Here is a 115835-nt window from a genome sequence, read left to right as displayed (position 1 = left end):
TCAGGCAGCACTTTGTTGAGAGCAGATGAGGGAGGGGCAGGATCTGAAGCTCAAGAGGTCAGCAGGATCCAAGATCAGGAGGGCCACATAGGCAGATGGGGAATTTTGGACATTGTTCTGGGGAACCAGCCATGAAAGGGTTTTAAGCAAAGCCAAGTGACATAGAGGTGAGTTTTAAAAGGACCTTGGAGACCTCAGGGTCTCCCTCTTCTTAGCCTTTCAAGGTGACCCCAGAAACCATCTTCACTGGTTTCCCTGGAAACAAGGTCTGGGAGAGGGAAAGTTCCAAGTTTGTCCCCAAGGAACCAGCACAGATCAAGGCAACACACACTGACTCTCCCATCCCAGGGTTGTGTGAGTGAACAAGGGTCTCCTCTGGCCCCAGCATCAAGGGCAGATAGATGCTGCTTCCCACAGAGTAGGACTTCCCACCGAGTAGGACTTCCCACCCTCAGCGGGGCGGGGGGGGGGGGGGGCGGGTGAAGGGAAGCCAGGGGACGTTTACGAAAGAGGCATCCTAGGTTCAAAGCCCAGCTCACCACACCCCAACCACATGACTGTGAGCAAGACCTGGGGTGGAGCTCCTCTTTCTAGATTTACCAGTGTCCTGGGGTGTCTGGGGGCTAAAAGTGTGGGAAAACACCCAGCCTACACTCTATAACCTTTTTTATATAGACTAGATATTACCACAGTCTATCATATATGCTATTATTGTATTGTTTAGGCTTCGCTGATGGCTCAGACAGTAAAGAATCTGCCTGCAATGCAGGAGACCCGGGTTTGATCCCTGCATCAGGAAGATACCCTGGAGAAAGGAATGGCAACCCACTCCAGTATTCTTGCCTGGAGAATTCTGTGTCCAGAGGAGCCTGGTGGGCTATAGTCCATGGGGCTGCAAAAGAGTCGGACATGACCAAGCGACTAACACACTCACACTCACACACACACTCACACACACACTCACACACTCACACACATACACACACTCACACACATTCACACACACACACATTCACACACACACACTCACACGCACACTCACACCCTGTGAGGTAGGTTCTGTTGCTGTTTAGTCGCTAAGTTGTGTAGCCCATGGACTGTAGCCCTGCCAGGTTCCTCTGTCCATGGGATTTCTAGGCAAGAATCCTGGAGTGGGTTGACATTTCCTCCTCCAGGGGTCTTCCCGACCCAGGGATCGAACCACATCTCCTGCTTGGCAGGCAGGTTCTTTACCATCTGAGCCTCCAGGGAAGCAGGTTCTGTTAGTTTTCCCATTTTATAAAGGAGGAAACTAAGGTGCAGAGAGATGAAGGGACTTGACCCGGGGTCATCCAGCAAACGAGAGGCAGAGTGGGACTCATGCCAGACCTGCAGGGACCCCCACCATCGGCCTGCAAACCAGTCCACAGTCTGTACAAATGTGGGCCAGGTCTGAATCTCAGAGGCAGGGGCATGGGCAGGGCCTGAGAAACTCCTGCTCCCCTGGACACGCCCAGCCTGAGGTGGGGTCTCCTCCCTCTCTGCTCCTTCCTGCACCTTCCTGCTTCCAGGAGGCCCCTGGGACCTGACAGAGGGTCTCAGTATGGTGAAGCCACTGACCTTTCCCACGAACAATAGCTGGATGGGAAGTGGCTGTTTCCCAGCTCACCTGGCCGGGAAGGGCCACATGCACAGGAAAAGCTCTCTGGCCACCATGAGGCATATCGGCTTCCCAGCATTGAACCCTCCTTGGCAACCCAAGCTTCCCTCTGGCACACTCCCTTTTCAGGATCTAGCTCAGAACCAGTTCGGACATCCAAATGCCAGGGTAGCATCCTGGCTGATCAGAGATTGGGACCACCGCCTGGAAGTGTGAATAGCAACTTCGATAAGAGCTTCCCCTTTTTCTGAACATGGAAGCTCTCTGAGACCTTGTTTCATCTCGAAAACACTCCCAGGAAGATGGTGCCACCTTTACCTTTGGGCACTTGCTGGCAGCCACCAGGCTTGTCCGTGGTAGGGCCCAGGCCCAAGCCTGGGTCCATAGGATCCTGAGGCTATTCAGCGAACTTCTCCATCTATGACGATTTCTCTTCCGCAGACAGCATCCAGCTATGAGCTTCTATTTTCCATTCTCTAAGCGGAGTGCACTGAACCCAGGCCCTGGTCCCAAAATAACTCAAACCAGCCCCACAAGCTGGAACTGAGGCCCTGGCGACTCCAGAGCCCAGTCCAGCCTACCCTTGAAAAAGTTCCCATTCAGCAAAAAAAAAAAAAAAAAAAAAAAAAAACCAGGCATCATACATCACGCGTCACGCACCACACAATTAGTCAGAAAATGGGAAAGTTCGGGAGGGTTCATAATTATTCAACAAACCTATTTAGCATGATTCCCCCCCCCCCCGCCCCCACCTCTTCAGTTTTCTTTCCCTGCAGCAATCAGCTATGCAGGCTCATTACCACGGAGAATCTATCTGGCAAAGCAGCTTCATAAACGGAACCAAACAAGCATGCATGATGGGAAAACTTTGGACCAGCCAGTCATTAGCCAAAGCTTTTCAAGTCACATCCCTGTGGCTCCCCCCATCCCCACTCCTCCGCTGCTGGGGAAGACTGCTGTTCAGCGGTGTCTCCATGGGGCAGGGATGGCGGCTAGTAGCATCACCCCCAACGCAAGGGGAAGTTCACCCAGACTTGGTCCCACAGTGCCTGGGGTCACAGACTTGTCTCCCGGAAGGGAACCTCTCTGGGTATCAGTCAGCAGCAGCTGCAGGGGCAAGGGTGATCAGGTAGGTCCCTGTTTGCTCAACTCTATCCCACCCCTCTTTGCTTCTCATCACAGAGGAGTAGGCTGGTGTGACCCAGAGCACCACACAGATCTGAGGTCTGTGACCAGGTCATCCCCTTCCCTGTACCTCAGTTTCCTCATTGGGCACCTGTGAGGAAGGATTAAGTGTAACAGGTCACACTTCCCCTAGGAGGTAAGTGGAGGGGGGTTATAAGGACACAGAGGCATCCTCTACAGGACTTTCTGGAAATGTGAACTCCTGTGTAGGAAATGCAACCCTCCCCCAGCAACTCACAGAAAGAGGGAAGCAGTCTCCAGCCTTGAGGCATCACGGTGTGCTGGGCTCCATCTGAGTCTTTGTCATAAGGCTATTTCTCCTATAACAATTGCCACAGCAACCCTGCAACAGGGGTCCTAGGCATGTGTCCATTTTGCAGAAGGGAATGTAGAGAAATGCACATCACTCTGGGAAAGAGCATGGGGAGAGTTCCTCTGAAACCAGAGCCCATGCAGTTGGCCCAAAGCATCCTGGCAGGAGTCATACAGAATTTCCCCAGGGAAGGCTCAGACTCCCCCCCTCCAACCGCCCCCCCCCCCCACCCTTACACTCAGGCAGTGAAGTGCGCTCGGGGCTATTGGGCTTTGAATGCCTTTCCACTCCGATAAGGAGATAGAGCCCAGGGAGAGTAATGTACTTATTTGAGTCAGATCCTTGGAAACGTTGACAAATTATCCCTGTTTGGCCTGTGACAGTATGAATGGATCTTCCTCTGAACGTTGTTTTGCGTGTAACGAGCAGGACAGCGTGGCCTAGGGGTGACATGTGGACAGTGGCCTCAGGCTCGGCCACTTATAGAGGCTTTCCCACTCACAGCCTCAGTCTCCCCGTCTGTTCAATGGGGAGAATGATATTTCCGAGGGTTGTCTGGGAGGGGGCACCCGGCACAGAGCACTTAGCACATAGTTAACACTCAATAAACAGCAGTGCTACTGCCGCAGGAGCGAGGCCCCTGCAGGGCGGGTCCAGCTCCCACAGGGCTGCCCGAAAAGGATTGATGAGGTGCCTGTGTCGCACATTTGCTCCCTCCCCGACCCCAGCTGTGAGGTCCCAAGGCTCCCAGCTTGCATCCAGAGTCCTCACGATGCCAACGCTCTGCCAGCTCCCAGGAGGGGCAACACCGCCTCTACCCCACCCACCCCGGGTTCTCCCGGCCAGGCCCCAGCTGTGCGAGGCCCACCCTCCCAGGAGCTACCGCCTCGCCAGTGGAGGCCCAGCAGCCTCCGACATTGGCCACCGGGCCACCTGGTGAGCTCCGGGTGGGCTCCAGGCGCCAGCTCCCCCCCAACCCCCCACTTCTGGCTCGGGTGAGCTCATCTGGGTTTGGTAACGTCCGAAGCAGCCAGGAATGTTTGCTCAAATGTTCCAGGCCCAGCGAGCAGAAGAGCGCAACGCCGCCCTCCACCCCCCTCGAACATGCAGAAAGCAGTGTGCTATAACTCAGACGGGCGGGCTTCACCAGGCCCCAGGAGATGGATGCGGCGTTTGGGAATCTATATCACCCAAAAGGAAAATGCCTCTTAAATCACAGGGAGCCGGCAGAGGACAGGGGCTCTGGGGAGAAGGAGGGGGGAGGGGTGGAGGGGGAGGGGGAGGGTGGGGCCAAGACCCAGGGGTGCTCCAGAGGCGGGGCTGAGAGGGAGGGGCCGCACACTGGGCCCTGGACCCAGTCCTGTCATTGGTCGTAGCTTCTCCTCCCTCAGGAGTCTCCAGGGGAAGCAGGGAGGCCTGGAGGTGCTTGCCCGCTGTGGACACTCATCGGCAAATGTGTGGACATGCACACATGCACACACATGCACACACGCACATACACGCACACACATGCACACACACACGCACACACATGCGCACACGCGCACACACATGCACACACACATGCACACATGCACACACATGCACACACATGCGCGCACACATGCACACACATCCTGTCTCTCCCCAGGTCCTGTTGAAGTCTCTCCTGGCTCCATCCATTTCCTGGTCCTGCCCCGCCCCTCCCCAGCCCTGACAACAGCCAGGATCCAAATCTGATCAAATTCAGTCACACTCAGCCCTCCTCCTGCCCTGATACCTATATCCTTAAAACGTGCCAGTGGATCCCACCGTTTGGAAATACAGGTCATATTTCTCACGATGCCTTCTGTGCCCGGGCCCTGGAGACCTCTCTGTGCCCGCCCCAGTCTCCCCGGTGGAGCCCACACAGGCCCCAAGCCTGTCCTTCTTGCTTTCCCCCTTCCGGGACTTGGTGGAGGCTCTGTCCAAGGCTGGAGGGCTCCTTCCTGCTTGTGCCCCCTTCGCCCAGTTGAGAAAGCACAGCCATCCCTCTGCTCAGCTGCCACATTCTTAGAGAAGTCTTCCCCAGCCCCTCCCAGAATGCTCTCCCAGCCCGAGGATCAGATAGTGTGACATCCAGTAAGTAACCTCTTTGATGAATTTCTGTCCACCCCACTTGAAAGTGAGACTCCTGCAGGCAGGGCCTCTGCCTGCTTCTGGGTCCTTGCTGTTTGCAGGTACCATGTAGGAACTCGGGCTTCCCAGGTGGAGCTAGTGCTGAAAAACCTGCCTGCCAATGCAGGAAATGCAAGAGACACGGGTTTGAGCCCTGGGTTGGAAAGATACCCAGGAGTAGGAAATGACAACTCGCTCCAGTATTCTTGGCTGGAAAATTTCAAGGACAGAGGAACCTGGCAGGCTCCAGTTCATGGAATCGCAGAGTCAGACATGACTGAGCGACTGAACACACGAAGGACCTCGATGGACATTTGCTGAATGAATGAATGAAGACACTGTGCTAATGAAGAGAAAGTGGCAAGGTTAGGGGTCCACAGCAGCATTTCTGAGACTTATTAGAATCAAACCCAACAGTTGCTGGCCAATAAGGACCCCTGATGTCTCGTTTTCCCTATTCAGTCCCGCCCACTCTGCGGCCTTTCTGTCTGGTCTCGCTGTTACTTGCCCGTCTGGGCCCAATAAACTCCTATTCACTCTGCAAAACCCCACTTAGTGTTTTTCAAACTGCAGACTGTGACCAATCCATAGATTATAAGTCATTTAGGAAGTGCAGTATATACACGCAATGGAATATTAGCCATAAAAAAAGAAGTGAAATTCTGGTACCCAGCATCCTGGGATGGACTGGGTTTATTCACCATGAATATACCTTGAAAACGTTATGCTAAGTGAAATAAACCAGAAGCAAAAGGACAAATAGTGTGATTCCACTTACATGAGGTAATTAGAAGAGGGAAACTGGTAAACAGAAAGTAGAACAGAGATTACTAGGGGTGGGAGAGTGGGGGCAATGGAGAGTGAGTATGTAATGGGGTCAGAGTTTCTATTTGGGATGATGAAAAATTCTAGAAATGGACAGTTGGTGAGAGTTTCACAACATTGTAAATATACTTAATGCCATTGAACTGTACACTTAAAAATGATTAAAATGGTAAATTTCTTGTTATATATGTTTTACCATAATAAAAAAAAAGACAAAAAACCTCTTAAGCTAACCAAGTAAGTACACAAGTAAGAATAATCTGGTGGAACTTTTTTTGTGTGTGTGTGTGTTAGTGTGTTTGTGTAAAATATATTTCCGACATTGGGTCAAGGTCAACTGATTCTGGAAAACACTGCGCTCTGGGGTCACAGATCATCAGAAGCCTGCCCTGACCTTGCAGAGTGACATCCCCCCACTCTGTTCTCTGGCCCCTGTGTGCCAGCTCTCAGCACTCGGCAAGCTTCCCCTTGTGGCCTAACCTCACATTCATCCGTTGATCACCAGCACTGGACCCCAAGCTCATCAGGGCCAAGGGCTGTCTCACTCCCCTCTGTGCCCTCGAGACATCGAGTTCAGTGCCTGGTGCATAGTAGGTAGGTACTCAGCATTTTTTAGAAGTGAGCAAGGTGTAGATAAGTCCAGCAGTCCCAGCTTTGGATTCACCCTGATGTCAATTCCTACTAATAGCTCTACCACTGATATGCTATGTAAGCTCAGGCAAGTTACTCCCTCTCTCTGGCCCTCTATTTCCAATTAATAATAATAATAATATTACCTATTGCCAGGCTCAATGTTTTATAAATGTTGACTCACTCATTCAACAAATGCTTGAGCACCTACTATGGGCAGCTTTGCTGATTAAAAAGTCAGCAGACACGCAGGTCCTAGATCTTTATGGATCTTTATCTCGATTTCTTCCTCATCCCACAGAGACTTCATGAGTCCTACTTTGCACCAGATCAGCCCTGCACTGGCTGGGCAGATAAACACAAGAATGGTCACTAATGCCTGTATGGGGGAAGCTCTGGTCCTGCGGGAGCATGTAAGAGACGCTGGAGGGGAAAATAAGTCAGGGCAGGCCCCCTGGAGGAGATGACACTCAAGTAGAGTGCTGTAGGTGAAGCAGGGAAGGGCATCAGAGGCCTGAAGACTCTGGAGGGGAACTAGATGAACCCATAGCAAAAGACTCTGACTTAACCTGGGCACAGAGTAAGCAGGTAAGAGTTAACTGGGTTAGAGAGAGACAGAGAGAGAGAGAAAGGGAAAGTGCTCCAGGCAGAGAAAAGGCCATGTGCAAAGGTCCTATGGCAGGAAGCAGCAGGCAAAGTTCAAGAAATGAGGACGATCGGAGGGGCCAGAGATGATGGCAGAATCCAAGCCTGCAGGACTTGTTGACCAAATGCAGCCATTGAAGTTTAAGGGACACTGATATTCATTTACTCATTCAACAAGTCAGTCTGCAGTTAGCATCTACTGTGGGTCCTTCTTTGCATAGGTCAGTTCTAGGATCTGGAGACACAACCCTGAATAAAACTGAGAAGGTTCCAGCACTCACAGAGCTCTTGAGATCAGATTTGTGACATCACATAAGCCTTCTTTGTCTTCCCCTTCCATCCCTCCCCTTTCGCTCCTTTCTCCCTCCCCTTCTTTCCTGCCTCCCCTTTTCTTAACTGAAGCCATCCTTTCCTGTCAACCTCAATGTTCTTACTTATATCACATCACCATCTGGAGAAAGAGCACCTTTTAGCAGCTAAAACAAGATGGGTAGTGACCCCGCGTGTTAGTGTCCTAGGCCTACCATAAGCAGAGCACCATAAACTAGGTAGCTTCAATCAGCAGAAAGTTATCGTCTGGCTGATCTAGAGGAAAGAAGTCTGAAATAAGGGGCTGGCAGGGCTGTGCTCTCTCCAAAGGCTCTAGGGGGGAATCTTCCTTGCATCTTCTAGGTTCTGGTGGCTCCGGGAAATCCTTGGCACTCCTGGGCTTGTAGACACATCACTTCAGTCTCTGCCTCCATCTTCATGGGAGCGTCTCCCTGTGTATCTCTGTATTCCAGTGTCCCTCTCCTTATAAGGATACCAGTCATATTGGCCGTAGGGGCCATTCTAATCTAGTATGACTGCATTTTAACTTGATGACATCTGCCAAGACCCTATTTCCAAATAAGGTCACATGCACAGGCTCTGGGTGGACATGAATTTGGGGTACACTATTCAAATCAGTACACTCTGCTGACACCAGCTTTTTTTCCAAGATACACTGGATAAAACCCATGGATAAAAATTTTATGCAATTTTGTCCAGATTCAGCATATGTTATTCAATTAGGTGTTAAAATATCTTTTGTCAAGTAATATCACAAAGCATTTCATTCCAGTTACAGTCAATCTGCATTTCATCTCACAGAACATTTAATAGGTTTGATTCCAATTAACAAAAAAAAATCTCTAATAGCTAACTGCAGACTGGTTAAGTATGAATATCCTTTACACTTACTGTTCACTTAAGGTAGAAAAAAGGTTTGATCTTGATTCATCTCATTATGGGATACACTTCCCCAAATATATAGTTAATAATTATTTCATAATATAGCTATTTTATACTTAAAACTTATATATTATAGGAAATGTTGTATAATATTTACTATAATACATATGATACTTTTCTGTTATTTTGATCAATTGTATGCCAATAATTGGGCTTCCCAGGTGGCTCAGTGGCTAAGAATCCACCTGCAATGCAAGAGATTCCTGGGTCAGGAAGACCCCCTGGAGAAGGTAATGGCAACCCACTCCAGTATTCTTGCCTGGAGAATCCCATGGACAGAGGAATATGGAGGGCTACAGTCTATGGGGTCAGAAAGAGTTGGATATGATTTAGTGACCGAAGAGCAACAATGACTATGCTGATAATTACTGAAATAACTGCACAATGATAACTCAAGACAGAAAAAAATACTGTAACCCTTAGAGCTTTATAGTCACAGAAAATATGACAAATAGTAAAAGTTTTTTAAAAAAATCTGTGTGCAGTACTTTGGCCTTGAGAGGATGAGGGCTGGGTTTGAGTGGTGACAGTACTATTTCTGTAGCACACGCCACGGGCTAAAAGAACGAGATCCGCCCACCTTTCTGGATCTTTCTCATGTTCTGGTCAGGACATGACCCAGTAAGGAAGATGCAGGATACCTGGGGAATCATCAGCATCTCAGAAACCACTCCCTACCTGGGCTGAGACCGGATCTCTTAAGCCCTGATGGTGAAATTCTTTAGTCCCAGAAAATCAGAACCCCCATCCCACAACCCCCAGGAGAAATGTCAGCAGAACTCCTCCAACCCAAGACAACCACCCAAGAAGCCCTTGCGATCCTGCAGACTCTAACTGGGACCCGGAGGCGACCAGAAGCGCGGAGGTTAGTTCTGCGCTAAGGTGGAGAAGCCAGAGTGAGGGCAGTCAGAAGGGGCTGCTCTCCCCTGCACACGTCGCGGCAGACGTGTGCTCCCCGTACCCTGAATGCCCAGAGAAATGTGGACTCCCCAGGCGCAGATGTTGGGGTGTCTCCTGGCAGCTCGAGACGTGTGTGAAGGCAGTTGATGAGCATGATTCACCTGCCCCGTGGAAATATTGATATGTTTCCGTAACAACAGGCCTTTCAACTTGGGTCAACAGGCTCTCCCCGCAAGGGTCCTCATTGCTAAGACAGTTTCCTAAAAGAACCCCTGAGTCACTCATCTGACCTTGGACCTTTGAGGGAACCTCCATAGCGGGCTTGACACAAGCCCAGGGCGGGGACAGGGAGGGACACAGTGCAAATCCCTTTCCAAGGCCAGTGCAGGAGGCATGTGGAAAACAGGGCTGGGCCGCCAGAAAACCACAGGGCAGCCGCTGTACACCCAGCAAGGCCAGTATCTCCCCAGGGCCTCTCCTTTCTGATCTGTTAAATGGAACTGCAGAAATCCTGTCCTTCCAGAGTCACTGTGAGGGTCACTTTTTTTTTAAAATGGGGGTGAAATTCCTGTAACATGAAATTAACAATTTTAAAGAAAACAACTCAGTAGCGATTAGCATGTTCACAATGGTACAGCCACCACTTCTGTCTAGTTCCAAATGTTTCCATCACCTTGAAAGGAAATCCTGTATCATATTAGCCCTCATTCCCCCTCCCCCCAGCCTCTGGCAACCACTAGTCTATATTCTGTCTTTCTGAATTTGCTTACTGTGGACATTTCTTATAAACGGAATCATTCAATGCCTGACCTTTGTGCCAGGCTTTTTCCACTTCATATGATGTTGTTGAGGTTCATCCATGTTGTCGTCTAGGTCAGGACTTGTTTCCTATTCGTGGCTGAATAATATTCCCCTGCCCAGACAGACCACTTTTGTATATCCATTACTCCACTGATGGACACCTGAGTTGTTTCTACCTTTTGGTTATTGTGAAGGGTGCTGCTATGAACATACATGTACATAACCTACTATGTGCCAGGCATGGTGATAGGATCTAGAAAAACAACAGGGAATAAGCTGGAAACACGTCTGCCCCTTTGAGCTCTTTGCAACACAGCATGGGGTGAGGTATGTGAATGACCAAGTGGATTACCTATAGGAGAGTTCCTTTTTCGGTTCTCCAGGTCCTGACCCGTAGTAGGAGCTCAATAAATATTAGCTGAATGAATAAATGAATGAATGGATGGATGGTTGGACCTTTGTCTTTGTGTTGTTCATTACTGGATCCCTAGTGTCTGGAACTGAGGCTACATGTAAGGTATTCAACATTCAATTGCAAATGACTGGACCTGAAACCTGGGGCCTGGTTCCACAGAGGCACTCAGGGCTTTGTGTCCAGAACCAAATAGAAACTCCAGCTGTGCCATTCACACATTGGGTGACCTTGACCAAGACTTCCGCCAGCCCCTCGTCTGGAAAGCAGAGATGAAGCTGGTGTCCCCTTCCCCGGCTGCTGCTGGATCGCCAAGGCCGGAACACACCAAAGAGGGCTGTCAGCCCCTGCAGGGTTAAGGCCATGCCGTGTCACGTGGCTGGTTGCCCTTCCTACCCGACAAAAGGCCAATTTAATCCAGCCGCCGCCGTCACCGCTGCTGAGGCCGGGGACGCAATGCAGCAGGTTTGCGGCCAGTGTCTGCCGATCAGGTTTCGAGTAATATCCCCGCCAGGCTGCCCAGCCCAGCAGACAAAGGCCTCTTTGTTGCAAATATATTTTTTAAATCCCTCAAGATATTAGCAGTGCTGGGGAACTCACACTGCAAAACAGTTCAAAAACTGTTTAAGGAACATGCTTCAAATTTGGGGGGTGATTGTTTAAATGGAAGTTGCCCTGGTGCTTTCTTATCAGGAACAAGATTAGCTCAGGGCAGACTTGGCCCTTGGACCTGAGCTGGGACGTCTCAACGGCGAAATAATCCTAACAGGCGTCGTAATGACAAAACCAGTTGTGATTTACAGAGTCCTGGACAGGTGCCAGCCCACCTATGTATGTTAATTCCGATCCTAAGCACTTGGATTTGGACTAGTGCTACCATTTTATGGATGGGAAAACTGAGGTTTAGGGAAGTCTTGGTCCAGTAGGACAGTTGACGGCCACATGACCCCATGCACACCTACCTGGTCCAAGTTCACCAATTGGAGCGCCTTCCTCAAACCTCTCCTGCAAACCTCCTCTCAAGTAATTCCAGCGGTTCCAGACTACACCTACCCCTGTGTCATTAATAAAGGATGATGACAGTTCTTCAGGGCTGTGTAGTGGCCTAAAGCATGCAGACACTTCCGTACCCCTCAGCCTCAAGAGAGCAGATGGGCAAAGTACTTGACCTTGGATCAGAAACACCAGTTCTACAGAGATTTTCACAAGCTGTGTGGCTGAAAGCAAGTTAAAAGTGAATTCAGCGTGGGGAAGAGTTAGATGGGGAGTCTGGGCTCAATCTGTATGCTCTGTTATATTTAAAATGGATAACCGACAAGGTCCCAATAATAAACAGCACAGGAAACTGCTCAATGTTATGTGGCAGCCTGGATGGAAGGGGAGCCTAGGGGAGACTGGATACATGTATATGCATGGCTGAGTCCCTTAGCTGTCCACTGGAACCATCACAACATTGTTAACCAGCTATACCCCAATATAAAACAAAAAGTTTTAAAGATGAAATCAGTTCCTCCACAGCTGAACTTAGAAACACCTTGCAAGCGTGCATGCATGCTCAATCGCTTCAGTTGTGCCCGACTCTTTGTGACCCTATGGACTGTTGCCCGCCAGCCTCCTCTGTCCATGGGATTCTCCAGGCAGGAATTCTGGAGTGGGTTGCTATTCCCTCCTCCAGGGGATTTCCCGACCCAGGGTTCAAACCTGAGTCTCGTGCATTGCTGGCAGATTCTTTACCACTGAGCCACCAGGGAAACCCTAGAAACAGCTTATGACCCAGCAATTCCACGCTTAGGTAGACACCCAAGAGAACTGAAAACAAGCGTTCCAAGAAAACTTGGACATAAATGCTCATATCTAGGTTATTCATAGTAGCCAAAAGGTAGAAACAACCCAATGCCCATCAACAGAAGAATGGATAAGCGAAAAGTGGTTCATTCATATAAAGGAATATTATATAAACTAGAAAATAAAAAATGAGCAAAATACTAATAGAAGTTACGATATGGATGAACATTGAAAACATTATGCTAAGCAAAAAAGCCAGACACAAAAGATTGTATGATTCTATCGATATGAAATGTTCAGAACAGGCAAACCCATAGGAACAGAAATCAGACTAATGATGGGCTGGTACTCGGAGGAGGTGCAGGGGAAGAAGAGTGACAGCTCATGTGGGTTGGGTTCCCTTTTGGGGTGATGAAGACATTTTGGAAATAAACAGAGGTGGTGTTCGTACACCGCTGCTAATGTACTACTAAATGCCATCGAATCATTCACTTTGAAAGGGTTAAAATGGAGAATTTTATGTCATGTGAATTTCACCACAGTTTTTTGCAATTGCACTTATTTATTTTAATTTTTGGCTGTGCTGGGTCTTCGTTGCTGTGCGGGCTTTTCTGCAGTTGCAGCGAACGGGGGTTACTCTCTAGTCGCGGTGCTCAGGCTTCTCCCTGAGGGGCTCCTGCTCTGCAGCGCGGGCCCCGGGGTGCGGGCCCCAGACGTTGCGGCTCCAGGCTCCAGAGCAGGGGCTCCGCTCCTCCACAGCACGTGGGATCTTCCTGGGTCAGGGATTGACCTCGTGTCTCCTGCATTGGCAGGCAGACTCTTTACCACTGAGCCACCAGAGAAGCCTCGGCTTTACTGCAATTTTTTAAAAGTGTATTTGCTATCTCTGTGCCTGCTTCTCTTACCGTCACACATTATGGTGAGATCTCGAGAAGATGACACATTTAAAGAACCTGACACCAAGCAAGTGGCAGCAGCTTGTTCATTTTACTTTAATTGTCAAAACCACTCTTTGGTTCCCTTCATAGAGCAGGGAGCCGAGACTCAAGGGTGAGGTGGCCCAGCCAGTTGCACAGTTGGGCAGGGGCCGTGGCTGACTTAAACACTGCTCTGCCTGGGCCTCTGCAGTGTCCACTGTGCCCTGCTTACATGTCCAGGAAAGAGGATAGTCTGATTACAAGTTGCCTTCAACTCCCCACTCTGTGCTGGACACGTTGGCAGTGATTAATCTTTTTAGTGCAAAGTCACACCAGGACTCAGACCCTGTGCCCAGTCTGGCTTTCCTCGTCAGATCAGGCCCTTTGCATCGCAAACATCTGAGAGGAGTCTCCACGTGTATGTACTGAGAGCTTTTACTCTGGGCCTGGATCAGTTGGAGTCCCGCAGAAGCTGAGAGTTGGGGCAGGGTGGGGGGAATGTGACGGACGTTTGATAGAAAACCATTCACAGTAGAAAGGGCCAGGGGACAGGCCTGCAGAGGACGTGTGTGCACCAAGCACTTCTCAAACACAGGCACAGGCACATGGGCGTGTGTATATTTGCACATACACGCACATGTGCACACACACACATACACACACAGTCGCCAGGAGGATTCAGGGGACAACACATGGAGGCCCCCTCATTCTCTCAAAACTGGCCAGGGGACTTCCCTGGAGGTCCAGTGGTTAACACTCCACACTTCAACTTCAGGGTGTGTGGGTTCGATCTCTGGTCAGGGAACTAAGATCCCACGTGCTGTGCAGAGATGCCGAAAGGAACAAAAACAAACAAACAAAATTGTCTGGGATCCTCTCTCTCAGGTTATGAAGCTTCATAGCAGCATTATTCCCCTGGAGAAGGAAATGGCAACCCATTCCAGTATTCTTGCCTGGAGAATCCCATGGACAGGGGAGCCTGGCGGGCCACAGTCCAGGGGGTCACGAGTCAGACACGACTTAGTGACTAAACCACCACCACCACCACCAGCATTATTCACAATAGCCAAAAAGTGGAAACAACCCAACGTCCATCAACAGATGAATGGATAAACAAAATGTGATCTAGCCATCCAAGAACATTATTCAGCCATGGAAAGGGATGGAGTACCAACACACGCTACACCAAGGATGAACTGGAAATCATCACGCTTTGGAAAGAAGGCAGTCACAAAGACTGATCCCATTTCGAATGATCCCATGTATATGAAATTTCCAGAAGAGGCAAATCTATAGAAACAGAAAGTGGATTAGTGGTTGCCAGGAGCTGAAAGAAGGGGAATTGGGAGTGACTGTTAGTGGGTATAGAGTTTCCCTTTGATGTAAAAATGTTCTGGAACTAGTTGGAGGTGACGGTGGCACAGACTTATAAATGTACTTGTAAAAGCCAATGAATCATTCACTTTAAAATGGTTTAAATGACTATTTTATGTGGTATTTTAACACACACACACACACACACACACACCCTGTACGACACTGCTCTTTCAGACAAGAGGTGACGTGAGGGAACAGGAAAAGAGCATCAGAAGACATAGGTCCCAACTGAGCTCTGCCCAACCTGCTGGGCACCCTGGGGCAGGTCAGTGCTCCTCTCTGGGAATCTCTGTCCTCTTCTACGCATCAGGCAGATTGCCCTGGGCCCCACAGACCTCACCAGGCTCAAGACAAACAGATGCAGGACCACATTTGGAAAAAAAAAATTCATATTATGACACTGAGAGCAAAGCAAGAATAGAACCCTTGGGCTTCACACAAACATTGCTCAAACTTCCCTTCTTTTTCTGAAGGGCCCTACTTCACTTTCTCCTCACAAAATCCCCGGAAAGAAGGCAGTCCAGGGCTGGGGGGGCGGCATTCTCCCAGCACAGACTACCGGCACATCCGCCCTGGCTGGCTTTCCAGAGCACCCCGGGGTGGGTATACTGAGGGGAGCCTTCAGACGCCTGTCTGTGCGGGGAGGTGCCAAGCCATCTCATTGGTGATCTGTCTGGACCAGTAAGGGCAAGGAGAAGTGGCAGACACACCCGCCTCACGTCCCCTGCTGGCTCTGCATGTTCCTCTGGACTTTGCAGAGGCTGTTCCCCCTGCCTGGAACTCTCTTCCACCGTATTAGTTTCTGTTGCTGCTGTAATGAATTACTACACACTTACTGGCTTCCAGCAATACAGATTTATTATTTCGGCTCTAGAGGTTAGACGTGTTTCCAGTTCTGCAGGTTAGGGTCTCCCTGGGCTAAAATGCAGCTGTTTCATCCTGGAGGCTCTAGGAGAGACTGATTTTTCCTGCTTCTTTGAGCTTCTGAAGACTGTTTCATTCCTTGGCTCATGGCCTTCTTCTTCCATCTTCAAGGCCAGCAGCACTGTATCTCTCTGGGCATTCTTCCACAGTAACATCTCTCTCTGAACCGAGTTGGGAAACGCTCTCTGCTTTGGAGGGCTCATACAGTTACATTGCCCTTACCCCAGATAATCCGGGATAATGCCTCCACCTCCCCCATCTGCAGACCCCAAATCTTAATCCCATCTGCAAAAACCCTTCTGCCATGCAAGGAAACACAGTCACAAGTTATAGGGAATTAGGATCCGGACGTCTTGGAAGGCTGTTACTCTGTCCACCACAACCACCTCCTCTTACTTTAGCTGTGCTCTGCTTAGTCGCTCAAAATGTTTCTGACTCTTTGTGATCCCATGAACTGTAGCCCGCCAGGCTCCTCTGTCCATGGGAATTCTCCAAGTAAAAATACTGGAGTGGGTTGCCATGCCCTCCTCCAGGGGATCTTCCTGACCTATGGATCGAACCCAGGTCTCCCGAAATGCAGGCAGATTCTTTACCATCTGAACCACCAGGGAAGCCCAAGAATACTGGGAGTGGATAACTTATCCCTCCTCCAGGGGATCTTCCCAACCCAGGAATCGAAGCAGGGTCTCCTGCATTGCTGGCGATTCTTTAACAGTTGAGCTCTCAGGGAAGCCCCTTACCTTAACCAACTCCTACTCATTCAGTGGTTCAATGCGTACATCTCGGGTGCCTACAATGTCCCAGGAACCATGCTGGGGACATAGCAGTGATTAAAACAGATGCAACTCCTGCTGTCAAGGATCTCCTAAATAGGCAGGTCTCAAAATAGACAATCACCACCTCCAAGAAGCCTTCCCTGACTGCCCTGACTTCTCCTTTAACAGGCAGATTCTTTACCACTGAGCCACCTGGGAAGCCTCAGCCAGGAGACAAGGCCCCTGGAAATTCCACAAGGTCGGTCTCTGATTTCCCGTAACTTGGAGACTCCTACTAGACTCCTAACTTTGGAAAATATTCTCTTAGCATTTGCAATTCTTGATCTGGGCCCAACACTGAAATTACTGCAGACTTTTTTTTCTTCTTCTTCTTCTCTTCTCCTTTTGACAGCTTGAGCAAAAGTAGCTGTTTTTGAATTTCAGAGGGGAAAAACACACACACTCACGCACACACCCTAAACAGCATCATTTTGCAGGACAAAATGTCCCCTGTGCTCCAGAGCGGGCGGCCCAGGCCCCGCTTTGCTGGCCTCACAAACACTTACTGTCACTGGGGGTTATGTAAGTGCGGTTTGGGCCTGCGAGGTTGGATGTGGCCTTGGGTTTGAAAAGGAGGCAGAGGAGTTTGGGTGAGGAGACGTTTGGCTCAAAATAAGTCCAGGAACAAAATGCAGGAAAAAAACATAATAATAATCCCCAAGACTCTAATGGAGGAATATTTAGATGTATAGTTTAGAGCATCAAGAACTCAGAAAAACCCAGCCAGAATTTGGCCAATGTGGCTTTCTCAGCCCTCTCGTGCACATATGTGAGGCTGAGAGGCCAAGGGAACGGGGGTCAGGGTGGGGTGGTTATAATGTGACCCCTTCAGAGGAATAAAGGGCAATATGCAGACCACATCACTCCTGGAAGGAAAACATTTATTCTTAATATATTCGAAAACTGTTTGTGCTTTTTTTATTCACTACATCTCTTCAGTTGGGGTTTCCAGCTCTTCAGCTAGGGCCCCAGATTCAGCAATTTCTACTGGCCAGCAGGGACCAAGGCAGGCAAGCAAGATCATTGACCCGAGGAGAAGAAAGCAAGAGATGTAGGGCCCCCAACTCATCCTGACTTGCCCCAAACCTTCCCAGTTTTAAAAACTAAAAGCCTTACATTCAAAGAAATCTCTCAGCCCAGGGTGGATGGGGCATTTGGCCACCCTACAAAGGAGAGTAATAATGATGGCCCCTCATAACTGTTAACAGTGGTGGTGGTTTAGTAGCTAAGTCATGTCTGACTCTTATGACCTCATAGACTGTAGCTCACCAGGCTCCTCTGTCCATGGGATTTCCCAGGCAAGAATACTGGAGTGGGGTGTCATTTCCTTCTCCAAATATTACACAGCATCTGCTAAGTGTCCCTGGCCATACGAGGGAATCTATATAAATACTGTCATACTTCATCCTCCCAGCTACATCTGCATGTTGATTATGCCCATTTTACAGACCAGGCAACTAAGAGTCAGAGGGGAAAGTCAAACAGTAGAAGAAGCAGAAGACCATCAAGGACCCCAGCTCGGTAACTGGGGACCTGTGTTTATAACACAATCCCAGTGATTCTATGAGCAAGTAACTTCCGTGTGCAAAACTCAACCAGGCTCCGCTGGGGACGATCTTGGAACTGAGCACAGAAAGGCATTTCAACAGGGACGGACGTCTGAGTGGAGGCAATAGCATAAGGAAGGGAACAGAGTTGTAGAGGCTGGTGGCTGTAGAGCTGAATACGGTTCTCTCCAGGAACAGAGCTGGAGGAGAGGCTGCTATTGACAGAGGAGCAGCTTGAATTCCAGGCTAAGGAATTTTGAATTTAACCCGAGGGCACTGGGGATCCCTTGAGAGGATTTAAATAGTAATGACAAGGTCAAATTTGTACTTTTATAACCCACCCTCCCAAGTGGGTCCCTAGCAAGAGTCCTGTCCAGTGTCGTTGGAATCAGTAGAATGAGACCAAATTTAGTTCAGAAGCAAAGGAAGGCTTTATCTTTCTTTTTTTTTTTTTTTTTTTTGTGACTATGCTGCAGGGAATGTGGAATCTCAGTTCCCCGACCAGGGATAGAACCTGCACCCTCTGCTTTGGAAGCACAGAATCTTAACCACTGCATCACCAGCGATGTCCCACTTCTTTGATCAATGCATGGAGAAATGCAAACGCAAGCTCCACAGGCCAAGGTATCCGGGCAGGCTATGGGCGGGGCTACTTTATAGGGTCAAAGGGGAGAGGGCGGAGCTCCCGGCGCCAGAGCACATGGTCTGCCGCCGCCATCTTGAGTTGAGTGTCGTGTGCAGCCCGTCTGCACACCGCCCTCCGAACTGAGGTATCTGTGCAGCCATTTTGCACCAGGAACTCTGGCTCGAGGTCTGAAAGGTTTGAAACGTCAGCACGTGACTCTCTGAGTGAGTGAAACTAAGCACAGAGGAAACAGGGGGAAAAAAAGGTTAGACTTCATTATATCCAGATTCTACTTTGATTTCCCGAGAACTGTTAGGGGGCTTTGCTGGTGACAGACAAACCCCTCCTCCGCCCCTCGTCTGGCTCCTCGGTCTTTGGGGCGCTGAGGGAGCAGGTCTGTCTTCTGTGCTGCGTCCTGCCGGGAGGCAGGGGCCTCGTGGTGACGGGTGGGGGAGCAGAGCTGCTCCTGGCCGCCTTCAGCTGTGTTTGGCTTTCACCCAGCCCTGAGCGTCGGCATCTCTGAGTGACCCGAGATGGCTCAGTTGTTCCTGAAAGAGAGAAGCCCCAGGTCTGGGGGTGTCGGGTGGCGCATGCATCCGGGAGTCTGTGTAAACATTTAAGATCTTCTGTATCACAAGCTCGCAAGCTCCAGGAGGCCTGTGGGTTCGGCATTTCGGGCAGAAGTCCTTGGGGGAGGCATCGTGCTTCTGTGACTTGGGTCTGGTGGTCCCTGCGTGTCCTGTCAGCCTCTTCCCCTCTCTCCATCTGTCAGCTGTTCCCCGTCAGCGCTTGGTGGGGGCTCACGTCGTAGGTAGGGGCGTCAGGAGTGGATCTCATGTGTGGTTTCTGTAGGATCTTGCTTCCGGGCCCCGTTTCTGTGTGGAGCAGTGTGGTTGGGTGTAGCGTGTGACAGGTTTTTATGGTAACCTTTGGGTTGTCTAAAAGCACAGCCTGAACTTGAATCCACTTTGGGGGTGCAATATCGTTCTGTTGACTTAGAACTTAGCAAAACCTGAACCTACTGTGGAGTCCATACTGCAATTGGCAGACCAAACTGCACACTTCCGCTGTGGGTAGGCAGGGAGGTCCCTTCTTAGAGAAATAAACAACCCCCCAAGTGAGGGGTCCCAGGTTTTTTTGGGGGGGGGTGTTTGTGTTTTTGGGTTGTGTGTGTGTGGTTTTTTGGTTTTTTTTTTTTTTTATTTGCCCCGCTACACAGCTCAGTGAGATTTACTTCCCCAGCCGGGAATCAAATCTGTGCCGCTGCAGTGGAAGCTCTGAGTCTAAACCACTGGGCCATCAGGGAAGTCCAAGGCGCCGGGGTGGGGGGATCCCAGTTTTTGAGCACATACCTCAAGGGTGATCCCCCTTCTCTCATGAACATAAAGGTCAAGGGTTTAGCTAAATCTGGGAGGGCCAGGGTGAGGGCCTGAAGTAATTGCTTCTTCGACTCTTGAAAGGCCCCTTCCCATTCTGAATTTCATTCAAAAGGATCGTCATCCTTTCCTTTCACCGTTTCATATAGAGGCCCAGGTATTAGATCATAGTTAGGGAACCAGATGTGGCAAAATCCAGCCATCCCCAGGAAACACCCCAAAGCTGTCTTCCAATTCTAGAAGGGGCAAGACTGCAAGTAGCTTCTTTCCTTACTGGGGGAAGGCTGCTCTGACCTTCTGTGAGAATGAAACGTACCTAGGTCACCCTAGTTTGTGACATCTGAGCCTCTTCCTTGGACACCTTATATCCTTTATCAGCTTGGTGTCTCAGGGTGGTTACAGCTGGAAATCTGAATGTCATCTAACATGTTGGAGGAGGGTTTCCTCCTCCAGAAGGAGATCTTTTAGGTCTTTAGCTAAAGTTTCCCCAAAGATGATGGGGGGATTTTTGAACCCTCAGGACAGGACAGTCCAGCAGTATTATTGTTTTTGTTGTGTGTTTGGGCCCTGCCACTGGAAAGCAGAAATGTCTTGTGACTTTGGAGCTAACGAAATACAGAAGGAGGCATCTTTTAAATGTAATACAGAATAGCAGGTCCTGGTGGCCAGTAGAGTGGCCAGTGAGGCATACGGATTAGAGACCAGTGGACATGTGCCCTCGGTGGCTTCGCTGGCTGTCCTGTGGTCCTGTGCCATCCGGTATTCCCTCCTGGGTATTATTTATTTCTGTTTTGGTTGTGCCATGTAGCATGCAAGATCTTAGTTCCCCAGCCAGGGATCGAACCCACACCCCCTGCAATAGAAGCTCAGAGTTTTAACCGCTAGGCTGCCAACGGAGTCCCTCCACTAAGTTTCTTTACAAGGAGACTGGGGGTATTTCAGGCTGATTGACCTGGTCTAATAGGGTCTAATGGTGGTTCAGATGGTAAAGAATCTATACCTGCAATGCCGAAGACTGGAATTCAATCCCTGGGTCTGGAAGCTCCCCTGCAGAAGGGAATGGTTACCACTCCAGTGTCCCTTGCCTAGACAGAGGAGCCTGGCGGGCTATAGCCCATGGGGTCACAGAGTCAGATATGACTGAACAACTAACACTTTCACTTTTCCAGTGAGGCTTAACAGGGTCAGTTGGGCCCTGTATGATGGGGCATTGCCCATCAGAGAGGGAGCTGTTTTCTGCTGGGCCACATACATCCAGGTTTTAGATGGATGATCACGGGCCTGGTTGCTGCAGCTTGTCCCACCCTGGGGACTTACTCCAGGGAGATCAACTTGCTCTGTCCAGGGAGGTTTGTTCTCAGCTGTTAACATTGTCATCCGTGCCCTCTGTCTAGGGGCACCAGTCTCCAGTTTGTCTCCCAATAGGTGGACAGTAGCTCCCAATTTATGTAGCGTATCCATTCCTGGCAGAGGTATCAGGTATTCAGGGATGAATAGGGAGGAGTGGTATATATGGTAAATACTCATCCAGCTTGTGTTCTCATGGGTCTGACTGCTCGTTCTCAGGCCTTCCCTGATACACCCGTAATTTTACAACTCTTGTGATCGAGTTTGCCCTATCTGGTGTTCAGAACCAAGAATGGACCTTGTAGGGAGGGAATGAAGTAGCCCAGCCTTGAGCTGAAACTCCCTGTATTACCATGCCCCTTTCCTGAAGTGGAAACAGAGAGGTGAAGTGGGTGGCAGAAGGTCACCCAGCAACCCACGGGCTCTAGACTTCGTTCGGACAACCATTAAGGCCAGCAGGTCGCCTTGTGGCTCCTGTAGGATGGAAGTTGTGCATGCTCCTTGGAAACAGCCTAGAGAAGCTGCCCACGGACTCTCAGAAGTTGAAGCAGCATCTCTAGAGGCTGCCCTCCTGCAAGCCCTGTCTCAATAGCCAGTAATTCTGCAGGCACAGATTAAAAGGAGTCCTCAAGAAATCTCTGGTCCAGAGGTAGGCATTGAGTGGGGCCTAGAAGCCCCCAGGACAAATCACTTCATGTCAGAGGCATGAAGAAAGGGCTGCAGGTCATGGAGCTGGGGTCCATGAAGCATGTGATAGCACAGTGACCTGCCGCCCAGGCACAATTCATTCCCACATGCAGAGCTGTGGTTGCCTGGAGTGGGGTCTTCGCAGCATGAGAAGGGGAGCAAACAGCCTTGAGCAGCCCCACAGAGTGCATGCTGTGAGGTCACTGTCCTTTACCTTTCTGTCTCCTTTCCCTCTGCCTCCAGGAAGGCAGAGACCATGTCACCCGTGTCCTCAGCAACTAACACAGGCCTGACACACCATGACGCCTGACAGATAGTTGTCAGATAGCGAATAACTGCCCCAGTTGTCCTGCACACCTCCAGGCACTGGAGGCTCACTGCCACCAGTGTGGTCTGCCCCTGTGTTGAACAGCCCTGCTGGAAGTGCCATCCTTAATGTACCCCTTCTCCAAAATGGCAAAGTAACAGAGTTAGGCCCAGGGATCTCCCAGTTTGAAATTCATCTTCAGGAGATAATTTAAAAATGGCAAAAACAAATTATCCATATGAAAATGTTGTCTACCATGGTGGAAATGTAGGAGCAGTCTGAACACCTCACAGTTGACAGAAATTGTGTGAGTGTGAGCATGTGTGTGTGTATTTGTGCGTACATTATGTGACTTTGAGCATGTGTGCTTTAGTTACTCCTGAGACACACCCATAATGGCCAATTTAGCAACCATTAGAAATGTAAACCATGGGAATTCCCCTTGCCGTTCAGTGGTTAGGACTCTGTGTTTCCACTGCAGGCGGCATGGATTTGATCCTCGGTTGGGGAACTAAGATCCCACATGGTGTGCAGTGTGGCAAAAAAAAAAAAAAAGTAATCCACAAGAAGCATGTAAAAATGTGGAGAATTGTGATCTAACAGAAGGTTAGGAAAAGCAAAATGCACGCTATGCCTGCAGCCACATAAGCCAAGTGTATGCAGACAAGACGGAGTGGGAACGTGGACTGAAGGGGGTGATCAGAATGGCAGCACCTTGGGTTGTTTATTTAAAGTTTCTTTCCAATTGTACCCCCTCATCCTATAGATGCTATTACTCCCATTTTAGAGATGAGGAAACTGAGGCTCATGGAGGTGACACTGTTTGCAGGTGGTGGCTGCTGAGAGGAGCCAGGCAGCTGACTTGAGTCCCTCTATAATCCTGTCTGCCTCCCCACCCAGGCCTTCAGCTCTTGGGAGCTGAAGACAAAACCCTTGCCTCCAAGGCCTTCTCTCCTCCTCCTCGACCATCCCTGCGCCTCTGGCTGTCTCCACTAAGACTCGGTCTCAAGTTCCCCACTGCAGACCAAAAGGGAGCCAGAGCCAAAGAAGTCCCCACAACAGATTAGAATTGCCTGAAAAATACCCTCATGGCTACAGCCTGACTTTTGCATGAATCTCGGCACAAAGGCCCCTGTGCCCACTGGGGCGGCGCTGCCAGTCGGGCAAACAGAGCAATGTGTCAGAGCCCCCGGTGTGGCCATCTGCTCTTTAGGGCGCAATTAAATGTAACCCAGCAACTACGACTTCGCAGTAGGTGACGGCCTCATACACGCGGCACATCCCCAAGTTTTCCAGTTCCAGGCTCCACAGACTCCTAGGACCTCACACACTGTAGGGTCAAAAGCCCCTTCTTCGGAGGCAAGTGGAAGAAGTGACTTGTGACCGCTGAACTGGCCGTGCTGGGCCCGGCTCTCATGTCAGCTTCTTTACTCTCCCTGAGACCGCATTAAGGTGCATGTCTTCTCCCTGTTTCACAGACAAGGGGCACGAAGGCAGCCAGTCTGGCCTGGAACATGCCCCTGTCCTCCAGCCCAGGCAAACAAGCACAGATCTCTCTCCTCCCCTACCCCAACCCCACATACTTTGCTTCTGAGTCACTCGTTCAGGGGTTTTCTTTAGACACAAGCTCCTCTGCAGATATTTATGAAGTGTTGACCCTATGCCAGAATCTGTGCCTGGAGGAACAGAAGGTGCCATGGGCAGGAAAAAAAAAAGGCACAGCTCCTGCCCTCATGGAGCTTATGGACAAAATAAGGAGGAGGCATTCAATAGTGCAGGAAGCTATAGAGTCCGAACAGAAAAAGGAGGGGTATATGATGCCCTGAGAACGTGGGAGTCACAGAGGGCTTCCCCGGGGAAGCGCCACACGGGTTGGGGGCTGGAGGCTGCGGTCGGTAACAAAGAAAGGGAAGAACAGTGTCCCAGAACAGTGCAGCAGACACAGCATACGAAGAGGGCCTGTGGAGGGACCCAAAAAGGTCAGTGTGACGGGAGCACAGACAGTGTCCAGGGAATAATCACGTCTTTCCTTCCACAGAAAGGGCGTGGAATCAGTATTTGTTTCAGCACGTTGTTGAGAGGATTAAACTGCAAAGTTCCTAGAAATGGTGCCTTTTGTGGAGTGGTGGTGTTCAGTCCCTAAGTTGTGTCCACCTCTATGTGACCCCATGAACTGCAGTATGGTAGGCTTCCCTGTCCTTCACCATCTCCTGGAATTTGCTCAAACTCATCTGCATTGAGTTGGTGAAGCCATCCAACCATCTCATCCTCTGTTGCCCCCTTCTCCTGCTGCCCTCAATGCTTCCCAGCATCGGGTTTTTTTTTTTTTTTTTTTTCCCTAATGAGCTGGCTCTTGTATGAGGTGGCCAAAGTATTGGAGCTTCAGTTTCAGCATCAGTCCTTCCAATGAATATTCAGAAATTATTTCCTTTAGGATTGACTGGTTTGATCTCCTTGCTGTCCAAGGGACTCTCTATAGAGTTTTCTCCAGCAGCACAATTCGTGGCATGGAGTAAGCATTCCCTGAACAGTAGTGATTCTTGTGTTTTTCTCTTCTTATCACAGTATGTCATCAAACCTAAGACACCACATCCCAATTTTAGAGATATTAAAATGCAAGAGGGAAAAAAATTACTTTTTTAGAATTGATGGAATACAGTATAATTCCTGTTGCCCAGACTGAGGCTATGAGGCTTGGGGTGGGGATATGATTTGCCTGTTTTTCTCCCCATGTTCCCTGCTCCTTGCCCTGGGACAGGGTCCTCACCGGGTCATTCTGGTGTCAGGTTCAGGCAGATTTTTGCTGTTAATGACATGTTGCAAGAGGAGACTCAACCCTTTTTTGAGCCATGGATTAACTTATTTTACTGCCATGTCAAAGAGAAGCAGAAGTCGGGAGCAATTATGCTGATGGGGGCCCCACCCACCCACCCCCAACACCCTCCTCCCTGCCTCTGCCAAGATGACTCAGCCCCAACTATCCCCCTAATTGTCTCAACCTGTATGGACTCCCCACTGAGGCCCCCCTTCCCCCAAACTTGCATTACTGGATCCCCAAGGGCTGCAGGCAGGTGAGAGATCCTCTCTCTCTGAAATGGACTGTGGGCTTACAGGGCCTTCCACCATTCCTCATAAACCCAATTCCCCTTCCGTCTCCTTTCCTCCCGCCCTCCTCAGCCTGCATGCCCCGTGGTTGGTGGCGTTCATAGACGTTCCTGCTCAGCACTCTTTCTTTGGGCATCCCTGTTTCTCCACCCCGGCCTTGCTTGTCAGTCTGCCTGGGAAAGGAGAGATACTGAATTTTAATTCCTTCTGAGAAGAGAAACTATCTTGCATTGACATCTAAAAATCCCACTCAAAAAAATAAATAAATAAAATCCCACTCAGAAGAGTTCATGGCACAAAGAAGTTCTTCAAGGCGAGTCAGTTGATATATGATATTCATTTTTCTCTTTTTGACTTACTTCTTTCTGTATAACAGGCTCTGGGTTTATCCACCTCATTAGAACTGACTCAATTGCATTCCTCTTATGGTTGAGTAATATTCCATTGTATATATGTACCACAACTTCTTTATATATATGGAATCAGAAGAATGGTACCACTGAGCCTATTTGCAGGGCAGGAGTGGAGACACAGACACAGACCAGACTTGTGGACACAGTTGGGGAAGGAGAGGGTGAAACAAATTGGGAGAGGAGCATTGAGACATACACTTCGCCTTGTGTACAATGGGTAGCCAATGGGAAATTGCTCTGTGACTCAGGGAGCTTAAACCCGGTGCTCTGTGACAGCCTGGGGGGCGAGGGGATGGGGTGGGAGGTGGGAGAGAGGTTCAAGAAGGAGGGGACACATGTATGCCTACGGCTGATTCATGTTGATGTATGGCAGAAGCCAACCCAATATTGTAAAGTAACTATCCTCCAATAATGATAATTAAGAAAAAAAAAGACAAGTGGGTTGAATAAAAGAGAAGAAAAAGGAAAAAAAGAAAAAAGAAACAAAGAGAACTTTGGTCTTGGAAGAGACAAGAAGGCCTCCAAGGAAGGGATGATATGGCTGAATCAGACTCCTGTAGTGGAACGAGCGGAGCGGAGAACAGTACAGAAACAACAGCAAGAATGAGCAGATGTGCCGATGTTCCCTACAGGTCTACATATGAAGGGATCTGTAGATCCTCACAGGGAGAGGAGAAGGCACTCAACATGGATTTTCACACTCAGGATTCGATAAAGGAGAAAGTGCCCCTAGCTATGTCAGTTTCATGAAGGCTGGAGTCCCATGAATTGAACAGGCATTAAAAGAAGACCCACTGAGCAGGCAGACCGAGGCTCTGGGACCCAGGCCCAGGCTGGGAGATGCTGGGAGCCTGACTAACTTGCCTTTAATCAGCGGATGACAGGGATGAACTGATTCCTTCAAGGACACTCATCTGTGAGCAGCTCAGTGTCAGCATCTGTCCAGACAGACCCTCCCCTGCCAATCTGTTCCACTCCTTGCTACCACAGACATGGGCATTATGTATTTAAGGTCATTTCAGCCTTCCAGGACACCTGCCATCCCTTTAAAAACATTGCCTTGGGTAGGTGATTTTAATTTATTATTTTTTAAAATTTTGTGGCCATGATACCACTTGGCAGGTGGGATTCTAGTTCCCCAACCAGGGATCGCACCCATGCCCTCCTGCTTTGGAAGCACCGAGTCCTAACCACTGGACCACCAGGGAAGTCCCCCAGGGTTACTGGTTTTTTAAATGAATGTAAGTGATGTCATCCTCTGTGGCTCATTTGCAATTTTCTTTTCTTCATTGGTGTAAATTTTCAAAGGTTCATCCTTGCTCACTCCTTTTAGCTACTGTATACTACTCTATTTTATGAACATCCCTTATTTTATCCATTCCATTTCCCCACAATGTAAGTTATCTCTAACCCTACCCTACCACACACTTCATTTCCTTTTATGAAAATGAGGTGCCACGAATGACTTCCAAGTTTACATAAGCTGGCTGCCTACATAGTACAGACCTCACCCCCAGGAAGCACGAGGTCCAATTGGAAAATTCATGATTTGTACAGAGACAAGGGATTTCACTGCTCGGCTGGACTGGGTGCCAAATACGTGTCTTAATTTTCATCTCTGCTGTTGGCCCCCTCACCCTGAGGATGCTTTGCAGAGTGATCTGATAGAGGGGTGGAGGTGGAGGGGGGGCCAGTGGGGTGCAACTCCACGGATTCCATCAGGAGGCCCTGCCTCGTCCATCAACAGCAGTCCATCCTGGCCCAGACCGGTAGGACGAACCTCACGTCACGCAGCGGGAATCCTCTCTCTGTTATTTATGTTGGCTGCAAAATCCAGGAAATCGCCACTGGATATATAGCCCAACGTCTCAGGATTAAATCTTGTTAGCATGAAGCTCATTCCTTGGTATTCCCCTGTGACCCAGACCGGGGGCCCGCCCGATGCTGCATCCAGGTTTGTTGTTACAGGGAAAAGAAAGAAACCAGAGCCCATGTCGGGGAGGCTCCGAATCAGATCTATGGCGTGGTGGAAACACTGCCATATGCTTAATTGTACTCCAATTACAAAGAATGCTCTAGAATCGCCGCTCTGGGGTGGAGTGACGCTAATGGCCATCATTGCATTTGGACAGCCCTGTTCAGTTATACTGTGATCTTTGCATCTACCATGTGGTTCACCAGCCTCTTGTAGCGCGGGAGAAACGCTGGGTGAGTCACTTGCACGTGCTTACTGAGCACCTAGTACAGCCCACACAGGTTCCGGGCAGGAGGGCCTCGGGAAACGAGCTCTCATGGATCTTCTCGTCCAGTGGGAAGAGACGAGCGGTGGGCACACACGCGACACACGGTGCAGGTGGTGGTGGGGGCTCCGATGGGCGCCGAGCTGCGGTGGGGGCTGCTCGGGGCGGGGCTGTTTCAGGTAAAGTGGCTTGAGAAGGCCTCCTAGAGTGGGGAGGGGGCATGTGAGGGCATCTGAGGGAGGCAGGAGAGGGAGCCGGGAGGGGCTCTGGGGGCCGTGTCCCAGGCAGCAGGAGCGGAGGCCCCGGAGGGCAGCAGCCGACATGTTGGAGAGCCGGCCTGCGGGAGGCTGGCTTGGCTGGAGTGTGGAGTCCAGGAGAGGCGAGCGGGAAGGGGTTGGCACAGGTGGGCCCAGCAAGTCACTCTCAGTCACTCGGGAGGACTTGGAGCAGAGAAGGGCTGATACGGTGTGTCGCTTAAGAGAGCCACTCTGGCTTCTCTGTGGGAGGAGAAAGGGGCCAGTTAGGAAGGTCTTGAGCAACAGTCCAGGGAGAGGACGGTGGCTGGGCTGGGTTTGGTTTGTTGAGGCAGGTGTGGTGAGAAGGGCCAAATTTTAGACCTGAGTTCAAGGCGGAGCCCATTGGAACCTGTGTAGGGCTGTGGGGTGGGAGAGGTGCACGTGACTCAGTCGGTGGGGGTGTAGGGGGTGTTGGGAGGGTTGGGGGCGGGATGGGAAGGCACATCACCTGCTCGGCTGTGTCCTCAGCTCCCTCCACCACAGCCTCTCACTGGGCTTTGCTTTATCCACTTGGACAACCATGCTGACTGCCACTGAATCCAGCGGGCCTGACGCCTGTTCAGATGATCCCTGGACTCCCCTTTTGCTTTTGAGGACTCTGCTTCTGGCATGCACTTCTTCTTACCAGTGGGATTATCATGAACAGGGTTTGGGACCAGGACCTTGGGTCAACCTCAGTGTTTTCACAGATGCATAAAACCCATACAAATAATCCTTTGTGTTTGCACCTACTTCAAAGCCATACCTGGAGAAGAGGAGAGTCATCACCTGGCTGAGCTATGCCCAGGGTGAGTCGTGAAGGATCCTGATGCTGGGATCCTGCCAGGGCCAGATGCTGGCTCCCACTCCTTCCCCTCAGCTCAGCCCACTTCCTGGGCTCCCTAGTCCCCATCATCCGGCCTGGAGACCTCACACGCAAGTTAGGGAAGAGTCCGTCTTCATGCACAGCTGTGATTATTTGAGGAGCTGCAGATTTTAAACATTTGAAAGCACTAAGGGATGCTAGGCTTCGATAATCAGGTACAAGGCATCTGGCCTCTTGTTCTTTCTGCCTGCAGAAGCTCCCGTGATGATTAAGGAAGAAAGCAATTCTGTCTTAGGATGTTCATGGTTCCAGTCCATTCCATTTTAGAATTTCTTAGATCTAATTCCTTATTTGTTCCATCTTGGAACATTCAAGGTTTTCACTCCCTTAACAAAATATCCTAGATCCAATTCCTGCCCTTCTAGAATTTCCTTGATCTAATTTCTAATCGAATCCACCCCAGAACTTTGGAAGAGTATGTGGGAAACAGGTCTGGGTCACTTTCCCTACCATGGATATTTGCTTGCATCCAGTTATTTCTTCACTGGGTCTGAGTGTCAACTGTGGGCCAGACAGAGGTCTGGGAACTGAAGGCAAAAGCAAACTGGGATGAGCCCTTCCCTTGAGGAACTCACACTGAGTGAAGCAGACAGTCTACACAAGGAAGTGATAAGGGCATCGTGTGCTACACTCAGGCAAAGTGAGGGAACGTGGGCCCTGAGTGTACTTGTGGTTCCCCAGTTCAAGTGCTCCATCACCACAAGGGAAATCATCAAAATTAGATCCCTTGGCCTGAGTCCTCAGCGGTAGTTCTTCTGGGGTCTGAGGTGGGGCCCAAGTAGGGTGACGTGGAAAGTCTAGGACATGGGACTTTCTGTGCTAAAACTAGGATCATTCTGAGCAGACTGGGATAGTCTGTCTCCCTCAGTCCAGAAGTCTGCATTTTTGACATGATCCTCCAGTGGTTCAAATTCAGGTGGCTCCCAGGGACCTGGGCAGGTGCAGAGAGGAGGCCCTGAGCCCCAGTCTTCCCCAGGATATTTGAAGGTTTCCAGTTTTCCCTGGGATGGGGTGGGGAACATGGCCAGGCTGTAAAGTCCAGAGCGAGTTTGCAAGGGCAAAGTTCGCTGGTTGTTGTTGTTTAGTTGCTAAGTCATGTCCAACTCTTTGCAACCCCATGGACTATAACCCACCAGGCTCCTCTGTCCATGGGATTTCCCAGGCAAGAACACTTGTGTGGCTAGCCTTTTCCTTCTCCAGGGGATCTTCCCGACCTAGGCATGGAACCCACATCCCCTGCCTTGGAAGGTGGGTTCTTTTACCATTGAGCCACCTGGGTTGGCTGGTGGGGATGTGTAATCCTGGCAGACAGGGCAGTCAAGACTCCTGGGACTAGAAGCACAGTTGAGGGTTAAGACCCCCAGTCTGCTGACCTAGATTTGAGCATCCCATCCCCCAGTGTGGCAAGCTACGGTGGGGGAGAAATAACAATGAAAGTGGATCGATTACCCTACCTGGGTGGAGATATCTGAGCTTGTTGATGCCACCGGGCCAGTTTTCCCAGCAGCCCCCCAGCCAGGCACAGCTGAGCTTCAGCTTCTGTGAGCTGCAGGATATTTGGAATCAAGGCTCAACCTTGAAGAAGTATTAATGAAAATGTCACAGGCACTAAAGTCAAAGCAGATGCGAAGCCGGCTCCATGGGCAGACATAGCTGATAAGAAACAGCCCAGGAGAGAACTAAACCTCTTGAGATTAGGTCAAGGGCAGACCAGGAAGAAAAAAAAATGACATCGGGGATCCCCCATGGCAACTCAGAGGAACGCTGTTGCTCCTGTGGACAAGTTGACATTTTTGTGCCGCTGCGTTTTATACCGACATCCCGACAGGGCAGCGTTCGGAGGCCTCCACATCAGCAAATAAATATTACGTCTCCATCTTCAGCTAAGCAGAGCTGTGGTGCATTCCTATTACTTCATGTGGATTAACCATCTGGAAGTTGAATCAAGCCACAGAGTAAAGAATGGGATCCAATTTTGCATTCACCAAAATAAGCCGTACTAGTCTCAATTTATGGCAGATGGTTATGCAGTCTCAGTGGGCCAAAAAAAAAATCTCTCTGCAAAAGAATAAAGTTTATGCCAATTACTGTAATAGGAACCAGCACAACAACTGTGTGGGTTGACTAAGATCGCAGATATTGTTGTACAGCTCATAAACCGTGGGGGGCCCCGGGGAACGATGGGGACCCAGTTAATTCATTAAGATAACGCGAGAGAAATGAGGAGCAGAGTTAGTCATAAAACAGAAATATTTCCTTGTGAAGTAGGGGAGGGGAGCAAGGTGGGGTAACTCTTAAACTGGGACGTGGCCTCGGCCAGGCTGCTGGCAGGGCAAAGGGAAAGGGTTAACAGGTAGTGGTCGAGAGAGAGCCTGTCTGCAGCCGTGTGGGAAAGGCGTGAGAGGGCAGGGGTTAAACCCGGGGCTTCTCGACTCCATGCATTCCAAACAGATCTGTGGCACGTGGATGACTCCGTGGCAGACAGTGGGAAGGCCCTGAGCTCTCGGTGGCCAACGCCGCCAGAGCTCCTTGTCCCTGCGTTTACAGAGCTCCCAGCTTGGCGGAGACGGCAGCACACTGTTAGGGATGTTGGCCTTGTCGGGAGGTCAGGGGAGGCATCTGGGAGGTCGGGCCCCCGTCCCCCGCCGGGCTGAGGTTGGAGGATCAACAGGGAAGGGAGGGGCTCCAGACCTGGCGGGCACCCCAGGGCTTAGGTCTCAGAATCTGGAAAAAGGTGCATGTGACTGGAGCTTGGAGGTGAGGGTGAAGATGTAGAGCGTGCTGGTCCAGTACAGAATGAGGAGGTCGGCTTCTGTCCTGGAAGCAAAGACGGAAGGAATGACCTGACCCACCTGCTTGGGGAGAGGCCCTGGCCGCAGGAAGCTCTGCCTCTTGTCAGCCGAGGTCACCTTGTTGATTTGTGGAAAGTGTGAGGACTTCCTCTTCCCTCCCAGGTGGTGGTAGGGTGGACCCGTGAGCTAGAGCAGAGGGTGGGGAAGGGATTCGCTCCCTCTGAGATGGGTCATCCCGCCTGAGGAAAGCAGTCCTAGGTCCCTGGGCTGGAGCGAGAGAGGCAGTCAGTCTAGGGGCACACGAGGCTGCAAGGCAAGGTGGTCTGTTTCCTATACAATCTGGGTTCAGCTTTTGTATTTGCTTTTAAATGAAAGCTTTTAGCTTCAAAAATGTTGATATTTGGGGCTGGGAATAAGGTAACCAACTGTCGTAGTTTGCTCGGGACTGTCTTGGTTTTAGAACCCAAAGTCCAGCCTCCCAGGAAACCCCTCTACCCGGACAAACCAGGATGGCTGATCCCCCTAGCTGATGAGTCAACCAACCCTAGGGCGAATCCAGTGCTGTAGAGGTCTCCACGCATTGCTTACACATTCATGTCTCCCGGCCACGTCCCATGTTGGTATGATCACCCCAGCCTTCACTGGCAAGACTGAGGTTCGGGGGGCCGAGACGTACTTGTTGGCCTGTTGCTCAGTAAGTGGATGTGTCAGGCTTGGAATGCAGGCGGCGAACGCCAAAGCCCCCACGTCTAGAGAGATAGCAGCAGTGACCATTAGTAAATCTGATGGCACTGGTCATGGTTGACAACCTCCACATTCTCTGGTGGACGGACTGACAAGGACAGGAACAGAGCTCTTTGCAAGCACCAGTAACCCCAGTGTTCCTCGCCCGGCCAGATGACTCGTCCACACTCTCGGGCCTGAGCAAACGCAGGGCCTGCATCTCAGCCTGGTGGCCCAGAGCCAAGGCTGGGCCAGGCTGTCCCCAGTCTCTGACGGAGCCCCCCCGCCCCGCCCCGCCCTGAACCCCAGGATCCAGGGCGGCGAGGAGGAGGGAGAGGGCCAAGGAGGGGGGCTGAATTCCAGGGTGAGTCTGAGAAGCCCCTGCCTGAGGCCTGGAGCTTGCATGTGTGGGGAGCTCGCCAGCCGGAATGCAGGCGCTGACCTCAGTCGCACAAGTGGAAAATCTGAGCCTGTTGGGTTGGAAGGGGCCGGGAGGAATCCTGAAATCCCCCCACCAATGGCTTTCTGGCACACGCCTAGGGAAAGGGGTGATCTCATGGGCCACCAGATGCCGAAGCGAAAATTCCTACCCACAGTGAGAGAAGGCACGGCTGGGCGTGCACATGGGGAAGTACCCACAAGGTCCCGAGTCTCACAGAGATAGTTTAAGTAAGAGTCGTCTTCTGTAAAGCGAGATACTGAGGACAGTTCTCGGAGGAAAAGAAACTACCCCAAATTCCCCCACGCTGACAAAACCACCCTGGTGGCCTCCCCCTCCAGGGGGCCACAGGCCTTAAGATTACCCGCAGCTGAAGACTGCACTTCTCCTGACTTCTCACCTTGACGGGCAGACGTTGTGTTTCTACCTATGTCAGAATCATCACTAAACCTTTCCCGCAAGGAGTTTGAGGGGAATTCCACGCAGGAGGCGTGGGCACAGGCCCTCAAATGTCACAGCACCGTCACAAAGCTCAAGTAGGCGGGGTGGCAAGGGGGACCGGGTGGGTGTGGGTGGAGTGATGCTAGAAGGCCTGTCTAGAGAGGTGGCCTCAGTTTGGACATAAAATGCCACATGGGAGTTTCCTGACACCTAGACTGAGCGGGAAACCGAGCTCTGTTTAGGAAGAGCTGCTTTCTTGGCTCTGAGCGCTGGAAAGAATTGGTCATGGAAGTTTGCTCCTGAGTGGTGTTTGAGAACATAAGAGTGTCCTCAGAATTATCATTGTGGCTGCCCCTTATGTCAGCCCTTAGTATATGCCACAGGCGTGGGACCTTGCAGCTCTCAAACAGGGAGACACACGGGTGACTCGGGAGTGGCCCCTGGGTGAGATCCCTGGCTCCACCGCTTTCCGTAATAATACCTAGCAGCATTACACTTACTGGGCCTCAATGTCCTCATCTGTGAAAGGGGGTGATAACAGCACCTACTTCATAGGGTGGTTGCTGTTAAGTCGCTAAGTTGTGGCCGACTCTTTTGAGACCCCATGCACTGTAGCCTTCCAGGCTTCTCTGTCCATACGATTTCCCAGGTAAGCATACTGGAGTGGGTTGCCATTTCCCTCTCCAGGGGATCTTCCCAACCTAGGGATCGAACCCACGTCTCCTGCATTGCAGGCGGATTCTTTACCACTGAGTCAGTGGTAGTGAAGATTAGAGGAGGCCATTTACATGCTGTGCTTAGAACAATGCCTGACAGACACTATTAAATGTTGACTGTTTTAGTGGGGGGTCTGGGGGGTGGGGCAAGAATCTAGAGATTGGCAAACTGTGGCCCTAGGACAAGATCCCAGCCCACCACCTGTTTGTGCAAATAAAGTTTTATTGGAACCCAGCCACACCCATTCATCTGCACAACATCGGAGGCTGCTTTTGAGCTACAAAGACAGAATGAGTAGCTGTGGCAGAGACTGCATGGCTCACAAAGCCCCGGATATTTATGAAACACCAGGTGACCCTTTGTAGAAGGATCTGCCGTCCTCTGGTCTGCATGAATGGACGACTGTTCCCGCCCGACCCTAAGCCTCTCTCCACCCTTCCTTGAGAGGAGCCACACCCTACAGAGCGCCTCTCGGGGAGGGTCTTTCTGGAGCGATAGCTAGAGCAGCATGGATGGGACGCACCGACAGCCCTTCTCAGCAGGCTGAGTGGTCTCAGGGCTTCCGGGGCCACGGGAAAAGGGAGGTGGCTCTGAGAGAGCACACCAGCCATCAGTATCGGGGCTGCAGGGAGCCGGTCTGCAACGGGATGCCCAGAGGCGAGGCTTTTGTTTAGCACATACATAAACACTGTAAGCCACGCCTCCGTTCCACTTCATGAAGCCCCCTCAGTCTCCAGTGCAAGGCAATTCTGCTATCAACTGATGAGCAGGTGGTGTCAGAATATATAAGTGATCCACGAGGCGTAGACTTGGCACGGCGCTTTACCGCTTCTCAGAAACCCAAAGAGTAAACAGATTCGACCAAAGGTGGAGTGCCACTGACTCGGGGAAACTCCAGGCTGCTTTTCCAGGCCTAGCCTCACCGTGCCCGGTCAGGAGCCATGGGGGCCAAGCTCAGGTTAGCAATGGCATCTATGGAAGGAGCCACATTTTAATTATGGAAAATGTATAGGGCATCTGTGAGCTTTCCCACGAGAATAGCATTTTGGTTTAACAGTTACAGATGGTATTTCCTGGACAACAGACAGACAACAATGTAAAATAATGCCAGTCGGGAAGAGTTTAGCTACCTGGGATTATCTTGTATTTTATGTCAACAGATTTTGTTAGCACAGCTCTTCCCTTCAACTTCTGTTCGGTGCGTGTCCGACTCTGGGTTGGCAATCAGATGGCAAACAGCAGCGACTGTCTTCCTAAGGCTGGGGCCTTTCTAGAGACAGTACCCAGTCCCTTCACACATCCAGTGGCCATAAGGTGGACGAGCATCGCTGGCTCCACTTTACAAACAGGAGATTGAGGCCCTCACTGCTCACAGGCCTTGGTTACTGGGGTCCCTGGGGCCCCTGGGAGCCATGCAGGTGTTCAGGCAAGGGTGCGGCACCATCAGGAGACATTCTAGAAAGTCACCTCTGGCAGAGCCTCATTAAGGCTTTACAAGATGTAGTCCAGCACTTGGCACCTATGGCCTCAACAGCCAAATCTGGCCCACTGCCTGTTTCTGTAAATAAAGTTTTATCGGAACAGACATGCTTACTTTACCTATTGTCTGTGGCCCTTTTTGCCTTGCAAGGGGAGAGTTGAATAGCTGTGAGAGATTGATCATGTGGTCTGTAAAGCCAAAAACATTTACTGTGTTTCCAGACCCCCTGCCCCAGATGAGAGGCTGGCTCACGGGAGCACAGCTTGCACCAGGATACCTCAAGAGGAGCAGGATTTCACAAGCACTTGGGGACACTTTTAAGACTCAGTGATCAACTAAGATTTCTGGCTTGGGCAGCACAGCCAGTCATGCAGTTAAGTGATGGGAGGAGGAAAAGACTTCGAGTTTGGTGTTAGATTCCTGAAGAGTCCACCAAAACTCCTGTTGGCATCTGGAATGCGAGAAAGAAACACGGACCTGGAGCTCCCTCGTCTGTCCTCTCCTCGTACTTTGTACGCTGAGCTACCAGAAGCGCTACCTCCTGCTGCGGCTGGCAGTCAGGATCTGATTCTCAGAGCAGAAATTTGATCTTATGGATTTTTTTGGGTTATGCTCCCCTCCCCTCTAGCCCCAGGATTCAGAAGCGGCCCTGCACAGCACAGGCAGGAGTCTGTTGTGGGCAGGAGTAGCTTCAGTCAGACGTTCCACCAGGAGAGGCAGTTCTGGGGTACCACTGTGACTCCTGCCCGGGAGGAGTTCCCGAGCTCACGTGGGAAGCGAAACACACGGACACATGAAAGATGACAAGCAATGAGCATTATTAACCGAGGCAGCAGAGCCTGTAGGAGCCGAGTGAGGGGAATGAACCACTGGCAGTCATGCTAGGCAAACAAAGGCTATGTGGACAGTGGGCACTGGGCTTTGAAGAACCGGCAGGAGTCTGATGACTTAGAGAGAAGGTGGTCTTCTTGACCGTCTTTCAGGAGGAGACTGGAAATTCTCTAAGCTTTTCCCCTGTCGTTTGAAAACAGGGCACACTCAACACAAGCAGTAGAAAAGCAGCTGGTGGGCAACTAATATTTTTAAAGGTTCCCCTGTGATTCTTAGTGGAGCCAAGATTGAGAACTTTTGATTTGCATGTGCTGAACTGCTTTAAACCACTAGCCCAAGTGTAACAGAACACTCCAAAGTTTTCTCCTTTCCCTAGTCCAATCTGGCTTAAGAACTGGTTTTGAAGAGATCGTGGTTGCTTAACATTTCCAATGCCAAGTGGCCCTGGCAGGTTCCTAGGAAGCATGCCTTGTAGATGCTCCAGTGTCAGCAGGACAACCTTTAACCTGCCTTCAAGCACCTTCCCTCCCTCCCTCCAGTCGTGCAAAGGCCCCAACTCTAAAACTGACAATGAGGGCAACTTGAAAAAATCAATTTTGGACCCACTCAACTCTTTATCTCCTTACATCCAGTGGCTCTCAATGGTATTAGGTCTGAGTCTAAGAACAGTCAGAACATTCTCCCTCCACGTGGTCAGGAATAGGGAATTCTATGCCAACCCCTTGTCAACTTGATTGCGGAGGAGAAATGGACAAAACAGCCATTAATAGATTGTCTTTTACTCCCTCAGAGACAAGACCTGAGAGGTAGGTTGGGCTGGCCTGTGAAGCTTTATTGCTTAATGAGTTGAAAAGGAGAGAGGAAAGTGAGTTTTAAAAGCCAGGTGTCAGGTTCACGGGCTTCCCAGGTGGTTCAGTGGTAAAGAAGCTGCCTGTTAATGCATGAGACACAGCAGATGCGCATTTCATCCCTGGGTCAGGAAGATCCCCTGGAGGAGGAAATGGCAACCCACTGCAGCATTTTTTAGCTGTAAAACTCCTTAGACAGAGGGGCCTGGTGGGCTTCATTCCATGGGCCGCAGAGCTGGGCATGACTGAGCACAAGAGCGCAGGTCCACATGTGATCTTAGCTGTGATTCACCAAAAGCCGGGAGGCGGGCTGGCAAACGGGTGCAGCAGGAGAGAAACCACACTGAAGGGGACCACCACGTGCTGGAGGACACGGCGCCTTGGCTAACTGCACACACCACAGCTGGGCCCCACGGCCCCACACACACACAAGGAGTCCGGGATTGGTGAGGGGTCAGGAGGGGGCTCCCAGGACCCCCGCTACCTAGCTGCCTTCAGCCTGGACATTCGCTTTCTCACATGTGTGATGTGGATGACATCTAAGGTGTCTCTCACCAACTCTCTACTGTCAGATGGCAACTTAGCAGACGGAGCTGTCGTCCACCTGTTCACACGCCGGTCTCCCACAGTGCACTCTGCACGGCTGCTCACTGTGGCACCTCCAGGAGACCCACGTGCCCGCCGTGGAAGCGCACGCACTGCTGAACCCACGGATGACAGGCGGTCCATGCGAATGCAAACATCACCTCTGAGGTAAAACACTGAGATCACCTCGGAAAACACACACAAGAACACCTTGGAAATACATTAACTCCATCTAGATAGTTGGCCACCTCTCTGAAGGTTGAACTGCTCTAGAATGTTAACCCAGCACCACGAGAAAAGTTAGGTGTGAAACCAGGCCCCAAACCAAAAAGCCATGGTCTTGAAATGGGCAGAATCTAATGGCAAAATCCTTACTGACTACTTTAAAAAATACTATGGGTTTTCAAAAAAAAAAAACACTATGGGTTTTCCATACTTTTCCCCTTTAAAAATAAATTTTTAGAAAACCTCAGAATAATATATAATCCTTCTTTACTGTTCAGCTTTTAGAGACAAAATTACTTAAGAAATCAAATGTAACAACTTAAGGTGGCATAGACATACCTCAAGAACAGAGGTTTACAATAAAGTCAATAAAAAAATTTTTTTCCCCCAAAGTGATAGTGCTGACCACCACAGAATTCTTTAAAAAATAGCAGAGAGGTGGTTCACAGTGTTCTGAACCAGGCATGGCATCAGGAGAACAACCACTCAAGCACAAGTGGCATTTTGTGATCAAATTTATTTTTTGTTTAAATTTCATTTACTTTGTTTTACTGTAATTTACACAAGAGACTGCCAAGTAAACTAGATATTTTACATTCACCACACATTCCCTCAGATTTCCACAGTTGTTAGAAAAACATTAAAATCCATGCGCCGGGCCATCATTTCCACGTGCGCCCAAGCTCCCAAATGATGCTGCAGACGCCAGTGAGAGTGAAGTTCATTAAAAGAAGGTGAGACTCTTTACTTCACCAGATTAGCAATAATCTTCCTGGCATCAGACACTTTGCAGACAATGATTATGCTCTTGACAAAACCTATCTTACAGCAGTGCCCAGAGTAGACGTCGGTTCTGATCCTGAGTACACAGAGGATGCGTGTGGTGAGGGGTCTGCAGCCGAGGGGAACCAAGTGTTACCACGCGGGAGTAACCCTGGACGGCCGTGTCCAGGCCACTGCGACCACTTCAGTGGGGACACAGGGCTTCCGCAGGAAACCAGGGAGCAGGGAGGGCGGGGCTGTCAGCCAATCAGATTACAAATGGGGCCTGGCATGGGGCAGGAGGGGTGGGAGGTTAAAGAAGATGGCTGGGGCCCCAAGGCTTCAACAACAACATTCTATTTGAGCTCCCAGGACTGACAGGTGAAGAACTAGACTTGGACAGAGAAAGATGATAAAAATCTTACCTAGCTATTGTTCTTGAAAGAAAAGGAAAAAAGAAAGAGGACAAAAGGAGGCCAGCAGCCTCTAGGCTGCGCTTTCCAGATGCGTGTTCAGGGTGTGTTCCGATGACGTCCCAGGAGAGCACACCCCAGCGGGTGCGGGTGCAGCTGCGCTGGCCGCCGGCTGGGCCGCCTAACCGTGTGCAGACAGGCCTCACGCTGCCTCTGAATCTCTTCCCATCTCAGATGCAACGTCTCCCCCGCCCAAGTATATATTTCAACCCGAAAAGAGCAAAACAGCATCACTATCTATGTTCTACCGTGTTAACTTGTGAGGAATCTAGATCATTTGCATAGTTTCCAAGCTGTAATTTCAGAAAACAGTCATTTTAGAAACAAGACGCCATGGAAGCGCTGTACTTCCAGTTTTTCTTAACGGCCTACAATCCTATTCATTTCTTCATCAATTTCTGTCTTTGCCTGACAGAAGCCTGAAAAGTTATACAGTGTTCTTTTTAATAAATCACAGACCGTCATTTCCATTTTTCCTAGACTTGATGTAGAAAAATACTTGAAATTTAAAATACAAAAATTCAATAAAAAATGGAATTCTTTTTAAAAGGATCTTTACCTCAGGGGCAAACAAGTAAAAACTGGCCTGTAGCTCTCTTTACTAATAGATATTGTTCAATTTGGCTGTATGATAATGAAAATGCAGAAAAAATGATTTTAAATACATTCAGAGTTTTGTTCCAGATTCCTTGGAATACCAAAAGATTTTTAATAAATTTTCCTGTGGGATTCTGTTGATTATGGGACTAAAATTAAAGTTTATAAGAGACTGATTTAAAAGAAGAAAAAAGTAATAAAAGGCTATATATATATATGTGTGTATATATATATATATATCTTGGTCCACAACTTGACATTTACGAAACATACCAGCTAGTATTACATTGCAGTCAATTCATCCATTAATGGTATTACTCTGATAATTATTAAAATCTGTTCCAGGTATATATATTGAAAATATTTTCTTTTGCATTCTTGCTGAAGATAGGTACAGTACTTTGGAGAAATTGTACTAATCCCTTCAGTATGTTTGTATGTACATATATACACAAGTGTGTGTACTGGGATCTGTAGCTCTACATGCGTTTTATATACAGCTACAGACTGACACACACAAACATATATACACACGCAGTTGGGACCTGTGCCTGTGGGCACAGAACCACAAGCACACGTCTGGGAAACGTCAACACTGCAAGACACGGTCAGATTCTTCTTCACTCATCACTGGCTGCACTGGTTCCCCTTACTTGACCTTGATTACGTAACTGTAAGAAAAGCAAAAGACAGTGCAATGTGTTAAAATTCAAAGACACACAAAACACGTTAGACCACAGCTTGTGGCAAACATTCTCTAGGGGAAAGATCCCCAGTGTGGCAAAACTTCTGGCAGACAGTGGACACCAACTGCTGCGTTTTTAACATTTAATCTCTTGACTCAGGTCTTACTAAGAGCGTATTTTGTTTCATCAGAGCGAAAATAAATTAGAAGCAGAAATAAATCACAGAAATGCAGGAAAACTTAATGAAAGTAACAATAAATTAAAAAAAATTTTTAAGTGAACACTGAATTGTAAGAAAAGGGCTTTTGGAGGAGCCCTAGTGGAGTTCATCCATTCTTATTGGTACTACTTTACTTCAGGACTGAACACCACTTGCTCAGTAACTGAAGAGCAGGCAGTACATGTCAGGGGGCGGCAAAGGAACAGCAGGTGAGAGAACTGTTGCATCTTGCCGTTTCCGCAATAACCACCACAGTTCAGTATTAACAAGTGGCAGCAGTAGACTGCCTGTTTTTGTTTACCCATCCTGGTCTCAACATGTGGGCTAGATTCTGATGCTCTCTTTTTCTCCCCTATAAGAAAATCTCTTTTCTGGGCATGTACATGTGTGTGAATGAAGTAACACCATACAAATATTTCACATTGGAAGTGAAAAGCAGTGTATTTACACATATTACAGCTAAATGTAAAGATACCCGAAGAGTCAGCATGAGGGAGGACTTCCTGGTGTTAAGAAAAAATCTCAACTCAGGTGAGTTACTGAGATTGGCTCTTATGGCATGGGATGAAGGATCTTTGATTTTAAATGCTTTTACATGTTTCCTTATTAACCACAAAAGGTCCCGGTGAGAAAAAGGTCAATGAACTGGCTATCAATGGGAAATTAGCTGCATGATGAGTGAGTGTACTTGGCAGCTGGATTCTAACGTGCAACACTATGAACTAAATTGGGATTACTAAATTCAACCTGCTCCACAGATGAAATTCTTATACAATAACAACTCGTGTTCACTGTCAATGTCTGAAATATATTAAATTCTCTTAAATTCTAAAAATTAAACCACATTTAACACACTGTCTCAATTCAGCAAGTTAACTACCCATTACCAAAAAGGTATTGGTTTTTAAACATTCTTTTTACCCAGGTCTTCACTTACACAGTTTGATATTGTCTCTGACCCTACAGGGGACTCATTTAGACATCAGCAGCCGACGTGCCTCGGACGGAACCCTTCTTACGCATCTAAACGTAAAATAAAATCATGAGCTGCTGAAATCAGACTCTACATTGGGTTAGTAACCAAAGGGAGACAAAGACCTTGAAGAGACTGTGAAGTGGCCGCTGCCTGTTTATAAGCGTATAACCTCGTTAGAATGAAGTTCTGAGGCCATTCCAGTTACCCTGACCTAAAGAAAATCTTGCAAAAGGCTTTTCTTACACAGCACAAAAAAAATATGTTAATATCTCTTCTGGAAAACAGGAAACAAAAGCCTGCAGACTGATGAAGTGAAATTATCAAAGATCACCAGGGTGAGTGAACTGCTCACCAACACAGTGTGAGAAAATGCCCTGATGGTCTGGTTCACTTTTTCACAGTCCTTGACCAGAGAGGAAGCCATGCGGTGTGGCCACCTCTGGCTTCTGAGACCAGTGTCCCCCAGAGGAGTTCTTCACGGGAAGCTAATTAAAGAGCGGGAGGCGAAAGAAGGACGAGAGCGCACAGGGACAACGCGGGGAGAAGAAACAGGAACACAAGGATGCTCGCAAAGGACAGACATTCGCGTCGGCCTACAGGCAGCTTGATGAGGAAATCAGGAAAAGGGTGGACGGAAAGGAACGCATTTCTGAAGCTCAACCCCTCCCACCACCCTCCCCTGCAGGGCCAGGTAAGAACAAGCGTAAGGCTGCCCTAAGTATTCCTTCAGTTGCTGGGCCTAATCTCAGTGTTTCTGTGGGATTACAGGCATGGGCATTCCTCTCATGCCTGACCTCTCGAGATGCTATGCCTTCTCTCCAGGGCCAAAACCCATTTGAAAGAAATCCAATTCTTAAAATATTTGAGAATTAAGAGAATTACAACACATAAAAAACCTCAAGGAAAGCGGAGATGCCTCCGTGGTGCAGAGGACGTGGAGATGTTAAGCGCTCTGGGTAGGCGCTGCAGGCATGCTGCCGCCCAGACTGAGACGCCCGCAAACCAGCCGTCAGGACTCAGAGCAGCAGCGACGTGACACGGGATAAAGCATCCCCGGTGACCTCGAGCAAAATAGCCTATGTGGGATTTAACACCAAGATGACCAGCACTTGACCCTGAATTCTGACCTGAAGTATTTCTGAGATACTTCAACAAAGAAACTGCCATGGACTCCCAACCCTGAACCAAGGACAGATTTCTACCAACTTTATGAGGGAATTTGTCAGTTTAGGCCACATGGGTACAATCATGATGCTTTCTGATAAGCTGGGTTTCTGTGTAACTAGCTGTCTGTCTTACACCTTCTTTTCAAGTGCAGTTCCCAACTCTCGAGTGACAGGTGTGCATGGAGGCACAGCCGGGCCTGCAGGTCTGCTACAGGTGGGGGACAGTCACCACCTCTGTCAGCGCTGCATTCCGGCGTCTGAGACTGAAACGCTGACCGGGAAGCGAGCACCCCCCCGGGGGAGAGGCGGCCTCAGCCGGCATGTCCGAGGGCTCCACCCGCTACCCTTCTGCCATCACCACTCTTCTCGTGCTACGAGTGCGGCCTCAGAAATCAAAACCAGAAGAAAGCGTCCTTCCTGAGAGTTCAAACCAGTACAAGGAAGTCCATTTTCAGTTTTTTAACTGGTGTTGGCAAATCACTTTTTGGAAATGCCAAGGCTGTACTGTGGATGAGGGTGTAATCCTGGTCTTTTCAGTGTTCAGCTGACACCCGCGGCTCCGAGGGGCTGGAGGCAGAGCTGGCGGCTCTCTGGAGCCTGGTGCATCGGGAAGGAGTGGACCCGGGCGGCGGGGGGGGGGGGGTAGGCCAAGACTGTGTGGTGGTGAGGGGCGCTGCTTAGAGAAGGGCGTCTGACTCGAGAGAAACAGTGCGACAGATATGGAACAGAGGCACTGCAGGGAAGGGAGCAAGCACCCATAACATACTCTTGTCTGTTTAAACATCCTGCCTGGGGCCAGCCTCAAAGCACAGGCAAGAGCCGGTCTTCTGTACTAGCCATTCTATCACCCGGCTCCCAAGACCCAGAACTCAGAGCCACACCGTTAAGTGTCAGGAACTGAGGTTGGAGAGGCCTCTATTGGCTGGCCTGCAAACCAAACCCCGATTTATAATGTCACTACGGGGGAAACATGTTCCAAATTTCAAAAACTGAACTAAAAAACTTTTGGGACAAAATCCATTCATAAGCTGGAGGCTGCTTAAAGTTTACTTTACATATAAGATAAGGTTAAAACACTTTATTGCCTTATAAAGAAAATATGTGCTAGTCCTCTCAGAAGGTTTGTATAAAGCTAATTAGAAGCAGATCTGCTGTAATCACCAAAAGTAAGCAATTTTAAACACAGATTCTTTACAATGCTATGTGCCAGACAAATAGATTTCCTTCTGTGCCAAAGAACCTGATTTGCTGCCAGTCTCCTGTGATTAAATGGAGTTCCTGCCTCACACACAAGCATTCGTCAAATACTCCCCTCCTGCCTGCGGGCCTTCCCAAACTGGGACTGCTGGCAGGACTCTGGATGACTGCATGGAAACCACGAGCCTCCACTGGACATTCCTCGCGTTTGTCTTCCCCGTGGGGCCTTACTTTCAACTGAGAAGCACAGCCCAGAGCAAAAGCAAAACCAGACACACGCAAGAGTAGGTGGGGCAGAACCATCCGCTCTGGGAGAAAGGGGGTGCTCGCAAGCTGCAGGGCTGGCTCACAGGTGCAGAGAGGAGCTGGGGTGGGCTGGACTTTCTGAGACGAGGCCCGCAGACCTCGAGCCCAAGGATCACCTGAATTTCTGCCTCAAGTTTGTGAGAAATAAGGAGTCATTACTGGTATGGGTGGGAGGAGGCACTTCTGGAATTAATGACAATATCACTAGCTTTTTTATCTTGGCTACAGAAGAGGGAACTAGGACTTACTGTGCTAACATTAATAACCTATTGTGATAATATGATGACAGAGGCAACTTGGCCTAAGTTAAGTGAATGCCTCAAAGGACTGTGAACCAGGCACCATCACGGAGAACCAACACGTGAAAGAGAATACAAAACCACTGGACATTTTATGGGTAACAAATTTTAGATAAACAAAGTTGTAGTCTACTTGCATAAAGATGCTCAACAAAAGAGAAATCAGAATAGAAGGATATTAGTGTCTAAGAAACCAGAGTTTAACAAGGATACAGAGATTAAGAAATGGCTTTCAATAACACTTTTCCTAATTGTAAGCCTAAACTTATTAAGCATGGACACAGTTTTAGAAAAGGGAAATTAGAGAATTTCTACAGAATTGGAAGTCTTACTGTTTCTAGTTCTTTCTGAGTTTCATCTTCCATTCTCCTAATGTCTTCCATTGTCAGATCAATCCACTTGTCAATCCAACAAAAAAGCTGGCGATGAAAATTTGTAAATATCCTTTTTTCTTGCTTTTAAAACAAAAGAAAAGTATTGTCAAGATGGCAAAACTCTTAACATTAAAAACATATTAACTTATATGCCCCAGTTAACCCATGAATTTACATATTCTTGGCTTGAAAAGACCACTATTTCAGTTAGTGAGAATCTTAATTCCATCCTATTAACATTTTGTAAAGCAAAATAAAAAGAGAAATCTCCCTGAGAAATGTGAAAGAATTCTCCTTGCAAAGGCAAAATGATTTGTCAGAAACTGAAAAAAATCCGGTGGATGTGTTCAGAGCCAACATGAGCTCCTGCCGGACCCAACTTATTTTTACATTTTTCTACTGTCAATGACCTAAGGTCAATTTGACTTCTGCTACAGAACCATACATTATCATTTCCCCCTGCAATTCAAAGAAATACTGTGAGGCAGAATACAACATGCCCTGAAAGAAGAGTCAGGTTCTTCAGAATAAGGTGTTTTATTAAATTAAGAATTACTGCATACTCTCCATTAATTTTCCTGCCCTAGAGTTACTAATTATATATGTATGTGTGTATATACACATATATATAATTAGTGATTTTAATGTATGTAATTCATGGCTTTAATTGCTGAATTATTTAAGTTTTACTACACTTTCCAAGAAGAGAGGAAAGTTCAGTGAACAGTGAGTACTTTAGTACTTTTGGACAATCTTCAACTTTAAATTTTTTTTCCATGAACAGAAGGGACCTCATCAATTATATGTGTAACTTCTTTATCAGAACTGGATTGTTAACCTATTATTCTGATCCAAGAGGAAGAAAGAGAGCCAGTATTTACAGAGTGCCTACTGTGGCCAACTGCAAGCAGGCTTAGGAAATAAGTTTCCAGCACTTTAAGATCCTTTAAAAAAAAAAAAAAAAAAAAGGGCAGTTACAGTTTAAAAGTAGACGTTATGGTGAAACTCAGATACAACTAGTTGTGGGAAGTTCCAAGGGCTTCTAACAATGACAATGGAGACAATTCACAGACATCTATGAATTATTCGCCCTACAGGAAAATTAAATACCAAAGAAACTTTCATATTCCTTACAAAATTACAATCATGAGTATCTATGCAACTGCAATTCTCCCATCAAAACACTTGTGTCACTATCTCTTGAATGAAGAAGACATAAAAAACAGGTAATGAGAACCGGGGTCCTCACTCAGATCATGTCACCACCGCAGGTTCAGTGTAGCCGTTCCCACTGAGGACCTCCGAGGAGGACGTCCCATCAGAAGGCGCGAGCTCATAGAGCGCACCGACCGGAGAGACCCGCAGGCGGCTATCCGCCCAGCCGGGACAGAGGAGCCTCAACAGCAAGGCCTGCCTCTCCCCTCAGCCAGCGCCGGGACCCAGGTCCCCCTGGGGACACGCAAAGGGCTCCCCACAGAAGAGCCGAGCAAACCATCAGGAAAGCACTCGGCACAAGACGAAAGCTTTGCTCTTCCCCAGAGAAAGCCCCTTAACACCTCCGCTGGCATCTGTTTTTGCTGTTTGTAGGGAGAAAAAGGAGGGCAGAGAGGAATTCTGCTGGGACAAGAATCTCACCCAAACGAGAAGGAAAAGGTGGTGGGAGAGACAGCCCACTGACGGCCACCTCCGACCTAACCTGCACTTGAGTCGCTGTGTTCCGGGACAGGCTTTACCTTCTGGATGAAGTTTTCTACTTTGCTCTGCAGGCCCCACCACTTGAATTTGATGGTCACCAGCTTGTAGGCACACATCTGAGGGCAGTCAGGGCTGTTGGCCAGCTCCTTCTGGATGAGGAAAATCGGAAATGGGACATCGTGATTAAAGCTGACTGCTGTGTGACAACATCACAGACATCTATGAAGAAAATCACATCCTATGTGTTTAATTCGGGTACCTGGGAATCTGAAATCATTTTAGCAAAAGCAGCAGCATTCCCTTGCTGCTGACCCTCCTTCACAGAGCAGGCCACTTCCTGGTTCTACAATTTAACAGGCACAGCGCTCTGCCTCAAATCACACTAGTCGGATTTCACATTAAGTACCAAATTCTGTTCACATCGTGTCAACAACACGCCTTTAACATGTGGAGGTTTTCATAACGCCATTACTGCACTCCCACCGTGGATGTGCTGGGGCCTCATCCATTTTATTGGGCCGCAGTAAAAAAATCCGTGAGGAAGCTTCGTCGTCGTCTTGTCTTCTAGCACTGGCAAGTGAGGGAGCACTGCTATTAATTGAGGTATTTTCCAACCAAGGAGGGGGCATGAAAAGGTATGTAGCAGCAAAAATCATCTATCATTACCAAGTATTTGGAAGCAAATTCCACATAGTAGGACTTTTAATTTCCACAGATAATTATGCCTCATAGTTTAAATGTGGTCAGGAGTTAGGGTAAGAGAGGGACAATAATGGGAGGAAAGAAGGCAAGGGAGCGGGCGGGGGACCGTCTGGATCGGAAAAACACAATGCTTACAATTTACTTTCATAAGAGAACAAAAACGCAATTAGAATTTGGATCCTCAAAACACGTTACCCTAGGTCCAGAGTATGAAAACTTAACTCTGGATTTTTAGCTTCAGAAATAAGAAAAGAAAAAAAATTGGAGTGGAGAGGAGAGAAAGGAGGGAACAAACAAACACGACGAAGTGTTAACAACTGTCAGATCTGGGTGGAGGCATTTCCAGCTCTGTGCTTTTGGTTTCTTGACTGCTTCTGAAATTTTTCATTATAAAAATTGGGGGGGTGGGCGTTGCAGTCCGCAGTACTGCTGATGATCTCTGTGAAACTTAGTGGAGGCGGCCGTCCTGGCACAACACACGAGCGTGCTTACCTGGGGGAGGGTGTGGACCAGGAGCTCGCCGCGCACCTGCGTCCTCACCGCGGACGCACTGTGCATCACGGTTCTCCCAAGGTGGTGAGTGAGGACCGCACCGCCTGCCTGCCTGTCAGGGAGTGTCTGACGGGAGGATTCCTACATGCGGTCTCTCATGAGCCCTTTGTCCCTCTTCAAGCGGAACAGCACGCTGCTCCCAGGGACTGAGGTCACTGTGTGAGGCAGGCTTGGTCTCCTTTCGTAAACATTCTCTTTAGGACAAAACTGCTTCGCCTTGCTCCCCTTTCTTGAGATACGGATTGTCTCCTGACCTTGTGACTAACATTACCCCTTGTTCCCTTGGTAACGGTTGCTGTACGTTTGGTTTTCTGATCTCTATCATTCCCGAAAGAAGTTTCTTGTACCACAGCCTGTACATACTCATAGAAAAATCATTAAAGCACCTTTGCTCCATCAGAGCTTAGGTCCCTGGGTCTTTTTTTGTTTCTCTCTCTTTCTTTTTCTGGCTGATTCTCTGGAGCGTGGAGACCCGTGGTGCTCACTTTCCTGCTCGGGCTCCTAAGATCCTCTCGAGAAGGTCTTTGTGCCTTCACCCCCTTGAAAGGGCGCCTGGTGCCTTCGTGAGCGATGCAAGTCCTGTGTCAAGGGCTTTATTGGTCCTATGGGTAAACCAGGGAATATCAGCCTCTTTCTCTCTTTTACTTTCTTATTGTTGACTCCGTACCACCAGGTTCCGGTCCATTAAAGGACCCCAACACCTGCCAGAGCAGAGAGCCTGGGAGGGGCCCACAGCAGTAAGCAAAGGCGGCCGCGGTCCAGTCCGGAAAGCAGGTCGGGCTCAGAGTCCCAGGTGGCAGAGGGGAGGACTGCCCAGCAAACTCCCGGCTCGATCCTGGTGTACTTCCAAGAGCAGAGCCGTGTCTCAGGACTGTCGTCAGGACTAAATAAGGCAGGGTATGTACGATCCGTGCTTAGCTGGTGGGACTCAGCTGAGCACGTGCTAGTTCTCTCTATTCTTACAAAGAGCTCAAAGAGTAAGTTGAATATGCAAAACAGCTTTTCAAGAAAGTTTCTCAAAAGAGCAGACAGTTATGGGGGCCCTTTTTATAAAAACTGAAGTATGGCGTGAAAAGGTAACGTGCCTTTTACAAGGTGCTCCCTTCCCCCTCACTGTTCCCGGTGTCACCCAGCGCTCGGGATGCCTCAGCCCTGGCTGGTGCCGCTGCCACGTGCTGTCACCTCCCACTCACACGCTCGCCCCACCGGCAGTAACGTCACTGTGTGTGAGCGAGTATTATTTCCAGCCAGCCACAGGTACATACATTTTTTAAATGATGAATTTCTGGGTCTTATTCTAAGGCCTCAAGATTTTTCCTCATTTATGCAATCATAGCAACCAGGCCACATTTCACTCCCCCCACCACACCCTGCAAACCCTCAATAATGTTCCAGTTTCAAGTGAATTCTATGATACATGAAAAAAATTCTACTTTTGTATTATTAATAGGACCCAAAAGTTCTGTAGAGTCCTGCATGATTGATCATCTTTTCTCAGAAAACGTCTTCTGTAATAACATTTCACCTTCTGAATAATGACCAAGTACATGGATTAAATCAATGAGGCAGCAGCACAAGCACTTAAATACAAACGTTACGTACAGCAAACTGTTCTTTCCTAAGTGCGTTCTATGTCAACAGAGGGACTTGACTAGCTTCTAGCTCTATTTTTCCAATTTCCTTCCCATAAAAGAGTACAATGTTAAAATTCAGCATGGATGGGTACATGTGTGTGCACACATGCACAGACCCCCTTAATTTATAAACAAATTTAATTCAGCAAGTATTAATTGGGCATCATTTACAACCCAGTCTGTGCTGGGTGTTATCAGGGCACATGAGTGGCTGGTAGACAGGAAGGTAACTATGCATAAAAACAATGATGAAACCACTACCCTTGGAACCAACAATCTCTACCAGAAGGGACACCTCCTACTGTGGCTGCTGCAGCCTTGGATTCCCATCTCTGACCTGCAGGCCCTGCACATGATTAAGCTGGGCTCTCGGGTCTACAAGTCAGTCCACAGCCTTCCCCAGCGGATAGCGAGCTTCTCAGGGCCCAGCCTCGTTGAAACGTCAGTAACAAGGCTGGTCGTTTACAGATTGTTTTTTCAGTAAGCAATGAGCCAGTGTGGAGGTGCGCTCTAATCCAATGAGGGTCAGTGACAACTCTCACATGAGACGCATCTGGGTGTATGCAGAATAAGGCATTTAACACAGTGAGGAGCACCTGCCAAACAGCAGGGCTAGACTAGGAGTAAAGGGCTTGGGTCGCAAAGTAACCTATGTAATGTAGTCAGGGTTCTTTCCCTCCCCAGGCCAGTAGAAGCAAATGCTGGGCTCCACTTGACCTATTTATCCCCCACTGACGTGCCACTGAAAGCAGGGGTGTGAGCTGGGTGTGACAGGTGGGGTTGGCCCAGGGCTGCAGGGGCTAGGCTCATGTCCCTAACGTCCAATGCCTTGTCTTAAAACTTGCTATAGTTTTGCATTTTATTCTATAATATGCCCAGGCTTAACAAAATATCCCCCTGCCGACCAACTTTGGCTGAAACGTCCTCTCAGTGGAGAACCTCTGATATACCCACTGATTAGCCCTAAGACACCTTCCAGGAATGGAACATTCCAAGGTCCCTATTAATTATGGGCTACTGAGAGCTTCATTCTCAAACTCCAAATCATTGGGCAGCCTATGTAGGTGAGAATCCTGGGTGTTTCTAGAACACCAGCTCTTCAGAATCCATGCCACCCCCCCCCCTCGCCCCATTTTATAAAGACAGCAGGATGAGCACAGTTCTAATTAAGGAGCAAGCTAAATTTAATACATACATGCCTACACTAAGCCGGGCCTCCAAGAACAGGGCACACACACGTGACTCCAACAATCACCCGAGTTTGTGTCTCACATCTTCCTAGTGACTTTGGCAGGCTGCTCAAATCATTTAAAACGACTACTGGTAATTGACAAAATCTATTGGTCTACAGAATTTAGTTTAGAAACTGTAAGTGATGGGACAAAAAGGAACCAGTTCTCTGAGCTATCTTCTGTGGATGTAAAATGTATAGTCAATCTGCTTTTGGTTTTCTATCTAACTTATAATTAATTTAAAAAGTTCAGGGAAGAATATGGAAATCAATTAAAAGATAAATAAGTGAACAAACAGCCTGCTGCCTTTATTTCTTGGCCTAACTCTCCACAATATCAATACACAAGGGGTAGGCACAGAGGTGACATATAGAAACATAATCTTAAAGAGCCTTGGAGAAAGATGAGAACACAGAAGTTATATATTTTCAGTTATTATTAATACTGCATTAATATTATATTACATTAGTAACATCTGTTGTATTTGAGATCTCATCCAATCTAAAAATGACTTATGCAATTCACCTCTTCATCTGTGCTATGGTCTTAAAACTAGTGACAAAAAAAAGAAAATAACTTAAGAAAAGTCTCTATTACTTTAATGGTGACAGAAAATAATGAACTTGACCATAAGTGGTAAAAAAAAAAAAAAAAAAAAATTCTTTTGGCATAATCTTTCTGACACTAAGTAACTTAAAAGTTTTAAAGCTGCTTATATCTTATATATATGCCATGTACACTTCAGCCTGATAATTCTACTTTCAGAAATGTACCCTAACTCATCAGGTAAGAAAATAACAACACTGCAGATCTGTTTACAACAGCACAACCTTGGACTCAGTAAATGCCATTCCCACTGAAAGAGCTGGTGAAACACCTCACAGGTCTTCCAAACAATGGGCTATTACATGAAGGAATAAAAAGCATAATGTGAGTATAAATAGGTATATTTATTATGTGTATAGCATAAACATCTATAACAAAATAAACTATGTCAATCAGGGAATATAACAAGTAGCAATAATTAAATGGTGAGGCTACAACTGACCTTTTTCAAAACCTCTAAATATGTATCATTTTATAATCAGGAAAAAAAACTAATACACTTAAAAAAATAAGACTCTGAAATTAAAGTTTTTGCTGTCAGCTGAGTATTTTAGGACAATAATTTACTTTGCCTTAAATTATTAGTATCTGGAATCTATTTTAAATCTTCATTCATCTTTGATTACAACAATACATGTTTTTCTGCCTCTTTTCTTTTTGATGGTTCATAAATCAAAGCTAAAAGTTGAATTAAGATCTTTAATATAACTTTAGTCCAGTCCATATTTAACTTTTCCTCATCTTAAACTTCTAAAGCAAAAATGAGGTATACAAGTAGAGTGAAATATTACCAACTCTTCAGAGTTACTAGAAGTATTCTTATGAAAAAATATGTAACCTTTAGAAAATGTGAAAAATCTAAATGGGACAAAATATTTGCGACCCCATATTCTGAGCAGTGTTCCAGAACCTAGAGAACCCGAAGGAGTTTCCGCTGGTCTGCCCAGCCTTCAGGAGACTCACGTGATGCTGGCCCAGGGCAGAGTCTGCTCTCTGGCCTTCAACAATACAAATGTTTTCTGATTCTTTCCTCTTCCACCAGTTGAAGAAAAAAAAAATCCCCTAACAAACAAAGCCACAATCTAAAGGTGGATCATTCACAGCTAATTCCAATCCAGCCCAACCCTAACACTTCCTAACTTAATATAGGAATAAATAAAAATTATTTAACTTGTATTTAATGAAAATACAAGTTTTATACAGATTATGGCATGAAAATTGAAAAGAGCAACTGAAAATAAAAGGTAAAGGGTGGTGGGTTAAGAAAATATAAGAATCAGAAGTTCTATAAAAAATAAAGTCATGGGCTAACAGAACCCCAAATCACTCATCTCTACATGATTTAAATTTCAGCTGTAGTACTAGCTAGTTGTGAAATGTTTCCAAAACTGTATTTAAATAGTTTGTGTATCCACTGAATTCCTTACATTTCACGTTTCTAACTATAAACGAAACCCCTAAACTCAAATCATGTTTTTAATTTAACAACACATATTAGGTTACTCTGAGGTATGTGGACAAGGCCTAAGGGAGAGTAATGTATACTGAAGCCACACAACGTAATTAAACAAAACGTAGCGTGTTTAACCGGACTGGTGAGCAATCAGCCCATGCTCTCCACAAGAACTGGTTTCTTGGATCTGTGACAAACACACATAAATGTAAAGGGGGGTGGGGGAAACCCCAAAGGCATTCTGCAAAGTCATTTTCTAAAAACGCGCTCTCACAGTTGCATCCCACATGTCAACTGCACATACACTCTTTCCTATTTAAAGTGAGTCGGGATAAAGACAGCAGATATACGCTACATTTAACCAGTTAATATTTTGCAAGGACACAGCAGTTTCTATGAGGCTCACACCCCCCTTCAAATTTTAGACAATTTGAATGCTCAATTTCAGCTGCCGATTTCATAAGGTTAAGTTTCCAGCCCAGATTTCAGTAAAGAAAAGTTATACGTAAACGCACTGCTGGGGCTGTGGCCAGTGCGCCCACCAGTAAACGTCAACAGAAGACTACACTACGTGTGTCAAGCATGTGTGCCGGAATCTCAGGGAGAGCCCGATTCTACCATTCCCGCCGTTCTCAATCTGCTCCGATTTCGGCAGCCATGTGGACAGGCCAACGCTGGACATCACACTCTCTGTAAGCACACGGTGAGCCTAACGCTGATGTCTCCTTAGGATGGCTAGCCTGAATCCGCTGGATACTTACTAAGCGTCTACGCTGAGCAGACAGACCCCTGTGCTCAGCACTGCGCATGTCAAGTGCGCTGGACGCAGGGCCTGCAGGCTGCGAGTCTGGACGGTGGGGACGACGTGGGCGGGGGAAGGGAGGGAGGGAGATCCTCTGCACCGCGTCCCTGACACGGGACACACCGACGGGCAGGAGCAGGGCGTCGCTGCGACACTCGGGAGGTTTCAGAGTCAGGAGGTTCCTGTATGGTTGTGCAAAGGCTATCAAATGGAAGTAAACGTGGGCTAAAGTTCTAAAGATTAAACTAACCGCAGGTTAAACTTATATATCGTAAGTTTCACAATGATAAAGACAGCAAAGCTTACTGCCTGGGAGAGAACGATTGGTCACACTTTCCATGTCTCCACACTTAATATTTTTGTAGCTCACTCCCATTTTACTCTGACATGTGCTTCATGCTTGCGTCCAATTACTCCAGGAGTGACACCAAGTACAAGTGAAATCACAAGTTCACCCTTCCAGTGAAACCCACGAAGAAAAGTTTCTGTCCCTGACAGTGTCAGGAAGACGCAAGAGGCCCATCTTGTCAACGCACTCCTAGCATCCGAGTGGGACACCCCATCCGTCCACACCCAGTTCTTTGGCTCTGTCCAAGAACAGAGGCATTCAAGGGCCCAAAGTAAGGCTGGAACTAATCATGTACCGCTCCTGGGAACTCAGCTTCTGGAAGAGACAGAACAGCTCTTCTGGTATCCTCCTAAGAGTTGCGTAATTAATACACACTAAGGGTGAAATGCCTATTTTTTTACACTGAATTAAAAACCCAGTTGCCAAACTAAATACTTAAAAAGAAAAAACAAACAAACCAACCATGTTTTAGGGTCTGCAAACATAATCCATAATGTGGTCTAACTAGAAACTAATTATTAAGCCTCTTTATACCACCCCCCATGGGGCTTCCAATGTGAGATGATAGGCGAGGGGGCAGGTTTTTAAATGGCTTCACATCCCTCCCGGGCTCAGAGCCGGGTCCAGGTGAGGACACAGGAGAGCACCCCCCAGTCCTCCTCCTCGGGCAGCTCGGTGCGGGACAGGGCTCATTAGCCTCTCGAGGGCCATCTGGGCTGCTTTCCTGCCAGTCTCCACCTCAAAGACGCTTCCACAGCGGGGTTTTAAATTCTCCCTCATCCACCTATTTTTCATTCTCCCCATCTCCGGTCAACAGAACCTTGTGTTATCTTTACGTTAGGCCATCGGCAACCAAATCTGCCTTCTTTTCACAGATGTGAGGGGAGCAGGAGCAAGGCGTCTTGGCAGCACAGCAGAAACTGCAGCAGCATTCCCACTGCCCACCGACGGCTGTCCTCCCCAGCTTGGAGAACCCAGAACGGCCCCCATGGCAAGTTCCAAATGAACCTAAAGCGTGACCACACACACGGGTGAACAGTACGACAGACTGCTAGGCCAGGTCAAGCCCCGGCTGCTGGAGCTTCTGTGTAGACCAGAAGTACCTGCCGCAGGAGACAAACTGCAGGTGTCTTCATGATCAGAAAGAGTATATTCACATAAAGATATATAAGAAGGGGATACAAAACCCACCACAATTTCTGCATCAACTTTCTTACTCAACTCGATCCCCTAGTATCCCAGTGTTCAGATACCAAGTCTTTCAAGACACGTCAAGCAAAGCCTGTGACAAAGACCTTTACAGGCCTAATTATTAACTATCGTGTGTGTGTGGACACAGCAACTTATGTCTTCATGAGGCATCTGGATTAAATGAAGAAAAAAATGAGACCATACTACAGTCTTCGAAGGTGTTGTTTCAGCTGGTTAACCTAACAACTCCACAGCCCATCAGAGAAGGGAAACTGCAAAGTTACAGGTATCCACATGTAAATGGGTAAGTCACTGGTACTGGTAACCACCACCCGGAAACACACACACACATGTATAACGCTACACAGAAGCAACACACATCCATGAGAAACGCAGTTTTGCCTTGAAGCAAAAATGTTTCTCAGGTTATAAAATACTCTATTATCATGCAGACTCAATCAAGTGTTGAGACCTAAATAACAAAATATAATTCATGTGCTCAGATTTTAAAAATTCTTTTTTAGAGGGAAAATGAATATATATACAACTAAAGTCTGAACCTCTAGGTTTGTAATTTTAAAAAAATTAAAAAGCTATGTATGCATCATCCCATAAACTAAAGAAGTCTATACTCTTAACAAATACAGAATATATGAAAATCTATTATTCCCTGGTCACCCCATGACCCCCTGCTAGCGAAGGCTCTAAAACTGTGCCGCCTCTGCTTTAAGGCTGACCCTGGGTCAAGCACTCATTAAACACTCATACCCATGAGGGGTGAGGACAGGTGAACCAGGACGTGATGGACAATCCCCAACACCGAAAGCATGGGAACCCCAGACACTAGGCAAAGAAAAGGAATAATTATGTCCCAAGCAAGGGAGCATATTCACCGACCTCACTAAGCCCAGGAGATGACAGAGGCTTTTTATTTTCAGAGACAAAAGCATGACAACAATGAAAAAGCTACCATTTATTGTAGACCCCCTCTCTGCAGGGGATATAACGCTCATTAGTCCTCACACAAACCTTCAGAGGCAGTTACCAGTATCATTTCCCACTTAGAGATGTGGAAACATGCTTTGGAGTTAAGTTATTTAAGTCACAGCTTGTAAGACCCATGATGGGTTTAATGGGTCTCCCCTACTGCCACTGTCACCTAAGAGCTTCCCAGGCCACTGGAAACATGACTGGTATTGAGACAGGTATCAAATTCTGGCAAATACCATGAGCAAGAGAGCCGCACCCCTGCCATGATACAGGAGGGCAAACAGGTACGTATTGGGGAGCCAGTGTCTCTGGATGAGGAGTGAAAATCTGCTATGTCTTCATGCCTTACACATCTTTGTGAGGAGTACTGAATCAGACATGACAGAAATGGCAGACGTTTCTCCTGTGACTATTATTCGCGTTTCTCTGGCCAAGTTTCTCATCTATAAAATGAAGGAGTTGTATTTACCCCATAGGAAAACTGTGAAGATTAAATATGACCTTATATAGCGCCTGGCACCAAGAAAAAGGTTCTTTTCCCTCATCCAGTCTGGTGCAGACAAGCAGTAAAAACGGCAATAATTCAGAAGGAAAACACCACTGTGGGTGGGGTGAGTGAGGGGAAGTTTCAGAGAGATCACGGGGATGCACTCTGGAATGTGTTCTGGAAAGGCGCGTCTGTGGAGGGGCATGCAGTGCCTCTGGAGCACAGGGGAACCACCAGGCGAGGCAGCACTCGTCCGGAGCACCGCTCCATGCAGCCCCAGGGGAGTGGGTCCACGATGGGGTTGCTCCCTCCCCTTTGCCCCGAGCACCATGCCCTTCTTCCCTGTTCCCGTATTTCAGAAGGACAGAAACCTTCAGCTGTCCTCCTTCCCTGGGGCTCCCTTTGGTGCCATGCAAGTAGGGCCTGCTGAACAGGGCAGGAGATGTTGATAAGGGCAAGTCAGTCCCTAGGTTCCTGTGATTCCAGCTGTATCACTGGCTAGTCAATCCTTACTTTTCATTATCTATCTCAGCAGTAAGCGATGGGTTACTTAGTTATTCTTGACTACCTGAGTTATTTCTGAGATCATAATAAGTCACTGAAATCCAGTTAAACAGTAACCCAACTTATGGAGTAGCTGCACCTACCATCACCTGGCCCGAGTTTAACAACCAACAGGCAAATGGAGAGAATGGTATCACTATCAGCCACATTCTCCCTGAGAAATCAGCTGTTGTTCAACACCACCCCCCCCGCCACACACACACACACACACACACACACACACACACACACACACACGAATTCACTACACTGCAACGACTAGAGCAGCTTCACTTTCACTGAGCGGCTTCACACTGCAACCCGAAAAAAATGCAAAATTCACATTTCTAAAACCTAAACCTGTTTTAGAATTTTAAGTAACCATTAATGGATAATAAAAAGACAAAGCAATGTTAGTTAAAGAGGTAAAAGTCATAAATAAAAAAGCAGTAAATGTCATATCCCAAGTTCCCAAAGGTTGGAAATCAGGTAGAAATCACAGTGTCAAGCTACGTTTGCTGTCTTTTATAGAACTGGCTAGGAGTTCCTACAGGAAAGATAGGCACCCAAACATAAATAGCCCACCGCATTATATAGCACCACCTTTTCAAGTTTATGCTTGAAAAACTGACAAATGTGAAGAAAATGTGAGACTTAATTCACCTCCAAGTCTCAAGCCCACGGCCCCCTACTATTCCCTGAAAAGAGGAGCTGGTATTATTGGGGCCAGACAGCCTGTGAGGACACCCAGCAGCCTCAAAAGCAGCCCACCTATCCGCTCCAACACAGTTCTCTCTCTCAAGGCCTGTGTTAAATCTCAGAGAAAAGGCTTCTCCTCTGACTCAGGGTGAGTTCAAAAGTTCACAGTGAGAAATCTTGAAAGGGGTGTTGGTTTTTTTTTTTTTTTTAAATCCATTAGAGTAAATTTAGAACACGTATACTGAACTTGTCCCTTAATTTCTAAGTGATATATATCACTATCTGGGTATTAAAAGTCTCTAGTCATGGCCATTAAACTGGTAGAATCTTGAACCAAACTCTACCCAGAGAACAAATGTGAAAATAAGATAATTATGAATCATTTCTTAGAAAAGAAAGTCAGACTCATTCTTCATTTTAATTGATGTGCAAGACAGTCCCAAACAGTCCAACACCCATGGAGAGCCACTCACTGGGTTCTTGTGGGGCTGTTACAGTAACCCCCTATCTACAAGCAACAGCTAGCACCCAGACTTCATTTATGGATGACCTGTGACTGGCTTCAGCATAAACAGATTGGTCACCAAGTAAAGTCCTGTTGGTGGAGAATCTGCTTCGGGCATGTTCAGATTTTTATGCACCTCCTCTCCCGTCCAATCAGCTGAAATAACCTGCCATCAGCACACTAAGCCTTCTCTAAGGGGTTGTCATTTGGTTTAGCGCATGTCTTTAAAATCCACTCTATTTCCATAGCGATTTAAATTACTACCTGGACACTGCTTTCCTTACTTCCACAAATGAAAATAAGGACGTGTTCTTTATTAGACAACAACCACTTGCCACCAAGACTGCTCTCTGGTGCCCTGCTTTTCAAAATATAACTATTAAAAGGCAAGGAACATGAGCCCGGGGAAGGTGAACTTGTTCAGTTTTTACTAAGATTAAATTTAAAACTATCAACCTTCATTTAACACAGACTTCTGTACTGCTTCAAGTCTCAAAAGAGAACATTACAATCCCCAAAGACTAAATCACTTGTCTCTTGTAAGAGTTATCAGAATAGCATTATGCCGAAAGTGACAGCCTGGCTCTGTTCTGTTTGTTAATGCAGCACAGGCTTGCTGGCCAACTGCAACTGGCTGTGAGTCCTTATCGCAAATAAAACTGTTTTTGTGCCATTTCTATTTTTCACTTAAACGTCGCCAGCTCTTCCAGACTCAGGACCTGTCAAATGTCCTGCTGCCAAGACTCTGCCTGTCAGAAAGGTCAGCATCCAGTACCTTCCAGTTGGGTCCCAGAGGGCCTCTCTTGGTCTTGACGGACTGGAATAAGGCTGGATCTTCATCAGCTTTGTAGTCCTGCAAAGCAAAACAGAGTCAGAGGCGGAGAAGAAAACCAGAGAAAATTCTCTAACCTTTGCTGGAACAGCCCTTTGCAGCTACTAAAGACAGGACAGAAACCGACTGGGCTCACTGTGCTTTGCATAAATGCAGGGAAGGGCTTCTATGTGACATTAAGTTGTCTGTTTGGTTCTCTTTGCTCTAAGCTTTTACCTTAAGGCAAAACAACTACATGATAAAAAGTAATACAAGTGTTGATCAACAAGTCCACCACAACTAATTGCAGGATTGCTGTTAATATCTCTAAGAACAAAATTCTTAACACTTCTCAACAGTTTCAGCATTTTGATACACATGTCAACACACTCAAGAAATAAAGCAGACCCACACCAGTTTTGAAATGCCCACGAGACTCTAACGCCCACTGGTGAGCAACCACCACAACTGGGAACACAGATCAGAACCGTGGCTTCCGTGCACCCTGAGCGCTGCCAGGCGGGTCTGAGGCGGAGCCTGTCTGTGGAGAGTCGCCGGGACCACGCTCAGGTCAGTCCCGGATGGCCGAGTGAGGCGAGGGAGGGCTTCACGACTCCGTATGGGACTCAGTCACAGCATGTCAAGGGCACAGCCCTAAAATCTAGGTTTTATGCAAGGTTTCTGTTTGTGTGAATTGTTTCCCTTAATATAGTCTTTCTGGTAGAATGGAAAATACAAGAGAAGTAAATCCTTTTAATCGTATCTGCTTTACAAAAGCTCTTGTGTCATTTCACACGTACATACACATAATCCACATACAGAAATTAAAAACTCTCTTTGAAGAGCTAACGTGCAGGTTTAAAAAATGAAGTCAGCTATAATACTAACAGTGAACAGAGGTCAGATGAAAACATTACAACAGGACAGCCCCCTTCTTCTTGGGCAGGGGTCCTTCGCAGCATTTGTGGAGGACCACATACTTGGAGAAGAATGCCCAGACAAGTCAATATGAAAACATATCATTGTTTTAGAGAGGCACTGAAGGCGCCAAAGCATAATACAAACTTTCAAAATCAAAGAAAACAGGCTGAGAAGCAGGAAATCAAGACTCAACAGTTACTCAGTAAATGCATATGGCATGTCAGTATTTTCTGAAAAGAAAGTTACAAATAAATCATATGAGGAAGGAGAAAAGCAAGGTTCGGGTAGATAACAGAACTTCCTTAAGGGGTGGTAACTGGGCAAATACGTGACCCTGAACGCAAAGCCTGTCTCAACAGTTACAGGGGCAAACCTGACTGGCCGCGCTGCGCCTTGCTGCTGAAACAGGCAGCGCGGCGCAGATGCGGGAGGGGGTCAGCCAGCCTCGTCCAGGGCAACAAGCTGCGAGGAGCCGACTGCACGGAGTCAGACACGGGCAGCCACTCGGCGTGTGGGGGCACATCAGCAGAGAGTTCAATTGCTGTCGGCTAACAGGAATTCTTAAATTCTGGTTTAGAACCACAGCCTAAAATTAACAACTTCACTGCAGACTGAGAGAAAAAAAAAAGAATCAACTGCACAGGTGGTCCCAAGACCCGGGTTCACAGTGAGACACCAGCTCTCCTGCTACCAACCAACCATGCAACGCTTTCTTTTACGTCAGAGGGTTGGAAACCCAGAGACGAATTCAATTTCCTCCAAAACTGAAAGCATTTAACATCCTCTCAGATAATCACTTTTGACATCACCTCCCTCGATTCAAGGTCTATTTACTGAACAGCCATCAGAGAAAAGGGTGCACTGCATAAGCACCAAGCAGGGTGCAAGATGCTAAGAGGTAGTCTGGGCGTCCGAGAGAAGAAGAGTCAGCATCTGGGTCTGGCTCCTAGGAAGTCAGTCTAGCTAGAAGCAAAGCAAGAGAGACAAAGAAAAGGTACCCGGAACCCCAGGGATAACATGTCCACTGCCAAGAGGGAATGGAGAGAAGAAATTACAGTCAGAAGGGAAACCAATAAACACCAGCTGAGGAAAAGTGTTTTTTAAATGAGTTTTAACATCATGTTTAGAAGCAGAAAAATCTTTCTGCTAAAGCGCATTGTGTTAAAATCTTTTATGATAAAATTTCAATTATCTGTATAATGTTCAGAGGCCTGGCCAGTGTTTAACACTTAACAGTTCATCCCACTTGAGGGAAAAACACTTCTTTTTTTTTTGCTTTTTTACTAAGCGAGGTGTGACCTTACTGTGAGCAAGACGCCCAAGTTTTTGCTTTTTCCCAAAACCTAAGATATTATGGAGCCCTGCATGAGCTGAAGAGTAAATAATCACATTTCCTGACTCTGAGAGACTGCCAGTTACAGAATGCTCCATTATTTTACGTACCATTAAAAAGGCAAACACTAGGCCAATAAAACTTGCCACAACTGGAAGACAGATCTGACTTTGACTATATTAAAATATGAGGAGAAAAATGAGAGGGGATCTCAGAACTGACGGAACAGAGACTGCAGAACTCTCTCTGTGGATTCTAAACTTGCCAGCTCCAAGACAGAAAGAAAAACAAGTCCACAAAATACAGTGTACACAAGTGTTAGGACTGACAGTATACAATAGGGCAGCAGACAAACCAAGGCAGAACTCATTTAAGAAAAGTCAGCTTGGTCTGAATTGTAATCAGCATAAATTATTGTCTTGTAGAGGTAAACTAATTAAGGGGGTGGGTGCCCCAGAAGGACTGATGCTGGATTAAGGCGGCAGCACTGAATGTGAAATGTTAAGCGGATGGATTAGATGGGACTTCTGGACAACACTCCTTTCTCCATCCTAACCCGAACCAGCACCACACCAGTGTGATGACTTAAGGGATTTTTCAACACTTATTTGACATAATTAACTGAAAAATATGGGGTAACAGTTATTTCAGAGCTTTCATTATTAGTGCTGTTGACTGAGTAACTTTTCTGAACTATGGCGTCACAACGTGTTAGAGGGGAACTGCACCCTGAAGACCACCCAAGCTGCCTCACTTCCCAGGTGAGGAAACCAATGTCCAGCAAGGAGGTGGTATGCCCACCTACCTGGGGACTTGAGCACCAGCTTCCTCACCCTCCCGCTGCCCTTGGCTCGTTCTAGGCCATCACACAGGAGGGTGGTAGAAGGGCACCCACACAAGCCAAACACATTTCAAAAACATCAGGCAGCAGCAGCACCACAGTTACCAAAGTGGATTCTCCTGAAAGGCATGAATGTGTGCATATAAAACACACACACACCCCCTCCAAAGCTAAGTCTCCCCTCTCTGCTCTTTTCCCTTGAATACAAAGCAGCAACACTGAAGATACACTGGAAATGTTAACAAAACCCAATTATTAACAACAGCACCTTAACCTTGACAGATGAGGAAAATGCATCTTGTCAAAACCTAAGAATTTTCACACTTTTTAATGTTAGTTTGAATACACAGATGTTTAATCAGCTGAATTAAGTAGCAAGATATTAACAGGCAGCAAGCAAGTGTGGTTTTATTAACCTCACTTTTGTATTTATATAACATTTAATTTTTTGAACAGTATCTCTCTGGCTACAATTTTATCATTGGGTATCTAGTTTTGTCTTTCTGTATTTGAAATCAACTGGCTGATTTATATCCGTATCACAATGAACAAATATATTCCTTCATGTATGACAGTTTCAGCATACAGAATGCAACCTCAGCTACCAATTATAGCTGCAAATGAGCAATAGTGTGGAATGAGACAGCCTGCTGGCTTTGTTAGTATTCTGTCTCCTTTGGGATCCCATGGGGAAAGGGGAGGCTCTGATGAAGAGAAGCCCTTGGCTCATGGTTTATTGTGCTTGCCACCAGCTGCAGACTTCTCATCTCATTAGTTCTTTTAGAATACTGTGGGTGAAGACAGCTGTAGCCTACTTGAGTCTTCAGCTCCTGGGTATTCTGAAGGCTGAATTTGCTATGCACTTTCTGTAATCCTTGGGAAAAAAAAAAAAAAAAAGCAGATTCACTGGGCCAAGGAAATGTATTTTTTAAATGAGTTTTAAAATCACGTTTAAAAGTAGAAAAATCTTATTGCTAAGGTGCATTGTGTTTAAAATTTTTTTATGATCAAATTTTAATTGTCTGTATAAAATGCCCAGAAGCCTGGCCAGGAATAAGGGATTAGTAAAACCATCATTATCAAGTTAGGTGTAGTGTCCCCAGACACTGCTCACTCCACCAATGCTAGTGCCTGAACAACAGAAAAACACAATGGTATCAGCATAAGGTAGATGCGGATCAGTGTTAATACAACTCTATTTAATTGAAAACTCTGTTTAAGTAAGAAAGGAGGCAAGTCAAGACACCCTTTGGAGAACAAATAAAATCTAATATGGTAAATAAGTGGATTACTGAGTCTCCATGCTGGAGCCACAGAATACATTCATTAAATTCTTATAAATAACTGTTTTCTGTCACTGGAATACAAAAGTTGTGCTACCTCTTGGGTGTACATCTGTTACTCACTACCGTTCTCGATAGAAACTCTCAACAGAAACCAGATTCATTCTGAAGACAAAGAATATTAGTTTTATGAATCTTTTAACATAGTGGCTGCCCCCCCGCCCCAAATGCAAGTACAAAATCTGTGCTGAGCCAACCCAACCGTCCTTGAGCCCAGATTGAACTCATGATTATGAATGGGGAAGGGAGCAGGAGGTGGGGGCAGGCTGGGAGGAGTTTCTTAACAGCTTGTGGAAAAATCGAGAGCTCCAGACACCAGAAACTGCTTAAAGAACCACGCCTGGGTCACCACAGGTGACGCTACCTGTATAGTGAGGAAAGAAAATGCCGGCCCAGCCTATGTACGTGGGCGAGTCCTCCACACCTACCCTCCCCAGCAAAGAGAAACAGCTCTACAGGGCAAACAAAAACTTGAGAGGGGTATTAGGGTCCTGCAGCCTGCTTGTGAATGCTGTCCTTCAGCGTAAGATGATTAATCAGGTGTCTATTCAAATAGCTCAAAGGTAATCACCAAGTTTAAAATGCAGATACTGCTGCTCAACTCAGCAGAGCTCATTTCCTCTAATCACACCCTAAAAGTAAAGACCAGGATGGGGAGAGAGCTGAATTAAATAGGAAGATAAATAACAAACATCATTTATTAGCACTGTGCTGGATTTTTCAGTACTGTAGCACTTAGAAAAAGGGGGTTCCCAGATACTATCATCACTAACCCCAGTGTGTAACTCACTGGAGCTGAGAAAACTCAAGTGACTCCAAAGGGGAAGCCTATTAAGGAAAAAAAAAATGTTTGCATTAAATTTTGCCAAGCATTAAATTTTGCAACAAGAGGTGCAAAGAGAAATTAACATTTACTAACTTAAGATACTCATTTCAACATATTTTCAAATAAGCAGCTTTCTTTCCTATTTTTAATTACATCTCCCCAGTGACTCCTCACCCTTTCAGGTTCCCACAGAGTACCATTAATATAGTATAAGTAAATCTTATTAATTCAGGTTCTACTACCTTGGAATTTATAATAATTCGGACAGGGGCTGGACTGAAGTTTATCTTTGCATGATCTATGAAAAAAAGATTTGCTACACAAATTAATAGAGTAACAAGATCTCAGGAGGGCTGTTTAAACAGTTCAGAAGTGTTTTAGAGCAATTCAGAAGCATTCATTTGCATATAATTATTATGCTAATTACAAATCATTCTTATCTATTCATTAAAGTAGATTCCCAAAGGACCACTAATTGTCAATAACTTGTTGGCCTAGTTTCTGTTGCTGAATGTACCTCAAAGGAACAGAGTTGCATTAAAAAATATTCTCTAATTCAGCCCTCTCATTAATCCTTACAGGCTTTCCACCAAAGAATCCTTAAAACTGAATTTTTAAACAACTGCCCTGAGAACTGAGAAATGCAGTCAAACCTACACACCCAAGCAGAACACTTGCTTGTAATCTTTTCAACCTCACAGAGACTTCGGGTGGGCGAGCGTGGTGGACAGGGGAGGAGGACGGAGGCTGTCAACAAGGACCCTGTGCTGAACGGTGGCCCAGCCTCAGGCACTGCTGGGCTAGAACATAGGTGGGGCAATCGCCTCCCTCCATTCTTTCTCATCTTGTCCGAATCACAGCCAGAGCCTGCCAACCCTGTCATGGTTATGAAGGCAGACCCCTCAAAGCCTTTGGAAGGTTACAAATTAATACAGAAAGAGAAAAAAACCCAGAATTTCAGTCATGAAAAGAAGTTACAACCAAAAGCCTGACATTCACAACCCAGCAGGGAAACCAAATAGCTGGGCTCCAGAAGAGGGGTTCCCGGGGAGCCAGGGCTGGAAGGTATCCCCCAGGTCTCCCCTACAGGGGTCAGTAGGCTACTGGTTTGGAGGAGCCTATATTTCATGCACAAATATACGATGTACTTGTTACTGTCACAAATTTATTACTATGTATTTACATATTATAGCATTAAGAAACAAATACATTTTAAACTCTTCACACCAATGAAATTAAGTACCAACACACCAATTAGTCTTATTAAAGATGATTGTTGAATATTATATATCTTAAAATTAAACTGCATATGCCTAAAATGTAAATAATAAGTTTAGCAAAGTTTTAATATGTGCTGTGCTTAGTCGCTCGGTCATGTCCGACTCTTTGTGGCCCCATGGACTATAGCCCACCAGGCTCCTCTGTCCGTGGGAATTTCCCAGGCAAGAATACTGGAGTGGGTGGCCATGCCCTCCTCCAGGGGATCTTCCCCACCCAGGGATCGAATCCAGGTCTCCTGCATTGTAGGCAGATTTTTTACCAGCTGAGCCACCAGGGAAGCCCAAGAAAACTGGAGTGGATAGCCTTTCCCTTCTCCAGGGGATCTTCCCAACCCAGGAATCCAATCAGGTCTCCTTGCATTGCAGGCAGATTCTTTACCAGCTGAGTTAGCAAGGAAGCTTCCCTGATGGCTCAGATGGTAAAGAATTCCTGTTTTTAACACAAAATGCATTTCCTTAAATGATAGTAGACCGCAGAACATACTACATTAAACTCCTTAAAGTGGGAATGTCCTCTTGAGAACTTACAGGGTGAGCCCTCTCCAGGACAATGTTCATTTTGCTTCATGACCTGGCTTCAGGCACAGCTGCTCCTAAGTCCCAGGACCCCACTGATGACATTAGCACCAATTTAATAAACACTAAATAGGATATGGCTTCCCTGATTCCTCAGCAGGTGAAGAATCTGCCTACAATACAGGAGACACAGGTTCAGTCCCTGGGTTGGGAAGATCCCTGGAGGAGGAATTGGCAAACCACTCCAGTATTTTTGCCTGGAAATCCCACGAACTGAAGAGCCTGGGGGGCTACCAGAGAGTCGGACACGAATGGCTGACTAAGCTCAGTTGCTTAATTATAAATATATAATTAAATATAACATTTAATTATATTAAACATAATTATTAATTATAAATATAATTAAAATTATACATTTTAACCTTAAAATATATATTTAACAATTATCTTTAATAAAACTAACTTAGTGTGTTGGTAAATAGGATATAATTGCAGAGAAAAATTTAACTTTTTTTTTCCCCTCAAACAATAATAGCAGAATCTGATAAGCAGCATTATTCCTGCTACTGTCTTTGGAAACATTTTCGTTCTGGGCACCCTTGGGACAAGGCACTACCATGGAAACTGCAGTAAGGAAGTGAAGGTCCTGCCCAGCCAAGTTCACGGCGGCTAGGCCGGGCGAGGATGCAGAGATGCCTTGTGGACACCCGGGCTCAGGGAACTTCACTGCAGAAATGCGATGCGGTTTACACTCATCCCCTGATAAGACTCAAGCACTTCACTCCCGGAGCAGCCTAGGGAAGCTCTCCTTGAGGGTTTCCACTGCTGTAAAGGGCCTTCATAAGGAATACACTTTAGAAACTTGATTCGGAGCTGTTTATGCTGATTTCTTTAAAAATATCTGTCATTAGCTGCTCAAAAACAAAAACAAAAACAAAAACCCACAAAAAAAGTTTTCTAACTCTTACCAGACATTTCTCCCCACCCAGGAACACTTCACACCTGACCACCTGCATCACCCTCCCTGATTTTTTTTAACTCTGAAACCGTGCAAGAGATTAGAAGTAAACACTAATAACGGGTTCTAGCGGGAAAAGTATCTTCTGCGACATAAGCTGGTACACGCAGTTTTCAGGGAGAATTTCTACACTCTTGCCAAGATTTAAGCAAGCATGAGATAAGCACTGTGTTCTTCTCCCACTAGAGGGCACTGCCATCCAACTACGCCTTCAAATACAGAGGACATTCTCTAACTCCACCCTTGGATGCAAACCTACGTGTTCCACAGTACTTGACCATGTAAGGCAGCAGAAGAAAGTGGGAAACATTTTCACATTTCTTTTTAATAAGAACCATGCTTACATTTATTTATATCTTCTTTGAGAAAGGGTGGGAAAAGACAAAATGCCTCTGAAAGTCACTACAAAAAGGATCTGACAAGGGTTTGCGTCACAGCACAGCAAAGGGAGATGAGACAAGCTGTTGACAAGTGAAGCTTCGTAAGCAAAAGCAAAACCACTGCTACCTCAAAACCTGTAACTTGAGTTGTTCTGTTTTTTCCTCTTTCTGGAGCTCAAGGAGGCCACTACTACACGTCAGGAGCTGAGTCACAGTTCTCACCTCTTTATTATGCACACACTTTAATAAAGAGCTTTTGGAGCTCCTGCACATAGACCTGGGATAAGCAGCACCCTTTCGAGACAGAAATGAGTATCTGGGTTCACTCTAGTGGCAGAAGGAAGAGGTACTCAACTCGGCTGAGTGTGTACTCATGCCAAGGAGACCCGAAGCACTTGGCAACCGCAGGCTCCTCGCACTTGCTGGAGGCTGGCCACAGACTTCTAATAAACAAAAGCTCTTTTCAGGGCTAAAGAATGGGATAGCCACCGCTCTGGGAGGCAGATCACCCTTCTTAGGAAGTGAGAAGCAGCAGCTGGGACACAAGGAACATCTAAGATGCAGGTGTTTCCAAAAAGCTCTGAGCAAGAACGAACTGGAAAGATGATCAAGCCTGACCATTGAGGATTATCAGCTACCAAGGGTTATTTCTGAGGTCTATCAGGTTGACCTCCAAAGTGTCACTTTTGCAGCTCAAAAGCTGACAAATACTAACAATTTCATATGGTCCGATCAAATATTTAATAACTTTTTCCAGTCGGATTTCGTCACGTTTCTAATTTTAAAGAGAAAAAAAACGTAATCTTGTAAAGATTATTTAGAAAGCATGTTTTCTGATTCTTACATTTCTTTAAAATTATGAAGTTTCTTCTGAAGGCAGTGCAATAAAGCAGATGTTGCCAAGACTATCCACTCCAGTGTGCGACACCTGGCCACCGTCTCAGAGCGCCCGGTCAAAGAAAAGGTGTGCCTGAACCCTTCCTAGAACGCACGCAATAAACTCTGCTTAAGTGCGACCAAAATGTACACGCCCAGATAAATTACACCAAGCTTCATCAGCTTGCCGTGGCTGACATTTAGGAAAAAGTATGTCTGAAAAGAGCAGGAACTTTAAAACAACACATACTCAAGGTTTAAAACAATTATAAAGTGCCAGACTCTTCAATACTCAAATAATGGAATGGTGCTCAAAGTGAAAAACAAATAAATGGGTGGAAAAGGCAAGTCTTACATGCTCGTTTCCAAACGCAACCGAAATGTCAGAAAATCAGATACAGAGGAGCATACTTCTGCTGTCAACTGAAATGGGATGCTGCCCTGCCCACCAAAACACATTCTCCAAGCAAATAGATCACAACCAGAGAATAAATGGTCAGTGCTGGAAAGAACAAGCAAAAAGCACAAACTTAAAAAACCAATTCATTTTCCTGGAGATCGCCATCACCACGGGACTTCCTACTAGTGGCTTAGATGACCCCACCAATCCCATTACTGTCTGTGGATATGCAATTAAATGATGGGGACTCTTCATTTAGTGGCTCAAACGGTAAAGAATCTGCCTGCAATGGAGGAGATCCACGTTCAATTCCTGGGTCGGGAAGAGCCCCGGAGAAGGGAATGCCAACCTACTTCAGCATTCTTGCCTGGAGAACTCCATGGACAGAAGAGCCTGGAGGGCTACAGTTCATGGGGTTGCAATGTCAGACACAACTGAGCGACTAACACTGTCACGTCTTCACTTACTTAGGGAATAAACACCAAATCTGCCATCTCGTCAGCCTGTGAACCCGGACTCTGCCGGCACCCTGGAGTCCAGCGCTGGTCTCTTTGGGGGAGGGCACTAGCCACCACCAGACTACATGATCGGAACAAACAAACTCCAAGTCACTCAGAAACACTTTAACATGTGCACTAAGAATCCTGCACGCTCTTCAGACAGATACGATTCTTACTTTATCTGGAAAAATATTTACCATGCCAACAGAGAGCAAATAGCAAGTTCCAATAAAGGTTTGCTAAGTGAACATGAAAATATATGAGTGGTGTTCTCTATTTTAAGTACCCACATCAAAAGACATCTCAGGGTCTCTAATCCTTTTACTCTACTGTATGCACGCAAATTTCCAAACATGCCACAGTTCAGGGGTTACGGATGGAGGTAACCAAGGCTACCGATGAAAACTGTCATTACGAGGGGGCGGGGGGAGATTGGGGACGCGCGGGAAGATGGATAAAAGGGCAGGCACTTGCTTGTTTTACATCAGTTAAGAATGCTCTTCATCAACACCATGCAAAGGAAGAAACAACATACAGGGAGACGTTCTAGAAAGAGTAAGTCGGCGGCGCTGCTCTTGAGTCCTGGCTGCCCTGCGTCAGTAATGGCAAGTCACAGCACTTCACTCGGCTCAAACTCCTTAACAGTGCAACTCATGACTGGTGTGGATGCTCTCAACCATGGCCTCCAACTGAGATTCCCCCTGCTTCCAAAATCCCAGAAGAGTACCCCTACCCCTGTTCACCGTGAACAGGGCATTAGAGCACTTCTCAAGAGCAATCAGAGATCAGCGAGAGAGCTGGACCGAGTCCAGAGCCCCAGAGGTGCTGACCTGGCCACTATGGCAGTTACACTCATGGCAGGAAAGGATGAGGAGCTGGAAGTGACAAACTGGGCAAAAGGGGGTTAAAAAGGTCGGAAGAAGGAAGAGATATGAATGAAATCTGAGCCTCATCTCAGAAGTACAAGCATACTGGGTCACCCACAGCGAAAGGGCCCCTCCGACCTCTCCGAGGAAGTCTCCACCAAGGACTTGATCGATCAGACCACACCGTGCACATCCTGTCTGTGACCTAGAATCAATACAGCCTGTGAGTTTCAAATCTGTCTCTTCCTTTTAGGAATACCATCTTCAGATAAACAACACCAAGCTTACAAAACTGGGCAACTCTTGGTTTTGAAACGCCTCATTCAGGATAAATCTTTCACCTTTAATAAATATACCCCAAGATGTTGACACGAGGAGGAAAAAATCATTCTTTAAACTTGCTGCATTTTAATTTGGAATGGAGCTATAGTTTTAAACTACATCTACTGACCAACTTAATACTTATATGCCATTAATATCTACTTATTATTGATATCTAAAAAACAGACGTTAAGCTACGTATCACTTTTACAACTGTGAGGCCTTAAAAATTTGAATTGAACATTTTTTCTATGAAATAAGAATTGGAAATGCTAAAAATTAAGTCCCATACATGTCCTTCAGAGGAAGCAAAGACTATAGAGGAAGGCTGATACAATCCTTTCTGGTTACACACAAATACCTAAAAATGTGGTTCCAATTTTTTTCTTTTTTTAAACCGTGCTCATTTTCTTTCAAATTACTTCCAAAAACGAAGGTCTCTCTGATGTTAATCGTGTGTACACTTCAGCTCACACTTTAAAGAGTCTCCCTCTCCTGGGAAGTGACTTTTGTATACAAATCATGGGAAGCTACTTAGACAAAGTGCTGGAGATGATTAAAAGGGGCCAGATTCAAATTTATACCTTAAAAAAAAAAAAAAGCAGAAGCAGATGTCAACTGACTCATTTGTGTATATTTTGGAAATGAGTTGAAGATATGCATGTGCATTTCATCAGAACATTTAAAGAATTCTCAACTTTTTACTGTGGTTATGAATCAAGAACAACTTTAGAAATTAAAAATACTTTGAAGCTTATATTCCACTGGAATATATGCTAGACACCTTGACTCCTCCTTACAATCTGATCTAACTGAAACACTTTTTAATCTGACAGAAAGGTATTTGCTCATGTAGAAAGGACAGCTTTTAGAACTGAAGGTACATCATATATACATCATGGTCTAGGATTAGTAAAGAAGGAGCTGAAGGAGCATCTGCTCACTTAATACTTGAACAATAAAAACTTCATTTCCTCCAAACTGTTGCCCACTCCACCCCACAATTTCAATACCACACAGGGGAAAAAATCTGCACCTTCCCACCAAACCTTTATTGAAAAGCTCTTGACATAGGCAATGAGCACCTTGCTGGGTCCTAGAAACACAGAGATGATCAGTCCAGTCCAGACCCCCAAGGGGAACCCGGTTTACTGAGGAAGGCTTTTTAGGAGTGATGTCCAGGTTGTATCTGAAATGGGGGAGGGGTGGGAGGCTGAGGGGACATAGGATCTGAGTGGGGGCGGCGGTGTGTGCTCACTGGCTGCCGGAATTACAAGCAGAAGGCACCTTCCTTCTTAGAGAACGTAACATCCTAGTATGTCACTCTAATGCCTCTTTTCACTGAAACAAGAAGTCTGTTTTGTTTGGCCAGAAGATGATCGGGTGGGGACACTTACACAGGAATTGCAGACTGCTCAACTTGTTTCATTAGGCAGTGATGTACCTTCTAGAAAATTACAGAAAACACTGGCCAGAGCAGTAGTCCCATGCAGACTTCCCATTAAGTCATCGAGGGAAAAAACCAAGTAACCCATCAATTTAAACGTACGTATGATTCCTGTAGCAAACTACTCGGTGACTGCGTCACACTGGCAGAAGTTCACAGAGTCATTTTGACAATGTCATCCTTCAAGTAGGTAAAGACATCAAAGGCCCCACCTGAGCATCAGTGACACTGCGAATCTAATCACACCCCTTCCGTGCATGGTGAAATATGGTACCTCAGCATGACCCAACCCAGCAAGTCCACAATGAGAACTGTCTGACACCAGCAAACCAGCACTGAGAGTTAGACACTCGAAGTCGTCAACAGTTGCTCTGAACTAAAATGGTGTTCAGGGCTGTTTGGATTAAATCCACCTGCAGTGACGGAAGACGCCCACCAGGTGGAGTAAAAAGATTCACGCTTCACTCCCAACTTTCTGGTTTCTTAACTTCGACCCAATTCATATTTATCCTGATTTGGGAGACTTGGCTGTACCCTCTCAAAATTACTAACCAACTGTTTCCGTTTCTTTTAAAGCAAGCAATATGCAGGACAGAAATTCAACCGTTTAAGGTGTTTTAAGAAAAATTAGCTCATTCAAGAAAAACCAGGGTTCATTAAAAACAAAATGAAAACCAAGGAATTAAGTTGGACTGAGACTAAAGTGAAGTCATTCAGCTGTGTCTGACTCTTGCGATCCCGTGGACTACACAGTCCATGCAATTCTCCAGGCCAGAATACTGGGGTGGGATCAAACCCAGGTCTCCTGCACTGCAGGCGGATCCTTCACCAGCTGAGCCACCAGGGAAACCCTCCAGGAGTTCAGGGACCAGCCTGAGCACGGAGGGATCTCCACACCTGCAGCTCTCCCTGCTGGAAATCCACCTTGGCCCATTCACAGTTACCAAGCTCCCAACTCCAGCATCAGTTTATCCTTAAAGAGCGAGTTTCAGGTACTAACAAGTGATCGCTGGTATGGCAGTCACATCCTAAGATGACCCCTCTCCCCACACTGAGTCATAATCTTGTGTAATCACCTCCCCTGAGAACAGGTGGAGCCCGTGACTTGCTTCCAGCCAAGTCACTAAGGCAAAGGTGAGGGGCTGTCATCCCCTGACGAGGTTACATTACACAACCCCTCCCTCCATTTGTGGTGATCTGTCATGCAGCAGAAGAAAACCCTACATTGAGTGAGAAGAGGTTGTGCCCCTACGCCGTCCACACCTCTGCAGACTCGGCCTCCTGTACCCTGTCCCCCGCATCTAGCTAGAGTCACCATTACCACCACCATCTTATACATGTTTCTCAACTGTCTATACGTAAGCAAGCAAATGCATGCACATAGATATTATCCTGTTCCCTCCTCATTATCTGGAAGGATTCGGTATCAGTACAAACAGGCTCACTCCCTTCTGGAAACTGCACTGAACTCCACCATACGGGTGAACCACATTCACATTAGTTCCCCACCAATGAAGAAACATTTGAGACTTTAGATCATTTCCTTATAAAAATCTTATGTCTATGTATTTGGTACTTCACACTGAAGCGACAGATTTTATTTTCTTGGGGTCCAAATTCATTGCAGGCAATGACTGTAGCCGAGAAATTAAAAGACGCTTGCTCATGGGAAGGAAAGCTATGACAAACCTAGACAGCATATTAAAAAGCAGAGACATCACTGTGCCAACAAAACGTCCATCTAGTCAAAGCTATGGTTTTTCCAGTAGTCATGTGTGGATATGAGAACTGGATCATAAAGAAGGCTGAGCGCCGAAGAATTGATGCTTTCAAACTGTGGTGTTGGAGAAGACTCCTGAGAGTGCCTCGGACTGCAGGGAGATGAAACCGGTCTATTCTAAAGGAGATCAACCCTGAATACTCACTGGAAGGACTGCTGCTGAAGCTAAAGCTCCAATACTGCGACCACCCGATGGCAAGAGCCTACTCAATGGAAAAGACCCTGATGCTGGGAAAGACTGGGAGCAGGAGGAGAAGGGGGTGACAGAGGATGAGATGATTAGACAGCATCACTGACTAAACGGACAGGAATCTGACCAAACGCGAGGACAGAGGAGCCTGGCGTGCTGTGCAAAGACTTGGACATGATTCAGCAGCTGAACAGCACTGCTTCAGACTGAGGAGCACCGACTCCGAGAAGTGGAACTCGCTGGGGCTAAGGCGACCCCCATCTGCAATCCTGCCACCGAGGCCGTGCTCCTGAAAGCCCACAGCTACGTACGGGGAGAGCGCAGTGGCGCGCCGAGCCACCCAGGTGCAAGCAATTAGTTTCTTCATTGCCCTCAGGCTCATTAAGCTCATTTGACAAGTACTGACAAGCAGCCACTCGGTGAAGGGCAGACAGGTTCCTGAACACAGAACAAGACGCAGCAATGAGACAAACAAGAGCTGAAACGCAGAAGAGGGGAAGACTGACGCGAAGAAAGGTGAAACCCCCCGAAGCAGACTGCAGGACACACAGGCTATGGGCTGAGAGGAAGGACCCCAGACCCCACCGCGCGTGAACCACGTCACCGTGCTGGGTCTGTCTCACCCAGAGTGTGAGCTGCTGCAGGGCGCTGGAGCAACCTCGAGGAGCTGCTGGGGGCGTGCCAGCTGCACAGACTGAGCCCCAGACAGGGGCTGACCGCCATGACAACACAGCCCTTTCAGAAATGCAAATGCGTCCTTAGAGCCTCCTTTGACACTGTGGGCTCTAATTTCCAACGAACATAAAAGTGCAGAATCAAATGAACAAATACATTCAACAGAAAACCCAAACTGAACCTGGCAAGAAGGCAGGCTGGCTAGGTGGTGCAGGTGTTTGCAACAGAAGCTAATCCTGATGCAAACACTAACTAGAGGAGGCCCAAGAGACCAGGTGGGGCCTGAAGGGAGAGTAGGGGGCAGCCGTCCGTGCCGGCAGAGGGCACACGAGGGGCTCTCGACCACCCCAGCCTCACCCACCTTGGCCCTCACACACCCCAAACTGTCAAGGGCACCCGCACCTCCCACCACACAGCATTCCTTCCCCTCTTCCCATTTATAGCAGAAAATATGCATGTTGAGACTTTTCTTTCTCTTTTTAAGTGTCCAAAGGTCGGAGAATCCCTTCAGGATATCATTCGCACTTGTAGTTTCCACGACTTGAGAAAACACACAGACGAAACGCTTCTATGACACATGGTTCACGGCAGCACTGCTTACAATGGCCAGAGGGTGAAAAGCACCCAAATGTCCATGAAGAGAAGAATGCATAAACAAAACGTGGTATTCACACACTGGACTAGTCTTCACCCATAAAAAGGAATGACGGATGACGCATCCTACATGGTGGATGCATCTTGGGGACATTACACCACAGCAAAAGAAGCCAGACAAGAGGCCAGACACTGCAATGATCCCACCTGTATGAGAGATCCACAACAGAGAGGGCCACGGGGCAGAAGACACTCAGTGGCACAAAGGCTGCGGGGAGGGAGCCGTGTGGTGAGATGGGAACAGAGTGTCCTTTCGGGGAGGTGAGAATGTTCGAGAGCTAGATGGCAGTGACGGTCGTACAACACTGTGAATGCACTCCACACCACTGCGTGTTTAAAAGTGGCTAGTATGTATTTTATCACAATAAAGAAAAAAAGGTACCGTAAAATCAGTAAACTTTTGAAACAGGCTATTATTTTACTGGGCTTATGGAGAAGGCAAAGGCAACCCACTCCAGTATTTCTGTCTGGAGAACTCCATGGACAGAGGACCCAGGTGGGCTCTACAGTCCAAGGGGTCGCAAAGACTCGGACAGGACTGAGCGAGTAACACTTTTACTTCCTGGTATCTAAGCGGTAAAGAATCCGCCTGCAATGCAGGAGATACGGGTTCAATCCCTGGGTCAGGAAGATTCCTTGGAGAAGGGAATGGCTACCTACTCCAGTATTCTTGCCTGGGAAATCCCATGGACAGAGGAACCTGGAGGGCTCCAGTCCATAGGGTCACAAAGAGTCTGACATGACTGAGCAACTAAAAAACAACAACAATTATCTTACTAATCATTAAAGGGTAACTTGGAAAAGGGGAGCTATGCATGCTGAAAAAGAAAACCACACACACTTATTCACTCCCCAAACCATGCTCAGTACACAGGTTCTCAGAACTCCTGCTAAGAATAATGACCATGACGGCAAACATTTATTCCACTAGGCACAGCTCTAAGTGTTCACGCTTAACCCTGTGAGGTAATTAGCCCCATTTTACACAAGATAAAACAGGCTCAGAGAGGTTAAGTAACTAAGGAACCAGCAGGCAGCAATCGCAGAATCTGAAGCCAATCTAGTTTCTGACTGCATGTTCTCAGCACCGCTGCCCTGGACTCACAATGCAGACCGTCCTCACCTGCCCGACCATCCTCTCTCCCTGTCCATCCACCCACACGTCCTTCCAAGAGCCCGCCCTCTGCTGCGCCTCTGCACCGCGGGGACCTGCACCCGGAGCCACTGGGGCAGCGCAGCCACCACACAGCACCTGCCCTCCCCTCTGGGGGCGAGGCTGGGGTGGAAGGAAGGGGACGCCTGCCTCCAGGGCTACTGCACGGTCGGCTGAACTGTCCTTTCCCCTTGCACGCCCGCCGGCAAACACTGACTGGGGGCCCACTGTGGCCCGAGGACAGGAACAAAAACCATTCCGGTGGCCCCGGAAGAAAGAGGCGCCCCGAGCTCTGCGGCAGAACAACCTGGAATGCAAACCTCTGAGTAACAGGCTGGACCACTTCTGTAGCCAGCACATCTTTGTCAGACACCCACAGTAGGGTCTGAACGCCTTCCCAGGAGCACCCAACCCCATGGGCTGCACGTACTGCTGCTCCGGGCATCTGAGCTCTTCCAACCGAGCCATCAAGTCACCCACACCAAGTCATCCTCCACCCTGTCACCACCATCCCACAAACAAAGCTCGTGGCTAGAAGAGATACCAAAAGCAATAAGGGGCCAGACAGACAACTGAATGTGGTTGCTAAAAGAGAACATACATTCATTTCTAAGGATAAAAAATAGTCCGAGATAACTTCAGAGGTGAAAATATTTCTGAAACTAAAATAACTTAAATGACAGCACAACTAAAACTTCAGAATTTCTATGACAAGGGGCCCTAATCAGTGCTCACAGCTCTGATCAGGGAGGGGGTCCTGAAGAGAACAGGACCTGGCTGAGCAGAGGGTCACTGTGGGTGGTCCCCACCCCGGTGATTTAAGAGAAGAGGTCCAAACTTTGTTTTTGAAAGCTTACCTTTCAATTTCAATGGCAAAACCAGACATTTATTAGGTTTTTTTTTTGGTTCATCTTACAACACTGCTCAAGTTCAGGGAATAAGTACCAAAACTGAAATGGGAAGGGACCCTAACTGAACATGTGCTAACATGATAAACCGAGAGGTGCCGCTCTTACTGTAGAGTTTCAGCACGTAGAGAGGCCACAGCCGTGCCCCACATACTGTGAGAACCCAGTTAACACTGACTGGGGTAAAGAAATAACAAGGGTCTTAATTGCTGGTAGGGGGGTGGGGCTGGTGAGGAATAAAGCATCCTTTGCAGGTGAAAACAATTATTTTTTTAAATTAAGTTAAAAGTCTAGAGCACAAATATCTACATCCAGTAAGACGCAAAAGTGAAAGCTACACAACTGTTAAACTGGGATATTCTACCATCAACTGTTTCCCACAAATGACAACTTTAGCCCTAAGCTACTGAAAGAGGAGAGTGAAAAAAGTTGGCTTAAAATCCAACATTCAGAAAACTAAGATCATGGCATCTGGTCCCATCACTTCATGGCAAATAGATGGGGAAACAATGGAAACAGTGACAGACTTTTATTTTCTTGGGCTCCAAAATCACTGCAGGTGGTGACTGTAGCCATGAAATTAAAAGATGTTTGCTCCTTGGAAGAAAAACTATGACCAATCTAGACAGCATATGAAAAAGCAGAGACATTACTTTGCTGACAAACGTCTGTCTAGTCAAAGCTGTGGTATTTCCAGCAGTCACGTATGGATGTGAGAGTTGGAGAATACAGAAAGCTGAGCGCCGAAGAACTGATGTTTCTGAACTGTGCTGCTGGAGAAGACCAGTCCCTTGGCCTGCTAGGAGGTCAAAGCAGTCAGTCCCAAAGGAAGTCAACCCTGAATACTGAAGGGACTGATACTGAAGCTGAAGCTCCAATACTATGGCCACCTGATATGAAGAACTGATTCCTTCGAAAAGACACTGATGCTGGGAAAGATTAAAGGCAGGAAGAGAAGGGGACAACAGAGGATGAGATGGTTGGATGGCATCACCGACTGGATGGACCTGAGTGTGAGCAAGCTCTAGGAGTTGGTGATGAAGAGGGAAGCCTGGCGTGCTGCAGTCCATGGGGTCACAGAGTCAGACAAGACTGAGAGACTGAACTGATACTGAAAGTTTGTTAAGTTAAAATTCTGCTCTCTTAATCAGACTTTAAATATATAAGGGACCCATGGTATCTAAAGCAACTGAAGAGAACTCTTGTAAAATAATTTTTTTTTTTTCCTCTCAATGAAAGCAAACCCCTATGTCCCCCAGGTATACTGAGACCTCTTAAAGGGATCACCTGTGCGAAGGTGACATCCACACGAGAAACAAACCACCCCCACTGCTGCTCTCTCATCTCGCGTGCTGCTCTGACCTCCTTCTGGACCCAGAGCTGAGCTCCAGACTTATTTCAGAGTAGAAAGGGAGGCCACACAAGAATCAAATAAAAGAACTTTTAGAGGTAAGAGGTAACAGGTGAAAATGTTATCAAGCTGTACGTAGTACTTACTGCTGGTTCGACTTGACTTCGATCTGCAATATCTATGTGGACAATTTCAACCGTTTTCCACGTGTTCGGATCTAGACCGTGTACCTACAAATGACAGAAAGGAAACAAGGCCAGCTTAAGACTCTTCTCGTTAGGTAAAACTAGTATGCTTCCATATATAATCTTTATCTTGAGTCTCTCAGAGTATATCAAGAGCCATAATAAAAACAACCCAAGCTGCTGTTTCATTAAATCAGCTGTCTGAAGGCTGGAGGGAGGGAAGAGAATGCTGCCAAATTCACAGAAATCGGTCATCATTATTTCCTGGTAATTCTTAGAGATGACTAATACAAAAAATAAACCTCACCTATGTTTAACCCAACTGATACATGACAAAGTCCTTATAACCTCTAAGCCCTAGACAAATAGAAAGTGACATAATAATTAGATTTTAAGAAGCTGCACTGTAAGCTCGAAAACCTCTCCTGAACTTGATTCACTCTAAAGGTATTCCGCTTCAGTAGAATGTCAATTCCTCTATACCTCATGTCATTCAATCATTTACTTCTGAAATTCCATCAATGAACCCATAAAGAACTGTTTAAAAATTGCCAGATAGGCCCATTTGAACACTAAAGATGGCAAATTAAATCATATAGACTAAAGCATACCAAAATACCTCATTCAGACTCTAAATTTTAGTTATTGTTGAAAAAAAAAAAATACAAGTAAGTGATCATCTTGAAGAAAAACGCAAGTTAAATACTCTAAGTTATAGCTCAAAAGTTCCTTTGATTGGCACCAGTAACAGAAAAGCAGAGGAAAAACATACTCTACCACCATTACCCATAAACTTACTCTCCCGTAAGAGCGTTATCAAAACGTTTCAACGGTCGTTCTCAAACTGGAATGCCCCCCAGAAAACAGATTGCAGGGCCCCACCCCCAGAGACTCTGATCCAGCGTGTACGGAGTGAGGCCTGAGCATCGGCACTTCCAACAAGTTCCCCGACGCCACTGCTTGCTGGTCCAGGGACCAAGCGCCTGAGAACCCCTGGGCCAGGGCATCAACCTACAGCAGACACAGACGCCCTCCCAAGCTCCCTGCTACACCTCACCAAAAGTTAGAAGCTATACCAAGTCATAACCGACTTTCTGGTAATTCAGTTGAGGGGTAAAAGTGCACCAATTTGTAAGTCAGGAGCGTTTCAACATTTTTGTAAATTATTCAAAATACCTTCTTCCTTCCTGCCTTTTGGGCATTTCTCTGAAATCAACCAATAATTCAGGCCAAATGGAATGGAGGTGAAAATTAAAGCAATCAATTTTGCTATGCACAGGAGCGCTGGCAAATACAGAGATGAAAAAAAAACTTTTTTTTTAATTAACAGCTGAAACTGGCCTAAGGATTATCTGTGAGTTTTGTTTACCTACCCTCTCCCAATCCCAGATAAAGAGAGTTACTGATAAAAACAGCGGCCTCACCAAGTTCACTCGCACACCAAGGCAAGGGGCCTGACAAGGAAGGCCCACTGGTTTCTGGCGGCAAGCCTGCCCCACGGCGGCAGTCTGACACGCACCAGCCTGGCTGGGCGCTCATCTGAGGCCGCTGGCATCATGCTGGCGATGACACAAGACTGTGGTATCCCCATTTCGGAGGCCTTCTACACTGAAAGCCCAGAGTCAAAAACTTACATTTTCTAATGTTCCCAAGTCTGGTTTGTGCCATGTTTCAATTTTAATGAAGAAATCATCTTTCATATATTCATTCTGCGGAAAACAGAACAGCAAAATGACAGTGACCTTTCGCCGGTTCTCGGGCTTGTGTCTGCAGGAGCGTTCCCCAGGCACAAGCGTCCGCGCTCGGACTCTACAAGAAGACTGGTCCTCAGGTGACAGAGAGTCATTAGCTGCCGACTGTTAGACTTGTCAGGCCAAGCCAACATGCATTTAAATAACGTGCACACCCTGCCTGACATGCAGCGCACAGGGCTAACACTGAAGAAGCTGTGAGCTGTGCTGAGCGGATGTGGCATTCAGAGCAAGTTGCAGAAGCAAAATAAAATCAAGGGGGAGAGGTCGAGGTAAGGCTGCAAAGAGCCCCGTAATAGTGGAGTACATGGTGGAGTGTAAGCTGGGGTCTGGAGACAGAGAAGGGCCATGCAGCGGTGGGCAGTTTTAGGGAAATAAAGCAACAGATAGCTAAAGTAATTACTACATAGGGCGAAGTTTAAAGATGAAGACTATGTGATACAGAAACAGTTTTACTCACCGTTACAACTGAGGCATACCGGAACAGGTAGGCAACAAAGGAGGAAAAATTTTCAGAATATTATAATCAGAACCAAAAGAGTCTGCCACAATATTAATGTCACAAAGATTAAACTATCTGCCAACACAGAACATTTGGTTTAGATCTGCAAAACACAATCTCTAAACAAGCGACACTATGGGATATGTTAAGACTGTGGAGTTGCAATCTAATCATTTTAAGTAATTTTAAAACAACGGTAAAAGGAATAATGTCACAAGAGCAAAACACCATTTATAAGGCTGACGGAACAAACAATAGGAAACGGTTCCACCACGTGGCAATGGAAGCAAAATACTGTTGAAACTACATCAAACAATGCTTGCGTGTGAGGGTAACCTTTAAGATTTCTGTATTCCTTTTATCTGCTGCCCGTGGAGCCTGCTTGGTCAACAAGGATCTCAGGGTGCCTGTCATCTGGGAAGGAACTGTGTCCCTCACCAAGGCTTGGGGGAGGGACCCCTGCAGCTGCTTTCCTGCCACACCTTGTGCAGCAACCCCCCGCAGAAGGCCCCAGTGGTGTCACCCTTCCCTAAGGTGTGGACCCCGGGAGTGCAGGGCAGAGGGGGGAGACGGTTTCTGGGAACCAGACTTACTTGTTCTACAGTAGGGGTATGCGTTCCAGGCTTTCTCGTGAAATACCAAGGAGCCCTCGGGAGCGATCATCCTCACGAACGCAGGGACTTTGCTGGGAGGAGAGAAACACTGGATATATTCTCAACAGCATCACTACTTCTTTGTTGGCGTCCATCAGACTGTTTCAGAGTACTCAAGTATAAAATTAATGTAGAGGCAACAAAATGACTGTGCTTTTAAACAGAAGTAATTCTTTCTTACGGCTTTTGACCTACTCCCATAATACGAGACCTAAGAGTTAACTGAAGCTGTTCAACCTGCGTGTGACACGGAAGCTGTCTCTGGCAATCAGACCACACCACACTGTTTCTTAACATAATAGAGAGTCTCTCGAATAAGGTAATGAACTCAGAATAAAAGCCTGTGAACACATTTTACAGAAAAAACTTAAAAATGATAATATGAAGGATCCGCGAACAGAGGAAGATAGGCAAACCTACCTAAGTATAAAATTGTGTCAACCTGGAAAATAAATGTCAACTGCAGCCTCAGATCTGATCAGATCAGACAGGTTAACTATGTAACTAACACATGATGAGCTTGTGCAAATTCATGAGATTATCAGGAAAGATCCCAACAGATAAGTGGGCAAAGCACAACCACAGACAGACCACTAACAGAACACACAACTGGAAAGTTAGCTTTAACAAGCAGGGAACATTAGCTTTAGCAGTCTTCACAGCAATGCCAGCGAAATGACTGTTTTCCTGACTGGCGCCTACGGCACAGACACTCTTACGAGCGCGGGCTTCCCACAGATGGGATTCAAACCCCACGTCGCCCTGCAGCAGCTGTGTGGCCTGGAGCATGTCGCGTCACGGGGCGCTCTGAACTTCCTCCTGTGTTGAATGGGGTCCACATCACGTGCTCTGCGGGAACTGGGAGGGTCCCGCCAGCCAGCGTCTGTACCGTGTTAAGCACAGTGCAGCGAGGGCTGACTGAACGGCAGCTGCGGGTGCTGTTGTTTAGTTGCTCAGTCGTGTCCGACTCTCTGCAACCCTGTGCACTGGAGCCCTCCAGGTTCCTCTGTCCACGGATTTCCCAGGCAAGAATACTGGAGCTGGGTTGCCGTTTCCTCCTCCAGGGGATCCTCCTGACCCAGGGATGGAACCCATGTCTCCTGCACTGGCAGGTGGATTCTTGATACCACTGAGCTAGCTGGGTGCTTTTATATGCCATTCTTCACTTTAATCCCCCGATAACACTATGAATTAACCATTAATTCATTATTTCATATAACCAGCATTTAAGTAGCTAAATAACAATGTCAGAATGATATTCTCCAACTTGAAGCCCTATGTATATTCTTTCCATCAGAGCTGCTTTCTGAAAACTTAAGCACAACTTAATTTCCTAAACTAAGAGAAAGAAGAGCAGCCCCACAGTAAGACTGCGCAGTTGATCAGAAATACTCCTACGCTGAATTTCAGAAGCTAAGCAAGGAAGGTGGAATGAGCCCCACAGCAGCCAGAGTGCCGTGTAACCACAGAGGGCAGTGCGCACAGCCCCTTCCTTGCCTCTGCAGTACGCAAGAATGGTGCAGTTGAGGAATTCCCTGGCTGTCCTGTGGTTAGGACGTGGCACTTTCATTGCCAGGGCCTAGGTCTGATCCCTGGTCAGGGAACTAAGAGCCAACAAGCGACATGGCATGGCCAAATAAAAAGAATGCTATGGTTTGAAACTCCTACTATTGTGTCAAGTTAAATCTTTAAATCATTGGAAAAGCTGAGGTATTACTATCACATTATCACACACACACAGTATGCCCAAGAGTGCATATTCTTAATTATTCTAAAATAATTCTTAAAATATTCTTAATTATTCTATTTCTATAGTGCCCAATATTCTAAAAACCTTAATATTCATCAAGTTTCAAAATTTGCTGACACAAGAAACTTGGCAATCAGCTACTGAAGGTCAGCATAATACCAATCTCTAAAAAAATTTTAGTATTTCTTTATCGTGCTTCCAAATGCCTATTATTTTAATTCTAGGATGCTTTTTCTACCATGTGTATTTCAACTCATTTTATGTTTGACTTAGTTTCATGCAAGGATGGGCACAATAAAGGACAGAAACAGTAAGGATCTAACAGAAGAACTAACAGAAGCAGAAAAGATTAAAAAGAGATAGCAAGAAAACACAGAACTATACCAGAAAGGTCTTAATGACCAGATAACCACACTGGTGTGGTCACTCACCTAGAGCCAGACATCCTAGAGTGTGAAGTCAAGTGGGCCTTAGGAAGCATTACTACAAACAGAACCAGTGGAAATGATGGATTCCAGATGAGCTCTTTCAAATCCTAAAAGATGATGCTGTTAAAGTGCTGCACTCAATATGTCACCAAATTTGGAAAGCTTGGCAATGGCCATAGGACTGCAAAGGAAAAGGTCAGTTTTCATTCCAATCTCAAAGAAGGGCAATGCCAAAGAATGTTCAAACTACTGTAGAAGTGCATTCATTTCAAGTTCTAGCAAGGTAATGCTCAAAATCCTTCAAGGTAGGTTTCAACAGTATGTGAACCAAGAACTTCCAGATGTTCAAGCTGGATTTAGAAAAGGCAGACGAACCAAAGATCAAATTGCCAACATTCGTTGGATCAGAGAGAAAGCAAGGGAATTCCAGAAGAACATCTACTTCTGCTTCACTGACTACATTAAAGCATTTGAATGTGTGGATCACAACAACTGTGGAAAATTCATCAAGTGATGGGAATACCAGATCACCTTACCTGTCCCCTGAGAAACCTGTATACGGGTGAAGAAGCAACAGTCAGAATCAGACATGGAACAAGAGATCTGTTCAAAACTGGGAAAGGAGTATGTCAAGGCTATGTATTGTCACTTTGCAAAGTATATCATGTGAAATGCCAGGCTGGATGAATCCCAAGCTGGAATCAAGATTGCTAGGAGAAATATCAACAACCTCAGATATGCAGATGACACCACTTTAATAGCAGAAAGTGAAGCGGGAACTAAAAGAGCCTCTTGATGAGTGTGAAAGTGAACAGTGAAAAAGCTGGCTTGGAACTCAACATGCAAAAAACTGAGATCATGGCATCTGGTCCCATCACCTCATGGCAAATAGATGGGGAAAAAGTGGAAACAGTGGCAAATTTTATTTTCTCGGGTTCCAAAAATCACCGCGGTCGGTGACTGCAGCCATGAAATTAAAGACGCTTGCTCCTTGGAAGGAAATATATCACAAACCTAGAATGCATATTAAAAAGCAGAGACATCACTTTGCAGACAAAGGTCTGTATAGTCAAAGCTATGGTTTTTTCCAGTAGTCATGTGCAGGTGTGAGAGGTCGACTATAAAGAAAGCTGAGCGCCAAAGAACTGATGCTTTTCAACTGTGGTGTTGGAGAAGATTCTTGAGAGTCCCTTGGACAGCAAGGAGATCCAACCAGTCCATCCTAAAGGAGATCAGTCCTGAATATTCACTGCAAGGACTGTTGCTGAAGCTGAAGCTCCAATACTTTGGCCCCCTGATGTAGAGACCTGACTCACTGGAAGAGACCCTGATGCTGGGAAAGACTGAAGGCAAAAGAAGAGGGTGCCAGAGAATGAGATCATTAGATAGCATCACCGACTCAACAGACATGAACATGATGAGCAAACTCCAGGAGACAGCGAAGCACAGGGGAGCCTGGCGTGCGGCAGCCCACAGGGCAGCAGAGAGTGGGACACAATGCGGCAGCCGAACAACTATAACAAACATAAGCAAACCTCTGAACTAGTTTTGTTTCACATTTACTGGCTTTTCACATTTAATATGAGAACATGAACTGACTACATTTAGAGGAAATGCACACATGGAATAAATACAATAAAATTTCAATTCTATTTCAAAGGAGAAGAATTTTCATCAAGGGCAACTTCAACATATTGCTAACAAGACAAGTCAGAGGTGCCATTTATACACAAGAGAAAGTGTATACCTCATTCTCCTCCTCAGGGTCACTGAGGAAGTCACTTCAGCAACATGCAGGAGACTCTGTTTTGGAAGCTTAGTCTCAGAAAAAGGAGAAATAGTAGCCAAATTAACAAAACAGAGCTAGACCTTCAAAAACAAACTAAAAAGGACATGCATCCTCTTGTTACTCCAAACTAGTCACAAAATGTCCTCTCACAATAAACTAGTATCTGTGACAGTGCTTACCTCAAGGTAAACACAGCTCAATCACAGAGTTTAAATGTTAGCCACAGTATCATGTCCAGTTGCACAAACATTCTTTGCCAGTGCACAGCCTTCCACCACCCCATCTCTGAATACAAAATAAGAATATTTAAGTTCATGTTAAAATTCAACTGAAGTGTTTCATCAATTGTGTTATCAATATCAAATCTAACCTCGACGTACTAATGGCTGTGAATCTGTGTATTGTGCAGTAAGATACCTTGGTTAGAGTGGGAGAAGAAAACAGAGGGCTTACGTGATTTAAAAGAGACATAATAAATGACCGTAGTGTACATGTAGCTTCTCCTGACGCAGGAGCCAACTTTAAAAAAGAAAATCCTGTTCCTAAGATAGATAATACCTTGGCAAATCATTTCAAACTGCACTTTCCCCAATGGAAAGTTTACGTCTTCTTGAGTAAGTAATCTTTCACTTTATAATCAACTGAAATACACCTTACGTACAATGGAGACCTCGTTCCTTGATCCACTCAAGTATTTACTGACTGTCCACTGTGCCAGGGACCATGTAAATAACAGTGTACAAACAGGGACAATTCCTACCTGGAGCTCACCTTCCCAAGAGGGAAGCGGAAAATAGGTCAGCAGACAACAAAAGGCAAAGAGAAGCAGCGTTCCTAAAGTGCCATGAGTTTAAGGAACACGGCAGTAGGCCAGTGAGCACGGGAGGCAAAGGTGCTCAGAAGAGGTGAGGGAGGCTCAGGGAACTGCAGCAGGGACCTGAGGGCCAGCGACACCCAGAGACAGCGATCACAGAGCGGGCAGAGGGACCCGCACGACCAAAGGGCCACTCGGAGGCCTCCAGCGTGGCGAAGGCTGGCCAAGAAAGAACAGGGGGACACAAGCTTAGCATGGTGAGGCGGGCAGAGAGCAGACAGAGCACGCAGGGCCCATCTCAAAGGCCTGTATCAGACGTTCTGGTTTATTTTAGATGCCCCAGAGAGTTTACTGGTGATGATAAAGGGAGGTTTTCTTATGTATTGGTGAAATTCAGTGAATGAGTAAATGTCAAGTGCTAGAAAAGTAAAACTGAGTATAAATTCAATACTATGAATACTATATTGGTTATACCATGAAGAACACTAAAATTTCTCAAAAGGCACATTTTTAGATATACTTCAGGTGCTAATGAATTAAAAGAAACCATGAATAACACAGTCTTTGGAAAATTGATTAATCAAAGTTATTGCCCTCACTCAAACCTGCAGCAGAAACAAAGAAATGCTGCATTCTAAGATAACATCAAAGTAAAACTGAAGCTTCTACAAAGTGACGACCCACTTTATATTCATGTGTCATTATAAACAAAGCAACAGCCTTAAACTGAGAGAATTATGAAAAATACGAATCATCACAGCTCATCCACACCCTTAAAAGGCTCTACAAAACCCCAGCGTGAATCAATATGAAGAGAGAAAGCTCAGTGCAGAGCAGATTCCCTCCTCCTCTGATAAACTGTGGAGAACAGACACTACTGACAAGACACTCTTAAAAACCATTGCTGATCTTCTGCCCTTACGCAAGTATTAGTATGTATTTTCTATCTTAAAATATCTATACAAAAAAACAGAGATCAAACTGCCAAACTTAGGAGAACTGCAAACTAAGAGATAAAAACAATGAACAAAGGATCTGAATGGTCAAGTCACGCAATAAATTCAAAGGGCCAGTTAATACAAAAGAACATTTAACATCACTGATAGAGAAATACAAATTTAAACAAGAGGCTATTTTCTGTGCATCAAATTGGCAAAAATTAAAAAGAAAACTATGGGGAAACGAATGCCCTCAAATTCTTGGAAGGCAATCTGGCAATAATACCAAAACTTTAACAGAGCATGGGCTTCCAGCAATCCTACTGTAACAAACTTCTTCCAGAGACACAGGAACCTAAGGCATAAAGACTTATGCACAGCCACCTTCACAGAAACATTACCTGCAAAAGACAAGAAGGCAAATACCTAAAACACCTAAATCAACTTATTTAGAGAATGGTTAAGCCAACTGTGCTTATGGCCACCCCAAGACGTTTTACTCAGCTTTGAAAATAAAGAAAGGGCATTAAATGATAACAACACGGAAGGATGATAACGAGGTATCACTGGATAAAAGCTAATGCAGGGTGCAGAACCGTGCGTGTGGTATGATCCTGTTTGCTGTGGACAGCAAGAAACGACACAGGTGACATTTTCATGTTTCTTAAAAATTTCTTTGAATATGTGTAGAAAACGATCTGCAGGGACAAATGTTTAAGTTGTTTCTAGTTTCTCTCCAGGGATATGGATTTGTGATAACACAAGGTGGGTACTAAGTTTTTAACTTATCATCTTCTTTTTGAATTTTTTTAATAAGCAGACAGATCACTTCATAATTTAGAAGTAATAAAGGAGAGGAATGCTCTTAAAAATTAAAATGCAACATATTGTCAGAATAAAAAAACACCCAATAGTCAATTAGGTAGTTAGATGCTTAATAAGTGGCTGGATAGTCAAAGTGTGATTATCTAATATGATGACTAAGCACCAAATGCAAACACCCTGCTTACCTCTTTAGGTGATAAATTTTGTGTGTATACTGTCCCTTTTCTCCATCCTTTTCATAAGGTTCATTCTTTAAGACTTCAATTCCTTCTCCACCACCAGTCTCATTCTTACTGGCTTCTGCCACAGAGTAAAGCTGCCCAACCTGATACTGAAATATCAAAGAGTACCCAACTTCAGTAAGTCAGCAGTAACTGCAAAAACTTCCTGTGCTAAAATCTTTCTGCAGATACAGAAAAGCACATCCCAACCACTGAGTACATATGTTCCACATGAAAACGTGACTCAGATGAGAAATTAGTATGTGTGGAGAGATGAACACCAGATGATCATACAGCTTCAAGAAACTGTAATAGTTTACAAGATTTGCATGATTTAGGAAAACTGTTAGTTACAAATATTCTGGTGCTTTAATACATACTATCCACTTGTTTCAATGTCGAGATGCATTTTTTTTGGAATAATAAAGATGCATTCACATTTTCAAAATCATTTTGACATCTGTGACATCTCACTTTATTTCACAAAATCCTGAAGAAGGTACGACAGGAATGTACCTGTTACTTCTTCGCGAAAAAAGAAAGCTGAGCAATCAGAATACCGTTCTCAATAATGAGGAGGGCTATAAAGTGATAATAAAAGCCTGCAAATACCAAGAACCATTACAGTGCAAACTTTAGTAGACCTCTGGGGTCTTATTTTCCATGGTCATGTATGTACATGCCTGATTTGGCTCTGGTCCACCTAAGCACAAACAGTATTGGGTATCTAGGGTCTGAACTGTTAACTGTGAAGTCCTCCAGTAAAAGGAAACTGGTTTTTAAGTATAAATATACAAGTATTAACATGAAAAGGCAAGAAATTGCTGACAGTGCTTTCTCTTTCACTCTAGAGTGAATGAGAATTCTCGCTGGCTTGCACCAACACCTGTGAGTGGACAGCACTATCCCACGCCCATCTGGGACTTCCAACAGTTCCAACGAATGATAAAAAGCAAAGTTCCTGCATTCTAATGCGTTCCAGGGACTCAGTCATGGCACCATTTCCAATCTCTTCCAATTTGGCTAAATTTCTTCCTTCTAATGATAAGAACCTGAAGAAATGTTTTTTTTTTTTTTTCCTCTTTTTTTTTAAAGCATATTTTCAAAGAAAGGCTACCTCTAAAAACTAATAATTCAAAACTAACATTTTATTTTGAGGAACAAAAAATCAGGGTGGTTGTAAGCTCAGCAAATAGTCCTATCTAAAAAAGTCCATGGAAATATGATGCTATATTGACGGTTAATTCAAATACACAAACACACAAATTTGCAAAGGTTTAGGAAGCTGGAACCAAACACATTTCTTAAATACGTCAAAAATCAGTTTTTATAGAGATTTCAGACTACAGAAAGGGCTGTCTTCTTTCTTCTGGTTTTTCTGACAGATCACCAGTTAGTCCAGGAATGCTACAATCCTTAAGTCCTTCAAAATACACTTTTCAACACTGTCATATTTTAAAAATAGGATTAAAATGTCTCTAAGTCTGAGGATAAATTTGATCTTGGTTAGAAACAGAGTAACAAAAATTTACACAGAAACAACAGTGTTCAAAAATATGTTATTAATGGAATGATAACTTGTCACATGCCACTAGGCTTTCAATCTCATTTTTAAGAAGAACTTAAACAAAGACAGGAGGCATGTTAAGTCTGAATATAACAAAAAGCTGAGATTATTCTGGGTGACAATAACAGAAGACTCAAAAGATTTCAACAAGTTGATCCAACTAGTTGAAACCAAAAGAAAAGAAAGTCAAATTCCACATTCAAGTTCAAGTTCAAACAACTGTACGAGTAAAGATTTGGGGTGCCTGGCTTATCTGAGTGCTCTAATACACTTGAAAGCTCAGAGCCTACTGAGGCACTTGCGGCTGTGTTCAAGTCTACACCAGCAGCGCCAGGCGGCTGCTCGTTCTCAGCTCCTGCATTTCTTCCCGCCTGCCTCCTGTCAGCCGTCACATCTCAGGTTATCCTTTGTTTCCTTCCACTCCAATCCAGTGGTTCCAGTTGAGTCTCGCCTCTAGGAAGCCCAGATAACTGAGGAGCACAAGCTGCGAGCAAGTCACAGGAGGACCCCAAGGCCCTCGCGGGTTTTGCTCCGTGGACCTTGATTTCTCAGGAGCCGTCTCTGCTTTTATCTCCACTCCTAGCTGTACTACTGAGAGCTGCGTCCGCAAGACACGCGGCTTTCTGAACAGGTGATGACTTTCTGTACCGTGCGGCCTCTTGCGCTCCTGTGCAGAACACTGTTCCGGCTGAGAGCAACAAGTGCAGCATACGCAGCAGCGAGACGCGCTGGCGAGGAAGTCTGGAGGCCCTGTTACCCCGGCCACATCTCTGTGCTGGGAATGCTTCGCCTTGGGACCGCAGGCAGAGAAGGTGCAACAAAGGGCCAAGGAGAGGGAAGAGAACTGCCAAAAGTTACCCTGCAGGGCCACCGAGGGTGAGAGAGAACAGGCTTCCTTCCTTCCCTTTCTGCTCACGTGGAAGGAACTGTAAACAGCAGGCAGACTTTACAGGAAAGCATATTTTGGTTTAAAGTAATGAGAAATGTTTAAAATATCCAACAGTAAAGTAGGCGGTTACTCCAAGCAGCCAGTGACTTAACCCTAAAATGCCCAGGTTGCGGCTGGAACCTCCATTCTCTGACACACTGCATCGGACAAGCTGGTCAGCGTTCTCAGACTCTTCCAGAACCAGGCAGAGTAACAGGTATTCATTTACAATTAATTGTCTCTAACACATCATAATTCACTGTCACATATGGCAACGTAAATCAAAATATGACCTCAGATTAGCATATCAAAATAAAGTATGTAAGCAAGACTTACCTCTTGAACTGAACATGGCAGAACCACACGGCTGAAAAGACAAAAGGATAACAAATGTTACACACGAAGTGGTTGGCTTTATAACTGATCTCCGCGATTAAAAGACCTTTTGCTTTAAATCCAGTGACAGCATAGTAGGAGACGTCATTTATGGAAGAGGGTCCTTGCAATGACTACAGATCTAAATAAGAGTTTTTAACCTGGGGAAATAAAACTACCCACTGCTGACTCTCAACAATCACTTGGATGTAGCATCCTCATCATACCAGGACCCCAAAAACACCATTGTAGAGATTCTTGTGAGGAGTAAAGGAACAAGAGGAAACTCATCACTGAAAATCGCAGGGGACAGGATGTATCATTTGTAGACTGTCTGGTCAGGCTGCCCTCAAGAAATTTTTAGTACAGTTTCATTCTCCATCTATACACTATGCATTTTGTTTTTATGATACTTTCTCACAGAATTCATGTCTTGAATCTCACAAATGAATGCCTCCAAAAATTGCTCCCTACTACCCAATTATTGCTCAGTCTTATTCAAAAAAAGCATGTAAAACATCCTTTAGACTTAGTAAGAAAAAACTACCATGGAAAATACTTTTAACCTGATAAATACAACCCCTTTCAGTGTAGATTCAACATGAGGTTGCTGTGTTTGACCTTGTCCAAGAGTCTGTTCCTGTACATACAAGAGGACTAGGACAGAGGCATAATGCTCCTAAAGATGAATTCCAAAAAAGAATTCTGTGACAAATTATTTTATATCAGGATATTGCATTTTACCTCCAGATTTTTTAGGCAAGTACCCTCATACTTAGTTCCACAAGAAGCTCTGAAAACCAAGGCCATCCCCAAATATCAAAAGTCTCAAGGTCCAAGAGGGCAACTCCCCACCCCACCCCAACCCGGTCTTTCTTAGACTTTTCCCTCCTACCATCTAACTACCACAACAAATGCCACTTAAAATCTTATTTTAACTCTACTTTAAGGAGAGGAAAAAAATACCACAGGGTTCACCTCAATTTTCATTGGGGGGAAATTCCCAATAGTTTTCTTCACTCCAACTTCTCCTCAGCTGCACTTTTTATCTGTTGCTCTCTCCCCAGCCTTCCTGAAACACTGATGCTTCAGTGCGCCCATCACCTTCATCTCTACCACGTGTCTCTGTTATTCCCCTCTCCTCCTGGACTACTGGGGGTCACTCATCACTCTGTCATTCTTATAATGATCGTTTAAAGACAATGAAGTTTCTCCAAGTCACAATGGTTTCTAATTTCTTCTCATCAAGAATAAACTTGTTATACAAAACCCTTCCAATACCTAATCATTTATTTCAGCTGTCTCCTCGGGGTACACACTAACACGCTCACCGTCTCAGTAACAGAAAATAAAACTGGGGTGGAGAGGTGCAGTGGACGGGGGGAAGACTATGATATAGGCTGGGAGCCTACTTTGGGAGATTCAGACAAATATACAGGTAGGGAGCATATTTTCAGGGCCTGGAATACAATGATACGAAGTCTATTACATTCATTCAACAACAAAGAATCCTGGAAGGTTGTTTCAAAAAGTAAGCAACATAGCTATAGCTAACATGTCCTCTTAGGTGCTTAAAGACAATAAGAAGCAGGAGGATGTGGTAAAAGGCCATCTTTTGTGAGACAGGGCAAGGATTAACAAAGACCCAAAGGAGGATGCTCCATGTACTGAGGAGCCTGGGGGGCTGTCCACGGATCCATCACACACACACACACACACACACACACACACACACACACACACACACACACACACACACACACACACACACACACACACACACACACACACACACGAGAACTCTGAGGAGCCTGGAGGGCTACAGTCCATGACTCACACTCAGACCAAGGGTCCATGACTGACACTGACATACACACACAGGAGAATGCTGGGCTACAGTCCACGGATCCATGACTCACACTCACTCACATCACACACACACACACACACACACACACACACACACACACACACACACACACACACACACACACACACGAACACGAGAACGCTAGGCTGCAGAGGAAGTCAAAGGAAGGAATAGAAAGGAAACAGACTTCCGCGAAGTTTCACAAAACCAAGAATCACTGCTGAATAATTTTACTAGTAGGGAAAACTTACTTCACAAAATGAAAGTGACTGATTGTGACATTCTGAATGAATGACAAGTAACTTCTTCAAGATTTAAGAAAAAGTAAAAGAGATAAGAAACAGGCTTTAATTTTGCATTATTATTATTCTAAAAGCAATATTCAACTTTTACAGCACTTTGAAAATTTTCAAACATCTCTGAAAACTGTTATGAAAATAATTTTCCAAATCACACAACCTACTAGTTCTTTAAAACCAGGATTTTATGCTAATGGAAATTTCACCTACTGCTTAAATAACAACTTGAAGGTAACTCCCCATCCTGAAAAAGTTATTTCTAACCTTTTAATTCATGTCAAAAATAGCTGGCATTTTTAAAGACAACAAACATTTGCCAAAGTATATTACAGTTTACCAACATCCTTATATAGGGATGACCTACCTATTCATTGCTCCTGACCAAGAACAATTTTAGAAAACAGACAGGTGAGTAGGAAGAATCACTTTTTTCATTAGACAACACTGAGTTCTTACAGTGTGCTAGAGGAGATGCTATGCTGGGTACCAGGAATACTGGAATAAGAAACAGCCTCTGACCTCAAAAAGTCTAGGAGAAAAGGGGAATTCCCTGGCAGCCCTGTGGTAAGGACCCTGAGCGTTCACTGCCAAGGGCCCAGGTTCAATCCCTGCTTAGGAAACTAAGATCCCACAAGCCACACGGGGCAGCCAGAAAAAGAAGTCTTTAGGAGGGAAATAAAATCTAGGAGAGACACAGGTGAGGAGTGGACATCAAGAAACGTTAACTGAGAATTCCTTCAGAAAAAAGTATTACACCTTGGGCATATTTCGACATTGGTTATCTCGGTACATCAAAATTTTTATGAAGAAAGTAATGATTCACAAAAAGCATAATGTGCAAATTCCCAATGAGAATTGCTCTCCATGATTTAGCCCGACGCTACTCACATAACTGTCAAAGGGATCTAGTGAATACAATTCACATTACAGAAAAGAGGAAGTAACTCTAATAAAAGAAAAATTACTAGATCTGCAACCCAAAATTAGTTTCGCAACTTACTTGTTGTGTGACTTGGACTAAGTCAATTTTCTCTTATTTCCTCCAGAAGTCTTAACACCTGCCAACTACAGACACTGCAAAAATTTCAGAGTAATAAATGAGCTAACACTTTCATGTTACATTATACAAATGAAATGGAAGAAAATTTTTATAAATTTAAGAAAATTTTAACTGAAAACTTGTCTTTTCTCAGGATCGCTGTCACTGACTAAAGTTAGAATTTTTCATTCATTTCTTTAACAATATTTATTGAACGCTTATTATGTGCCACAGACTTCAAGAATTGGGAATAGGAGAAAGAGCAAAATAGACAAATTCATGAAGTTTATATACAGTGAGAGACTACATCCAGTAACAGAGAAGCAAGTTAGATGGTGATAGCTCTGTGAAGACCAATGAAGCCGGAAAAGCAAAGACCAAACCATGCGGGTTGCAAGTGAATCTTCAGAGATTCCAAGAAGGTGATATTTAACCAAACACCTGAAAAGGCGTGAATCAGTAAAATGAGGGAAGAGCTCTTCACCCAGAGGGAAGAGCAAGCAGAAAGGCCCTGGACTGAGCTTCTTTTCCTAGAGTAGTGAAGGAACAACAAGAAACCTCGTGAGCTTCGAAAGGGCAAGGGAAGGGCTGTAACTGAAATCAGAGAACAAAACAGCGGTTAAAACCTGCCAGAGTATCTATCCTAAAGGCGGTGGCTTTTACTCTCAGTGAGATAAGGGGGTCCGGAAGATTTTTAAGCAGACAAGCGACAGGAATGACTTTTAAAAAGAAATCTGAACACTAAAAATAAGCTGTCTGCAGTTAGCTAAATTAAGTCCAAAATTTCAAGAGTTTACAATGAAAAGAGCGTTTGAAACACCCAAGAATGGGCCACACTAGAAATCCCCAGTTGCCCAAACGGTGGCTGACAACATGAACCAGCTGTGACAGCGGAACACTCACTCGCTGCCAACCAGACTTCCTGAGATCAGTCACAGTCCTTGCCGGTAGGAAATGCCATAACTTTTCAACAAAATCACTTCGCCGGTATGAAGCACCTGGGAACCCTTCCATACGACCGACCACATGTTAACGCCTCACCTAAACCCGGGGGAAGTCCATGGAGCCCAGAGTGTCATCCCATCTTCAAGATATAGAAACTGAGACTCAAGAGCAGAAAAAGATAGCTCTCTCGGGATGGGGAGAGCTTCGCTTGCCAGCGAAGACAGGTTTTTCCCGACTCCCAGCTCCGGCAGGAACTTCGGGGCGCCTACGTACCACCTCGAGCCCCCGACCACCAGGGCAGCCTCTAGCTGGTAAGCCCACCTCCCGCGGGTTACAGGCAAGCTCCACCCCGGGGACGACAAATCGGAGACCCACCGCGTGTCCCCCGCACCATCGGGCTTCGGCTGCGGGTGGGCCCAGTCTCAGACTGGGGTGTGGGGGGGTTGGAGAGAAGGCGGGTCCCAGCGGAAACTCCGGGCCTCGCCCGCCGGAGCCACGCGCTCGGGCCGGGACCCTGCCTCCTCCGCCCCTGGGGTGGGGGCTGCGGGGGAGAGGACGGCACTGTTACCACGGCAACAGCGCTGGGGGTCGGGGGGAAGCGGGGAGCGCACCGCGGAGGGGCCTCGGGCGGGCCGGGGGCGCGTGCCGGCGGGAGGGGGCGCGCGCAGGGAGCGGCCGGCCCCGCGATTCGCTCCTTCTTAGGAATATTCCGCCACTTCTCAGTCAGTGGATCCCCCACCACTGCCGCCCCAGAACCTCGCTCACGCCCACCGGTCCCACTCACAATTCTTTAATCAGCACCATGTTTCCGGAACCCCTTCACAGCTGCAGCCGCCGCTACCTCTACCACCACCGCCACCGCCGCCGCCGCTGCCGCCGCCGCTACCGCCTCTCAAAGCGCCTGCGCGGCCCCGCCCCCTGCCGTCCCAGCCGCCGCGGCGCCTGCGCGTCCACACCCTTCCGCCGCGACCCGTCGCGTCAGCGCGCTAGAGGAGCTGGCCCCGCCCCGGTCCCGCGCCCCGCCTCGGGCGCGCGAAGGTTTCTCTGCGACTGCGCGGGCTCGGCGCGCGCTCGCTTGTCTCCTGGCGGCGGCTCGCGTTTCCAGTCAGGTTCTGTCGAGGGAGGGGAGGTCGGTGCAGCCTGCACTCTCTGGTGAGTTTTCCGAGTCGGTTGCCTGAAGTCGTTTTCTGGTGAGAAGAGCTAAACTTTCCCTCACCGCTTTTGAGAGGAAGCCGCCTTCTTGACGGACGCCTCCGTTGCGAAGTCCGCGTTAAAGACTCGAGACGGGTCTGAGAAGGGTTGGTCCGGTTGGGGGGGGGGGGGGTTGCGCGCCGGTTCCACAGACCCAGACGCGCGCTGCGGACAGCTGTGGCCGCTCGAGTTTCCAAAGTCCACATCCCCTACCCCTGGGTCCAGAATTCCGGCTGTGGCTGTGACTCGACCGCGGGGGCGTCCCACCGTCCCATCCCGCCCAGCTCCCCGGGGGAAAAGGGAGTGCGCGTCCTTAGGACCCAGGAAGGGGGCTGGTTGTGTGGAGAAGCTAGCGGGTCCCGATGAAGCCCCCACACGACCCGGGCTCCAGCCGGGAGCCAGGAGGTGGCCGTAGGAGGAGTTGTAGCTGGGTCACTCGCGTGCTCTGTGCGAAGCACGGGTATAAGCCCTGGGCTCAACTAGCAAAACGGACACTATCCCTGTCCTCACTTGGAAACAAGAGAATTGGGCGTCGTGGAAAGTACTAGTCCAGGAATAAGATAACAGACTGGTGGGGGAGGCAGAGTAATCAAGTGAAGAAGGGCTCTCAGGAGGCCACAGTTGTGTTAAATAGCCCAGACTTTATTTTGGGGGGCTCCAAAATTACCGCAGATGATGACCGCAGCCGTGAAATTAAAAGACGCTTACTCCTTGGAAGAAAAGTTATGACCAACCTAGATAGCATATTAAAAAGCAGAGACATTACTTTGCCAACAAAAGTCCGTCTAGTCAAGGCTATGGTTTTTCCAGTAGTCATGTATGGGTATGAGAGTTGGACTGTAAAGAAAGCTGAGCACCGAAGAATTGATGCTTTTGAACTGTGGTGTTGGAGAAGACTCTTGAGAGTCCCTTGGCCAGCAAGGAGATCTAACCAGTCCATCCTAAAGAAAACCAGTCCTGAATATTCATTAGAAGGACTGATGTTGAAGCTGAAACTCCCAGTACTTTGGCCACCTGATGCAAAGAACTGACTCTTTGGAAAAGACCCTGATGCTGGGAAAGATTGAAGGCGGGAGGAGAAGGGGATGACAGAGGATGAGATGGTTGGATGGCATCACGGAGTCAATAGACATGAATCTGGGTAAATTCCAGGAGTTGGTGAGGGAGTTCTGGCATGCTTCAGTCCATGAGGTCACAAAGAGTTGGAGGCAACTAACTGAGCAACTGAACTGTGAAGTTGGGGGAGGAACTGTCCTAGTTAGAGGAAAATAGACCCTGAGGCTGAAATTCGCTTAGGGGTAGTAGTTGAGGAGCAGGTGGAGGCCAGGTGTGGCTAGAACATCTTACGTAAGGGGGAGGGGAAAGAAACTGGAACCAAATAGATCCTAAAGAGTTTTCGTTGTATTCTAAAAACCATTGGAAGCTGTTCAAAGGTTATTAACAGAATATTAAGAGTAATAAAATGCTTATATATAAACCTATATAAAATACACCCAATGAAGTTAGGACTGCCTCCAAAAAAGTAATGGTAGTGAAATATTTGTCTCAAGTTGGAAACTGCCTGCTATGGTAGCTGGCAATTCCTGGAATTGCCTGGGTTTCTGTTATGTGTGAAGCACTGTGCTAGTTATTGTGATGATGAGGATTCAGGGAAACACATGCTGTTACTATGCGGGAGCTTAGAAAGTGGCAGTCACTTCTACTGATCAGGCCTCTGTTATATGCCAAGTACTGTGTTAGGTAATGTTAGGAAATGTTTGTCTCATTTCACCCTTAGAACATTAGGAGATAGGTGTTTTAGCACACTTTTAAAACGGAAAAAAAAAAAGTGTTCAGAGAGCCAAGTTAAGTGACTTGGGCAAAAGTCACTCTACTAGTTTGTTTACAGAGCCAAGTTTCAAATCTAGGTTTTAAAAACTTCAAAATCTCCTCTTTCCAGTACATTAACTTTTTTCTAAAAATGAAAAGTTGAGGCACGTAGGCAATATTTAAGACAAATCATTGTTCTCAGTTTAGGTGATACTTAAAGGTGAGAATAGACAGTCTCCCATTTGAATACTGTAGTGCTGAACAAGAGCACTAGGAGGTGCATTTTAAGGTCCAAGGAGATAATATCGGATTGGTCAAAAGGTTCATCAGGGTTTTCATAGCATTTTGCAACTAACTAGTCTTAGTGAATTTCAGCTGCATAGTCTATTTTCCTCTAATTGGGACTCCTCCCTCATCTTCACAGGCTGGGCTATTTGTAACATTAGGCTCAACTGTTGCCTTCTGAGAGTATTTCCCTTGATTACTCTGCCTCCCCCACACTGTATGGTTGTAAAATAAAAGACTGTGTGCTGGGTGAAACATAACTGAACTACTGTACAGTATTGACTCTGTCTCTTTCCACAATGAAAGATTCATAGTAAACACAATTGAAAACCACAAGATAAAGAAATCAACCAGTTTAGATGTACATATTGAGGGAAACAAAACCTGCTAATCCAAAGTTAGCTAGTTTGATAGGAAACATGAAGTCTGTAACTAAATATCTGTACATTACCTTTGCTTAAGAGATAAAAATGGCAGAATGAGGGAATATTGAAGAAGACTAGATCTAGAGCAGGAAAGAGGAACCATCGCCTGAAATGAGAAAGAAGGAAGTATAAAGAAAAAGACTGTGTTACACGGGCAAAAAATAAGCTAATGGACTGCGTGGCATTTTCTTGTTTTAAAACTAAAGATTTTGCATCTTGTACATTTTTGCAAATATGAACCTATGGTGGGATGTAACTTATTAGTAATTACTTCTGGTTTTATAAAAGGTCCTCCTTTAAGCCTAATGTCTGTTGATCTTTGTTTTAACTTTCATCCTTCAACAAAGGTAACCTTTACACACAAGATGTCTGAATTTAATTCTGGAAGTCTCCTGTAACCACCAGCCTCATTACTTCTCTTGTATGTGTTCTGGAACAGAGAGCTAGTTATAATTAGAATGGTGGTAGATTTTACTTAGGCAAACCAAACGGTTTCTGATTACAGCAGTGTTTGGTCCATTTATGCACTAGTTGATAAAGTACAACTCGGTTCAAAGAAATTTGAATGGTCCTTCAAATATTATATGTGAATATGGCCTGTTTTTTCCCCTGAAGAGAAGTTTTTAACTTGGATTCCAAAGACTTTTTAGTGATTGCTCCCAGAAAATTTGTGAACTGCTAAGATTGTATATATTTCATGTCATGTACATTTTTCTAAGGGTGCCGTCTATAGCTTTTATTTGCTTTGCTTACTCTGCATTTTGCCACCCTCTTTTTTTTTTTTTATCATTCTCCATCCTAGAATTATCTTGATTGAAATATTTTTATGAAAAGAATTATTTCCAAGAACGCTTTAATAATGTCAAACATTTGCACGTAGGTCTAACATTGTACTGCTGTGGGAGAGACACCATTGGGCCTTGCAGTGGAAAGCCCTTGGCCTGAATCCTGGCTCTACCACTAGCTGACTATATTGACACCTTGAGTAAATCATTTAATTTCAGATGCATATTTATTCATCTATTTTAAAAAAAAGGAGCTACTGATATCTATGACCTAGATTTGTTGTGAGGAATATCAGATACGAAGTGTATCTTACACATTACCTGATATGTATTAGGGTTTCAGTGAATGGGAATCATTTAATTTTAATTTTGGTTGTGCAGGGTCTTTGTTGCTGTGCAGGGCTTCGTTGCTGTGAGCGGGTCTCCTCTCTGGCTGCAGTGTGCAGGCTCCGCGTTGCACTGGCCTCTCTCACTGCTGCCGGAGCACAGGCTCAGTAGTTGTGGCACTCGGGTTTAGCTGCTCCACGGTGTGGGAGATCTTTTCAGACCAGGGATCAAACCCATGTCTCCTGCATTGGCGCGCGAATTCTTCAACCCTGAGCCACCAGGGAAGCCCCAGGAATTATTTTAAAACCTACAGGTTTCAGAGAGCAGAACAGTAGTTTTTTGGTTTTTTTTTTTAAAGATAAGAACCTCTTTTTTAGAACTTTGTTGCTGTTGTTGTACTGCGTCTTCCTTGCTGCACCGGGGCTTTCTTTTGTTGCAGCGACGGGGGAGCTACTCTTACTTGCTGTGTGCGGGCTTCTCATTGTGGTGTCTTCTCCTGTTGTGGAGCACAGGTTCATGGACTCAGCAGTTGTGGTGTACGGGCTTAGTAGCCCCTTGACGTGGGATCATCCCAGACCAGGGGTGTAACTGGTATTCCTTGCATTGGCAGGCAGATTTCTTAACCACTGGACCACCAAGGAAGTCTGTAATTTAAATTAAGATATAAGTAAGTTCCTCTCCATTCCCTCCATCCCTATGGTAACTACTATCATTAATCACTATTCATCCTAATGCATGAATAGGAATGCATATATATATATATGTACATTCCTGGTAGCTCATAAGCAAAGAATCCGCCTGCAATGCAGGAGATTCGGGTTCAGTCCCTGGGTCAGGAAGATCCCCTGGAGGAAGGAGGAAATGGCAACCTACTCCAATATTCTTGCTTGGAGAATCCCATGGACAGAGAAGCCTGGTCCACTACAGCCCATGGGGTGGCACAAGAGTCAGACACAACGTATCAACTGAACAATCGCAACAATGTAGTGGTGTATGTAGTGATATATGGTTATAATGTACCTTTTCACCTGCAGTTTATAACAGTGTATATTTCTGTTCTCTGTTGCACCAGCATTTGGTATTGTCAGTTTTTCATTTTTTACCATTTTATTGATTTTAAAATGCTATCTTGGTCACTTTGCATTTTTCTACAGGGAGAGGATCTTTTCATGTTGACTGGCCATCTTGTTGTCCTTTGCTCATTTTCCTGTTAGTTTTGTTGTGGTGACTGTTCTGTGTGTTGCAGAATGTTCCACAACATCCCTGACCTCTATCCATTAGAGGCCAGTAGCACACCTCCAGTCATGACAATCCAAACATCGCCCAGTGTCCTGGGGGCAGAATTGCCCCTGGTTGAGAGCCACTGGTTTATAGTGACTCCTGTGCAGTTATTTGTCTTTAAGAAAACTTTGTCACAGTAACATTTTTGAGGTTTATATTATATGCCAGGTGCTAAGTGTTTCTAGAGTTTTCATATCATTGATACACAGTTGACCTTTGAATAACACATGTTTAATCTTCAGGTCCATTTATAGACATTTCTTTCAGTAGTAAATGCAGTACTGCACAATCCTTGGTTGAATACACAGATGTGGAACTTCAGATATGGAGGGCCATCTGTAGGATTTGAGTACCCTCGGATTTTGTTACTCATAGCTGGCCCTGGAACCAGTTCTCCGTGGATACTAAAGGATGACTGTGCTATATCCTTATTTGTTTCTGGCTTTTTACACTCAGTGTTTTTGAGATTCATTAATGTTGTATGTAGTTCAGTTCTTTTCATTGCTGAATGATATTCCTTTGTATGGATATATCAGATTTTGTTTACCATTTGCTTGGTGAACATTTGAGTTCTTCCTAGGGTTTGGCCATTATAGATAAAGCTCCAATGAATATTTTTACAAAAGTCTTTCTGCAGATATGTTTTCATTTCTCTTGGGAAAATTTCCCTTGAATCATAAGGGAAGTGAACATTCAACTCTGGGACAAACTGCCAAATAGATTTTCAAAGTGGTTGTGCTCAGACAATAAAACATCTGCCTGCAATGCAGGAGATCCAGGTTCGATCCCTGGGTCAGGAAGATCCCCTGAAGAAGGAAATGACCACCCACTTCAGTCTTCTTGCCTGGAGAATTTCATGGACAGAGGAGCCTGGCAGGCTACAGTCCATGCAGTTGCAAAGAGTCGGACACAACTGAGTGAGTAAAACACTTGCTGTTTTACATCTCCACCAGCAATGTATGAGAGTTCCGTTATTTCACAGCCCTTTCAGCACCTGTTAGCCATTCTAGTGGATATGTTGTGGTGTCTCGTTGCAGTTTAATTTGCGTTCCTCTGAAGACTAATGATCTTGAGCACTTTTTCTTGTACTTATCAGTTGTTTGTGTATCTTTTGTGAAGTGGCTGTTTAAATATTTTGCCCATTTTAAAATTGATTTTATTATTGAGTCATAACAGTTCTTTATGCTAGATACAAGTTCTTTCTCAGAGCTGTTTGTTGTGAATACTTTCAGCAGCTTGGCTTTTTGTTTTCTTGATGGTATATTTCACACAAATTTTAAATTCCAAGGAAGTCTGATTTTTTTCTCTAATGTTTTGTGCTTTTTTGTGTCCTACCTAAGAAATCTCTACCTACCTCAAAGTCACAGAGATCTTATTTTGTGTTTTCTTCTAGAAGTTTTAAAGTTTTACCGTTTCACATTTAGGTCTGATCCTTTTCCTTTTTTTAATTTCCTTTATTATAAAGCCTTTTCCTTTTTTTTATTATGAAATGTACATAATTTATCATCTTAACCATTTTTAATTTCATAATGTTTTGAGTTCATCTTCATGCTGCTGCTGCTAAGTTGCTTCAGTCGTGTCCGACTCTGTGTGACCCCATAGACGGCAGCCCACCAGGCTCCGCCGTCCCTGGGATTCTCCAGGCAAGAACACTGGAGTGGGCTGCCATTTCCTTCTCCAATGCGTGAAACTAAAGTCGCTCAGTCGTGTCCGACTCTTCAAAACCCCATGGACTGCAGCCTACCAGGCTCCTCTGCCCATGGGATTTTCCCGGCAAGAGTACTGGAGTGGGTTGCCATTGCCTTCTCCTCCATCCTCATAGGTCTTCACATTTTGTAAAAGTGAAACTCTCTGCCTATTAGGCAGTAACTTTTTACTCCCCTTCTCCCCAGCCCCTGGCAAGCACCATTCTACTTTCTGTCTATATGATTTTGACTACTATAAATATTATATAAGTGGAATCTTTCAGTATTTGTCTTTTTGTAACTGGCTTCTTATTTCACTCAGCATATTGTAGCCTGTGTCAGAATTTCCTTCCGTTTTTAAAGCTGAATGATGTTTCATTGTATGTGTATACTACATTTTCCTTATTCATTCATCTGTTGATGGACATGTGGATTGCTTTCACCTTTTGGCTGTTGAGAATAGAGGCATACCCCTGAGATAATGCAGGTTTGGTTCCCAACCACCACAGTATAAAGTGAATGTCAAAATAAGTCATGAGTTTTTTGGTTTCCCAGTCTATTTAAAAGTTATATACTATATCATAGTCTATTAAATGTGCAATAACATGTCTAAAAACATGTACATACGTTAGTTAAAAAATAATTTATTGCTAAAAAATGCTAGCTATCTTCTGGGCCTTCATGGAGTTTTTTTTGATTGGGCCTTGTCTTCCTTGTAGCATGTGGGATCGTTGGTTGCAGCGAGCAGGCTTAGTTGCCCCATGGCCTATGGAATCTTAGTCCCCTGACCAGCCCCCTGTATTGCAGGATTGATTCTTAACCATTGGACCACCAAGGAAGTCTCAACTTTTAATCTTTTTGCTGGTGGAGGATCTTGCCTCAATGTTGATGACTGTTGACCGATCAGAATGGTGGTTACGGAAGGCTAGGGTGGCTTCTGGCCCCCTAAAACAGCAATGAAGTTTGACATATCAGTTGACTCTTCTTTCACAAATGATTTCTCGGTAGCGTGCAATGCTGTTTGGTAGCATTTTACCTACAGGAGAACTTCTTTCAAAATTGGAGTCATCTTCTCAAACCCTGCTGCTGCTTTATCAATTTTTTTTTAAACTTTACTTTCTTTTTTTTTCAATTTATTTTTATTAGTTGGAGGCTAATTACTTTACAGTATTGTAGTGGCTTTATCTATGTGCTGTTAAATTAAATCTATGTGCTATTCTACGTCTTTTGTTGTGTCTTCAGTAATCTTCACAGCATCTTTACCAGGTGTAGATTCTATCTCAAAAAACTGCTTTCTTTGTTCATCCATAATAAGAAACTCCTCCTCAGAGTTTTGTCATGAGATTGCAGCAATTCAATCACATCTTCAGGCTCCACTTCTAGTTTTCTTACTATTTCTGCCACCTCTGCAGTAACTTCCTCCAATGGAAGTCTTAAACCCCTCAAAAATCATCCATGAAGTCTGGAATCAACTTCTTCCAAGCCTCTGTTAATATTGATGTTTTGACCTCTTTCCCTGAATCACAAATATTCTTAGTGGCATCTAGAATGGTGAATCTTAAGGCAGGTGTAGACTTAAATGTATTTCTTAAATAGTAATACTTGAAAATTCATTCCTTGATCCATGGGCTGTAGAGTGGATGTTATGTTAGTAGGCATGAAGGCAACATTAATCTTGTTGTACATATTCAGAGCTCTTGGGGACCAGGTTCATTGTCAATGAGCAGTAGTTCTTCAAAGGAATCTTTTTTTTTTTGAGCAGTAGGTCTCAGTAAACCATATTGTAAACAGATGTACTGTCATCCAGGTTTTGTTGCTCCATTAGTAGAGCACAGGCAGAGTTGGTTTAGCATAATTTTTAACAGTCCTAGGATTTTTGAAATGGTAAATGAGCATTGGTTTCAACTTCAAGTCACCAGGTGTGTTAACCCCTAACAAGGGAGTCAGCCTGTGCTTTGAAGCCCAGCATTGACTTTTGGTCCCTACTTATGAAAATCCTGTATGGATGTAAGAGTTGGACTATAAAGACATCTGAGCGCCAAAGAATTGATGCTTTTGAACTGCGGTGTTGGAGAAGACTCTTGAGAGTCCCTTGGACTGCAAGGAGATCAAACCAGTCCATCCTAAAGGAAATCAGTCCTGAATATTCATTGAAGGACTGATGCTGAAGCTGAAACTCCAATACTCTGGCCACCTGATGTGAAGAGCTGACTTATTGGAAAAGACCCTGATGCTGGGAAAGATTGAAGGCAGATGGAGAAGGGGAGAACAGAGGAGGAGATGGTTGGATGGCATCACCTACTCAATGGACATGAGTTTGAGCAAGCTCCAGGAGTTGGTGATGGACAGGGAAGCCTGGTGTGCTGCAGTCCTTGGGCTTGCAGAGTTGGACATGACTGAGTGACTAAACTGAACTGTGAAAATACCAGAGGTGATAGTCACTCTAAAATTTTAAAATTTCACATTTTACATTTGGGTCTTTAATCTGCCTGGGCATAACTTTTGTGTACGGTGTAAGGTGTTGCAATCCAATTTTTCCTCCTATGTGGATAATAAATAATTTAGTATCATTTATTGAAAGAAATGTTTGTTATTGTTGAAGTAGATATTTGATTTTTCCCATTTCATACTTTATAGCAGAATATGGCTTATACTTTACAAAGAGGGGCAAATGATGCTTAAAACAGTACCTTGAGAAGTTTTTTTTTTTTTTCCTTTCAGGTGAATTGATTTATTATGTGTAATGTCTTTCTAGCATTGCTTTTACCTGATATTCATTTAGCTAAACCAAGTCACTTTGTGTTAGTATTTGCCCAGGATATCTTTCTGTCTTTTTAAACTTGTTTGTTATTTCAAAAGCAATTTTATCATATGCAGAGTTGGAAGTGTGTTATAAATTCCAATATGTCTGTCACCTGTCTTCAACAGTTATCAATTTGGTGTTCTTGTCTCATTTATTCTCACTCCCCAGTTTATTTCTTTTGGGGGGTGGGGGGAATATTTTAAAGCAAATCCCAGACATATAATTTCTCCTACAAGTGTTACTGTTTCCTTTCCCGTCTCCTGACTTTCAACTTTACTTTGTATATAAGTGTAACTCTTGCTCACAGATTTTATGTTTGTTTAACATTTATTCTGATTTTTTATAGCTTTGATATCAATGTAATTGTCCACTTCATTCACTGTGAATATATTTTTACAATTTTAGGTTCATCTTAGCGTTTGTATCCCTCTTATACCTTCTTGTCACCTTTTGGGTTGAAGGGATTTTCTTACTCTGTTTTGCTGCTTTTCTCCATTTTGTTCATCTATTTTTTGGGAATTTAAATGCCTTTGCCTAGTCTCTCAATTATTATTTTAGCTTTTATAACATACATGTAAGGTTTAAAAGTAAGCAGTATTTTTACTTCCCTTATGAATAACACAAGGAGCTTAGAATAGTCTAACTTTGAACATGTTTGAACTTGAAACTTTAATTTGAATTTACTGAAAATATACTGAATTTTATGTTTATCCCATTCAGTTTTTCTCTTATCAAACATTTTTGTACCGGTGTTGTACAATCAGTATTTTATTTGGATTTGCCCACATTTTTATCAATATATCTGCTCATCATTCCCCTTCACACTGCTGCCCTTCCATCTTAGCTAATTTTATTTTTGCCTGGAATTTGTCTTCTAAAATTTACCTGAATAAAGGTCTATTAGTGGTAAGTGATGTTTTCTTGGTCTGCAAATGTCTATATTTTGTCTTCATTCATAAAAAAATGCTTTGTTATAGAATTCTAGGCTGAGATATGTTTTTTCTTGATATATTTAGGGTACTATTACCCTGTCTTCTAGCTCCCATTTTTGCAGTAAAGAAATTAGTCGTCTAATTCCTGGCCCTTTGTAGATGATACATCTTTCCTTGCCGGGGTCCAGCCTCGGCAGGATCCAGGGGGTACCCTCAGGATGAACGGCGTCGGCAAGAGAGAGACGTGAGACTAGCCTTGATGGGGCCAAGTCCGTGTTTTATTTTTTGACAACCGGTTTTATACCTTTTTACAGAACGTTTTCAAGGTACAAGATGCTTACTAATGATTACACAGGATTAGCATTACATCATTTTGTTTTTTAGGAAAAGCAGGATTTTTTTTGCTTTCTAATTCTATAGCAATTGTTAGCATATTATCTTTGAGGCTATTAACATTCTATGCAGATCAGGTGATTGTAAACCTATTTTCCGTTTTTATGGTGACCTTAACTGAAAGGTAACAGGGTCATAGAGAAGTAGTACAGAGTAGAATTATATTCTTGTTAATACAAAAATTAATCTTTCTGCAAAAGTTGTCAGTTGCGTTTATCTAAGAAGTTTACCCCATACAGACTCTGCGGCTTCAGTGAGGCAGCTTCTACCTAGTACTCCTGGCTGACAATTAACAACCATCTCACCGTTACCACACTAGGGCCAAGTTCCTGCTTCCCCAGATCTTCAACTATATTAACAATGGTTTTTATAACACAACTTTAGCACATCAAAGGCAAAAATACAGCAAGCAAAAACACAGCAAGTAAATCACAACCCAATAACCATCTATAGAATAATTTTCTTATGTTTTCTAATAGGACTCCTTTACCCCTTAAAAGGGCTCTATATCTATTAGGGCTTTTATATAATCAGGTTCTTTATGCTATTTTATGATTAGGATATTATAAGCAATCATGCATATTAGTACCAAGGGCATAAAGGCATTTGGCTAACAAACTACCAGCAAAGGAGTTTAAATTAAAACACTCCTTTCACCCTAAATAATTTCATAAAATACCACCACCTGGGAAACTTATTGATTAAAATTCTAAATTTATTTGGGAAGAGATTGGGGAAGGCCTTCCTGCCTGTGTCAGAGAAATTAGGGAGTAGTCCATTGAGGCAGGCATCAGAAAGACAGATATCATCTTTAAGGTGAGAGCCGGGGGCAGCTTTCCGAAATCCCTGAAAACCTGATCTGCCTTGCCTATCAGGCTTTCTCCTCATGACCTTGTCATGGGTGGGATCTCGTGAGCTGGCCTTTTCAAAAAACCCCTGATAACCTGATTTGCCCTTGTTAGGGGCAGGGTCTCGTGAGCTGACCTTTTCGAAATCCCTGATAAGGTTTTTCTCCCCTATGGCCTTTCCAAGGGCGGGGTCCCGTGTGTTGGCTCCCGGCATTTCCTCACTAGCTTTTTGAGATAAATTTTTATTAAAATATAACATGTGTACAGAAAAGTGCAAAAAAATCATAAATATATTGCTTGGTGGATTTTTAGTGATAAAGACACATAACTACACCCCTAAATATAAATGGAGCATTACTAGAACCAGAGAGGTCTCCCCTTGTAACCCATTCCAGTATTTACCATCTAATTATTGTTTTATGAAAGGTTTATCATGATAGGTTAGTTTTTTCTTATTTTGAACTTGTATATAAAAGGAATAACAGGCTTTCTTTTGTGTCTGGCTGCTTTTCCTCAGCACTATTTGAAATTCTTCTGTAACAACTTGGTCATTCTCATAGAATGTTCCATTATAGGAATATACATTAGCCATTTTACTGATACTAGTCATTTGAGTTTCCAGTTGTTGACTGTTACAAATAGTGACACTAGTCTTTTAGCAACATACTTATTTCTATTGTATATCTACTTATTTCTATTGTGTATGTACTTAGATGTGAAATTTCTTGCAGTGGGAAACTGCCTAATAGTTTTCAGAAGTGGTTATGTCCTTTTATGCTCCCAGCAGAAATACATAGTTCTGATTGCTCCGTAAACTCATCATCTTTGTTGTGCTCAATTTTTTAAATTGTATCTGTTAGCTACTTGGTGGCTTTAATTTGAATTTCCCTGATGATTAATGTGCTTGTTGGCCAGAAATATATTTGTTAAATACCTGTTCAAATCTTTTACCCAGTTTTTGATGTATAATTGACGTATAACATATTAATTTCAGGGGTAAAATAATAGCTTGATATATGTATATATTGCAGAATGATCACCACAATATGGCTAGTTAACATCCATCACTGTAATTAAAAATTTTTTTCTTGTGATGAGGACTTTTAAGATTTACTCTCTTAGCAACTTCCAAACATGCCAGTGAAGTTACTCAGTTGTGTCCGACTCTTTGCGATCCCATGGACTGTAGCCTACCAGGCTCCTCCATCCATGGAATTTTCCAGGCAAGAGTACTGGAGTGGGTTGCCATATCCTTCTCCAGGGGATCTTCCCGACCCCAAGATCGAATGCAGGTCTCCCGCATTGTAGGTAGATGCTTTACCGTCTGAGCTACAGGGGAAACCCTCCAAATATGCAGTCCAGTATTATTAACTATAGTCACCACACTGTAAATTATATCCCCATGACTTATTTATTTTATAACTGGAAGTTTGTACCTTTTGATCCCCTTCACCCATTTTGTGCAACCCTATACCACCCCTCCAACCTGTGTTTCTGGTGATCACCCATCTGGTTCTCTGTATTTATGAGCTTGGTTTGTTTAAGATTCCACATATAAGTGAGATTATACAGTATTTGGCTTTCTCTGTCTGACTTATTTTACTTAGTATAATGCCCTTAGGGTCCACCCATATTGTCACACATGGCCAGGTTTCTTCGTTTTTATGGCTGAATAATATTCCATTTTAAAATTATGTGGCATTTTCTTTATCCATTCATCCGTGTCTTGGCTCTTAGTCTAAACAGTGCTGCAGTGAACAGGGGGTGAATATATCTTTTCATATGAGTGTTTTCACTTTCTTCAGATAAATAGCTAGAAGTGGAATAGCTAGATGATATGGTAGTTTTATTTTTAGCATTTTGAGGAACTTGCATACTTTTTTCCACAGTGGCTACCCTAGTTTATATTCCCATCAACAGTGCACAAGAATTCCCTTCCTTCACATCCTTGCCAACACTCATTATTTCTTGTCTTTTTGATTACAGCCATTCTGACAAGTGTGAGGTGATCTCTCATTGTGCTTTTGATTTTCATTTCCCTGATGACTGATGATATTGAGCACCTTTTCATGGTCTGTTGGCCATCTGTATATCTTCTTTGGAAAAATATCTATTTAGATCTTCTGCCCATTTTATAACTGGGTTGCTTTTTTTTTTTTTTTTTTTGCTGTTGAGTTATATGAGTTCATATATTTTGATTATTAACCCCTTATCTGATATATGATTTGGAAATATTTTCTCCCATTTAGTAGATTGCCTTTTCAATTTCATGGTTTTCTTTGCTGTGCAGAAGAAGCCTTTAAGTTTGATGTAGCCTCCATTATTTATTTTTGCTCTTGATACCTTTGCTTTTGGTGTCAAAAAGTTATTGCCAAGACTTATGTCAAGGAGCTTACTACCTATATTTTGCTCTATGAGTTTTAAAGTTTCCCAGATCTTGTGTTCAAGTTTTAATCCATTATTTTGCCCTTTTTTAAAAATTGGATTATTTTTGTCTTGAGTTGTAAGGTGTTTTTTAAACATGTATTCTGTAAATGGGTTCTTTGGTTTATTTTCTGTATATGGGTATACAGAATATATATATTTTCTATATATATTCTGTATATGGGTTCTGCTTATTTAACTTATATGCAGAGTACATCATGCGAAATGCTGGGCTGCATGAAGCACAAGCTGGAATCAAGACTACCGAGAAAAATATCAATAACCTCAGATATGCAGATCATACCACCCTTATGGCAGAAAGCGAAGAGGAACTAAAGAGTCTCTAGATAAAAGTGAAAGAGGAGAGTGAAAAAGCTGACTTAAGACTCAGCATTCAAAAAACTAAGATCGTGGCATCTGGTCCTATCACTTCATGGCAAATAAATGAGGAAACAATGGAAACAGTGACAGATTTTATTTTCTTGGACTCCAAAATCACTGCAGATGGTGACTGCAGCCATGAAATTAAGAGACTTTTGCTCCTTGGAAGAGAAGCTATGACCAGCCTAGACAGCATATTAAAACTCAGAGACATTACTTTGGTAAGGTCTGTTTAGTCAAAGCTATGGTTTTTCCAGTAGTCATGTATTGATGTGAGAGTTGGACTATAAAGAAAGCTGAGTGCCAAAGAATTGATGGTTTTGAACTGTGGTGTTGGAGAAGCCTCTTGAGAGTCCCTTGGACTGCTTCAAGGTCAAACCATTCAATCCTAAAGCAAATTCGTCCTGAATATTCATTGGAAAGACTGATGCTGAAGCTGAAACTCCAATACTTTGGCCACCTGATGTGAAGAACTGACTCACTGGAAAAGTCCCTGATGCTGGGAAAAATTGATGACAGAAGGAAAAGGGGATGACAGAGGATAAGATGGCTGGATGGCATCACTGATGTGATGGACATGAGTTTGGGCAAATTATGGGAGTTGGTGATAGACAGGGAAGCCCGGCGTGCTGCAGTCCCTGGGGTTGCAAAGAGTCAGACACAACTGAGCAACTGAACTGCTGTGGGTTCTTTGATACATTTAATTTATTTAATGCTTTGTTTACTAAGTGGTGGGATCTTAAGGAACAAAATTTTAAGTTTTAAATGACACCCCTTATATGTGGAACCAAAAAAAAAAAAATACATATGTATATAAATGAACTTACAAAACAGAAAGAGACTCAGACTTAGAGAATGAACTTATGGTTGCCGGTGGGGGAGGGATAGTTAGGTATTTGGGGATGGACATGTACACACTACTGTATTTAAAATGCATAACCAGCAAGGACCTACTGTACAGCACAGGGAACTCTGCTCAGTGTTATGTGGCAGCCTGGATGGGAGGGGAGTTTGGGAGAGAATGAATCCATATATATGTATGGCTGAGTACCTTTGCTGTAGACCTAAAACTATCACAACTTTGTTAATCAGCTGTACCCCCAATAAAAAGTTTAAAAATAAATTCAATGTATCAATTTATTAGGCCTTAGAACTCATGTTTTTAGAGTCTTATCTTAAATCTTTTCCTGTCCCAAAGTTGCATAGATTTTTCTCTTACATTTTTTTCTTGGAAGCTTTGGTCTTCCATCCCTTTAAGTAAATTTCATTTGTAGTATGAGGTAAGGGTTGACATTCATTTTGCTATACAGTTGCATATTCAGTTGTTCATCTCATCTATATGTTATCCAGTAACAGCTTTGATTATTATAATTTTGTTGTAAATCTTAATATCAACCTTCTATCTTTTTCAAAACTATTTTGGCCATCAGTTTCTGTATAGATTTTAGAAAGAGTTTGCCAGTTCCTATGAACACAAACCTGCTAGGATTGGACTGGTTATTCACTTTGGGGAGGACTGACATCTTAACAATACGGTTAATCCTTGAACACTGCAGGGGTTCGGGGCCCCAGTCCTCTGCATAGCTGACAACCCATGTGTAACATACTGGGCCCTCCAGCTACATGGTTCCTTCAACTGTGGATTCCCTCTGTATCTGTGGTTCTACGTCCACCGATTAAACCAACCAGGGGATTGTGTAGTAATGTAGTATTTTCTCTTAGAATAAATGTACATACCAGTGGATAACACAGTTCAAACCCATGCTATTTAACATGTATTGCCAATCCATGAACATAGCTTTTCTCCAGTTTTTTTAGGTCCTCTTTAGTATCTCTAAGCAGTGTTTTATACTTTTTGGCGTAAAAGTCAGAAATAAGTTTTATTAAATTTATCACTAAGCGTTTTATGTTTGTTGTTCAGTCTCCCAGTTGTGTCCGACTCTTTGCAACCCCATGGACTGCCTCACAGCAGGCCTCCCTGTCCCTCACTGTCTCCCAGAGTTTGCCCAAGTTCATTTTCATTGCATGGGTGATGCTATCCAACCATCTCAGCCTCTGTTGCTCCCTTCTCCTTTTGCTTTCAGTCTTTCCCAGCATCAAGGTCTTTTCCAATGTGTCAGCTGTTTGCATCAGGTGACCAAAGTATTGGAGCTTCAGCAGCAGTCCTTCCAATGAGTATTCAGAGTTGATTTCCTTTAGGATTGACTGGTTTGATCTCCTTGCTGTCCAGGTGACTCTCAAAAAAGAGTCTTCTCAAGCACCACAGTTCGAAAGCATCAGGTCTTCAGTGCTCTGCCTTCTTTATGGTCCAGGGTGTTCCTGGTAGCTCAGCTGAAAAAGGATCCACCTGCATGCAGGAGACTCCAGTTTGATTCCTGGGTCAGGAAGATCCCCTGGAGAAAGGATAGGCTAACCACTCCAGTATTCTTGGGCTTCCTGGTGGCTCATCTGGTAAAGAATCCACTTGCAATACAGGAGACCTGAATTCAGTCCCTGGGTTGGGAAGATCCCCTGGAGAAGGGAACAGCTACCCACTCCAGTATTCTGACCTGGAGAATTCCATGGACTGTACAGTCCATGGAGTCACAAAGAGTCAGACACAAAAGAATGACTTTCATTTTTCTCACAACCGTATGTGACTACTGGAAAGACGGTAGCATTGACTATACTGACCTTTGTCAGCAAAGTGATGTGTTTGCTTTTTAACACACTGTCTTAAGTTTCTGATTGCTTTCCTGCCAAGAAGCAGTTGTCTTCTAATTTCATGGCTGCAGTCACCATCTGCAATGATTTTAGAGCCTAAGAAGAGGAAATCTTCGATGCTTCCACCTTTTCCCCTTCTATTTGCCATGAGGTGATGGGGCTGGATGCCATTATCTTAGTTTTTTAGTATTTAGTTTTAAGTCAGCTTTTTCACTGTCCACCTTCACCCTCATCAAGAGGTTCTTTAGTTCCTCTTTGCTTTCTGCCATTAAAATGGTATCATCCACATATCTGAGGTCGTTGATGGTTCTCACTCCAGTCTTGATTCCAGCTTGTAACCCATCCAGCCCGGCATTTCTCATGACATGCTCTGCTTATAAGTTAAATAAACAGGGTGACAACAAACAACCTTGTTGTACTCCTTTCTCAATCCTGAACCAGTCACTTGTTCCATACAGGGTTCTAACTGTTACTTCTTGACCTGCATACAAGTTTTTCAGGAGACAGGTAAGATGGTCTGATACTCCCATCTCTTTAGAAAAGTTTTCCGCAATTTGTTATGATCCAGTGCACACATAGTCAATGAAACAGGTTGATGTTTTTCTGGAATTCCCTTACTTTCTCTATGATGCAGCAAATGTTGGCAATTTGATCTCTGGTTCTTCTGACTTTTCTAAACCTACCTTGGACATCTGGAAGTTCTCAGTTCATGTAATGCTGAAGCCTACAATGCAGGATTTTGAGCCTAACCTTACTAGCATGGGAGATGAGTGCAATTGTCCACTGGTTTGAACATTCTTTAGTACTGCTTTCTTGGGAATTTGAATGAGGGTTGACCTTTTCCAGTCCTGTGCCCACTGCTGGGTTTTCCAGATTTGCTGACCTATTGAGTGCAGGACTTTGATAGCATCATCTTGTAGGATTTTAAATAGCTCTGCTGGAATTCCGTCATCTCCTCTAGCTTTATTGACAGCAGTGCTTTCTAAGACCCGTTTGACTTCACACTCCAGAATGTCTGGCTCTGGGTGATTGGCCACACCATCATGGTTATCTGATCAGTAAGATCTTTTTTGTACAGTTCTTCTGTGTATTCTTTCCATCTCTTCATCTCTTCTGCTTCTGTTAGGTCTTCACCATTTCTGTCCTTTATTGTGCTCATCTTTGAATGAAATGTTCCTTTGATATTTCCAGTTTTCTTGAAGAGATCTGTAGCCTTTCCCCTTCTGTTTTCCTCTATTTCTTTGCGTTGTTCCTTGAGGAAGACCTCTTGTCCCTCCTTCTGTTGTCTGAAACTCTAGTTGAGTGTACCTTTCCCTTTCTCCCTTGCTTTTCT

The 115835-nt window shown here is 45.5% G+C and overlaps 1 protein-coding gene across 2 annotated transcripts; it reads right to left on the bottom strand.

The window, feature by feature from the left end:
- Nucleotides 1-38965: 38965 nt before the first annotated feature.
- Nucleotides 38966-97138, bottom strand: PITPNB (phosphatidylinositol transfer protein beta). Of its 2 annotated transcripts, XM_065904251.1 has the most exons (12): nucleotides 97015-97138; nucleotides 92039-92069; nucleotides 89172-89317; nucleotides 82383-82474; nucleotides 81748-81755; nucleotides 81171-81245; nucleotides 79498-79581; nucleotides 59737-59814; nucleotides 47255-47365; nucleotides 45480-45602; nucleotides 42141-42226; nucleotides 38966-40968 (listed from the first exon to the last, which is right to left on the bottom strand). In XM_065904251.1, exons 1-11 carry the CDS (start codon nucleotides 97032-97034, stop codon nucleotides 42179-42181), a joined length of 816 nt encoding a protein of 271 aa, XP_065760323.1. In that variant the 5' UTR covers nucleotides 97035-97138; the 3' UTR covers nucleotides 38966-40968; nucleotides 42141-42178. The 2 variants fall into 2 exon arrangements, with proteins under 2 accessions (XP_065760323.1, XP_065760322.1); XM_065904250.1 differs by lacking the exon at nucleotides 42141-42226.
- Nucleotides 97139-115835: the final 18697 nt, after the last annotated feature.

The sequence above is a fragment of the Muntiacus reevesi genome, chromosome 13 (assembly GCF_963930625.1).
Source record: "Muntiacus reevesi chromosome 13, mMunRee1.1, whole genome shotgun sequence".
In the NCBI taxonomy this organism is placed as follows: Eukaryota; Metazoa; Chordata; class Mammalia; order Artiodactyla; family Cervidae; genus Muntiacus; species Muntiacus reevesi.
This window is presented reverse-complemented; position numbering and strand designations above follow the sequence as displayed.

Excerpts from the sequence above, each read along its gene's own strand:
- PITPNB (XM_065904250.1), bottom strand. The coding sequence starts at position 97,034 with ATGGTGCTGATTAAAGAATT. Across the intron at positions 92,070-97,014 it reads ATGGTGCTGATTAAAGAATT|CCGTGTGGTTCTGCCATGTT; the intron begins GTGAGTGGGACC and ends TTGTCTTTTCAG. Across the intron at positions 40,969-45,479 it reads CTCAGAAAGAACTAGAAACA|TTACGTAATCAAGGTCAAGT; the intron begins GTAAGACTTCCA and ends CTTTTCTTACAG.